Source organism: Aethalodelphis obliquidens, unplaced genomic scaffold, assembly GCF_003676395.1.
Source record: "Aethalodelphis obliquidens isolate GAN/ISIS:26980383/991018 unplaced genomic scaffold, ASM367639v1 scaffold11, whole genome shotgun sequence".
NCBI lineage: Eukaryota > Metazoa > Chordata > Mammalia > Artiodactyla > Delphinidae > Aethalodelphis > Aethalodelphis obliquidens.
The window spans coordinates 1,793,572-1,932,283 of record NW_020837955.1 but is presented as its reverse complement, the minus strand read 5'-3'; the positions used below and the strand labels follow the sequence as shown (position 1 = coordinate 1,932,283).

General features: G+C 38.6%; 3 protein-coding genes and 1 pseudogene across 13 annotated transcripts in view; 3 read left to right on the top strand and 1 right to left on the bottom strand.

The window, feature by feature from the left end:
- Positions 1 to 31,748: 31,748 nt before the first annotated feature.
- On the bottom strand, positions 31,749 to 73,711 carry IPMK (inositol polyphosphate multikinase). 7 transcript variants are annotated; one of them, XM_027111875.1, is made up of 8 exons: positions 73,202 to 73,315; positions 72,563 to 72,756; positions 70,072 to 70,146; positions 63,600 to 63,694; positions 58,173 to 58,269; positions 50,204 to 50,376; positions 38,226 to 38,307; positions 31,749 to 36,987 (listed from the first exon to the last, which is right to left on the bottom strand). In XM_027111875.1, exons 3-8 carry the CDS (start codon positions 70,091 to 70,093, stop codon positions 36,365 to 36,367), a joined length of 1,092 nt encoding a protein of 363 aa, XP_026967676.1. In that variant the 5' UTR covers positions 70,094 to 70,146; positions 72,563 to 72,756; positions 73,202 to 73,315; the 3' UTR covers positions 31,749 to 36,364. The 7 variants fall into 7 exon arrangements, with proteins under 7 accessions (XP_026967676.1, XP_026967677.1, XP_026967678.1 ...); XM_027111876.1 differs by lacking the exon at positions 73,202 to 73,315 and adding an exon at positions 71,589 to 71,648 and having other exon boundaries at positions 72,563 to 73,158; XM_027111877.1 differs by lacking the exon at positions 72,563 to 72,756 and having other exon boundaries at positions 73,202 to 73,295.
- Positions 40,748 to 41,618, top strand: LOC113623134 (40S ribosomal protein S27-like; annotated as a pseudogene).
- Positions 73,712 to 74,892: 1,181 nt separating the features above from the next.
- Positions 74,893 to 93,279, top strand: CISD1 (CDGSH iron sulfur domain 1). 2 transcript variants are annotated; one of them, XM_027111880.1, is made up of 3 exons: positions 74,893 to 75,076; positions 82,799 to 83,004; positions 92,869 to 93,279. In XM_027111880.1, exons 1-3 carry the CDS (start codon positions 75,052 to 75,054, stop codon positions 92,956 to 92,958), a joined length of 321 nt encoding a protein of 106 aa, XP_026967681.1. In that variant the 5' UTR covers positions 74,893 to 75,051; the 3' UTR covers positions 92,959 to 93,279. The 2 variants fall into 2 exon arrangements, with proteins under 2 accessions (XP_026967681.1, XP_026967680.1); XM_027111879.1 differs by lacking the exon at positions 74,893 to 75,076 and adding an exon at positions 81,005 to 81,749.
- A 39,342-nt stretch (positions 93,280 to 132,621) lies between these two features.
- The window catches only part of UBE2D1 (ubiquitin conjugating enzyme E2 D1), a 36,132-nt gene continuing 30,041 nt past the window's right edge, over positions 132,622 to 138,712 (top strand). Inside the window, exon 1 of one of the 4 annotated variants that reach the window (XM_027111867.1) lies at positions 132,622 to 132,894. In XM_027111867.1, the coding sequence (XP_026967668.1) occupies positions 132,871 to 132,894 (24 nt within the window). In that variant the 5' untranslated portion in view covers positions 132,622 to 132,870. The remainder of the gene's footprint in view (positions 132,895 to 138,712) is intronic. The other 3 variants (XM_027111870.1, XM_027111868.1, XM_027111869.1) reach the window with 3 other exon arrangements.

Sequence of the window (138,712 nt, the reverse complement as noted above, 5' to 3'; positions counted from 1 at the left end):
AAAAAAAAAAAAAAAAAAAAAAAGAATCTGCCTGCCAATGCCGGGGACATGGGTTCAATCCCTGGTCCAGAAAGATCCCACATGCCGCAGAGCAAATAAGCTCATGCACCACAACTACTGAAGCCTGCGAGCCACACGTACTGAGCCCACAAACCACAACTACTGAGCCTGCACTCTAGAGCCTGCGTGCCACAACTACTGAAGTCCACACACCTAGAGCCCCTGCTCCGTAAAAGAGAAGCCACCACAATGAGAAACCTGCACACCACAACAAAGAGTAGCCCCCACTTGCTGCAACTAGAGAAAACCTGCGCACAGCTACAAAGACCCAACACAGCTAAAAATAATAATGATACTAAATAAATAATTTAAAATAGCTTTATAAAAAAAACTACGATGAGATATCACCTCACACCAGTCAAAATGGCTATCATCAAAAAATTCACAAACAACAAATGCTGGAGAGGGTGTGAAGAAAAGGGAAGCCTCTTGCACTGTTGGTGGGAATGTAAATTGATACAGTCACTATGGAGAACAGTATGGAGGTTCCTTAAAAAACTAAAAATAGAACTACCATATATGACCCTGCAATCCCACTCCTGGGCACACATCCAGAGAAAAACATGGTCTGAAACGATACATGCACCCTAATGCTCATTGCAGCACTGTTTACAATAGCAAAGATATGGAAGCAACCTAAATGTCCATCAACAGAAGAATGGATAAAGAAGACGTGATACATATATACCATGGAATATTAGCCATAAAAAAGAATGAAATAATGCCATTTGCAACAACATGGATGGACCTAGAGATTGTCATACTGAGTGAAGTAAGTCAGACAAAGAGAAATATCATATGATATCGCTTATATGCAGACTCTAAAAAGAAATGATACAAATGAACATATTTACAAAACAGAAACAGACTCACAGACTTAGAGAATGAACTTATGGCTACGGGGGTGGGGGCGGCGGTGGAGGGTGGAGAGAAGGGATAGTTAGGGACTTTAAGATTGACATGTGCACACTGCTATATTTAAAAAGGATAACCAACAAGGACCTCCTGTATAGCACAGGGAACTCTGCTTAAAGTTATGGGGCTACCTGGATGGGAGGGGAGTCTGGGGGAGAATGTATACGTGGATATGTATGACTGAGTCACTTTGCTGTGAACCTGAAACTATAACAGCATTGTTAATTGGCTATACTCCAATATAAAATAAAAAGTTTAAAAAAATGCTCTGTTCATAAAATCCACTGTGATTAATACCTTCAGGCTTTCCTCTTTGTGCAATGGTAACAATATCTCAAATCAAAATAAAACAACAAAAGAATCCATGTAGTTTGAAAAAAAAGCACAAAATATCAATAGAAAACCCCATTCTTGTTTAAAATAGTGTTCTCAAACCAAAATGACTTAGAGGGTCCAGGTAGAAAATGTTAAGAAAAGAAACAGGGACTTCCCTGGTGGCACACTTCCCGCCTGCCAATGCAGGGGACATGGGTTCGAGCCCTGGTCTGGGAAGATCCCACATGCGGCGGAGCAACTAAGCCCATGCGCCACAACTACTGAGCCTGCACTCTAGAGTCCAAGTGCCACAACCACTGAAGCCTGCACGCCTAGAGCCCATGCTCCACAATAAGAGAAGCCACCGCAATGTGAAGCCTGCACACCGCAACAAAGAATAGCCCCCACTCACCACAACTAGAGAAAGCCCGGGCACAGCAAAGAAGACCCAACACAGTCAATAATAAATAAATAAATAAATGAAACAGAGGCAAGGTTTGTTATGTAATGGTGGTTTAAGTTTACTCTTTTGACAAAGACCCCCTTTGCATATAGACTACTCTCCAGTTACACACATACCCGCACACAATCATTCTTTGATCCTTCTAGGAAAGCCGTGACCTTCTCGGTCTGGATTTTACTTTTCTACTTTTAATGGAAAAATATTCTTAAGACATAATTGCATTTTCCTTTTTATTCTACTATAAGAAAAACAAGATGATAATAAATGGAAACTTTGGGGGGCCACAACATGCAGGCTAAACAGAACACATCTGTAGGATGATTTTGGTATATATAACATCAACTTGCAACTATATGAAATTAATAAAATAATGCAAAACATATGAAACTTTCTGACTCACTTCAAAACTAAGCTCAAATTAATCTCAGGCTTAAATGTGCTTTATGATTTATGGGGTATTTAAGTGAGAGAGATCTTTTCACTATTTATCATAAGCTTTCCAACTTCCCAGGCAAATTACATTAGCAAATTTCTGTTTTGCAAAGCACCTGTTGGTCTGATAGCTACAGTTCACACAATGCTAAAAACTGCAGCAATTACCTGGACAATTCATGATGAACAGGGCATTTGCATAGCATTCAGGATACTCCATTATCATTTTCATTACAATGCAGGCAAATTATTTATTGGAAACCTAGATAAAGTGGTTCACATTTATCAGGCAAAGCCACAGAGGCACCATGCAAATACCTCTACCTTTTCTGTCACTGGCGGTATTTCAGTCAGTTCATCATTGAAAGCACCTTTCATTAAACAAAGGTGTCTGACTGTGAAGGCCTAAAGCCAAGCAAAGCTCTTTTTATCCAATCAATCATGAGAAAATAGATAGTACTCACATTATCTAATTTATTTATAACTGATTAGTCACTGAAAATCAAAAAGGGGAGAGAAATTTGTTTTCTCCATGAATAAAATAAATCACTTTTATGTTATTTTTTTAAGAGGAGGATCCTTCAGGCATCTGGTTCATCTTGTATATGACTATTGACGCCCTGATTTTAAATAGAGTTCAGCCTGGTAGAGTGAGAAGTCAATTTTTCATATCATCCCATTGCACTCCTGTGAGCTCTGTGTACTACTCTTTCCAAAGAGAATGGTGAGCCCTGGACCGTGCTTCCTGTGACTTTGAAGAGGAGAAGCATTTAAGGCATAGTATCAGCAATATTTACAGTTGCCAACAATTCCATCTCGGAGCTAAAGTTATAAATACTTCACTAAATTCCAAAGGAATATTTATGAGATGTTTTTCCCCTGAGAAAGAATTGCAATCTCAAAAAATGTCTGTTGTAAAAAAATATATAACCAGTTTGGGAAATGTATGTTTCTTTCTGGGTGCCCTGGCTGAAGGCCTTTCTGGTAGATCCTGATCCTTTTTACTGTGCTACAACCTGCCCATTAATTAGGAACTGGGACAAGATCACTATAAATATTGGAAGGCTAAGCAAATCAGTTTCCAAAGCACATATTTCTGAGATTGATTAACCACATGGACAGCCAGAGACTATCAAATGTCTCTAGCATACAGTTCATTCTATAACCTGAATTCTACATTTGCTTTCCCTGAGTGTAATAAAGACCAATACAGAGAAAAACTCTAGTGATTATAATAAAAACTAATGTGGTCGATGGCTAATTTAGAATTGATAAGTAGAAACTTTTTCCCCAAGTGGGAAATGTTGCTCTTTCTAGTTATCGTGTGTGTGTGTGTATGTGTCTGTTTTATTTAAGTGAAATTCATATAACTTAAAATTAGCCATTTTAAAGTGAATAATACATGATCATCCTTCTAGGTATTTTAAAGGCTAGACTGACTACCATGCCCTTCCAATGCTAAAAGTGAAAGCTACAATCAATCAAAATTCCTTTGTACTTTAGGTTTATGCTATGTTTATGCCAAATGAAATGTTCAACTGATTTTTTTTCACTGAACTGACTAGTTTTTGACAAAACTGACTCAAATTGACTATTTAAGATGTGCTTATATAACACTATAGTAACAGATCCAGAGGAACAACAATAAACGAGTATGTTCTCATACTTCTGGCTGAAGGACAACAGTCGTACTTTTTAATCTACCGTTGTGGTGTCTTAGAGACATAGATTCAGTAGTAATTCTATTGAACCCTAAGATGTCCACAGAGAGAAGCCCTGTGCTCATGACCACGGAGATCTGACCTCATCTCCATCAGAGCTCAGAGATTAAAACATGCCTTCGACACCACTGGACTTAGCTGCTTCATTCCTGCCCAAGGAAGAATTACACCATACCCTTGACTCCTCTGTACAAAGCAGTGTGCCTGGACAGTGCACTGCAAAAATTGGAAAACATACAAAGTCTGCTTTGGGGAACCTCCAAACCCACTTCTCTGAATCCTTCTCCTGCCTAGCTATGTTCTGGTGACCAGTGAATTTCTGTGCCTCCCCAGAGCTAAGCCTGCCCTTCCCAAGAAGACAGCAAAATCCTAAACCTTTCTCAGTTCTGATCAACTTACTGCTTAATGCCCAGTGCTTTACTGCTTTTGATAATAAAATAAACAACCCAGAACTATAAAGCTAAAGGCTGATGATGAATGACACCCCATATTACTGTTGCACTTCAGCCTAAGAGACACAAAGGAGGAGCCAGTGAGAAGACTCAAACCTCCTATAGGTTAAAGGGGAGAATGGATTTGGGGCCCCCGGGTTTTTCTGTGTTCCTGAAACCACCGTTGTGGTCTGTCACCCTGGTAAGTTGATCCTGAGAATGTGTTTACTTTATGCTTAAGAAATTACAAATGTTGGGACGTTCCTGGTGGTGCAGTGGTTAAGAATCCGCTTGCAGGGGACACAGGTTCGATCCTTGGTCCAGGACGATCCCACATGCCACGGAGCAACTAAGCCCATGCGCCACAACTACTGAGCCTGTGCTCTAGAGCCTGAGAGCCACAATTACTGAGCCCACGTGCCACAACTACTGAAGCCCGTGCGCCTAGAGTCTGTTCTCTGCAACAAGAGAAGCCACCACAAACAGAAGCCCGTGCACCACAAGGAAGAGTAGCCCCTGCTCACCACAACTAGAGAAACCCCGCATGCAGCAATGAAGACCCAACGCAGACAAAAATAAACAAATTAATTAATTTTTTTTAAAAAAGAAATTACAAATGTTACTCCAGGGTGGAGATTTCACTCCAGAATCACCCATGCACCTTCTCAAATGGAAGATGCTCAGGCCTGTATCCCACCTCCAGGGATGCCATCTCTAGCATCCAGGCACCTGTACTTTTTGAAAGTACCCAGGTGAGTTTCAGTCACAGTCAGGGTTGACTCCCTCTCAAAGAGATTCTAGTCATCAGATGATCACTGAGGGCCATCCTGCCTCTGAAGTTCTGTGATATGCAATGAAACTTTTCTTTCTCCACAATCATGAGAGAAAATTACGTCCCACTGTCTGTCCTGTTAGCCTCTTCTAGAGCCCCAAGATTTTTAGTACTAAGCATGACATCCAGGTTTTAAAGCAGATTTCATTTTTCTCCTCCTACTCACCACGGATGAAGGAGAGTTTGAGGTCTGTGTGACTCCATTCCATTACTAAAATGAATCGAAAGGCCTCGAAAAGCATCCCCAGCCAAGCCATCAATAATGTAAAAACATGGTCCCCGTGGATTGCAAAAGAGATGTCTATTTCGATAGGAACATCCTGTGTGGTCTTTGTGTGTGAGGAGGTGACTATTTAATTAAGAGCATCGTCCCTGTCAGGACAAAGTCGCTCTCCAAACGCAATCGTCAAATCTTAACAAGAGCACGTCTGCCACCTAGTGTTCAAAGTCAGCATAACATTCGTCAGTCCTCAGAGAAAAGCAGCTGCTTTATCTCAGGCCTTCTTTAGTTTTGCTTTCTTTAGCTAAGGTCAGTTCTGGAATGCTTGCGGGTAAGAGTGGGAGGTATTATTTCTGGGTAAAACCTATCAAAACACAAAAACTTGCACTCATTACTCACTCACTCACTGAAAACTATGAAAATCAATCAAAACATTAGTGATCCGTCTGCCTGACCCTCATTCTCATTAAATTGGGTCCACAAAACTGGCAGTTGGAACAACACGTTTGCAGAGCAGATTCTGTAGTCTGATAGGTGGTTTCTACATGCACATCTTTAACCTTGAGAAGTTTTGCTCCTCATTGGCTGGAGGTAGTCTGTCCAATTACAGTAATTTAAATTTCAACAAGAGCGTAACAGCGAGTTAACAGTGAGGACTGTAGTATTTTGGTGCTGAAATTTACATTTCACAACATATAATTCATATCAAAATGTTCTGTCCCTAGGAAATGCCTGGGGCCAGACTAAACAGCCCTATCTCCCCAGGTGATGGTGATAAAGATACTAAATAAAATAAACCTGAACTTACAGGGAAGTGTTGAGGAATAGCTATTACATGCAGGGGTAAAAGCTCTTGTTGAAGCAAAGATGCAGCTGTACCTTATGTGGTTTAATGCCCTTTCCCCAGCCAGAGTAAGAGCTGTCCTATGGCTAATGTGAGTAGCGATGGATCACCAGGCGATGGATTCAGAGAGAGGAACCTATGGGGATAACCAGCCCTTTCTTCCTCATGGTTCCACTTCTACAATGCAGTCAATCCTCTTTGCCCTCTTCCAGGTTAAAGATAAAATATATATGACCTCTGGGAACAAATAAAGGACTAACAGTTATCAGGGGAATTTATCCAGGCACCACTGAAATTAACGGGCATCAATCAAGCCCTTATGATGTACCAGGCACTGTGCTTCACCTACATTACCACCCCATTGAGATAGAGTCAACTGTTGATAACCTGTGCCAATAAGACTGGAAGAACTAGGGGTCCTCCCTACATCCAGGGAATCCCTGCATTCCATTTACCCTTGGTATCACAAGCCAGTGGGCTCTAGGAACTAGGGGAAAAAAGTTTTTAAGCATGTCAGTTTTTAAAGAACCCAGGCAATGGGCAACTGGCTCTAGAATCTGGGCTCTTAAATGCTGCACTACACTGTCCGCTGCAGCACAATATTATACATTCTTCCTTGACAGTTTATTCTCAGCCCAATAAAAACAAAAGAGAAATATCTCAATGTGATGCCATTTAAACTTAAATCAGAAACTGAACCACTTCACTTTTCCAAAAAAAAAGAGAGAAAGAGAGAAAGAAGAAAGGAAGGAAGGAAGGAAGGAAAGAAAACCATTATTGAAATGTCTAATTCTTTGCTGTCATGGCTCTAACAATGGTGTACATCATTGCCTCACCACCTCAGTCCTTTTCCTGGTTACACAACATGACCATTGCTTAATAATTGAAGTTCCTTTCTACTAGGTTGGACAATATTGGTAATTATGCATCCACGTTATTTACAAACATTTAAAACATTTGCAAACATGTACAGTTTGCCAGGTAATTTAAAACAAAAATTTTAAAGACAATCTGAATCAGTGAGTATTTTCTATGGTTTTAATTTCTTGTACTGGGTTTTTTACTCATATGTGTTGGAATATTTCCTCCCAGTAGACAAAATGTATTTCTGGCTTGTGAAAAAGCTTTAGGAAAAGAGAGCTCCTAGGGTTTAAGTCAGTAGTTCAAGACCTGACTAATGATCAGAACTTCCTGCTCAGATTTTCAAAAATACAGGCTCCCCGGCTCCATCTTGGAGCATCTGAATCTGATTCTGCTGAGGCCCCCAAATTCATTGTACAACATTTTAAAATTCCCAGTGATTCTGATGGTCAGCTAAGTTTGAGACCCTCTGCTCCAGACAGCAGGAGGAACCCTTCTCTTTATTTCTCTTTGTTCCTACATTGGCTCATTTAATGGGAACTTCCACCATGAATTTTCCCCTAAATGTTAAGGGGAAAGTTTCTGTCAGCACTTGGTTCCTCTTCCCCTCACTTGCTCCCACCTGAGAAGAGGAATGACCTGCCTGGATTGGGGAAGTTGAGGGAAGATCACTGTGCTTGCATAGCCTGTCCTCTAGGCTCTGGTTGTTGCTGTCTTCCAAGCAGGCCAAAGCAGGAGCATCTTCTCCAATCTGCTCCTGATTCGTTACAAATTATCTTCCATCAGACATACAATCAGCGTGCATCGAACTTAACTTTACCAACTTGAAATCGATTATAATTCACACAATGATTGGTTTTTTTAATTTTCTTATCTATGGCAAGAAAGGGTTTATGAAGAAAATCCATGATGTTGATAGTACATATGGGAAAGTGATTCTTAACTTGAAAAATAAAAAGTGTTTAAACCCTTTATAGAATTCTTTTGCAAAAATTAATATTCACTTAAGAAGCAAACACTTTTGCCTCATTACATATATACATCTATATGCTGTTCTTTAGTAGGAGAAGATAAGGAAAGTACTGATATGTCATCCAGAGTTTCTCCCACCATAGTGAATGTGCTGTCATTCATCCTCATTTTCTTCCATGAACCTCCTACTCACCAGCAGGGCTCATCTACAAGGAAACAGAGTAAAATTAAGTGAACAACATGGAGATGGTCCTGTGCCCTTGATTTGGTTGGTTGATATGTAGTCCTAGTCAGAACTGAAACATGGTTCTAACAAACCTCACTGTTTATCACTTTAGCGTGTGTGTGTGTGTGTGTGTGTGTCTTTCTGTGTCTGTGTAATGTAACCATAATATACTTAAGCTGGTGGTTTTGTGAACTTATCTATTCATTAAAGTAAGCCTTCTAGGAGGCTTTGAGTGCCAGCAAGCACTTGGAAAAAGTCAACTGAATTCATTTACAAATTTTTTTCAAATGTATTCAATTTACATAGAATTTCTACCCAGTTCATCCAAATTAGTGACAAAGAGCTGTAGTATTGAGTTCTGAAGAATTCACCTGATGTGTGCTCTATAAAATGCTTTCCAATAATGAGAAAAATTATAACAGGGCTCTTCTGTGCTTTTCTTTAACTAAGAACGATCATATATCGTCCACCTTGCAGCTAGTATTCAGAAATAAGTGACCTCAGTACATTATATGTACACATAGAATATTTACCAAGGGTCACTAGAGATTCGATTGTCATTTTTTAATATGCCTCACATCAAAGGCATTGATAATCTTAAGTTATCCAGCAAGATGACATCCTAAGCAAGATATTATTTAATCAGATATTTGGAAATCATTCAAGTTCACATAAGAGTGAGGGAAAGAAAACACATTAACTGGCAAAGAAAATGTATTTTCATCTATAGGAATATTGATTTTGTCATATGAATGAAAGATCACTGATTTATCTTACCAGCAGAAATATCATTTGGACCCTTTGGGTCTATACTGCACTATAATTTCAAACATTTGAAAGTTAAATCCTTCTAACAAGTTCAAAATTTATTCCTCTTGCAATAAAAATTTATTCCTCTGTGTGATTTTCCCACTTTAGCACAAAAATATATTGCTAGATGCCTTTATAAGATAGCAGGAAAAAAAAAAAGGATAGCAGGAAATTGATTACCTCTTTGATATCTTTTTAATCAAAAAATGGACTGGAAACCATAAGGAACATTTAGTCACATCTAGAGGGAGAGAAATTTAACTAACTTGCTATTTTCTTATGAAAGTGTCAAAAAAGGAATCCTTCTAAATAACTTTTGCTGTTTCTTACATCTTTCTTCCTAGAGAAAAAGCCAATAGTTGAGTGATGGTGACAAGAAAAAATATATTGTATCCTTATGCTTTTTCTGCATGACTCATGTGAAAAAGGATAAAAGGAAAGAATAAAATTCTTATTCCATAAGCACAAGAAATAAGATTACAACTATCCTAGCAGTGTTATATGTGAAAGGAACTCCTTGGAATGTTAAATATTAAAGGTAATACAGTTGGCCCTCCGTGTTTGCAGTTTCCACATCCATGGATTCAACCAACCTGTGGATCAAAACTATCTGGAAAAAAAAAGTTTTTTTGAAAGTTCCAAAAGGTAGAGTTGAATTTGCCACGCACCAGCAACTATTTACATAGCTTTTACATTGTATTTACAACCATTTACAGAGCATTTAGGTTGTATTAGGTATTATAAGTAATCTGGAGATGATTTAAAGTCTAGGGGAGAATATGTGTAGGTTATATGCAAATACTACACCATTTTATATAAGGGACTTAAGCGTCCACAGATTTTTGGTATCCACAGAGGTCATGGAACCAATGCCCCACAGATACTGAAGGACATCTATAAATCAGCATTTGCATCCATTGCAAGATGACATTCGATGAGACAATTGATATACCATCATATCACAGCAACATTAAAAGAACTGTGCTATTTAAATTACATTGTATTTCAGGAGTTCTAGTCAAGATGGTGACACAGGAAGATTCTGAACTCACCTCTTCCCAATAACACTTGTAATTGGGAAACACTGGGAAAAAAACTTTAAAAATAGCTGTCAAACAAGGGGGAAAAAACCACACTGAAGGTGTAGGAGAGGCTGGGACACAATCCCGTTATAAACCACATCCATTGTGAGGTGAACCACAATCAGAAGGGAACTGGAAACCTGGAGCTTCTCCCTGAGGAAGAAAAGGTTCATACCCCACATTTAAGACCTGCACCTGAGAGACAATCGCCCAAAACATCTAGCTTTGAAAACCAATGGGGCTCACATCCACAAGAACCACGGGGCTGTGGAGAACTGAGAAGCAGCTCTTCACGGGCTCCCACACAACTTACTCACCTTAGGGCTCAGCACAGAAGCAGCTCTTTGAAAAGTGCCCAGATTTCCTGTGAAAGAGGCTCATTTGCTATTTTAAAAGCATTGGACTGAGGGGCAGGGGCCTGCTGGGGGACTCAGGGGACCGAGGTTGGTGGATGGCACTTCCCTCCTCTCCCTCTGCTGAGATCCTGAGCACAAGCATCTCCCAGAGAGGAGCTTCTACACATATCTCATGCCCTGGTTTTTGCAGCTGCCACCCAGTCACCCCTTGATTGCCTGGTTCTGGAGGCCGAGGGGCTTGTATTGTATTTTAAAATTTTTATATCTTAAAGGTGGAGATTGGAGGCTTTGCATCTAGTCCACCCCTTTTGTTTTCTAGATGAGGAAGCTAAGGCCTAGGGAGGATAAGTGACTTGTTCAAGGTTACAAAAGTAATGCTACAGGGGGGACTAAAACTCCACGTCTGTCTTCGGGTTTTCAAGCCAGTGCTCTTTCTAAGTCAAATATCTACTAGCTCATCCAGCTGGCTTGGGGCAAAGCATCAAGCCAATATTTATTGAGAACTTACTATGAACTACAAGGAAAACCTGTGTGCCATTTATCAACTTAGTGCCTCTCAGCTGTAAACGCCCCCGAACACATTCTGCGCAACAAGGGGTGGATTTTCTTACTCATTCCTCAACAGTGAGTGCAATTTTAAACGTTTTCAGTAGAGGGCGCTGCAGGAAAATTCCAAAAGGAAGGAGGTCTGTTTCCTGTGACTGCAGCAGGGTCAGTCGTGGTGTTGGTGTGAGAGCAAAAGGTTCCCAGAATGCACAGTCCCTTGACAACCTTGCAGCCCCGGCCTAGCCTAGCAATCACCTTCCCAGAGCCCTCTCAACACCGACGGCAACCTGCACTGGCGCTCGCACTGCTTCTGCACAGCCGCGCGCCAGCCCTGCAGCTCCTCCTGTGCCCCAACGTGTTCCTACAGGGGTGTTTCCTGCTTGCCCAGAATATGCAGACCAGCTCTGGCCCATGCAAACCAGCAAATTTTTTGCCATCCGATGGGCTCTAACTACAACTTCTCCAACAAAATGTGGACCCCCGCCTTAAGGGTGAGACCCTCTTCCAGGTGTGTCTTTCCTGTGTACTCCCCCTCAGTCCTAAGGTACCCTATAAAATCTTCTTTTATCCTACTGTTACTCTTTTCTCCACATTTAATAATTCTTTACATTATACAGCCCTGTTTAAATTATTTTGTGGTTTCTGTCACCTGATTGGATGCAGACTGATATACCCTGCCAGATGCCACCAAAATGCCCATCCTCTCCCATGATGTCCTTAATAATTATAATTATTGTCATCATCATCATAAAGCAAAAATGAACACTTTTATTGCTTACTTTGATACCTGTACACAGCAGACACTCGAGAAATATGTTTCAATCATTTAGTTTCCCCAACAGTTTTATGGGGTAGATGTGCTGGAGGAGGTCACTGAGACGAAGCGGCTGCTGGTGGGTCCTTCAGCTGGACCCCGGCAGTGGTAGGCTCCTCACCCCCTCCCCATCCCTGGAATGTACTTCTGCCTACTATTCCCACACCAGCAGCAGATTCAAGGACACAGCCTTAAGAGACCATCTGGATGGTCTATATCACTGAACTCCTTAAGGCCTCTATAGAAAACTTTTAAGATTCTGTTGGGCAGGTGCAGAGCTCTACTCATCTTGTGGTTGCCCAAGACAAGCCTCATATGTAAGTTCTCTTGCTTATTAAACCTGCCACCTACTAATCTGTAAGGGTCAGCCTCTTTCTTCAGTCTCCCCCTATCCTCCGTGTATGGGGACCAGTTTTAAAGTTCACCCAGGGAACTCCCAAGGTTGCAAACCAACAAGGTATCATTATTATTCCCATTTTCAGATGGATATGAGGCAGAGGGAGGTTCAGTCATTTGTGCAGAATCACACAGTCCAGAAATGATGGAATCAAGAGCAGTTGTGCCTATTAGCAGATCACACTTGACTTCCTTTTATCTCCCAGCTATCTGCTTCTAGAACCCTCCCCTCATTTTGCTCCTGGTATTGTTTTCTGTGGTCCCCATTAAAAGGCAGAAGCAGTTTGGCCCATCCTTTTCTTTTCTTTTTTCTTTTTTTTTTTTTTTTGTCTGTATTAGGTCTTCTTGCTGCACGTGGGCTTTCTCTAGTTGAGGTGAGCGGGGCTGCTCTTCGTTGCAGTGCATGGGCTTCTCACTGTGGTGGCTTCTCTTGTTGCAGAGCATGGGCTCTAGGCGCACGGGCTTCAGTAGTTGCGGCACGTGGGCTCAGTAGTTGCAGCACATGGGCTCAGTAGTTGTGGCACATGGGCTCAGTAGTTACAGCGCATGGGCTCTAGAGCTCAGGCTCAGTAGTTGTGGCACACAGGCTTAGTTGCTCTACGGTATGTGGGATCTTCCCAGACCAGGGATCGAACCCATGTCCCCTGTATTGGCAGGTGGATTCTTAACCACTGCACCACCAGGGAAGTCCCCATCCTTTTCTTTATAAAAGGCGCCACAGCAGAGCTGTCTTTTACATGCTGCAGTCGCAGAAAATTTCCAGCCACTTCTTGAACAGGCAACACACAGAGTTACAGAATGCAACAGTGCTCCACTCCACAGTCACCACTGGAAACTGATGTCGTTGAGTGGTTAGAGAAGAAGCAGGTAAAAGCCTGCTGCACAAAGGCTTAGATGACCTTTTTAAAAATAACAGCAACCTCTATCTTTAGACAAACAACATGTGTGTCCATCGAGACAGCTGACTCATTGCCTCTATTCCAGTCTCTGGGTTAGGTTCAAAAGAGCAGATAGAGAAAATATGATACTATCAGAGAGCCTTGGACCTTTCTGTTACCCTGGGATGTTCTGGCTAGTGATTATCACCATAGATGCTCAAGATAACTGTGAAATACTCGTCTTCTCTGTTGAAGCTCCTGGGAGACTTTCTTTCAAATAGACAGCAAACTGAGAGTCCTGCGTAGTATATGCCCAAGATATACTCTCCAGCAGCTCATTTTCAAAAGAGAATTGCATCCCTTACCATTTGGAGGCACACTCTAGAAATATGCAATAAGCAGTAAAGTAATAAGAGGAGATAAGATGAAAATGAACGAGACCAAAACAAACAAACGAACATATCCATTCAAATAAAATAGTCATGTCAGGAAACTACACACTTGCTGAAAAAAGACAAACCATAAACCTGCTGGATGGCCCTGGTGGCTCCACCTACACCTGGTCCCTTCCTGTCCCCCTTATCACTGCCCGCCCTTTGAGTGGTCTGCCAAAGAGTTCACTCAGCAGGAAGGAGCTGGCTCAGCTGAAGCCCTACAAGGTAAGTAGCTCCTACCGGCACCTGCATGTGAACCCCCTACACTATTGACACCTGGGCTCGAGACACTCCCTTTTTTTCAACAATGCCACTTCTTACCATCAGAAAACTCTCACTGTACGTGATCAGACAAGTGTTTCCTGCTCCCCTCCCTTGTTTTCTTAGTCCTTTCAGGCTTCTATAACAAAATACCACAGCTTGGGTAGCTTTTAAACAACAGAAACATATTTCTCACAGCTCTCAAGGCTGTTTGTCTGAGATCAAGGTGCCAGCACGGTCGGGTTCCGGCGAGGGCCCTCTTCCAGGTTGCAGACTGCTGACTTCTCACTGTGTCTTCACGTGATGAAAGAGACAAGCTAGCCCTCTGGAGCCTCTTTCATAAGGGCTCTAATCCCAGTCACAAGGACTCAACCCTTAGGACCTAACTGCCTCCCAAAAGCCTCACCTCCTTATACCATCACCTTGGACATTAGGTTTTCAACTTGTGAACTTTGGAGGGACACGAACATTGACCACAGCATTCTCCATTTATATCCGAAGAGGTACCATGGCAGGATTATTCTCATGGACCACTTTCGACAGTGCATCCAGGTGGGCCTAAACTAAGCACCCTACACATGATGGGCTGACCTTCTTTAAATCTTCCTCAATAACCCTCACTTTACACTTACCCATTGTGCCACTAGAGGTGTTTATCTCTACCCTATGGCATGACACTTATATGACAAAACTCAAGAGGAAGTAAGTCTCTTTGCTTTATAGGAGTTTTTATTCCAAATAAAGTAAGCCTTGTCTATGGCCATACCACCGTGAACGTGCCCGATCTCACCAAATAAAGTCAGCCTTAAGAAGGCAAACTGGTGGAAAGGAAAAGTCACAGTTTTGGGAGTGAGACAAATCTGGGATTGGGTCCTGGCCCTGGCTACATGGACTGTGAATCCTCAGGCCATTTATACAACTTCTCTTAGGTAAACTGGATTTAATAATGCCTGTTTTATATATTTTAATGAGTTTTAACAAAACTTATTAAAAGTTCATTTGATTTCTAATATACCCTCTGCCACTTCTACCCCTGAGCCTCCTTCTTTCCAGACTTAGCAGACATAAACAAAATTTTTGTTTAAACAAAAATAGAAGTTTATTTCTCTCTCATATTCAAGAAGCCCAATGGTAGTCAGATCAGAACTGTTAAAGCACTCAAAGGTGTAAAAGATCAGGCTCATTATGTTGTTTTTGCTCCCTGCAGGATTTCCATTCTAAAGGTCACCTCATTGTCCAAGATAAACACTGCAGCTCCAGCTATTACATCTTTTTCTGGCCAATAAATATAAAGAAGTATAAAGAAGGCAGATGCACTCTGCCTTTAAACATTACTTCTAGATACATCCCATTGAGTGGAACAGAGTCATTTGGCCACATCTAGCTACAAAGGAGGCTGGGAAATCTGTGAGTAACCATGCACAGAACCAAAAATTGGGGTTTAAAAATTGGGGATGAGAACGATGAATACTGGGGAAAAACTATAAGTTTTTAACACACAGATTTAAATAATTACTTATAGTGCAATACAAGCTAGTAAGTGTTAATAAGACAAAATAAGGGTATGATGTATTTGGCTTTGTATTTCTGGAAAGCTAAGCAGCTATAAATCAAATTGGTTTCCTGATAACACTGCCAAATTGGGAAATCATTGATCCAAAAGAATACTAAATAATAATAAAAGTCAAATTGTGGCAGCCAGAGACTTCAGGCACATCAAATATAGCTTTAGACATTCACTGAAGACATTGTTTTGAGAATAATAATGAGATAATTTTTCAGCCATTGGGAGTTTATCGTTTCAGATCTTCAAATAATGTCACAAGTAGTCACATGACAACGTTGAGAATAATATTAAGTAAATCTTTTCCTTGTTCTACTATTAAGAAATCAGAATCAAAGCCAAGACAACAGAGTACTTAAGAACTGAACAAATTCTGCCGAATAAAGTGAAGAGCCTTGTTTCAAAGATTCTCACTGTCATGGATCCAACATCCATTTCCAGACTCCCCTCCCAGAGGTGCACAACACTGCCAGTGCTAAACATAACTATTCATTCATTCTGCATGGTCCCCACATTTTCAGCTGAATCTTTTCATGATGTTAGGCTCTCTGGGTAAAACTCCCTGAAAACATTCCTTCTTGTTGAAATTCCACCCTTCTTTTTACAGTTGCAAAACCATTAAAGAAGAGTGGATGAGCACAGCAGGAGAGAGAGAAATAATAACTAAAATAAAATTCCCCTCTCAAAATAAGAATACACTCCAAATGCCAAAACAATTGAAAAAATCCAATCAAGCCAAGATATAAATACAATCAACTTCTGTAATTGTTTGACAAAGACCAGAATAAGCATAAGATGCTCATCAAAATAATTGCAAAAAGCATTATTCTAAGAACAACTATTGATATAATTCTAAAATTATGTTATAGATTTATAACACAATCCTCTCAGAAACTGATATAACAAGCAGACAAGAATAAGTGACAGGGCTTCCCTGGTGGCGCAGTGGTTGAGTCCGCCTGCCGATGCAGGGGACACGGGTTCGTGCCCCGGTCTGGGAAGATCCCACGTGCCGTGGAGTGGCTGGGCCCGTGAGCCATGGACGCTGAGCCTGCGCGTCCGGAGCCTGTGCTCCGCGACGGGAGAGGCCACAACAGTGAGAGGCCCGCGTACCGAAAAAAAAAAAAAAAGAATAAGTGACAATATCAAAGATATGAACAATTAATACAGTACTGGATTTATGAAATATATTAAATGTGTAAAATAAATATTGGAATACACACACATGCAAACACACATACATACAGTCAATGAACAATATACACTTTTTCGACACACACACACAACCTTTATAAAAGTAAACCGTTTTAGGCCTTTGAAATAATCTTAATAAATCCCAGATGGTCAATATACAATTCAGACTACTTCAACCATAGTGCAATAAAGTTAGAAATTAATGCCAAAAATATAGCGATTAAGACATTTCAAATGTTTGGGAACTAAATAACATAAAAAGACCAAGCACCGCATGGGGTAAAAAAAAAAAAAAAAAAAACACCCAAAGGAAATGAAGATCTACTTAGAACTGATTATAAACGAAACATCACTCATGTAAAAAATTGTTTGACATAGCTAAGGCAGTACTTAGAAGGAAATTGATTGTTCTATATGCACTCAGAAATTAAGGCTAAAAATAGAAATCTTTATTACTTCTTTTCTTCTTACCTCTATGCATGTGCTTAGTTACCCTTTTCCAATTCATTGAGTTAAATGCTGTGCTTGAATGACTAATAAGTGTATGAAAAAAGACTCTCAGCCTCATTAATATTCAGAGATAAGCAAATGAAAACAATGAGATACAAGGCTGGTTTGTTACACACATCTGCATAGTCCATGGGAAATCCCTTCCCTAAAGATTGTCATACTGAGTGAAGTAAGTCAGACAAAGAAAGAGAAGTATCACATTATATCGCTTATATGTGGAATTAAAAAAAAAAGATACAAATGAACTTATTTACAAAACAGAAAGAGACTCACAGACTTAGAGAACGAATTTATGGTTACCAGGGGGGAAGGGTGGTGGGAGAGGGATAGTTAGGGAGTTTGGGATTGACATGTACACAATGCTATATTTAAAATAAATAACCAACAAGGGGGAAAAAAAGAAAGAAAACATAGTAGCTTACACAATTCAGTTTCATTTTTATGAGAAATAAAAATCAAATAGGACAGCAGATCTTTGTATGCACATAGTAGAGTAAGAAGACCACATTTTTAAACAACATTTTCAAAGTATAAATACAGAAAACACTTGTGAAATTTAATATAATTATGTGATAGTTTCTAGAATTATGCTACTCCTCCAAGTATGGTGATGATGTAGACAGTTGATAACGTCATTAATGATTCCCAAATTATCTTATTTAATTAAACCAGAATAATGCCAAAATTTTAAAAATAAATAAAAGCACATGGCCTGAAAGATGCACACATGACCACAACTCACAACCCACAGACCAGAATTTTGTCACATGACTATACATGACACCTCAGAGCTTTCTGAAGGTCTGGGATACGTATACTTTATTGTAAGACTTCCATGTACCAACATGTTAACTGGGGTTTCTATTACTGTTGAAGAATCAGAGAATGGATACTGAGTAGAGAGCTGGCATGCTCTGTCACAGGTAACACGCTTAAGTGAAATTTTTTTTAACTCTTGGACTTCTATGAGGGATCCAGCTCCCTTGTGATGGTGTCAGATAATTCATTTAGTTGTAAAAAAGTCTTTGCTGCTCAGATTTGGATTTCAAAAACATGCCAAAAGTGGCTTTAGAAAGAAAAAAAAGTATAGAGCTTCCTCTAGGAAACTCTTAACTTTTTTTAGTCCAGTATTTAATTACTTGGAGTTTTTAAGCATGTGCCTTTCATGGAATGTATGAATTAATGCTATCTGTGGTCTTATAAAGTGGAACTGACAGCTAGTTCAAACCCTGGGGATTGATGGCAGTCAACGACATATAGTTAAAATCAGGCTATTTTGCATTTCTGTTTATGATATTCCATAATTCACTAATGTTTTTATCTTTTCAAGTCTTTTCACCCTGAAAAAAAAGTATAAAACTCCTTGCATGCTAATTTTTTTAACATCTTTATTGGAGTATAATTGCTTTACAATGGTGTGTTAGTTTCTGCTGTATAACAAAGTGAATCAGCTATACATATACATATATCCCCATATCTCCTCCCTCCTGCGTCTCCCTCCCACCCTCCCTATCCCACCCCTCTAGGTGGTCACAAAGCACTGAACTGATCCCCCTATGCTATGTGGCTGCTTCCCACTAGCTATCTATTTTACATTTGGTAGTGTATATATGTCCATGCCACTCTCTCACTTCGTCCCAGCTTACCTTTCCCCCTCCCTGTGTCCTCAAGTCCATTCTCTACATCTGTGTCTTTATTCCTGTCCTGCCCCTAGGTTCTTCAGAACCTTTTTTTTTTAGATTCCATATATATGTGTTAGCATACACTATTTGTTTTTCTCTTTCTGACTTACTTCACTGTGTATGACAGACTCTAGGTCCATCCACCTCATTACAAATAACTCAATTTCGTTTCTTTTTATGGCTGAGTAATATTCCATTGTATATATGTGCCACATCTTCTTTATCCATTCATCTGTTGACGGACACTTAGGTTGCTTCCATGTCCTGGCTATTGTAAATAGAGCTGCAATGAACATTGTGGTACATGACTCTTTTTGAATTATGGTTTTCTCAGGGTATATGCCCAGTAGTGGGATTGCTGGGTTGTATAGTAGTTTTAGTTTTAGCTTTTTAAGGAACCTCCATACTGTTCTCCAAAGTGGCTGTATCAATTTACATTCCCACCAACAGTGCAAGAGGGTTCCCTTTTCTCCACACCCTCTCCAGCATTTATTGTTTGTAGATTTTTTGATGATGGCCATTCTTACTGGTGTGAGGTGATACCTCATTGTAGTTTTGATTTCCATTTCTCTAATGATTAGTGATGTTGAGCATCCTTTCATGTATTTGTTGGCAATCTGTGTATCTTCTTTGGAGAAATGTCTATTTAGGTCTTCTGCCCATTTTTGGATTGGGTTGTTTGTTTTTTTGATATTGAGCTGCATGAGCTGCTTATAAATTTTGGAGATTAATCCTTTGTCAGTTGCTTCATTTGCAAATATTTTTTCCCATTCTGAGGGCTGTCTTTTCGTCTTGTTTATGGTTTCCTTTGCTGTGCAAAAGCTCTGAAGTTTCATTAGGTCCCATTTGTTTATTTTTGTTTTTATTTCCATTTCTCTAGGAGGTGGGTCAAAAAGGATCTTGCTGTGATGTATGTCATAGAGTGTTCTGCCTATGTTTTCCTCTAAGAGTTTTATAGTGTCTGGCCTTACACTTAGGTCTTTAATCCATTTTGAGTTTATTTTTTTGTATGGTGTTAGGGAGTGTTCTAATTTCATTCTTTTACATGTAGCTGTCCAGTTTTCCCAGCACCACTTACTGAAGAGGCTGTCTTTTCTCCATTGTATATTCTTGACTCCTTTATCAAAGATAAGGTGACCATATATGCGTGGGTTTATCTCTGGGCTTTCTATCCTGTTCCATTGATCTATATTTCTGTTTTTGTGCCAGTACCATACTGTCTTGATTACTGTAGCTTTGTAGTATAGTCTGAATATGACAAGAACTTTTAATATCTCTTTTGTATCTCTGTTAAATGAATGGGCATTTGACAAATCAGTTAGTTGTTTAATTGAATACAGAGCAGAATATTTTCTTTGGAATAACTGACTCCTCCCAATTAATTTGAAAAGCCATAATTTCTTCTCACCAACCCCTTCCAGTTATTTCCCAAGAAAAAAGATAGCCAAGGCTTATCAATTTATAAAAGCCTAATTTCTTTACATAGAAACATTTTAGGTTCCAAGCTTCAAGGCAAAATCTTAAGATTCTGTCACACACAGAAAGACTCAAGAGACCTATTGGCATCTATGGCTCATGATAGAAGCAAGCAGGAAAATGAGAATGAATGGGGAGAAAAGTAAAAACCAAGAGATGGAGGGTTGTGATACAAAGCAAGGTGCCAGTACTAGAGTTCAAGATCACTGTAATTACATCAAAGTTCAGCAGAACCAAAGATCTCACTCCATTGACTGAACACGGATGAAATACCACTTTTTATTTTATCTCTTCTCTGCTGTCTCCCATATCACTCAAAGAAATGTAGATACACAACTAAAATCCATCTAACATTTACATTTGTTCCAAAAAAGTACATAAAAGGGAGAAGAATGTAGGAAGTGGCACCACTGTCTCTTTACTGGGGGTACCACTAGCTGCCTACCAGTCAGTGCCCAGTACCAGGTAAGGAATTCGTGATACCCTAGGCATGGATCTAATTGTAGCCAGTGGAAATCAGCTTCTTTTACGTGACACATACATTTTCCTGTGTCCTGAGTTCTGAAATGTGTTTGCGCAGAGGCATTTCCCATCACTGGTCCTCACGCCTACTTCAGAAGTCAAGTCTTGGGAGAGGTTTGGCAGGAACGTGCAGGTACAAGATATGCAAAAATGGAAAATGATTAAGAGGAGCTATAAACACCAATGTTGGGCAAATACGGTGTTGTGAGCTGAATTATGTCCCACAAAAAGGAATGCTCATCAGGCCTCACAAAGAGGGCAAGACTTCTGAGGGAGCTGAAACACAAGCAGTGTTCAGGAAATGAAAACTAAAAAAATTTTTAAAGCAGCTTTCTGTGACCCAAGGGTCTTCTGTGAGAAAAAGAAATGGGATGGAGGGTATACAAGGGCTTTTAAAAAAAAGTGAGATTTCCAGAATGATTTAGCACTTTATGTGTGTGAGATTATAGAAAATATATATATATTGGTCTAGCCCCCAGTTCCTGGCACAGAGCTAGTAAAACTCTTTAATTTCCTAAGTGATGAGAACACTAGGAGCATCTCTTGTCCTAAGGATGTGACTCTGGGTGGGGTCCTCAGTGGGGGCTGGTCACCAGAAAGACTAAACCATGATTAGAAGCTTGGGATTTTCGGCCCCGCCCCACAAGCTCCAGAGAGGAGAGCAGCTGGGAGTGGAATTAATAATTGATCATGCCAATGTGAGGAAACTGCCATAACGTCCCAATAGCAGGGGTTCAGGGAACTTCCAGGCTGGGAGCATGTGTAGGTGCTCTGAGAGAGCATGGAAGCTCCATGCCACTTCCCACATACCTTGCCCTATGCATCTCTTCCATCTGGATGTTCATCTATATCCTTTATCATATCACTTCGTAAACTGGTAAATGTATGTAAGCATTTCCCTGAGTTCTGTGAGCTGCTCTAGCAAATTAATTGAACTCAAGGAGGGAGTCATTGGAGCCTCCAGTCTATAGCTGGTTGGTCAGAAGCATCTGAAGGCAGGTGAGGAGGAACATTCATCCTTGTGGGACTGAGCCCTTAACCTATGAAATCTAATACTATCTCTAGGTAGATAGTGTCAGAATTGAGCTGAATTCTTGGACATTCTGTTGGTATCCAATAATTGCTTGTTGGCGTGAGGAAAACACATTTCCCCACACCAACAAGCAATGTGTGTTTCTTCCACACCTTTGGTGACTAGACGTGAAATGCTCTCTGTGAAGGTAAAGCAGACACAGAGGAAAGAAACACAGGAAAAAAGAGAGACACAGTAGGGAAGAACTGAGTTTTTCCCTACACAGGTGGAAAAAAACTGTAGGTTTTTCCATACACTGTTAATGTATAATTTGATTTAAAAGTAAACGTTAAACCATTAAACAGCTGAGAGACCCAGAGAGACAGAGAGAGACAGAGACAGAGTTTCAAGTCCTAACTCCTAGTACCTGTGTATGTGACCTTACTTGGAAATAGGTTCTTTGTAGAAGTAATCAAGTTAAAATGAGGTCATATGGATTATGGTGGGCCCTAAATCCAATGACTCCTGTCCTTATAAGGAGAGGGAAATTTGGAGACACAGAGACACAGACATACATAGGCAGGAAAAGCCATGTGAAGAAAGGGGCAGAGATTGGAGTCACAAAGCTACAAGCCAAAGAATGCCGTGGCCCAGCAACTACCAGAACCTGGAAAAGGGCAAGGAAGGATTCCATGAGCCTTTAGTAGAAGCATGGCCCTGCCAAACACCTTGATTTCAGACTTCTAGCCTCCAGAACTGTGAGAGAGTAAATATCTGTTTTTTTAAGCCACCCAGTTCCTAATTTGTTACAGCAGCCTTAGGAAACTAATCCAGATGGGTTAGTTTCCTAACATATTACATCATCAGGAGCTAGTTGCAGGCAATAGACCCTCAGGGAAATGGGAAAATCTGGCATTAGTTATTTGGCCTGAAGGCAGTGAAAACCATGTTAATGCTTAGAAATGAAACTTTAGCAACTCATAGCATGCTGTGGTGAATCACCTAATTAAACTAATTCTTGGTATCATTTGGAATGAATTGACTTTTGAGGGAGGTTTAGAGGAACTGAACTGAACTGCTCTCTGGCCATAGAATAGTATGAAGACCATGAGGAATCCAAAATTGTGGGGTGGATGCTTCTAACAAAACCAGAAAGTTTAAACAAAGAGAAGTTCAAATCCTTAAATTCTTTGGACCAGGATCAACTAGAGACTGTTATTACTTAGAACCAAGGCTGAGAAGATAGCTGGGAACCAAACTCCTTCAGGTTGCTGAGTTGACAGTTTCATGATTTCTTACGTGGCAGTTACAGCATTGGTCATAAAGGAGTGGGATACCAAGAATCTGACTAAGCATATATGGCAGGTTTTAGAAGATTTGGACTACTCTAAGCCTCCAACATCCCACCCCCAAATGAACCTTCTCAGACAATTGAACCAGCCTCTCTGCCCCTGCCTGATGAGGCTGGCCCCCACCTTCTTAAAGACACTGTAATTCCTTTATATGAGTGAATCCCTTTGCCAAAGGAAGTCACTTCTCAATGCCCATCCCCAGTCTTTCCTTCCACCACTCCTCACAGTCTTTGAATATTAACAGTAAGAAGATGAGTATATGCCGAGGGACTAAACCCAAGAGGAAAAGGTGTAATTTTAGTATGTTGCTCAAATTTCAGGGAAGATACTATATCATGGTGATTATGCGCACTAGTGCTAGACTGCCTGAATTCAAACCTCCCCTGTGGCACTCACTGTGTGACCTTAGTCAAGGTCCTTTACATATTTTTGCCTCAGTTTCCTCATCTGTCAAATTGCAATAATAATACTTTTAATACCTTAGGGTTTTTGTAATAATTAAAATGAGTCAACATATGTAAGTGCTTAGAAGAGCTGGCACATAATAACTGCTATGTAAGTCTTAGCTATGACTGCAGGCTACATTAAACTACCTTTAGAATGCAGTCCATATAGGCTCCAACCAACAATGTTCCGCTGAGTGTAGCTAGGGCCTTTTCCGGCACTAAGGCTCCATCCTGATGTGTTTCACATCTCCAGCACCCCGCCCCCGCCTCTTCCAGCACAGTCAATGTGAACATCTTCTATGCTAAGCAGGTGCATGTGGCTAAGGAAACAAAGACAATGACAAAGTTGTATGTGCCACTACCCAGTTCATCTTATGTGATCTGTAACATGGAAAAGAATTATACAGTGAAACCAAAACACTGAGGCTCAGGTTGCAGCTTCCCTTTTATATATAACTACAGTTTCTTGAGGGCCTTCAGTACGACAGGCGCTGTGTGCTTCCCACTTTCCGGGCTGTTATGGACTGAATGTTTTTGTCCCCAAAATTCATATTTTGAAGCTCTAATCCTCAATATGATGGTGTTTGGAGATGGGGCCTTTGGGAGGTAATTAGGGTTAGATGAGGTCATAAGGGTAGGTGGGATGGGATTTGTGCCATTATAAGAAATCTCTCTCTGTCCCTCTCTCTTTCTTTTTCTACCATATCAGGACACAGCAGGAAGGCCAACCTGCTGACACCATGATCTCACAGTTCTAGCCTCCAGAGCTGTGAGAAATAAATTCTTTTTGTTTAAGCCAGTTGGTTTACCATATTTTGTTAAGGCAGCTCGAGCTGACTAAGAAACAGGCATTATTCTTTGTCCTCACAAGGGTGCACAAGACCCAGTCCCTGCCCTCGGGGAACTTGCAGCTTAGTGATTAGATACTAATCTCAAGGTGATTAGTTACTGTGATAAGGAAATACAGCAATGAGGGAAGAAATATATAAACTTCCCCCAGATACACGCCCAAAGCTCTCTGCCAAAAGCAAGGGATTTGTTTGCTTGTTTCTGTCTTGATGATAGCAAGCAATGTAATTTGAAAACATCAAGCACTTTTGCCCACCAAACATCCTGGTAAATTCTCAGGAGCTATGCTCTGCTCTCCCTCATCCTCTCCCTCTCGCTCTCCATGTGTGTGTATGTGTACATTTCCCTTCACTTAGGAATCACCAGTATCCTAAGGTTTCACAACAATCCTGCCGTGCTGAGTGATGGTGGTTTCAGAACCAAGGACAGCACCTGAATCCTACCTTTCCATACTTTTAGTTTTCTATCTACACCTATGGGACTGCTGTGATCAGATTTCCTCTACAGTCACAGGTTAAGCCAGATCTCTCACACACCACTCTAAGAAAATAATACTAATAGTAAAATAATAGTAACAATATCTAACATTTATTGTGTTCTTAATATATGGTATACATGTATTATTTCACCTAACTAATACCTTAAGAACCCTATAAGGTAGGTTATTATCTCCAGCTTATAGATGAGAAATAAATTCAACAAAAGGAGGTCAAGTGGCTTGCCCAAGGCCACACAGATAGTAAGAATCAGAGTCAGAACTGGAATCTATATTAGGTATTCATTATTATTATTCAATTTGATGTCTCTAATTAGATAATTGAAATTATTGTTTCTCTGAATAATTTTTCTGTACTAAAGCACTGTTTTCTAGGAATGCTATCAGAATCACGTGCATTTCACCATATGAATGTTACACTGTAGAGCAGCATTTAATTAACCTTGGGACATTGAGCACCAATGAAGTCAGGTAACAGGTGGAATTCCCAGCGACAGAGTCAGACTGTGAGGCTGGGGCAGGAGCCCCTTCAGTTAGCCACTGCCTTCAATCTTATGCTATGAGTGATGTACTTACTGCCACCAAGAGGGAAGAATCCAGATGGGGTATAGTCATGGAAAATTACTATCTTTCACGGATTTTGCTGAACATTTTTGCAATATTTTGAAATTCGATGTTCACCTTTAAAAATAAAGTTTTTCAATTATAAATACATATTCAAGAGAAAAATAAAACCAAAAGGAAAAATTCACTCATTTTCCAATACCCAAAGGTAACTATTCTTTCTATTTTTTGTGTATTTCTCCAGTCTTTTCTTTATAAAGTTAATTTCAGCAAGTGGGGGAACAAGTGGCCCCCCATCCCTGCTTCAATCAAATTTGTTAAGCATTTATCAGCTAAACATATTGAGGCTCCAATTAAACTCTCACTTGAAGAAAGAATGTCATTAATTTTTTAAATTAAACTTTAAAAAATTTATCTAGTAAGGGTTTTAGATAATCGTAGAAATTTTTAAGGTGACTTTAAATTATAAACCATAAATATTTTTAGCTGATTTAGTGATCCCATAGAAGAAAACAAGGAAACGTGAATCTGAGGATTTCAAGAACTCGAATAACAACTTGCTATCTACTTACACACCACTAGGTGGTACTTGCTGATTTTTCTTTTCCCTTTAAGATGGGTGTGTGTGTGTGTGTGTGTGTGTGTGTGTGTGTTTCCTGTGTGTGTGTGTGTGTGTGTGTGTGTGTGTGTGTGTGTGTGTGTGTGTGTGTGTGTGTGTGTGTGTGTGTGTGTGTTTCCTCTGTCTCATTAAGAACAGTGAAAAGAGTCCAATGAGCTTGAGGGAAATCTGAGGGGCGATTAAAAAGTTCTAAAACTGGATTGTGGTGATGGCTCAGAAATTTAAATCACAAATTTACTAAAACGGCTTGAATTGTACCTCAATAAAATGGTAAAAAGGGGAAAAAAAGCGAAAATAAACATTTCTATACATGGCATATCTTGAGAGCATTCATATACTTTGTATATTCATAAGAAAGCTCTCTGCTTAGCTACAAGTTAACATTTTTAATTCATTTCTATAATCTGAACCAATGTAATTAAGTATATATTTAAACTCTTTTCCTGTGTTATGTAGTAGTCTCAAATAGAAATGATCCAATATTTAGTTCTGGCTTTCAACATCTTCTTTAACATGCAGAGTATCTGCATGTTGCCCATAATGGACCTTGAAGGCATTATGTTGAGTGAAATAAGTCAGACAGAGAAAACAAATACCACCTGATCTTACTTATATGTGGAATTAAAAAAAAAAAAAAAGACCTCATAGACACAGAGAACAGATTGGTGATTGTCAGAGGTGGTGGGTCAGGGGCGCAAAATGGCTGAAGGGGGTCAAAAAGTACAAACTTCCAGTCATAAAATAAGTCATTCATGGGGATGTAATGTACAGCATGGCAACTATAGTTGATAATACTATATGCATTGGATATTTGAAATAAGTATTGCCTGAGAGTAGATTATAAAAAGTTCTCATCATACACAGAAAATAATTGTGTAATTATGTGTGGTGAGGGATACTAACTAAACTTATTGTGATGATCACTTCAAAATATATGCATATACAAATCATTATGCTATACACCTGAAACTAATATAATGTTGTATGTCAATCATATTTCAATTTAAAAAAAAGAGTAAGAGCCCATAAACCCACATTTTGAATTTGGATGATATTTTCAGCATTTGATTTGATTATAGATATTTTTTCTGTTTTGTTCAAGGAAAGAGGCAGAAATAACAATGATTCTGGAAATGACTACAGAACACGTAGTACCTCCTGGTCTAAGCTTATTTAGATGTGGGGGAACAAAAACAGTTGCCATGTACCATCAATATCTTCTTCTGTAAATGAAAGAAACTTTACAAAGCCTTTTGGAAGAATTACTATAAATAGTTTGAGAACATTGTGATACTTGAAGTTATTTGTAGATTTGTTGTGTGGAAGCTTCTGATATGTTATCTGCTATTTATGGTGTAATACAAAAATCATATTTCAAAGAGTGAGATACTTGAACCCTTTGTAAAAGCAAGGTCTCTACAAAAGCTATAAAAAATAAAAATTAAACAGCCAGGAAAAGCTACATAGCATATATTTGCGTAGTTACTGAGCACAAGTCTGATTAATCATCCCACTTAAGGTTATACAGAATTATCATAGACCTAGAAACTAGAAATTAGGGATAAACCCACTGACTGCTTTAGATATGTTAAGAATGACACTAATGTGTCATTCTTTTAAAAAGGCATTAATTTTATTTTCTCCAAGAAATATATTCAGAACAAATTTAAAGGGTAAGAACCATAATGGTATCTCCTCCAGGGAAAATGAATAGGAAATGCACAGGAAAGGGAAATAAGGAAGTAAACAGACATTCATTCTAAGAATTTTCACCCTTGCTGTTGTATTACATAATAACAGGGAAAAAAAAACAGTAGGGAGAAAATGACAATGAATGAATTGATGTGAAATTCTGACTTAGGGAAACTAAAGTCCAGCTAAACAGACAATAAAACAGCACATTCAAGTTCAAATACTATTTTAGAATTAAACAGCCTCTGTACCTAAAAACTGAACCAAAACTACTAGTTCAATTTTAAAAAATAGTTTTAATATCAACTGGTGAACTGGTGTCTATAATATGTAATAGAAAGTACTTTTTTGCATTATTTTTGCATAGAAACAGAAGAGTTTGCACACAATTGGAAGAAAATCAACTGACATTCAAGCTATTACCAAGGAAATTCATGAATAACACAAGATTGCTGAGGATACCAAACCACTCCCCAAATTATAACAACATAGTAATATAAATTGAGGATGTCATCAGAAAATCTACAAACAACAAATGCTGGAGGGGGTGTGGAGAAAAGGGAACCCTCTTGCATTGTTGGTAGAAATGTAAATTGATACAGCCACTATGGAGAACAGTATGGAGGTTCCTTAAAAAACTAAAAATAGAATTACCCTATGACCCAGCAATCCCACTACTGGGCATATACCCAGAGAAAACCATAATTCAAAAAGACACATGCACCCCACTGTTCATTGCAGCACTGTTTACAATAGGCAGGTCATGGAAGCAACCTAAATGCCCATCGACAGATGAATGGATAAAGAAGATGTGGTACACATATACAATGGAATATTACTCAGCCATAAAAAGGAACGAAATTGGGTCATTTGTAGAGACGTGGATGGACCTAGAGACTGTCATACAGAGTGAAGTCAGAAAGAGAAAAACAAATATCGTATATTAATGCATATATGTGAAATCTAGAAAAATGGTACAGATGAACTAGTTTGCAGGGCAGAAGTGGAGACACAGATGTAGAGAACAAACGTGTGGATACCAAGGGGAGAAAGTGGTGGTGGGGGGTGAATTGGGAGATTGGGATTGACATATATACACTAATATGTATAAAATAGATAACTAATAAGAACCTGATGTATAAAAATAAAATAAAATTCAAATTAAAAAATATATATATATATAAATTGAGGATGGCAACACTGTGAAACTGCCCAGTGGGTTCAACCTAGGGGAGGTCATGGGTGGAAGCTTCAATGAAATAAAAAAAAAAAGGAACAAGAAAAGAGATTTTAAAATTTGCATATGCTCCTTGCCCTTCTGCCCGATTTCATCACCAGAATTAAATATCCATTGTCTAACTTGATTCAATATTGCTTCCTGATGAAACCATGGACCATGATATGTTAAGACTCAGTTTCCTGGTGCCCTGTGTGAGCTGGCCTGAGATTGGAGTATGCTATTGATTGCATTGTGGCCTCCCAGCATCACGTCCTTCTGTAGTATCCTCCCACACTGACTCAGGATTTGGCAATAGTAGCAACCTTGACTCAAACAAGCTTGAAACCTGTTAGCATGTTTCAGCATCTTCTCTTGGACCCCTACTACCATTAAGAGAAAATACCTAAGCTAGCCTGACTAGACTAGCTCACAACCCATCCTCACTAGCCTCCACTCAGGTGACCTGCCAGTTGATTTTATCGATAGAAACCTAAGTCCAGCCAAGATCCCCAGAAAAACTCAACTGACTCGCAAATTCATACAAATAATAAAGAATGGTTGATTGTTTAAGCCACTTACATTTTGAGGTGTTATGCAGAAATAATTGCTGACAGAGTGGTCAGGCTACCATAACTTAGACTGTCCTCTCTGCCTCAAGCATAACCTAGATGGATTAGGGTCAATCATACTAGGGAGTGAAAAATGGAAGTTAAGACTGATGAAAACTAAAAGTTATGATATTATGGTTTCTTTACAAATTTAAAAAAACAAGGATATTTGAATTATAAGCTGTAAGTTAAGCCTATACATTTAACTTAAGTTTATATTCTTCAAAATGTATGTGATACTCTTTATTCTTCCATAGACTAACATGTGTCCACATGGTGCTTCCACATTCATCACCTTTTTTGTGCCCATCCCAAAGTAGTTTGTCAAATTATATTAACTTAATAACAATTTAAACTAACTTCTCTTAGAAACACACAGATCTGACTTTAAAATATTTCAGAGTATCTAAACCAATCGTATCATGTCATTTATGCCTAAAGCATCTCTAGAATGTTGTTAGATGGCAAGTACAACATAATTAACAAGCATATGCAGAAATATTTCTTTCAGTTGGCAAAGTAGTCAACATTCACATACAAGTAATAGAAAATGACAAGTCTATTACTACAGAATTCTTAACACCTGTTACCAAAGGAAGGTTTAATGGTCTGTCTCGCATAGCTAATGAACTTTTCTTCCAATTGAGAATGGCCATATTACCTTGAACCATTGCTGGCTGTATTTTCGCACATTGTAAACCCACTTCTTTCTCAGCACTCTCCTGGCTTTCAAACAGCTCTGTTCCTTGGATCAAAGTAATCCAAGTTCCACTACACACTCCACCCCCCAAAAAATCTTTTAGAAAACACTGCTATTCAAAGTGTGGTCCATGAACCACGAGCATCATAGACCCCTCACAAGCCTGCAGAATCAGAATCTGCATTTTTAACAAGATCCCCAAGTGATTACTTTCACTCTTAATTATACTATTATTTTCACTTATTATTTCATTTCAGGTTTTATTTAGTTCCTATACTTAGCCCTAACTTGGAGACTATGGCAACGGGATTCCCTGTTATTTTCAGCAGTTAGGCAGCCAGTCTTTTTTTTTTTTTTTTTTCCTTCCTTAGGCAGCCTGTCTTAAAAAGGAAGAAACTACAGTTGACCCTTGAACAACAATGGTTTCAACTGGATGAGTCCACTTATATACAGTTTTTAGATAAATATACAGTAGGCCCTCTGTATCTGCAGATTTGAAACCCATGGATATGGACTGCTGACTGTACTAGCTATTTTATATGAGGGACTTGAGCACCCATGGATCTTGGTATAGGTGGGGGCCCCTGGAACTAATCCCCTGTGGATACTGAGGGAGTGTACTTCACACAGAACTGCTCCTCCCCACAGTTCACAGCAGCAGCATAAAAGAGTAACGCCATACCACCTCTGAGAGCTCTGACTCACAACTGCTGTGAGTCTGTGAATTGTTCACCTCCTTACATGCTATTCAAAACTGATTCCCCTCTCCATCCCTGCTGGATATTGGTAAGTATACAACATAGCCCCAATAACATTTTTCCCACATTTACATGGTTTTCTTCTACCAGACAGCACATATCTCGAGGACAAGTACTAGATCCCTTATTCAACTTTTTAAAATCTCCAAAGGCCAAATACACTGCCTGATAAGGCATAGGTAGGTATTGGACTGTGCTCTTTCTTTTTAATTAATGAATGGGAAAAAAAAAAAAACTTGGTCACTAATTAAGTAACTGATTCATGTAAAATACAAACAAAAATATCTTACCTATTCCTGGTGTTTTTAAATTACAGTATATATTTTCACAGCCAAGTCAACTTGTTTCTCCTATAGTCTACTTCTCCTACTAGATTGATTCCAAAGATTTTAGACTATGATAGAAAAAATAAATATTCAAACAAAATAGTTTACATACTTTTTTCATTTCCAATGCATATGCTTCTTTCCATTAACATCCCGTCTTAATCATCTTTGAATCTCTAATGATCCCTATAGTTTTTGGTATATAACATGTACTCAAATATTTGTTGAATGAACAAGTTATTTTCAAACTACTGTGAGTTTGTTAGCATACTACAATTAATGAAAAAAGCTCCAATGCAAAACATTTTAATAGGCTGTCAAATATACAGTAATTAGAATTATCTAAATATCACTTATATAAAAATCAGTATATCACATTAGATGATTCTATAAAATAAAAACACAAATCACACATTGACAACAACCCCTGCAGTCCAAGAACCCCCCCCATCAATAGTACAAATTACAAACACGTTTTTTAAAAAGACATTGTTTAGACATTTAAACCAAAGTAACTTTGACTAAATACATTCATTCATCAAGTACAATAAATTTAGCATAGTCACTAATAACACACAATTTTAGGTGCAATTTCACATGCTTTCATATATCTTCCAGTTCAATTCCCACAGTAAAGTGTCTTTGTGCACACCATATCCATTTATATGCAGGTGCATCATACATCATACTTAAGACTATTTCACTTCATAATTAAACGTGTTAATATATATTGTAAGTGAATACCAGGCCAAAATTTAACCTCAGTGATGACAAATTTAACAATTAAAAATGTTCTTTACAGTATATTCTAATTTGTTTAATCGCATGAGTACTATTTCCTCTTACTAAACACTATCAAAATAAGTAATAAGAATTTAAATATTAACTCCAGAAACATGGAGACTCCAACCTTCTTAAAATATTAACAAGCATTTTAAGTAACAATACAATCATACTGTAAGTCAAAAAAGTAATTTCATATTCATTGCCAAATTTAAAATACAAATGATTTGAAGATTGAGCCCTAAAATATTTGCAGTAAATTGTAAAGTACAATTTTTAAAATGTGCAGTAATTTGCTTGTGAATATGTAATGGAATGTTTTTCACAGTAATGTTATGTTAAAACACTATTCTACATGAACAGTCTAAGTAAACGTACCTTTACCACCAAAAGTGAAAAATTAAGGCCTTCTAATGCTATCTATAATTATTACCTGACTCAAATGTCAAATAGAGGTTACAATGCTGCAAAGTATTATTTTTAACCTCTTTAACATATTGTTAGTTGCTTCACCTCAACTCAATTATTGCCTTATCTTTACACAAAGTTGAATGCTAGTTAACTTTATTATCTTTAAATAAGCATTTCTCCATATCTCTATTTTAATTTAGCCCCCAACCCACCCCCATCTAGAGAGAATGCTGGAAACGGTAAGGGCTTTGCCTGATTGCATCACAACTATATTCAGGGGTTAAAAATGTCACATTTATATTTTTGAATGAACTAAGATGCCTGGCCTCCATACACAACATGACTTGTTTTCCTAAAGCATGAATAGACAATTGCAACCTCTTTACATGACCAAATTGACTTTTTTTAATTGAAGTCTAGGCTATGAAGACATTACAGGATGTAATGGAAGGATAACCAAGGCTACAAATATATCAAATCAAGGTTAAAGGCACTGGATAAGGAAGATTATTACAAAGCATTGTAAACAATTTTTAAAGCAAATCAAGTTTTAAAGTATCAAATGCCAAACTACTAAGAGCAAATAGTACTAAACTGATGACAATGCTTTAAAATAGTGGACAAAATTTCTGTAATTTCACAAATAAGATTCTTTCATTGTTCTACCATTTTCTTTCATCCTACATAATCTTTAATATTCCAAGTCCCAGAAACAAATATGTTTCCAGTTGCATGAAACAAGAAAATGGCAACTGAGATATCTCTGAAAATTAATTCTACCTTCTCAAGTTACATTATTAATTTGATGTGTATACGGTATAGAGATATGAAGAACATCATCTTGGAAATCATAAAATAGTAAATTATACTCAATTAAAATCATAAAAAAAGATCTTATTCAGTTGAACACAATCTAAAGCCCCACAACAGCAAATTGTAGTGTAAAGAGGCATAGTAAGTACAATTTCCAGACACATAAAACAAATAACGAATACTGAGTTGAAAATACCACATGCTCCATGTTACAGTCATTTAATACACACATTTTCACAACTGTTTCTTGAAAAACTATTCAGATAAAATATTTAGCATTTATTATCAATTTTAATTTATTTGAATCTATGTAACTTCATCCATATTAAAATATCAATTAATGTAAATACTTTATTATAAAACTATTGTACAATTTAAATTTTTATTAGAGAAATGTATTATTCACTATCCACAATTTCTTAAAGTCCTTTTCATGAGTGCATTCCATAAGAAATACACTAAAATCATTTATATTTCCTAGGGGGAAAAAACTACGGTAATCCTATTAACCCAAACTATATCCTTATTATTATTTCTTGAACATTTAAATGTTTAAATATGCTTGGTGAATAGTGATCATTCATCCCCACAGTGGTAAATTTTAGCATAATGTTAAATGACTGGACTAGACAGTAAAATAGTCACATGTAGATAACGCAAATAGATGCTTGTTGTTACATGTAAGCTTACTTATAAAGTAACATAAAATGGGCATTGGATAACAGTGAAAAAAATGTAAACAAACAGAATTAAATGTGAATCTCTTCCCTGAAGAACAAAAGATAAAAGTGTTTCTTGTTTTATTAAAACAAAACATTATCTACTGTATCAAAAAGGTAAGACACTGATTATACAAAACTAAATTTCCAAATATGGATAAAGAAAATATGGAACTGATTCACACTTTATTGAGCTAAAATGCACAAAAAATCTGATAATAATTAAATTTATTAAATTCATTGTACATATAGGTTGATACCACCCCATACAAAAAAAAAAAGTCTCTTGTTTTGTTAAGATTCAAAATAGTGTTTAAATTATATGAGCTTAAGATTTATTGAACCACTATCCAAATAACAACAACAACAAAAGTCTACACTGTGGGACAAAAAAAGTAAAACTAAAAAATTTCTGTTAACTATGACTTGAACTTCATCCCCACAAAAAAACCTACGGCAATACCCATTTAGGCAGCAGAGAAAAATACGAAGTCCTTATGGAAAATACCTACACTGACTCTAAATAAAAAATTTTAAATAATCAAATTTTGCTATAACAAATGCATATGAATTTTAAAGGTATTCAGGCCTAATAAATTTACTAAGCACAGAATCCATAGGGCATCTGTTACTTTTTTTTGTGCTCAGATACTTGCAAAAGTACACTCAGAGAGGGTTGGGAAGGTGAGATAAACATAAAATTGTGATGCTTTCCTTCACACTAAAAGAAGGCCCTTGAATTTAAAAGTTTAATTTGCAATTTTGGGGGGAAAACAGTCTAACAGTTCACAAGTCTAAAACAATTTCCAGGAATATGGCAGAACTGTTAACTACTTAGATGTTTTATTAGTGAATCAAAGTGCAAGTAATGAAAACATAAACATTTAACATATTTGCAAATTTAATTTCAAAGTTCTGAATGTTTCCAATAACAAATAACTAGTTATTTTTTAAAAGGGGTGGATGTGAAACAGAGATAATACTTACAAATCTAATTTTTCCAAGAAAAATAGTACTGCCCCCCCTTCCATGAAGTTAAATTATAATTTCTCTCTTGAATATGATATACAACTGTTTTAAGTAAGAATGAAACAGAAGCATGAATTTAGACATGTACTAAACTCTGTATGACGTACTAATATACACACAGTATTTTTGATAACACTCACAATACTGGATGTTGTCCTTCACTGCTTATTAGAATTCTGAGAAACACTTTTTAGCAACATATACTCATACCACTGCTTAACTAAATGGGGACATATAAATACATGAATTGTAAAAGAAAAAAACTCTCAAAAGTTATTTAAAGGAGAAATAAGAAGAAGAGTTTCAATCATCCACCTTTTTGAAGCTGCAGTAAAAGGTATTATATGGTTTATAATACTTGTCACAATGTAGTAAAATTCCAATTTTCCCATAAAGATTTTAAAAGAAAAACATTTTGTTCCTTGCAAATAACTTCTCTCTTCCCTAACCTTGGCAAGACTAATTATTAGTGCCCTTAATGTCAAGACTTTTGTTGTTGTTGTCCATTTCAATGATCTTTTTCAAGAAGTATTTTGAAATATGTATATAAATGGAAATTAAAGTGAAAATCTGCTTTTGGAATACAATGATTCTAAACCATTTTACTTCTAAGAAGAACCTTTTGATATGCTGGTCTGAACTTTTAATATAAAACCGAAACAGTACTTATTTCTGTAGAATTTTCTCCAGTTTTAATAACTTCATACATAGCAATACTAAGGATATCAACCTGTGCTTTCTAGATTTTTGAAAGTGTTCTAATAATGTAATGAGTTTAGATATGGCTCATTGTTAAGGATGGGTGGACAGAGATTTCACAATAAATTGGCTACAGAAAGCTAACTAAACTTGTAATGACTGAATAATGGTTTGCATTTTGCTTAAGCCAAATAGATGTTTAAGTCACGTACCACCACATTCCCTGCTTAACATTCCTAAGTTTCTTTATTCTTTATAGTTTTCTAAAGAACAAATAATTAGTTTTCCTGAGTAAGATTATAAAAAAGTTAACCCTTCTACCAAAAGTATAAAGACAAATAAAATGTAGACTCACAATACAAATTTTTTACACAGCATTACAAGTGCAGAGTTATTAACTGCTGCTCTTCATTATGATTGCCCCACCCCTTTAAAAGATTGCAGCAAAGGATTCAATTGTCTAAAATACTCTGCAGTACAGTAATTAAATGCTTTAGCCCATAAACATATCCCTCATCTACTGTGTTGCTAGGGAACACATGAGCAAAGTCTATCATTCGCACTTCTACTTCCGCAATCTCTTGACAACCAGTGGGAAGATGGTAGAAGACTTTTTCCAGTTGGGAAAGTACGTTTCCGTTTAAATGTTCCTGTGACATGCTTTTCCACCCATTGTCTTGCTCTATATTTTCAACTTTCAACGAAGTCTGACTGTGATGCTTTTTTGAATACATTTTTCTGTGGCGAGCATACATTTTGGACAAGCTTTTGCCCACTGAAGCCTCTATTTTTCCATTCGCTGTGGAACTTAACACATGAAAGTTATTATTGTACTCTAGTACATCTGTGTCTGAGAGCTGTCCTTTGGACAAAAACTTTTCTGCTAAAGTTCTGTCATTCAATTTTGCAGTAGTTGGCTGAGATGAACCTTCATAAACAAACAGTAATGAACTTGCATAAAAGTTAAGCTGCTTCTGGCTTTTAAACCACTGCAGAATATTCTCAATCTTCTGAATACTGGCAGCAATAGCATCTTTTCTTAAGCAGAATCCATTATGAAAAAAACGGGAGACTCCTATAAAAAGGAAAATACTAGCATTATATTGAAATTATGAAATAACTATCACTTGGGAAGTAATCTCATCTTAGATACAATTCTTTAATTTTCTCCCATCAGCCCCTGCAATTAAGTGAACAGATAAGAATTCTAGTCAAACACAAAGTCTTAGAACTCAACTTAATTTCTGGTGAAGATGTTCTTGCTAGAAAACATATAAATGACACATATGTAACATGAAATACCTTATTTAGACAAAAAATTTACTACAGGTAGACTGCTAGTTTAGTGCTCTCTCTATACATTCTCTTAAGGAACAGGATTCCAAGATTTGCTTCATTTGCTATGAGGAATTTTACAGTAAGATTACATATTTGTTAGAATCACATTCAAGAACTAATCTAGAACCTTGAGTCAAATCATAACCATTTTTAATGATGTCAACAGCCCGTTACCAAAATACCAAACCATAACTGTACTTAATTTATGTTCTTGAAAATATTTATTAAATCAGTCTTTTCACAAAAGTTGAGCTCACTTTGGGGACTAGTACTACTCCAAGTTGAGTATGTTATTCAAAATTGAGACGTTTACATGTTTTAACCTATCAGATTAGGCCTCTTATAAAATTATTTATGCATATTTTATCATATTGGGGAATTTATGGATACATGTAATTAAATTTTGCTGTTCCCCTACTTCGGGACAGAAACTGCTAAAAAATAGTCATATTAGCCTGATAAATATTTTAATAAAGAGCCAATCTGGGGATTTCCCTGGCAATCCAGTGGTTAGGGCTCCATGCTTCCACTGCAGGGGACATGGGTTTGATTCCTGGTCAGGGAAATAAGATCCCACAATCTGTACAGCATGGCCAAAAACAACAGCCAATCTGAATATTAGCTTGCTATTGGTTAAGTATACCAAGGCAAATACTAATTGTTAAGGGCACACTATAGATGATTATTTTGTATACATAAAATAAAAATTCTTCAAACTATTTACATCACTCTTAAGTTCTGCCCCATCTTGGATAGAGCTAATAATAAACTTTAAAAGAATATTATTTCTGGAAATCTGTGCTATCACTGCTTTTATAATATCTTGGCCATAAATATTTTAGAAGCATATATGTTAAGACTTTATTGTGAACTGAATCATTATACCAAAGGAGAATTAAAACTGAAATCACTTTAGAATTATTTTGATAACTGTGTAGTAATAAAAGCAGTAAAGTATGGTTTTTCAATCCTTACCATCCTTTAGAGTTTCTTTTGTTAAGCTTCTTCCATAGTGCTGGTTTTGTGTCTCATAGCTATCAGAATGAACATGATAAACCTGTCAGAAAAAAGCACTGAATATTAAACACTAATACTCCTTGACCCAGGGCTGGGAGTGAGGAGCAGTGGACGGAATCCCAGCAATGCAAGGATGGTTAAAGATGGGAAGATCTACCCATATAATTCATTCTAATGGAGTTAAGATGAAAAAAAAAAATCATATTGTCTTATCATGCTGAAAAGGCATTTAGCAAATTTACATCCACTATCAATGAAAACTCTTTAAAAAGACAGATGAGTACTTCCAATATGAAAAGAATTATCCATCTCAATCCACCAAAAGTTAGCCTCAAGTTTAAAGTAGAAATAAGGAAGCATCTGTCCTAAAATACAAGAAACTTCCACAAAAAGTACTTTACCACAATGTGTTTTATCATCATTATTACCTAATATTGTTCTGGAGTTTCTAGCAAATGCAAATAGATAAGAGAAAGAAATAAGAGGCATAATAATTTGAAAAGGCGGCAACAAAAATATTACTCTTTGTAGATAATGGTTGTATATTGGAAAATCAATTTAAAAACTAACAAAAACAATAAAAACTTGAAATGGTGACAGTACAAATTAGTAAACAGAAAATAAGCTTTCATATATACAAACAACTGGCTAGAAAATGTAATGAAAGACCCTACTTACAAATCAAATAAAAAAGAAATAAAACATAGGAATAAACTAAAAAAGCCTAAGATCTATATAAAGACATCTTTAAAACACCCCTAAGATATACACATAAACACATACCCATGTTCTCAGAAAGGAAGATTCAACATCATAAAAGATATAATTAATCTAGAAGTAAAATCAGATTATAATAAAACACCAACAATTATTTTAATCATATAAGCTAATTTTAAAGTTCATATAGAAAATCAAGAATTGCTAAGGAAAATCCAAATAAGATCAGTAAGGAGGGACTAACCTTGCCATCCTACTAGATATTAAAACATATTTTATTTATACTTTTTCCAACTTTATTGAGGAATAAATTACAAGTATAATTGTATATACTTAAAGTATACAATGTGATTATTTGGTATACATATACATTGTGGAATGATTACTAAGATCAAGAAAATAAACACATGCATCATCTCATACAGTTAACTCATTTTTAGTGTACGTATGCAGTGTATATATGCAGTGAGAATGCTTAAAACCTACTCTCAGCCAATTTCAAGTATACAATATCATATTAACTATAGTCACCATGCTATACATTAGTTCCTCAGAACTTATTCATCTTATAACTGAAAGTTTGTACCCTCTGACCTACATCTCCCCATTTCCCCCTTCCCTAAATCCCTGGAAACCCCCATTCTATTCTGTTTCTATGAGATCAGCTTTGTCTTTTGGGTTTCTTTTTTTGACTCCACGTATAAGTGCTACCACACAGTATCTGTCTTTCTTTGGCTGGCTTATTGCATTTAGCACAATGCCCTCTGGTTTCATCCATATTTCCTTCTTTCTCATGGCTGAATGATATTCCATTGTTTAAAGAGGCACATCTTCTTTATCCATTTATCTGTAGACAAACACTTAGGTTGTTTCCATATCTTGGCTATCGTGAATATTGCTGCAATGAACATAGGAGTGCAGATATCTCTTTGGGATAGTAATTCCATTAAAACGTACTTTAAAGTCAAAAACATGAGAAGCTTGTATGTGATAATGGTATTTTAAACCAGTAGAAAAAGATGGATTATTATTAAATGGTGTTAGTATGATTAACTAGTGATCTGGAAAAAATAGGTTTTATTTATAACTTATACCAGGATAAATTCCAAATACATCAAAGATCAAAATGAGCAAAATAAAATGCCTCCCCACCCCAAGATAGAAGAATCCTTGAATAACTAATAACTAGGGAAGGCATTTCCAACTAAAACTCAAAAATTTCTACCACATACAATATGTTTTTTAAAATGTTCATAGTGTTTTTGCCATTCAGAAATTGAAAGACAAACAGAGAAAAGGTATTTGAAATTTATATGATGAACAAAGGGCATGTTTACTCTTATGGGAAAATGAACAACATATCTGAAGAGTTCACTGAAATCAAACAGCTCTTAAACATACCAGGAACACAGCCTACCCCAAAATTGTGGCAACCAAAAATGCCTCCAGACACTGCCAAATGACTCCCTGGGGAATAAAACTGCCCCTGGTTCAAAACCACTGCTCTAGATATCAGGCAGACTGCCAATATCTACCACAATTATAAACGCATACAAGCTCAGCAATTCCCCTCTAGGAGCTTATCCCATAAATACCCTAGCACACTGGTGGAATGAGGTAGATCTCCGGTTAGTCATTTGTAACATTACTTGTAAGAGCAAAAGACTGGAAACAAGTCAAAGGATCCATCAAAGTAAAATGGTTAAACTATAATACTGTGCCACTATGGAAAAATCTTCATGATATGTTAAACAAAAAAAAAAAGGCAAGATACAGAACAGTGTTCAAAGTAGGTAGGTTTTGCAATAAAGGAATACATATATGCAGCATTTACTTGTATATGTTTAAAATACTTCTGGAAGGATACACTGGAGAAAAAAATCACTATAATATAGTATCCTGTGTGCAAAGTGACTTCTCACTGTATATATTTCTATACTTTTTGGAGCTTGAGCCATATAACAATGTAGCTCATCAAATTTTAATTAAATATTTTTAAGAAGCATTAAGAATACATTGCTTTAGGGACTTCCCTGCTGGTCCACGTACTCCCATGCAGGCGACCCGAATTTGATCCCTGGTCAGGGAATTAGATCCCACATGCCACAACTAAAGATCCCATGTGTGCCACAACTCAGACCCGGCAAAGCCAAATAAATAAATAAATATTTAAAAAAAGAAGAAAAAGAATACACTGCTTTAGAAACTGATATTTTATAACTTTCAGTCTGATATGGCTAATTACCATCTATCTCAAATGCTTCACTTTATTCAAAAAGTTAAATTAGCTTTCCGACAGTGACGACCTCCCCACGAGAACATGCCTCTAGCAAAGGATCTCCTTCATCCCTCTCCAGAAGAGGAGAAGAGGAAACACAAGAAGTGCCTGATGCAGAGCCCCAATTCCTATTTCATGGATGTGAAATGCCCAGGATGCTATAAAATCACCACCGTCTTTAGCCATGCACAAACAGTAGTTTTGTGTGTTGGCTGCTCCACTGTCCTCTGCTAGCCCACAGGAGGAAAAGCAAGGCTTACAGAAGGGTGCTCTTTCAGATGGAAGCAGCACTAAAAGCCCCTGGAATCAAGATGAATGGGAAACCATCCCAATAAACACATTTTAGATAAAAAAAAGTTAAATTAGAACCGTGTTCTTACACCCACTTACAGCCTATTAAAGAAAGATAATTTATCTTGAACAAAGTGTTACTATGAATAGAAGAAAGCATTTCATAAATACCAAAATTACATTTGACTACAAGAAAAACTATTTTTATAAGAACAGTTAATCATAACCAAAATGTGTTTAAAAAAATATACTCATGTTCTCTATGCACAGAAATATGTGTAAAAGAGGATTTTCAAAGTGACAGAGGTATTAACTAATGCTATGTGGCAATCATATGGCAATATACAAATGTAACAAATCAATATGTTGTACAACTCAATGTTATATATCATTTATGTTGCAATAAAAAAGGATGAAATTGAGAAATTAATAATCTGAGGAAATATATTAAATAGACACAAAAAACAAGTGAGAAGAATTTTCAAATACCCGGTCATGTAAACTAAAAACTAGGAAATGTACCAAAAAAGAGGATTCTCAAAATTGTCACCATTCTACTATTCAGGGATGTATTTTCTAAGCTAAGTTAGATTTCACATATGAAAAATCTAAATTTCACAAATAGACTAAAGCTAATCAGTTTCAGTGGGACTCCTTTATTGATATTCTCTCTTCCTTTATTTACTTATTTTTATTTATTCATTTATTTTTTTATTGAAGTATAGTTGATTTACAATGCTGTATTAATTTCAGGCATCTCTATTTACTTCTACTTTACTAGTTAAAGCTAGAATATAAAGAGGTCTGAGAATTTCTTCAGTCTCTACCAGTCCAGTCTTGGTCAATCACAAAGATATCTGTAAATCAAAAATTACAGGGCTTCCCTGGTGGCGCAGTGGTTGAGAGTCTGCCTGCGACGCGGGTTCGTGCCCCGGTCTGGGAAGATCCCACCTGCCGCGGAGCGGCTGGGCCCGTGAGCCATGACCACTGGGCCTGCGCGTCCGGGGCCTGTGCTCCACAACGGGAGAGGCCACAGCAGTGAGAGGCCCGCGTACCTCAAAAAAAAAAAAAAAAAGTTACAGTACCACCTTGAAAATATTTTTAACGGAATGGTAAGCTGGAAGACATGAGTAGGACAGAATAACAAGCAAAAAAAGGCTCCAGCACTTCCTGGATCATATGAGTTGCTTATTTTACAGGAACTCATGTCAGGAGCAAACCAATTCAAATATCTTTAGCAAAACACATTTCCTATTAACTCAAATCCTATTAATGGAAAAAAGGAATTTGAAGGGTTACTGTTATCCACTATTATAGAGGAAAAAAAGGTATACAAAAAAAGAGTCCGATTTTTAGACAATGTGATAACTAAAGATAAAAAGAGAAGAATCTTTTCCCCCAGTAATTAGGAATCGGTGATTAAGAAACGTGACTTCTCTCTTAAGTGCAAATATTTCTTTGTCAAAAATTTAAGTTATTGCCAAAAATATACTGGAACATCCAAAATTAAATCATCTAAAATCTTGAATCACAAGTTTTAAAGAACTTTCAGGTAAATTTCTACAAACTGTATTTCAATTACCTGTGGTTAATAAATATAATAAACCCCTACAGTTATATAGCATGTGTTTTCCGAGTCAATACAAAACTGGAAAATTAAACAACCATTCAAATAGTTAACCCAAAAGGATGCTATGTCAAAAAGCCAGGAAGTCCCAAAGCAAGCTGCTGATATATTAACTTCTCTCAGTTTGATACTCTAAGCTAAAATACACCCCACCTTCCTACATATAGTATGCTCTAGTCACCTTACATAAACTCCTATTTCACAATATGCTCTGCTTCTTGGTTTTCTACCTATTATTTTCCCCATTGCCAGTTCAAAATACCACCTTTTCCAAAGGCACTCTATACTCCTCTTTTTGTGACTCCCTTGTTCTTATAGTTCCTATTCAGTTTCTATCTCTTTTCTTACACATATCTTAATAAATCTTGTTATTAAATCAAAGTGAGTCTTATCATCTACACCATCTTGGGATCAAGGAAATAACAGTATAATTGCTGACAGTCATTTAAAAATAAGGAATTCCTAAACTGGCATGTTCTTCTACCCACCAAACCTCTTCCTACTACTGGTTAAACATAACAGAAAAGTATGTTAAAACTGATATATTTGATAAATTTCAGTCTATTCAGTTATATTAAGGGTTGTTTTTTTTTTTTTTTAATTTAAAGGCAGGACTGTCTTGAAGGAGAATTTTTTAAATTTGGAGTCTATCTTTATTATTCAAGTCTATCTTTATTATTAGTCTACAAACCCACTGTGATTAAAAAGTTTAAAGAATTTACCACCTACTAAAGAAATGACTATTTGAAAAAAATCCTAACATAACTACTACTAAATTCAAGGTATGTCTCCCAATTTTAACATTCTAGAACAACATAATTAAATTTATATTCACATTCTCATTTATTATTTCACACTTCAATCATATCCTTTCTCAGATAAGTAAACAATATGTAATTATAAACTGCTAACTACTATATAAAGGAAGCCATGAAAACAAATAGGGGAACCCAAATTGACCTACAGATCCAAAACTATTCCTTACACCAAAATCCCAGCCGACACTTCTTTGCAGAAATGACGAGTTGATTCTAAAATTCGCGTGGAAGTTGAAGGGACCCAGAACAGCCAAAACAATCTTGGAAAAGAAGAACAAAGTTGGAAGTCTAACAATTCCTGGTTTCAAAACTTACTCCAAAGCTACACTAATCAAGACAGTGTAATTCTTGGGAGTTCCTTGGCGGTCCAGTGGTTAGGACTAAGTGCTTTCACTGTCGTGGGCCTGGGTTCAACACCTGGTCAGGGAACTAAGATCCCGCAAGCTGCACGGCACAGCCAATTAAAAAAAAAAAAAACACAGTGTGGTTCTGAGAAAATAACTGCAAATCATATATCTGATAAGGCGTTAATATTCCAAATATATAAAGAAGTCAGACAATTTGATGGGCCAATTTTTTGATTCAAAAATGGACAGAGGAACTGAATAGATATTTTGCCAAAGACAACATTCAAATGGCCAACAGGAACATCAGAAGGTGCTCAACATCACTAATCATCAGGGAAATGCAAATCAAAATCACAAGATACACTTCACACCTGTTAGAATGGTTATCATCAAAAAGACAACAAATAACAAGTGTTGGTGAGAATATAGAGAAAAGGCAACACTTGAGTACTATTGGTAGGAATGTAAACTGGTGCAGCCACTATGGAAAACAGTATGAAAGCTCCTCAAAAACTTAAAAATTATGATTTTTACCATTATGATCCAGCAATTCTACTTCTGGGTATACACCCAAGAAAAAGAAAATAGGATATCATGGTGCTATATGCACTCCCTGTTCATTGCAGCATTATTCACAATAGCCAAGATATGGAAACAACCTAAGTGTACATCAATGAATGAATGGATAAAGACGTGGTGTGTACACACATACCTCGTTTTACTGCACTTCAGATACTGTGTTTTTCACAAATTGAAGGTTTATGGCAAGCCTCCATTGAACAAGTCTATCAGCACCATTTTTCCAACAGCATTTGCTCAGTTCATGTCTCTGTGTCACATCTGGTAATTCTCGCAATATTTCAAACTTTTTCATTATTATTATATTGTTATGTTATGTGATCAGTGAATTTTGATGTTACCATTATAATTGTTTTGGCACTTTTTTAGCAATAAAGTATTTTTAAATTAAGGTATGCCCATTGTTTGTTTAGACATAATGCTATTGCATACTTAACAGATTACAGTATAGTGTAAACATAACTTTTATATGCATTGGGAAACCAAAAAATTCTTGTGACTTGTTTTATTGTGATATCTGCTTCATTGCAGTGGTCTGGAGCTGAACCCACAATACCTCCAAGGTACGCCTGTAAATAAACAATGTAATACTATTCAGTCATGAAAAAGAAGGCAATCTGCCATTTGCAACAACATAGATGGACCTTAAGGGCATTACGCTAAGTGAAATAAGCCAGATAGAGAAAGACAAATACTGCACAGCATCACTTATACATGGAATCCAAAAAAACAAACCAAACTTATAGAAAGAGACAGTAGAAAGTGGTTACTAAGGTCTGGGAGGAGGTGGGGGAAATAGTAAGAGGTTGGTATTCATCACTCAGTTATAAGATGAATAAAGTCTGAGGATCTAATGTAAAACATGGTGACTAAATTGATAACACTGTATTGCATAACTGAAATTTGCTAAGAGGGTAGAACTTAAATGTTCTCACACACACAAATAAAAGATAAATATGTGAGGTGATGGATATGTTAATTAATTAGATGAGTGAATCCTTTCACAATGTGTATGCATATCAAATCACCACAATGTTTACTTTAAATATCTTTATGTCAATTATACCTCAATAAAGCTGGGGAAATAAAGACAGTGTGGTTCTGGCATAAAGATAGACAATATGGATCAACAAAAGAGAACTGAGAGTCCAGAAATAAACTCTTACATTTACGGTCAGTTTATTTTCAACAAGGGTGTCAAAAGCATCCAGTGGGGGAAAGAATGGTCTTTTCAATAAATGGTGCTAGGACAACTGAATATCCATATGCAAAAGAAGAAGTTTGACCCCTTCCTCAAACCACACCCAAAAAACTACCTTAAAATGTACACACATCTCAATGTAAGAGTTAAAACTATAGAAGAAAAATAGGAGTAAATCTTCATGATTTTAGTTTAGGCAATGGTTTCTTAACTATGACACCAAAAGCACAAGTAACAAAAGACAAAAAAAAAAAAAATTAGACTTCAAAATTTAAAACTTTTGTACTCCAAAGCCATTATAAAGAAAGTGGATAAACAATCCACAGAAAAAATCCAAATTAAAAATGGGCAAAGGATTGGAATAGACATTTCTCCAAAGAAGATATACACATGGTCAACAGCACATGAAACGAGGCTCAATACCATGAGCCATTAGGGAAATGCAAATAAAAACCACAATGAGGGCTTCCCTGGTGGCGCAGTGGTTGGGGGTCCGCCTGCCGGTGCGGGGGACGCGGGTTCGTGCCCCGGTCTGGGAGGATCCCACGTGCCGCGGGGCGGCTGGGCCTGTGGGCCATGGCCTCTGGGCCTGCGCGTCCGGAGCCTGTGCTCCACGGCGGGGGAGGCCACAGCGGTGAGAGGCCGCGTACCGCAGGAAAAAAAAAAAAAAAAAAAAACCACAATGAGATACCACTTCACATCCACTAGGATGGCTTATAGTTAAAAAAAGAAAAAGAGAGAGAGAGAGACAATAACAAGGTTTGGGTTTTGGGTGAGGATGTGGAGAAACTGGAACTCCTATATATCACTGGTAGAAATGTAAAATGGTGCAGGAACTTTGGAAAAACACTTTGGCAGTTTCTGAAAAAGTTAAACTTAATCATAGCACCCACCAATTTCAAATTCAGGAACTACCCCCCCAAATAAAAACATAACGACTTGTATATGAATGTTCATGATAGCATTATTAATAATAGCCCCAAAGTGGAAACAACCCAAAGTTGACCAACGAACAAATGGATAAACAAAATGTGGTATATCCATACAACAATAAAAAGGAATAAAATACTGATTTATGCTAACATAGACAAACTCTGAAAACATTATTGAAAGAAGCCAGTCACAAAAGACCACCTATTGTATTACATGATTCCATTTATATGAAACGTCCAGAAGAGGCAAAGCTATAGAGTCAGAAAGTAGATTAGAATTGTCTATGGCTAGGGGGGTTGGAAGTTGGAAGGAAATGAGGTGTGACTGCTAATAGGTACGGAATTTCTTTTGGGGTGATAAAAACGTTCTACAATTGAATATGATGGCTGCCCAACTCTATGAATATACTAAAACCAATCAATTGTATACTTTAAATGAGTGAATTGAATGGTATATAAATTATATCTCAATAAAAATGTTATTAAAAAATATAAACAGAGGAACCTCATTTGTCTGGGGAAATAACACAACACGGGAGAGCAAAATCATATCTTAAAGTCAATGGAAATCCACTGAAGAGTTCTTAAGCTGGAGAATGTCACAATTAGATATACATTTTACAATGTTTGGAGAACAGACTGGAAGAGAGCAAAACTGACATTGAGAGTTCAGTAAAGATACTAGTCTAGAGAGGAATAATTTTGACAATGGGACTCAGGTGCTTGGGAATTAACATCAACAGGATCGATGGATGGCTCTGAGAGGTGATGGTACTGTGAGGTTTCTCACTCGTAAAACTGGACGTATGGTGATGCCATTTACTGAGACAGAGAATAACAGGTTTGCTGCTACTGTTGTGGCTGTTATTTTGCAAGACAGATCTATGTCAGTTTTTTACATATTAGTCCTAGATGTCTTTAAGTTATCCAAGTAAAATGTCTAATAGGCTGTTAGCTATATAGATTAGGAGATCAAAGAAAAACCAGAAGCTGAAAATATATGTTTGGGAGTTATCAGTGTAAGTGAAACTGAACCAATGAGAACAAAGGACGCTACCTAGGAAGAAATAAAAAAGAGAGGGAGGCAGTAAAATGGAACTAAGCGGAATCCCTCAATATTTAAAGAACAAACAGAAAGAAATGAGCTGGCAAAGAAGACTGCAAAGTGGTCTTAGGAAAAAAACAAGAGAGGGTGTAGTGTTATGGACACAAAAAGGAATGTTTCAAGGAGGACCTAGTCAGTGTTGAAGGCTGCTTTTCAAAGTGAAGTAAGGTGAGTAATGAAAAATGCCATTTGGATTTAGTGACATGGAGACGTCATTAGGGAACTTCATGAGACGCCAATCTAGTGGCATGATGAAGCCGAAGCCAGACTGGAATGGATTGAAGAATACTGAGTGGGAAGTAAGGCAAGAGAAACAAATGTAACTAGTTTGGGTGCAAAGGCCAAACAATTTAAATCCATTGCTGGAGAGCAGAAAAGGATAAAAATGGGTTTTGATTTTTTTTTTGAGAGTGATTTGAACATATTTAAAACAAAAGGAAAAAAGAGTAAAGGAAGACAGAAGTTGAAGATATAAAAAGGACAAGAGAGAATCAACAGTATTAGGCTCCTGAAGAGGTGGGAGACAATGAGATCCAGAGGACATAGGGAAGGGCTGTCCTTAGGAAGATGGAAAATTCTTCAACGTAACAGGAAGGAATAAGGAGGAAATGAAAGCACTTGCAGGTTAGGTATGTACATCTGTTAGCAGGAAATTAAAGGAAATCCTGTGTGATGGCTTATTTTTTCTGAAGCAGAAGGCAAAGTTATCTGCTAAAAGAGAAGGAAAGCAGGAGGGTGAGAGATTTGAAAACAGTAAAGGTTTAAATAACTACCCAGTCAGATTCCTTTGAGATGTTTATTCCATGTTTGTTTTACCATTATTCCACTACCCTTTTCCCCTTTACTATATACCCACATTTAGTTAGAGTTTTCTAAAATGAAATAACTGTGTCAATAATTTCTTTGGTTTTATTTACAGACTACCAAATTCAACTGTGCTGTTTTAACTATCACAGTAACAATTCATTTATAATGCTTCCTATTAACTCTCCTGTTTAAAACTCAAAAGGAAGACTGTATATCATCTTACATGATGAATTTCAAAATGACCCATTATGTTTTTATAGAAGCAATAATTTATCATATATACAAATTTTACCGCCAGATATCTAGGCATACCATTTATTTAGAGGATTTTATTCCACATTCTTAACTGTGGCATATTGTTTGTGAAGATGGCCTCAACATCCTTGTGCACACTGCCATTTGTATTTTGACTTCCCTATTCCCACCATCAGAAGTGGGGTCTTCTTCTCCCTATCAATATGGACTGGACCTATGATGTACTTTGACCTATAAAACTCCATAGAAATGACAGAAAGTGACTTCCTAACCTAGATTTTAACAGCTCTTGTAGCTCTCTCTCTTGCCTTCCTGGAATGTAGCACATGAAGAAGCTCCACTTAGCCTTCTGGAAGATGAGGAACCTCATGGGAAAAGGCTCAGCCAACAGTTAGTATCAACTTGTAGACATAAGAGTGAGGTTATTTAGACCACCAAGCCCCAGCTGAGCCATCAGATGAGTGCAGCCACAAGAGGGAACCTGGATGAGATCAGAAGAACTGACCACCTGAGCCCAACTCAAATTGCCAATCCAGAGAAACATGAGCAAAGAAAATAACAGCTTTAAATCACAGTCTGAAACAATAAGCTAATGTTTAATTTCACTTTTCTGTTTTAAATATACAGAAAAATTACTGAATATATAAACTTAGCACTTTTCTCATGGGAAAATCATAAATAATATCACATTCACTTATCGTGTTACTTATTTTGCACCTAAACTTAAGACTTCTTTAATACAAAATTATCAGAGTCAGAGCCTTGAGGTTAAGCTATTCATTTACTTATTAATCATGTTCTGTATATCAGAATAATTCCTGACACTGCCCACATACCAGTGAACAGAAGAGGTAAAAATCTCTGCCCCACACTGGGGAGTTATGGATAACCTAATACCAAAATATATGTGACATCTATAATTTTCAAGGGAAGAACATGTAACAAGAAACGTGTATATTACACTAAAAATCACTCTTACCCTCATGCCAAGCACCAAGAACCCAATCTCTTCCATTAATGGGTACTTGCTGACCTGTTGCTGAATCTTCTCAGATGAAGCAAAAGGATCATAGCTTTTCCGCCCTATCTTTACATCCATTATACAGGGCTTATTAAATTTATGGGTCACATCTTCCAGTTTTAGGTATAAATCTGTTATTAAAGAAAAACTCTAATTAGTAATAGGAAAATATATTACTACTCAAGGAAAAACAAAAATGAGGAAATCTTAAAACTGAGAAAAAAGTTAAAACAAGTCCAGAGTCAACAATTATTATTACTCCACCTGAAAAGAGAGAGAAAAAAAAAAAAAAAGACTGACCAACAAATATATAACAGGTATAAATGTCCCAGAGAAACTCTTGCAGGAGATGGAATAAATAATATTCAACCATAAACAAAAGCTATGAATTAGATATAAGGCTTCCAAGGACATTAAAAAGGCAATGAGATTATTTTAAAGCTGTCCCAGAATACATTCTCCTTTTGAATATTGTTTATATCATATATGCCTCAGCAGATATCAATATTTTAAGTCTTCATTTAAAATTAGTAATAGGAATAAATCCTTTCCACAGAGGATACAACAGGTATAGGTTAAGAAAGGTAAATCAATCCAAATGATGGTCACTGCCAAATATACGTTCTAGTCTTACTAGTCCCAAAGGAAAAACAAATATCCTGCTTTTTAGAACACAAGAAATCCTCAAAAGTTCATTTGTAAATAACTTTGGCATCCTGTATACATCTTCCCTCAGAAAACTATTATAAATGGAGATTCGAGTAAAAAATAAACGTCCCAGTTATCACACACGGTAGCTGACCTTATAGTTTTAGCTTGAATAAGAGTCCAGGTGCACTGAGGGACAGAAGTAAGGAAAGAAATTCTTCCCCCACTTCCTGGGTGAATGAGTCTTCCCAAATAAAGTTCTGAATGAGATCGTAATTTTCAGTTACAAATGTAATACGAAGCACTTCTCGTAAAAACTTTTCCTCAAAGACAGAAGAGATTATATTTTCTTTTTATCAAAGTAACAAGGTTTTACTTCTTTAAAGTAAATAAAATTTAAGTAAATAAATTTATTTTTAAAAATTTTATCTCTTAGTGAAAGGAAAATGGCGAGTGGGAGGATTATAACCTTGTAGAACTAGGTGAAGTCAAGTGACAAAAAAGGAACTGCAGCCTAAGAGACCAGCACTGGCAGAAACAAGAAGAAGCATGTCACATTTTAAGAAAGTTTCTAACAAATGGACATCTTCAACAGGATAAGAGAAAGTAAAAGGTCTGGACACACACATGAACCTGCCGACAGTGAAGGTAATGAGACAAGTAGGAATATGCTGATCAAGAAACTGGAACCCACCCATTTCTGTGCTTTAAAAGATAACCACAGGAGGGGATGAGAAGAAGAGAAAGGAGGTAGCGCAGGACAGGCCCCTTCAGATTCTCTCTTCCCAATTTCAGCTACCTTGAGCAAAACAGAAGGAAACCAATCCATCCTCTCCCTAAAGTTATATAAAAATTTCAGTAACTAGGCTTATATTTCAAGTATCAGAAAAGACTAATTAGATCCTAATATAGTAAATCATTAGCATTCACAAATTTATCATCATTCATTTCCATAACTCAAGAAACCCTAAAAGCCTTACTGAGGTGAGACTATGTATGGGAGTATAAAGACAGTGTGTAAACCTAGCTATCACAGCATCTATAGTTCAGCGTAGGGTTATTATTTTCTACTTGCCAATTTGGTAGTGATTAAAAACAAAAAATAACCTGTTTGTTGTAATAAGATAGAAACGTCAGAAGCTAGAGTAGAGACTTTGCAAACTGCATATAAAATCCCGATTTTTTCCTTCTCTTGCGAAGGAGAAAAATACAAATGCAAACTTTCTTTATAGTGGGAATACAATAAATGTTTGCTGAAAGAATCAATGTTTGCCCTTCTCATTCTTACTGCCCAGGGGAACTTTGGGTTTGGCCTTTCTGATCCTGTAATAAATTGAGCCATTCCTTCAGTAAACAGGCTTAAGTATCATCGATTTTATTTGACATTTATTTTGACTAGGCAAATGTTTGTCACTATCTTACTTTCAGGTTCTTGATATGTTTTATATGATTGGAATTACCAAATAACTGCTAAATTATTGATTATTAGCGTTAAGTTAATAATCATTAAATTAAGGCCTACTGAGAGTTGGTTTAGTGTATTCTTTTAGTTCTCTGGCCTTGATTTTTTTTAAGTGAAAAGATTTTGAGATTTTCGTTTCTCTTTCCTTCTAAGTTATTAAAAAAAAAAATCAAAACTTGCTTTAGAGATGCAGAGTTTTAAAAACAGAATATGATGTTATATATCTAGCAGCTTGCCACAACTGCTTTTGAATAAAATAGGTAAATAGGAAAATGAGGCATGATCTGAGCACTGAGATCTAAGCTGATTTTTTTTTACAGGTTATTATCACCAGAAATTAATCTGAATACTAATTCCCTCTGAAAAAATGCTATTAGCAAATTATTTCAGTAGAAGACAGTTCAACTCAAAGTAGGTCAATCTCAAGACTTAATAGCTTAAATGACCAAAGGCATTTTACAACAGGGGAGGCTCATTTATAAGGCAATGCTACAGACTGGATAACAAAGGACACTTTTTCAGCTAAGCCCTTCTGGGTATAGTGGAACAATATTTTTCAATCTTTAGGTATGCAAAAAATATGTTCTAAAACTCCGTGGCCCAAATCTGATGGACTAAGAATAAGATAATGTTCTATCTGGAATAGTTTAGGTTCATTGTAACCAAGGTCAAAGAAATAAATTAAACTATATTAATATGATGTTTGGAAAATAATTATGACTATTTGATATGATGTAACTTGTAAGTAAAGACAGATTTTTGAATATTAAAACATGAAGAGAGCTGATTTTTTCATATATACACATATATATGCATGTGTGTATAAATCATAAAGATAGCAAAATAACTACATATACTTTTTTAAATTCTTAAAAGCTCTATTTAGGACAACAGATTCTGATGAAGCCAGTCTGTCAGAGGTCTAAGGACTGGCATTTGTGAACCTCGGAGCTAAAAGATATTCTATTAAGCTTAGTCTTGGTATTTGTATAATAAATAATAGGACATCTATTTTTCATAAATACATGGATCTCATTACAAGAGGTCACACTGACTAGAAGTATAGTTTAGTTTAACAGGCTGTGGCCATAAGGGATATATCTGTTATTTACATATTAATTTATGGAAAATATATATAGAATTTCCATAGTTCCTTAATTTTTTGAGGTAAAAATCATGAAGATAACTACCAGGTATTCTAAAATACGCCACTTCATGCTGTTATAAGCAGACTATTAAGTAAGACTTCTCAGTGGCTATACCAATGGCATAGTTAACATGCTCAAAATATTTATATATTTCATGCTGTTGATGATAGTATGTATAAGATTACACAAGGTTACTATGAATGCAAAAGCTTTTCTATTTTAAATATATTTTCGATTAAATATAACTATCTTAAATATTAATATAAATTAAATACTTATGTTGTTTTCTAATACATTAAGCATAAAAAAATTCTACTGATGGAATATAGTCCGACACTCTTAAGAAAAAAAAGGCAGAATATTCCCCAGTATCAAAGGAGAAGAAAATAAAAATATCTGAAATACTGTGGAAAAACTGAAAGACCTACAAAAAACTAAACAGTCAAGATGAGATAACCAGTTCTTTTAAAGGAAAGACAAGGGTGAAGACATTTAGAGAGTTCAAGAAAGACTTATTCAGATCCCCTTAATGAATATTATTGATTGTATAAATCATTAGAATATGGGTTCCAAGTTTCATCACATTCTTCCCCACCATATCTAGGTACTGGCTACCATCTTCATTTCTGAACCCCCCAAAAAGGAAAAAAGGCCTGGTGGTGAATCCCTGCCCATCTATGAAGCCAAATTTCTGTTTTTCACATCAATCTTCAGCTATTTCTAAGAGTAACGGAAGCTGAAAGTAAAAGGAATTATAAATAGAAGAGACCTTGAGCCTCCAAATGTGGGATAAAGGGAACAGCTAATTTCAGTCCATGCTTCCTGAAACTTGACTAGTAGCTAGATCCAGAAACCTACCAATCAATGAGACTGGAGATTACATTTCGGAACTCTCAATTGGCTCAAACCTACTTGAAGATACACTTTTCCATTCCTCCAAATAACTATCAATAAAAGGCTTTTGATAGTACATGTACTAGGCATCTATGTACTTACACACAAGTAAAATGAGATTTAATACGTATAAATAGCTCCAAATCTTCAAATGTAATTACTAACAAATGTTTTACCTTAAAAAACAAAAATAAAACCCACTGGTCATGTTCTAAGGTTTGCTAATGGTGATGACTATATAACTCTATAACAAAAAACTACTGAATTGTATACTTTAAATGGGTGAGTTTTATGGTACATAAATTATATCTCAATAAAACTGCCATAAAAAATTTAAAAGAAAAAAAACCCTATTGGTCAGCACATCCTTATGCTTCTCTTAAGTGACAATAATTTGCTGAGCAAACTGGCAGTACTTTCTACATCTTACAACTTTGGATTATAAGAATTATACAAAGCTGTATAAAACTCTACCCTGAGCACATAAGAAAAGATGCTCAAATAAAAAGAGGAAAAAAAAAGTCAAGAAATAAATTATGTCATTAACTTAATACTATGTAAAGTTCAGTAATACAAACCAGTTTTCTACTAAAATTTAAGAAAATATTTGTTTTCATGATCCCGTGGGCTAAAGATGTCAAAGAGTTTCCTATCTTATATTTATTTCATTTACAATCAAAATGATAAAAACAGAAAGATGAGTCCATGAACTCTCTAGCAAAATCAAAGCTGAACAATCTGTATGGTGCAACAGTTTTATCTAACTCCTTCCATAGCTAAAAAACTGGAAACAGGACTTCCCTGGTGGTGCAGTGGTTAAGAATTCACCTGCCAATGTAGGGAACCCTACATGGGTTCGAGCCCTGAGCTGGGAAGATCCCACAGGCCGCGGAGCAACTAAACCTGTACGCCACAACTACTGAGCCTGCGCTCTAGAGCCCTCAAGCCACAATTACTGAAGCCTGCACACCTAGAGCCCGTGCTCTGCAACAAGAGAAGCCCCCACAATGAGAAGCCCGTGCGCCACAACAAAGAGTAGCCCCCACTCGCTGCAACTAGAGAAAGACTGCTCACAGCAATGAAGACCCAATGCAGCTAAAAGTAACTAAATTTAAAAAAAAAAAAAAAAAATTGGAAAGGAAGGGAGTTCCCTGGTGGTCCAGTGGTTAGAACTCGGCGCTTTCACTGCTATGGCCCAGTTCAATCTCTGGTCGGGGAACTCCCCCAAGCCACGAGGCGCAGCCAAAAAAAATTGTTTGTTTTTATTTTTTAAAATAAATTAAAATGGGCTTCCCTGGTGGCGCAGTGGTTGAGAGTCCGCCTGCCAATGCAGAGGATACGGGTTCGTGCCCCGGTCCGGGAGAATCCCACATGCCGCGCAGTGGCTGGGCCCGTGAGCCATGGCCGCTGAGCCTGAGCGTCTGGAGCCTGTGCTCCACAACGGGAGAGGCCACAGCAGTGAGAGGCCCGCGTACCGCAAAAAATTAATTAATTAATTAATTAAAATATTTTTTTTTAATTGGAAAGGCATAGGAAATTCCCTGAGACAATTGGTGGTATTACAGGACTACTCTAAATATGTATACTTCTATTGACATTTTCTCCTCTCTTTTCTCATTTTCCTCACCTCATCTTTTCATCTCAGTAGCACCAATATCTCCATTTATATTAAAATAAGAGTATTAGAGTTTACAAAGCATTCTCACATAACGTGATCTTCACAACTCTATGTGATATTATTTTCCATTTATAGAAGAAAAGTGGAGCTCAAAAGGTTAATGAGTTAGCAAAGTTCACAAAATTTGGAAATAACCAATGTAGAAGCCAAGTCTTCTGACTTCAAAGTTACTGCTCTACAATACATTAGCAGAGATGTCCCTCAAGATTATTTGGTATTGAAGACCAAAAAGGCTGTTGATTGCTAGTAAGTCTTTGATTTTTAAATCATGTGCCAGTAATCCTAAACTATAAAATGTTACTTTCAATTAAAATATTTCCTCTCTTACCCAGATTCTTTCAGTATACTCTACTTTTCAAAATAATGATGCTGTATGCTCAGTTATTCTACCCCTTATTTTTTATTTTTTTTATTTTTTGGTTTGGCTGCACTGCACAGCATGTCGTATCTTAGCTCCCCAACCAGAGATTGAACCCATGCCTCCTACAGTGGAAGCGGGGAATCCTAACCACTGGACAGCTAGGGAATTCCCTCTACCCCTTCTAAATAATTTTTTAAACTGAGCATTTAACTATCCCGAGGCTAGATTAGATAAGGGAAAGGAAGGGAAGGGGAAAGAAAGAGGCAGGGAGGGAGAAAAGAAAAAAGAAAAGGAAAGGAAAGGGAAAGAAGGGGAGAGGGGCGGGGAGAGGAGGGGAGAGGAGAAGAGGGAAGGAGAGCAAAGCAAAGCTCACCGCCCCCCCATACAACTGAAATACAGAAGAATCCTAAATACCCTGGGGAACCACTGATTTACTATTATCTGAGGATACTCACAGGGAGATACCATGATTCCCTATTAATGAAACTTCGCAAAAGTAGTGAATGAGTAAAAGGGAGACAAAGAACCGAGGAAAAGAACAAGCTGAAACTGTTCAGAGGAGAAAAGGAGCCCCCTTCTCTTCCTGTTCTCAAAATGTGGTTCAAGCACTATCTATATCAAAAAAAACTTGAAGCTTTTATTTAACAAGCATATCACTAAACTCCAACACAGATCTGCATAATCAAAATGTCTGGGAATTGAGCCTATTAATTTGCATTTTAACAAGCCTATGGGTTATTCTTAAACTAAGTCAAGTTTGAAACGCTTCCCTCATTCATGAATCTTCTTCAATCGTTAGCAGTCACGCTACCAGTTTAACTGAATTCTGTCTGCTGTCAAAGGCCTTGATGTGGCAAATACTGCTTCAAGTATTAACTAATATTAAGAAAGAAATGCTATGCCCTTACATAGATCATTTTGTCCTCTAACTATGAAACTTACCAGTATTTTTTAAAAGACTGCTATTTAAAGCATGCAGGTGGGGGATGAAGGAGTGATACAGACGGTAGGGAGGAAGGTACACAAAGAAAATATTTTTCTTGATTTTCTTTTTTCAAAATGGGAAAAGAAATTGCTCAATATGTTCAGAAGGGGCTTCCCTGGTGGCGCAGCCGTTAAGAATCCGCCTGCCAATGCAGGGGACACGGGTTCGAGCCCTGGTACGGGAAGATCCCACATGCCACAGAGCAACTAAGCCCGTGCACCACGACTACTGACCCTGCGCTCTAGAGCCCGCGAGCCACAACTACTGAGCCTGCGTGCCACAACTAGTGAAGCCCGTGCACCTAGAGCCAGTGCTCCGCAACAACAGAAGCCACCGCAATGAGAAACCCGTGCACTGCAACAAAGAGTAGCCCCTGCTCGCCGCAACTAGAGAAAGCCCACGTGCAGCAACAAAGACCCAATGCAGCCAAAAATAAATAAAATAAATAAATAAATAAATTTATTTAAAAAAAGAAAAAGTTCGGAAAAAAGAATATCTGTAAATTAATACAGTATTAAATACTAGTATATATATTTTCATTCAATTATAAGAGATTGGTTATTAATTTGTTTATGCTAAGAAACTGGTTATGAACAGCAAAAATACTAATAAGTTTTCTTTCATGAAGAGAAAAAGTAGTAAGAAAAATGGATATATTGTTTTTATATACTAGGCTTAGTCTTATTTAAGCCTTTTAAAAAGCAACTCTCTTGAATTAAGACTAAAAGATGGATTTTAAAGAAAAGATTACCATTTGGTGCAGTGGGAGGTGACCAGATACCGTAATATTTTGGCAAATATTTTCGTAGCTCTAAAAGAACACCATCAGTACAATCAGCAGCATAAACCTGAAACAAACAGAAATATAATATTTGCATGTTAGTTTCTTATAATGCTTTATTTATAATTGCCCCACACATTTCTCAAATAACACACTACTGTTGAATCATAATTTATCTGGTATGAGTTTTAACTGGAAGTAAATCTGGGAAAAAAAAAAGATTATTATGTGTCTTCAGTGAAAAACCATGTACTGTTTAGAGCACATTCTTCTTGGTTATGTAATTCTAGCCTTTCACTGTCCTTGAACTATTTTACAACAAAGTAAGTTACAGATAATTCTTAGCGAATGCAAAAGAATTCTTGCCCACAGACATGAAAATAAATTCTGGCCTAGAGGAGGGTCAAATGACTTCCCTCCAACCCCGCTGAAAGGGGAGAGTTTACAGTGTTCTTATGTACACTCATTCCACCTTCCCTTTAAGCCATATAAATTTGTGCTTCTTTGACTTCTCTTTTGAACCAGTTTTAAATCTGCCTAGTTCCCTCATTAAATGATGAGTTTAGCAAAATCTTTACCATGTATTTGTTTCATATCTGTAAGCAAATTGTGATTTTACCTCAAAAAAAAATACTGTTTAACTCAATGCAAGTCTAACTATTATTTTGTGTTTTTTTGTGTGTTTTTTTGCAGTACGCGGGCCTCTCACTGTTGTGGCCTCTCCCGCTGCAGAGCAAAGGCTCCGGATGCGTAGGCTCAGCGGCCATGGCTCACGGGCCCAACCACTCCATGGCATGTGGGATCTTCCCAGACCAGGGCACGAACCCGTGTCCCCCTGCATTGGCAGGCGGACTCTCAACCACTGCGCCACCAGGGAAGCCCAAGTCTAACTATTATTGCTCATTTAATTCTTTGATTTATAACCAGTAATAATTCTAGAAAAGACTAGAAATATCCAGATATCCTGGAACTAGATTCTTAACTTTTTTCCTAGAAAAAGAGAGAAAATATTTTTGTTTTAAAAACAACTTGTAAGACATCTTATCCCATTAACTCTTGTCAAATACGGTCTACCTAATTATCCAAAACCACTTAAGTTTACTCATGTAAAATGCTCATGAAATCTCAGTATCAGAATTCTACGTGTCACACCACATTTATGTCAAGTAGTTACATACAACATAATTCTACAGAATAAACTCAAGTATGGCAGAAACTCACCAAATATCCACATGATACATTGTATTTCCCAGGTTCCCCTATTGAAATATGAGCATAAGTGATATTAGTCACTTATGGGCCAAGGTAATTAAGAGCAGGGTGTACCTTATCATCCCTCTGTTCCTGGCACAATGAGAGTGAGGGCACAGAGTGTTCATGATGACCTAACGACAAGATGGAGGAACCAAGTATATCTCTATGTACTTACCTAAAGAAGTCTATGATATATTTATAAGTGAAAAGATAAAAACTGGAAGAGTAGAAAGGTAAACTTTCTCTTCTTACTTTAAATATTTTTTTAAAGTAGTAAGACTGGTATTTACTGCAATATGCCAAGCAAGATAACCTAAAAAGCTTTCTACCTAGAAATGTAGGATAAAATATAACAAATATTTTCTTAAACGCATAACTGAGCTCCCAAGGTTAAAAAGGAAATTCATAGGGATCTAAAATAAAGAGGAAACCCGAAGTGCTAAGCTGAGCAGTGATGTTGGGCTCATAGAGGTCCACTCTGAAGCCTTGAACCAAAGGATATCTGAACTTAAGGACTTGTCATAGATGAGGATAGAGCTACTATACCGAAACAAGGAGAGTAAATAAAGAACGTTTTGGTCAAGCTGATAGAGAAAAAGAGAAAAACAGCAAATAAACAATATCAGGAATTAAAAGGGAGTCATAACTAAACTAGCACAGCATTTTAAAAAATACTATGAAGAACTCTGCCGGGTGGGTAATTATATAAAACAAACTACAATCTGTATTTTACTATCACATTAACAAAGAAAAAATCAAGACATTTAAGAAACTGAATCATTAGTTTAAAAATACATCCCTTGGGGAAGGGTAAGCTGGGACTAAGTGAGAGAGTAGCACTGACATATATGCACTACCAAATGTAAAGTAGATCGAAGCAGCAGCATCGCACAGGGAGATCAGCTCAGTGCTTTGTGACCACCTAGAGCGGTGGGATAGGGAGAGTGGGAGGGAGATGCAAGAGGGAGGGGATATGGGGAAATATGTATACATATAGCTGATTCACTTTGTTATACAGCAGAAACTAACACAATATTGTAAAGCAATTATACTCCAATAAAGATGTTATATATATATATATATATATATACACACACACACACACATACACACACACATCCCTTCCAAGGAAAGAATGAGAGAAAAAAAGATGGATGGAAAGGAGGAAAGGAAGAAAAAGACCACAGGCCACTCATGAATTCATAGGTTAAGTTTTATCAAGCCTTTAAGGAACAAAATCCTTATCTGATACAAATTCTTCCACAAAATAGAGAAAGAAATGCTTCTCAACTCATTTTATGACGCTAAAAGAAACCTGATATCAAAACCAGACAAGGACAATATGTGAAGAAATAATAGTCCAATCTCACTTATGAGTATAGCTGGAAAAAATCTTAAATAAAACATTAGCAAACAAAATCCAGTAATGCATATTATTAAAAAACAAATTTAAAAAGACATGTCCAAGTAGGTTTTATTTCAAAAATGGAAGGTAGTGTAATGTTAGAAATCTATTATGGCATTTACCACGTTAACAGATTAAAAGAGGAAACTCATATGACCTTTTCAACAGATACAGAAAGGCAGCTGAAAAATATTCAATACCCATTCGTATTCTGAATTGTTTCTTGAAATAAAAATAGGAAGGATGTTACGTATCTTCTTCTCCTTCCCCAAGAAGCTCATTTGAATCGACTGCATCAAGGGGGGTTCCTTGCCCTCTTGCCATTGTCTCTTCCTGGTACAAGAGACTGGAGGGTAGGAGAAGACTTGAGGTCAGCTTATTTACTTCTCTAGTTCCCTCCTTATCAGTTCAAGTCTTCTCATAAAGTTACCCTCCCAGAGTTCCAACAACCACTCCCTCTCCTTGCCGATTAGGCCCAGGGATGGTATGGCATTATCTCTTGCAGGTGGCCTTAAACTCTGACTACAGTTCTTTTATTAAACTGACAGAGTGCACCATTTGTTCCTTGACAGAATCTTGACTCACAAAGAAAGCAATTTCCTTAACCTGGGGAGAAGTACCTCTCAAAAACTTAGATTGAAAGTCATACTTTAAAGGGGAAATGTTAGAAGCACTTCTACTAAATGAGAGGAAGATGCCCCCACCATTGCTTCAATTAAGCACTGAACTAAAGTCCCTGACTGCAAGGGATGCATGCGGGTTTGATCCCTGGTCGGGGAACTAAGATCCCACATGCCTCGCGGTGCGGGCAAAAAACAAAAAGATTTCAGCAAGATTACTATATATAAGAACACTATACAAATATCTATTTCATTCTTGTGTATTAGCAATCATTGGAAAACTTAATTCAAAAAAATACTATTTACAATAGAAACAAAAAATAAGGTACCTAGAATAAATCCAACAAATTATGTGCAAGACTTTTGCAGAGTAAATATAAAATACTTTCCTCAAAAAAGAAGCAGTGTTAGCAGTTAAAAGCATATTCTAGAGATAAGACTGCCTATGTTCAAATCCAGGGGCCATCATTAACTGTTTGAATGATCTTGGTCAAATTATTTAAACTAATTTTGCCTTAGTAAAAAATGAGGATAAAAATAGTACCTAACTCACAGGTTGTTGTTAAATGAGCTAATGGTGGTAAAGCATTATAGCAGTACTTGTTTTTTGTTTTGGTTTGCATCGTTTTTTTACTTGCACTAAATTCAAGAGCTATAGTTATAAAATTCTTAGAAGAAAATATAAGCATAAACCTTCATGACCTTAAATATGACACAAAGTCTATGCTTCGAAGGACACTAACGAGAAAGTGAAAAGACAACCCAAAGAACAGGAGAAAATATTTACAAATCACGTATCTGATACAGGATTTGTATCTAAAACATGGAAAAAAGGTAAAGACAACCCAATGAAAAAATGAGCAAAAGATCTAACTAGACATTACTCCAGAGAAGAAACACACATGGCCAATAAGTACATGAAAAGATGTTCAACATCATTAGCCATTAGGGAAATGAAAATCAAAACAAACCACAGTAAGATTAACACTTCACACTCACTTGACTGCCCATTAAAAAAAAAATAATAATAACTAACATGTGTTGGTGAGGATATGGAGTAACTGGAACCCTCATACATTAGTGGTGAAAATGTAAAATAGTGCAGCCACTTTGGGAAACACTTCTGACAGTTCCTCAAGTAGTGAAGTGTAGAATTATTGTATGACCCAGCAATTCCACTCCTGGGTATATATCTAAAATAACTGGAAACAGGTACTCGAACAAATACTTATACATAAATGTTCATAAAAGCACTATCTACAAAAGCCAAAAGATGGAAACAATCCAAATGTTCTTCAATGGGTGAATGGATAAACAAAATGTGGTATCTAAGTATAATGGAGTATTACTCAGCCATAAAAAGGAACAGAGTACTAATGCATACCACAAACCTTAAAAACATGCTCAACAAAAGAGGCTAGACACAAAAAGTCACATATTGTGAAACTCTAATTATACGAAATACCCTGAATAGTTAAGTCCATAGAAAGCAGATTGGTGGTTGGCAGGGATTGGGGGGAGGGAGGAATAGGTCATCATGGCTTAATGGGTACAGGGTTTTCTTTCATGTGATAAAAATGTTCTGTAACTAGACAGAAGTGGCAGTTGCAAAACACTGTGAATGTTCTGAAAAATACTCCTAGCACACCACTGTAAAGCAATTATACTCCAATAAAGATGGTAAATAAATAAATAAGTTTTAAAAAAAGTACTCCTAGTAATATGGTTAATTAGATGTTAAGTGCCCCCCTTCACCCTTACCCTCCTTTGGAGTTGCACAGTACATATTAGCACATTCAAGGCTCTAAGAAATCCTGTAGTAAAAAAACACCTATTTAAACTCAGCACTTCTGAGAAATACAGTCTCTCAGCTAAGCGTTTTTCAAAATGTAGGTCACAACCCATCAATTGAAATCAATTTAGTAGATCAAATCTTTAAAAAATGAAGTAGAATAGAAAATACCAGAATGCATAGGTAAAGATAAGCATTGTATTTCTTGAAGCTTTTGTTTCAGTCACATACACAGTACACTAAGACATGCTGTCAAATGTATTTTTTACTGAGTCATCACCAGAAGGCTATGAAAAACACTTTGAATACAACGAAACAAATCTTACCTCACTTACCATATTATAGAATTCCAGCTCTCTTGGACCCCTTGGAGGTGGCTGCAACTGTTTCAAAACTGTGCCATCTGGATGTTGCAGTATACCTACAGAACAAGTCACATATTTTAAAATGGTTTAAATAATAGCGTATCTTGCATCGTAGATTTGTTCCTAAAGTTACAGATAAACCACTTTGATAAATTTAAGGGATTCCTTACACTTATTTCAGAAATTTTAACATTTCAGTGCTTGTTATATGCAAAGCACCAGAACACAAATTCTAAACAGCTTGGTTTTATTGTCTCCAACCACTGTTTCCCTTGTAGCCCCCTCAGACTTTCTAATAAATAGAACACATGTAAATTTTTACAGAAATTCTTCAGTGATAGACTTTCCAGGAGATGTTAATTTATAGTTAAATAAGAAGCAAGTTAAAAGCAGTAGCATAAATTGATCCCACTTTTATTAAGCAAACAAAAAAATGTTAACAATGGTTCTATATGAATTTCCTACTTTGTAATTTTTTTGCTTCTCTCATCTGTTATAAGAAAGCAACTAAAATTTTTTCCTGATTCAGATGCACTGTGTACAGCTATACAGATAGCATGAGGGCACCTAGGCAATGGGAAAAGTGGGGGCTGAAATCAGGGGCCAAGCCTGGAGCAGGAAGAGGTACCTTTTTATAATATGTCCACTCAAAGGAAAAACTTTTTCTAAAGTCATCACATATATATACTAGCACTGCCCCTGTCACTATGCCATGAAGATTCATTCCCAAGTTTATATGTTAAAATCTTAAATTTTCATATATTGAGATTTCATAAAATCACACTAGTTAGAACACAACATAGCTCAAATAAATCTATTTACAATTTTGGTAAAATACGCCACTTAAGTTTCTATTTCTTTTGGCAATGCCAGGAATTTTTAATCATGACAAAAATGCAGAGTTTAGTCAACAGAAGCAGAAAGTACCAACTTAAGAGAAACAGTAATCAAGTTTATTTGTTTTAAGTCCTAGTTACAGACTAGAAGGAAGGTAAACATTAATTCATATGGATAAGATTGGTTGGTAGAGGTTTTTGGGACTTCAAGGAGCAGTCTAATAGAGCTAAAAGTTACTAAAGAGAAATTCTATTCCCAAAGGCTGGGATGTAGAACAAGAAAGGTCTTCACTCCCATGGAAATAGACATTTTCAATAGGCTAATGAAGAATGGTAGATGTAAAAACTCCTTGATGAACTGAACTGTGGTTGTGCGGGGGCGGAATGGAGCATTCATAAGTGAGAAGAGAACCATGAAGCTTCCCTATCTTGGGGCAGACACCTCATCTAGAGACAGGTAAACCTGCCATTAGACAAATATTTTAGCAGGCAAGCAGAAATCAGCCAGACTGTAGACAACAGTGGGGGGTAGCAGGATGGATTAGAGACAATAGTCCTAACACAAAAATAGATTGCTTGGTCCAGCAATTCTCCCACACTACTCACTCTGCAAAACACCCACTCCAAGTTTTCAGAGAAAGCAGACATGGAGTAGAAGATAGTAATACCAGGCATTCTCCCAGTGAATGAATTCCAGGATCTAAAAGTAAACCAATAGTACCTTATACTGCAGCCAAATACCTCACAGCCAAAAGACAGTCATGATAAGAAAGGAAGCATCTTGGAAGGCTGAACCAATACCAGGTGAACTGAATCTAAGACTGCAGCCCACACCAGCTCAATTAAATTCAAGGGGGAATTTATGATTTATCAGCCCCTCACCCTAAACAGAAGAAAGGGCTTATACTCTATGTGGAGCAAAACAAAACAAAACAAAACAAAAAATAGCACACTTCAGGGGACTTCGGTGGTCCAGTGGTAAAGAATCTGCCTTCCAATGCAGGGGATGCGGGTTCGATCCCTGGTCGGGGAACTAAGATCCCACATGCCGTGTGGCAACTAAGCCCTCGAGCCACAACTACAGAGCCCCCGTGCTCTGGAGCCCGCGTGCCACAACCAGAGAGAGAAAACCCGCACGCCACAACTAGAAAGAAGCCCACCTGCCACAGCCAAAAATAAAGATAAATAATAATAACCTTTAAAAAATAATAATAAATAAATAAATATTCCAAAATGAGTAAATATACTGATGTCTGGGGAGACAGAGTTCTCTGTGAGAAAAAAGGGAGATATGAATACAGAACAGGGGGAGGTAAAGAACACTGTGATATTAAATTTTAATTACAGATATGAATATGAACTCTTTTTTTTTTTTGCAGTACGCGGGCCTCTCACTGTTATGGCCTCTCCCATTGTGGAGCACAGGCTCCGGACGCGCAGGCTCAGCGGCCATGGTTCACAGGCCCAGCCGCTCCGCGGCATGTGGGATCTTCCCGGACCGGGGCACGAACCCGTGTCCCCTGCATCAGCAGGTGGACTCTCAACCACTGTGCCACCAGGGAAGCCCTGAACTCTAATTTTTAAGAATATGAAATTATTTATTTCTTAATCTAGTCTGCTGAAAGGACAAACAGCAACCACACTAAAGGAGCAAAGAATACACCTGTTGCCCAGATCTTGGTTTTTAAATACCATTTACCCCCAAAGGAACTAGGTTCTTGAAGAAAATAGTGGTTCATTCTAGGACTGGGACAGGGCAAGTACAAGATGAACATGGGACATCTTTTTATGCCACAACATGAGAAAATGCTTTAAAAGAAAATATGGAAATGTTAAAAAGGCACAGGAGGGACTTTCCTGGTGATTCAGTCGATAAGACAGCCAAAATAAATAAATATTAAAAAAAAAAAAAAGGCACAGGAGCCAGCTTGAAGAAGCTCCCACTGCCGAAATCTGGGACAACTGAGCATCAAAATAAGTAGCAACAATAATGGATTAAGACCCATTCACTGTTTGAAAAATCCATTACTCCATCCTACTAATTAAAGAAAGAGAGACAGAGGTGGGAAATCTATATTCCTTATAGAAGAATGCCAAAAAAAAAACAAAAAACAAAATAGCGACTTCCCTGGCAGCCCAGTGGTTAAGACTCTGCGCTTCCAATGCAGGGGGTACAGGTTTGATCCCTGTCCTGGAACTAAGATCCTGCCTGCCATGCTGTGCGGCCAAAAAAACAAAAGAAGAAGAATGACAACTAACATGTAGCAGGAATAAGAGAGTTAGAACATTACCATTTTCCAACTAACAGTAATTAGTGAGTTGGTCAAATATCATCAATGGGTGCTTACAACATTTGATGAAAACTTTGACGAGAAATGTGATATTTTTTTTATTTTTATTTTTATTTTTGCGGTACGCGGGCCTCTCACTGTTGTGGCCTCTCCCGTTGCGGAGCACAGGCTCCGGACGCGCAGGCTCAGCGGCCATGGCTCACGGGCCCAGCCGCTCCGCGGCATGTGGGATCTTCCCGGACCGGGGCATGAACCCGTGTCCCCTGCATCGGCAGACGGACTCTCAACCACTGCGCCACCAGGGAAGCCCCGAAACGTGATATTTTAAGTCTAAAAATATTCCTCTCAAATTATTTACTTACAATAGGAAAAATAAAACTTCACGGTGGAAAAATCTGGCAATAACATTTAATCAGGTGATCAGTTATTGGGTTGGCCAAAAGATTCGTTCGGTTTTTTCTGTAAGCTGACTCTAGTAGCGCTTAGTTGTCTTTAACTTCATTCGAAACAATTTTGTTAGATTATATTGTGACAGCTGTCATATCAGCATGGATTAAAAAAAAACTTATCAAAATTGGTGAATTTTTGTGTAGCCATTTTAATATTGAAGATGGAAAAAAAAAGCAACATTTTTGGCATATTATGCTTTACTATTCCAAGAAAGGTAAAAACGCAACTGAAATGCAAAAAAAGATTTGTGCAGTGTATGGAGAAGGTTCTGTCACTGATCAAACGTGCCAAAAGTGGTTTACAAAGTTTCATGATGGCGATTTCTCGCTGGACAATGCTCCACGGTCGGGTAGACCAGTTGAAATTGATGGTGATTAATCAAATCGAGACATTAATTGAGAACAATCGACGTTATACCACGTGGTAGATAGACGACATACTCAAAATATACAAATCAAGGGTTGAAAATCATTTGCGCCAGCTTGGTTATGTTAATCGCTTTGATGTTTGGATTCCACATAAATTAAGCGAAAAAAACCTTCTTTCCACATGTGATTCTCTACTTAAACGTAACGAAAACATTCTGCTTTTAAAACAAATTGTTACGGGTGATGAAACATGGATACTGTACAATAATGTGTAACTAAAGAGACTGTGGGGCAAGCAAAATGAAGCACCACCAACCACACCAAAGGCTGGTCTTCATCCAAAGAAGGTGATGTTGTGTATATGGTGGGATTGGAAGGGAGTCCTCTATTATGAGCTCCTTCCGGAAAACCAAACGATTAATCACAAGAAGTACTGCTCCCAATTAGACCAACTGAAAGCAGCACTCGATGAAAAGCATCTGGAATTAGTCAACAGAAAACACATAATCTTCCATCAGGATAATGCAAAACCGCATGTTTCTTTGATGACCAGGCAAAAACTGTTACAGCTTGGCTGGGAAGTTCTGATTCATCCACCGTATTCACCAGACATTGCATCTTTGGATTTCCATTTATTTCGTTCTTTACAAAATTCTCTTAATAGGAAAAATTTCAATTCCCTGGAAGGCTGTAAAAGGCACCTGGAACAGTTCTTTGCTCAAAAAGATAAAAAGTCTTGGGAAGATGGAATTATGAAGCCTGAAAAATGGAGGAAGGTTATTAGAAGAATATGGTGAATACAATGCTCAATGAAGTTCTTGGTGAAAATGAAAAATGTGTCTTTTATTTTTCCTTAAAAACCAAAGGAACTTTTTGGCCATCCCAATATATCACCAGCAATGCAACTGACATCCTGTGCTTTATGATATGATGCTTCAAGAAAACAACATAATTCATAAGTATTCTTACCAAAAATACATTCATCTGATTCTAAGCGTGAGGAAATAATTAGACAAACTTAAAGAATATTCTAAAAAGCCATATGCCTATACTCTTCAAATATTTCATAGTTATGAAACATAAAGAAAAATTTAAAAACTGCTCCATATGAAAGGCAACTAAAGGCTCATAACAACTAAATGTAATGTACATAGCCTTAGAAGGGGAAAAACTGTTATAAAGAATATCAGGGGGAAATTGCTATAAAGAATACTATAGGAATAATGGCAAAAGCCAAATGGAAATATTCTGGAATTGATAATTTTACCATGGTTAGGTAAGAAAATATTCTTATTTTTAGAAGATACACAATTATTTAGAGGAAAGGGGTCATGATGCCTGCAATTTTTTTAAAATGGTTCTGCAAAATCATTACCATATGCAGAGAGTAATAAAGCAAATGTGGCAAAACATTAATAATAGGTAAATCTAGATGAATGGTAATATATTCATTCATTCATTCAGTTCATTGTACTATACTTGCAACTTTTCTAAGTTTGAAATGTTCCCACACACACAAATTCTTTAAAAAGGAAGGATGATTTACAGTAGCATCAAATACCTAGGGAAAATCTAGTGTAAGACCTTTACACTGAAAACTATGTCTAAGAGAATTAAAGAAGGCCTAAATAAATGGAGAGATAGACCATATTCAAATACTGGAAGACTCAGGATTATAAAGAAATCAAATCTCATCAAAGCAATCTATAGATTCAAAGCAGACACAAAATCTTATCAGGTTTCTTGGGGAAAATGACTAGTTGATTTAAAATCTATACAGAAATGCAAAGGGCCAGAAATAGTCACGATAATCTTGAAAAAGAAAATGGGATGTTTATTCTACCATACATCAAGACTTATTATACAGCAGCTTAAGTTAAGACAATGAAGTATTATTGCTAGGATAAACAAATCAGTGAAACAAAAGTCCAAAAGGAAATTCAAGAAATTGAAATAACTGGGGTATATGCACAATACAGTACAAATGAGCTGTAAAAAAACAATGAGGAAGCACTCTATGAACTGATAATACTGATTTCTAGGAGATATTGTTAAGTTTAAAAAGCAACGTCCAAAACAGTATATACAGCATATCACTTTTTGTGTCAGAAAGAAGGGAAAATGAGAAAACTTACAGAGATCTGCTTATTTCTGCAACAAGAAACTCAGAAAGAATAAATCAGAAAACAATGAAATTGGTTAACTACAAGGGATGCTGAGAAATGGGATGGAGTGATAAGGAATAGAGTGACACTTCTGATATACCTTTTTGTAAAGTTCTGACTTTTGGAAGCATAGTAATTTTACAACCATTCAAAAATATTGATATATCACTGAAGGAAGGGAACTGAATTTAAACAGAAACAAATGAATCCAACTGTATTTCGAATGAATAATATTACCATTGAGAAGATGGGGGGTAAAAATAACCACACACACACAAAAAATTCTAATCCAAATAACTTTTGAAGAGTTTCCAACTACATACCTTCAGTAAAAGGGAATCTCATCTTGCACTCTTTATTCTAGGTTTGTTTTCTAGAGTAGTATGGGTATAGAAATCCTGAAGATTATAGGATTAAGGAAAAAAAATTAATATTGCTGGGAGCCAGGTTCTCACTGAGGCAAACAGGAAACAAATTTAGAATCAGGAAAAGGAAAAAAACTCTGTGGAGTTGGAATGAAACTGGAAGTATCAGTATGTACTTATGATTTCTAAAATATTTATACATACTTTTTAGTTACGTGTATTGAAAAGACCTGGAAGCAATGACACCCTAGTGGCAATGAGCAAACCTGCACCCAGATCTTGGTTTCTAAATACCATTTCCCACTAAAAATGAACGAGCGCTCCTTAGAGAAAATGGCTGGTTCCAGAGCTGGGAAGGGAAGGCACAAGATAAGGCAAAAATAACTTGTGACAGAAAAGAAGGAGGTGCTCCCAATTGGCCAAATCTAGGACAATTTGGACAACAAAATAAACAAGTTCTATAATGGGTTATGACACTTTATAAAATAAGAATCCACGACTCCAAAGCGATCATAAAAAAGAACACATGGGCTTCCCTGGTGGAGCAGTGGTTGAGAGTCCGCCTGCCGATGCAGGGGACACGGTTTCGTGCCCCGGTCCGGGAAGATCCCACATGTCGTGGAGCAGCTGGGCCCGTGAGCCATGGCCGCTGAGCCTGCGCGTCCGGAGCCTGTGCTCCACAACGAGAGAGGCCACAACAGTGAGAGGCCTGCGTACCAAAAAAAAAAAAAAAAAAAAAAAAAGAACACATATGCATAGTAGTAATGGAGGGCTATCTCTTTTTTTTTCCTTTTCTTACAAACTCAACTATACTTCAATAAATAAAATATTGACTATATTCCCTGTGTTGTACATTACATCCTTGTAACTTATTTTATACCTCATAGTTTGTACCTCTTAATCCCCTTCACCTATTTTGCTCCTCCCCTCTAGTAACCATTAGTTTGTTCTCTGTATCTGTGAGTGGAAGGCTTTTTTTTTTTCTTCCTATCTGAGGGCTATTTCTTACAACAGAATGCTGACTGTTAAAATAGAGGGAGTGGTAGAATTGGAAAAATCACAATTTTTCAACTATCAGAGTAAAGGCTGCTTCAGGCAAGAATCATCAATAGATGTCTAATCTAGGGGTAAAATATGAGGACCCCAATATCTGCATGATCTTAAAGCATCTCTCCATAGACAGCTTATTATTGCAAGGTGGAAAATATTAACTATGTACTAGAGAAGCCAGACCACACTTGGACCAGATGATCAAGTTAATATCACTAATAATGGGCAGATAGGCATTGTGGACTTTAGACGTGATACCCTAAGAAGGACAGACTTTTATAATGTTCCAGCCAGAAATGTATCACCTGAATCTAATCATAAGAACCCATCAGAAGTCCAAATTAAACAATATTTTATAAAATAACTAGCCTGTAGTCTTCAAAATTGATAATATCATAAAAAAAAAGAAAGGCTGAGAAACTTACAAATTAAAGAATTCCAAGAGACATGACAACTAAATGCAACAAATGGTCCTGGACTAGTTCCTATGCCAAAAAAAACAAATACGATAAAAGACATTATTGGAAGAGTTGACAAAAGCAGAATATGGACTACAGATTAAAGCATTGTATCATGGTTAAACTTTCCATATTTGATAAATGTGCTGTGGTTACAGAAATACACACTAAAGTACATTCTTAGGAGATACTCACTGAGGTATTACTTGTGTAAAGGGGCATGATATATACAACCTACTCTCAAATAGTTCAGAAAAAGACAAATTATGTATCAATATATAGAGAGGGCTAACTTCAAGGAACAAGTTAACTAACAATTTAATGGGGAAAAAGGCACGCAACTGACACATCATTAACCCCTAATTTTGAAAAAGAGAAAAGGAGTAGGTAAAGATCAAAGTAGTGGGAAATGTTCTTTGGGAAATAATATACATTCAATCTCATCCATTTTCAGAAATCCTTGTTTGAGTGGTTTTCTACAAGCACAATACACGGTGGGAAAAAAAGTGCTCTGAAGCAAGACCCTTGGTTTCCAGATTCTACACACAGTAGCTTTGTGACTTTAGGCTTGTCACTTAACCAGCCTTGGCTTCAGTTACCTCGCCTAAAAATGTCAGTATTATCTTACCAGCCTAAACCGGAATCATCTTACCAGCACAAACCAAATTGTCAGGTCTAAGATCTGCATTACTCACATACGCCTCCATCTGATTCTCCAAGTAATCATGGCCTAGGAACCAGTGTAAGCTAGGTGAATTCCAGTTTCTAAACCGAACTTTTACATCACCAAGAGAATAAAAAGGCCCTGGATTGTGCTTTAAACGCCGTGACTCAAAACATGTACTACACAGGCCATGACACAATCTTATAAAGATGATCAAGAATAACTGATTGTCTTATCTGTGTACCACCCTAATACAATAGTAGGGTGTATTTCCTACCGTGAATCCGAGTTTCAGCATTCCTGAAACCACGCCTCCCGGAGAAATCCAGGAGATATCAGAAAAACCTCTCAAGGGGGCGCGGAGAGAGATCCCGGATAAACCAGGACAAGCTTCCAAAACCAAAACCAAAACCCAAACAAACAAACATTCTAAAACAAAAAACACTTGTTTCGTCCCCTCCAGCTATGCAGCTGCACCCAAAAGAGAAGCACTAGATTAGCATCATATGCATTTCATTCCTTTTCTTTTGCAATACTAGCTGCCCGCCTATAATAAACAGACCTTGTGCTCAGGGGAGAATTTACTTCCCCGTCCAGTAAAAACGAAGTTCCTTATTTTCACTAACAACGAAAGCCGTCTTCAATCAATACCCACCCTCCCTGGGGAGACCAGACACTCCTCTCCCCGCCACCTCCTGCTGCCCGCCTGACGCCCCACACCCCAGAAATCGTCCCACTTTTCGAGCCCCTGCTGCACGGGTCGCGAGGCTCTGGGGGAAAGCGGAAGAGACCGGGGATGCGGCGTACACACCCGGAGGGGCGTCCGGCACGGCCAGCGAGCCCCAGGCTACCTCGGCCGGCCCGGGGCTCGCGAAGGCGGAAGGGGTGCGGTGAGCTCCGCGCCACCCCCACTTACCCACTTTGTCTTTCCCGTACATGTGCCCGGCCACCTGATGCGAGAGGGGCACGCAGCCGTTGAGGAAGCGGAGCCTGCCACCCGCCGGCTTCAGGGTGCCCTCCCGGGAGGTCTCGCCCGCCGGTGGGGTCCGCATTTCTGGGGGGCCGGGCGCCTCAAGCCGGATAGGGGATGGCGGCTCCGTTGCCATAACGGAGAGCTGAAGCGGCAGCAGCAGCGAGAGCAGGGAAGAAAATAAGGCGGAGGGAGGGGACGCCGGAGAACCCGGGGGTCGCTCAGGCTCGGCCGCGAGGAGGCCCGGGGGTTCCTGCGGCTGGTGCCCTCTGTGGCCCAAGGAGGGGGCCCATGACGCCGCGAAGGCGCGGGCTCGCCCTGCCCAACTCTCGGCGGAGCGCGCCTCTCGGCTCCCGTTGCTCAGCCGCCGCAGCCGCCGACCCGGGCGCAGCCCAGGAGACTGACCCCAGCGGATGAGCGGCGTCGGCGGTGGCGCCCCGCGCTCCCTGGGGCCTTGACGGCGACGGCGGCCCCACCTCCCGTGCCCCCGCCCCCTCCCGCCGTCCTCCAGTCCCCTTAGCTGCCGCGCGCGCGTCAGCGCCGCCGGCACCGCCGCCTCAGCCGCGAGCTTCCTACTGCGCGACCCGCGGCCGCCGCCGCTACTGAGCATGCCCAGAGGCCGCCAGACGGGACCCCCGCGGCAGGGCGCGCGCTCGGCGCTGCCGGGGCGAGCGGAAGGCGACCTGGATGAGGCGACCAAGCTCGCGACTCTTCTCATTCCCACCCGGTTGTCCTTACGGTTCTGCCAGGGCTGGTGTGCCTTCATTCATTCAGTGCGCGCTTCAGCGCTTCCCGGAGTTAAGCTCAAAGACATCAGGGGCTCCCAGTTGTGAGGGGCAGTCAGTCACGCGTTAGGAGAGTTGGGAGGCAGTAGCGGTGCCCAGGGAGGCTTGGAAGACCACCCTTTAACTGCAATCACCTCCCTCCTCCAACTCCCACCCTGCACTGATACAACAGGAGTAAAAACAGGAAGCTTCTTAGAAGACGCACCTCCAAAACATCCCTCAAGTAATCCTATCCTCCCTCCCCAAATTGCTGCCCCTAAACAGCTAATTAAAAAATTTGAAACCGACACTGATTTCAGACTGTAGAAGATAGGGAATAATCTTAATTTTTTTTTAAGTGAGCACATTTTTTTTTAAGAAATGAGCCGTTTTTATCTCTCTCCCACTCGACCCTTAGCGCAAGTTCCAAGGGGATCAAGGAGAATTGGGTGGAAGGCAGAGAAAAGGGATGCACGCTGGGAGCGAGGGGGAGATTCTGGGATGGGACACCACAGTTGGTTCCTGTGTCCGGCATTTCAAGTGAAAACTGAACCTGGCCTTGCAGGTACCAGACTAAGCAAGAAAATTTTGGGTAAAACCTTAGATATCTGATTATGGCAAGTGTTATATGAGCACACACCCCCTGCCCCCACAAATCCGCACACCTGGGAGAGACGTAAAACCTGGTCCGGATTCCTATTCCAAAGGCCCGTCCGCTGGGCTCCAGGACCGAGCCCCTCAGGATTGCGCAAACTCAGTTGCTACCTCTCTTGGTCTTTTCCTCCTCCCACCTCTTACGGCTGTCAAAATCCGGACTCAGGACTTCCTAAAGGCCCGGAACGCAGCTTCGCGCATGCTCAGCATCAGCCCGGCTGCTTAATACACACGTGCTTACGGCCTATCGCGGCGCCTGCGCAGTCGCAGCCTGCAGTTCGCCCTTAGGACAGACGTCTGTTTTACCTTGACTCCCGCTGTCCGCTCGAGCCGGTCTGTGCTCAGTGTCTTGTGTACATTCTTGCAAGCGACGGCGCCATGAGTATGACTTCCAGCGTACGAGGTGAAGTGGGGCATGGGAGCGGGTGAGGTTGGCGGCCTGCGCACCGGTTGCAGCTCCCTCGGCACCTCTTCGGGCTATTACGGCTGCCCGGCGTTCCCGCCAGTCTCGTAACCTTGAGATGGAGAAGGGCAAGCGCTCCGCGGACCTGCGGACACCTCGGGCCACACGGGGCAAGGGGGCCAGGTCAGGGTATGATCCCGGGGCAAAAGTGGCGTGGGGGCCATGCAGGCATCTACCCAGGTCTGGGTAGTCCCCTAACTATACCGCTGTGCTGCTAGCTTTTCTTGTTCTTCCCTGAGACTCCTTTCTGTTGTGTCACAGGGCCTGGAAAAAAAAGGAAAGGTGAAAACAAAAACCAAAAACCCTCTTCCCCCTTCTCCACATTTAAATTACCGTGGAGTGAGAACGTAGATTTCCTGCAGCCCTCAAGCGATGCATGACTAATCACAGCTTAGTTTTGCACATTTTTTAAAGGGAAGGCACCCAATCCGAGGTCTTCAGTTTTCCCAGGGTTTTTTGTTGTTGTTGTTTTTTGTTTTTAATGCCTCTGGCATCTGGACCTCGGTGGCAGTAGTCCAGGAGAGAGGATTGAAAACTGAGCTCATTGAGCCTTCACCTTTCTCAGCCTTGCTTCCCTTGTGCTAGTACCTAGCGTTTGGAAATGTTACTTCACAGAAGGTCCGATTAAAATTAAGAGACTTTCTAGAGCTTCACTTTATAACAATTCTTGGTGGTAGTATAATTGTTAATATAATAGTTTGTACCGCTACGGGATACCTGTGATCTTTGCCCAGGTATAAAATACCACCCTCAAGGTTTGGTTACCTGTAACAGTAGTTAGGTAAAGGTAGATTGTCCAGAAATTAATTTAAAATAGTCTACTTGATTCATTTAGTAAATATTGAGCATCTGGAGTACCAGGTTCTGTAAAAGGTGCCTACTAACTTGGCCCTAATTTTGTAATAGATTCTATAAATTGGAGAATTCCACTTGTTGCGAAAAGTTATCTGTCAGAGTGAGGGTGATAACCCATGACATTTTTAAGTTACTAATGCGGTATATAGGAGGTGAATATTTGCAAAACGTATTTCAAAGGATACTCATCTTTAGACTCCTTTAAATAGAGGCACCTTCGTACATTTAAAATAGGGAGTGATTTTTATTGTAAAAAAAAAAATTTTCCGAGGAATAAGACAATTGTGTAAAATAAGATATTCATGTGACTTGAGCCACTGATAATCTTATAGGAAGACAATTTGCACTTGTGTGATATGGGACAAAAGATTCCAAAGTGGTTTTTTTTTAATGTGGAGTCATTTTGTATAATTGGGCACTAAACTCTATTTAGGTAGCATACTATTGAAATGTGATATAGGTGAACCCTAAGACTCTTAAGACTATAAGCTAATCTTTCTTGTAATCAAGACAAGTTTGTTATTTTTTTGACCTAATTATATGGGAATCCAAAGGTGACTTTCCCATTATTTTGCCATTTTCTAAGGGATAGGAAATTGCTTCGTCAATTGGGTTATTAGCTTAAACTTTAGGTACTCAACTTTGTTATGAGAACTACTTTTTTCCGGCTGTGTTGGGTCTTTGTTGCTGCATGCGGGCTTGCTTCTAGTTGCAGCGAGCAGGGGCTATTCTTTCACTGCCGTGCATGGGCTTCTCATTGCAGTGGCTTCTCTTGTTGCAGAGCACGGGCTTTAGGTGCGCGGGCTTCAGTAGTTGTAGCACGCGGGCTCAGTAGTTGTGGCTCACGGGCTCTAGATCGCAGGCTCGGTAGTTGTGGCACATGGTCTTAGTTGCACCACAGCATGTGGGATCTTCCCAGACCAGGGCTCGAACCTGTGTCCCCTGCATTGTCAGGCGGATTCTTAACCACTGCGCCACCAGGGAAGCCAAAGAAGTAACTACTTTTTATTTCATCTAAAAGCATAAGGACTGTTGTGAGGACAATGGGCAGGGACCCCAAAGCCTTTGTAAATCACTTCTACCAGTGCTTTCTTCCTCAGATATAGTGGTGTGGCAAGGTAGGGACGGAATATCTGTTTTGTAATGTTTAGATCTCAAATTGTTCTACTCTCAGTGTTTAAACCAAACCTGTTCATTCCTATAGATTGAAAATCAATTTAGATCTTTTGATTTGGGGGAAGATGACCATGACTTTTCTCAGTTAAGTAAGTGAATTATATATTTTTTTTATAATTTGTGTGTATATTATATAATGGTATTTGGCAATGGTAAGCACTATATAAGTATATGTTAAATAAAAAATGAAAGGGTGTGTATGTGCATGCAGAATTCTTGTTTATGTTCAGGAAAAAAATAATGGGTGGGTTAGAAATAAAATGAATGGAGATCAGGTCAGGACATGAATCTGGGAAAGGCAATGAGGATGAGTGATTGGAATGGTAATCCGAAGATCCCAGTCAGTGAGATGGCTTTTGATGCCCATTTGGTCGATATTACCAAACTTCCTTTTTCCTTATTGAGGTATAATTGACATACTTATACCAAACTTATTTTTTATGTGATACCAAATATTGATTACAGTTTTAGAAACTGTAATAAACATTAAGAAACATTAAGTGCCTTTCACTGCTACAGAGTCCCCGTTCTCTAATGACCCCTCCTCATACCCAATAGATGACCTCTAGGAAGTTTACTAAACTTCTTGCTCCTTAATACCTCCAAGACTCATTGACTCTGCTCTCATCCTTAATCCCTTCCCTTCTATTTGCAAGGAAGAGATTATCTGAGGCTGTTCTCTCTATATCATCCAGATGCCATTTTCTCCTGCTTCCTTAAGCTCTTGCCTCAGTAATGATACCAATTGCTCTTAATTCTTCTGTCCTCTCACAGGGATTTTCTTCTCTTCAGCCCAAAGTCACTCATAATTCACCCTCATTTAAAAAAAAAAGCCAACTAAACCAAATATTTTTAAAGGCCTTCCTTCTTTCTGCTGTCCCCTCAAGTCACTTTTTTCTTCATATTTTGCTTTACCCTCCAGTTACAAAATAGGCATTAGTCTATCTGTCTGTGCTTTATTGTACTTCCCAAACCCTGAGCACTACAATGCTTGTAACCAAAACTAAATTTCATAAGTTCTTATTCTCTGACTGTTATATCGTCCTCTCTTTTGTTGAAACTAACGCATAATTTTCCAATCCATTTAACTTCCATTTACTGTTTGGGTTCAATAAATTTATTGAGTCATTTAAAATAACTATTCAAGGGTTTGTTTTTATCTGAGAAGGAATGTGCAGATCATACTGTGAATAAAGGAGTTAGCTCCTATGGGTTATGAACAAAAAATAATAGGGGCTGTAGATGAAACAAGATTGGCAGTGAGTTGATACTTGTTGGAGCTGGGTGAGGGTAAATGGGAGGTCATTACAGTATTTTCCGTGTATGTCTGAAGGGTTCCATAATGAAGTTTTATTTTTAATCTCAGGAAGTATTGAAATTCCACAGTTTGATACAGTAGGTTAAGATGAGGCCAAAGAGAAGTCATTTGGTGTAAGAGCAATGTGATAGTAGGATGGACAGAGGGAGTTGCAAATTCAGATTAGGAATCTATTATTTCTTTTTACTTAACTAACATTGAACACTGCCTGTGCACCAGGCCTTGAGAGAAAAACGTTACCAGGCACAGCCTACCAATCTGAGGGGGACCTAAGGGAGGCAAAGATTTAAACACAGCTCCCCTCCCCCCCTCCTGAGGTGGAAGGAACATTCTGATTCCATGGCAGTTGACACTGGGTAGGAGAGGACAGTTTGGGGCTACCAAAGGGGCTAAAGGAAAAGAAGCAGGGTGAGATATCTGTCTTAGCTTAAAGCAAAATGATTTCCCACAGTAAAGAAATGAGTTATAAATATGGGTGTGGGATTTGGGAACAAGTTGATGTTTTCTCTATCTCTGAATAATCCTAAGAGAGAAAACCAAAGATTATACAAAGATTGCCAGGGGAAGAGTAAGAAAGGGAGGGATTATTTAGAAATGTATTTTTTGTATTTTCTTTATATTGATGTATTCATGGTATTTGTATAGATAGAGAGCATTGTTAAGCAAGGTAGGGGCTTGATCTAACTATAGGAACACTATACCTTGAGAGAGGTGTACAGAAAAGGGAAGTAAGGATAAAGTAGAAGAGGCAAAAATAAGGCTTAGGATATTTCTGGACACCAGTTTTGAAAGAATGTCTGAAAGGTGCCAACTGAAATATCTTTAGAAATTGGGTCTCGATATAGTCCCTTGTTCAACCTGAGATGGTGTCTGTTCTTAATAGGCATGTACACTATCAAGAACTAAATGTTACTTGGGTTTTATTGTTTGTTTACTGTCTTGGGTTTTCAATTCTTTCTCTATTGTAATTGTTGACTTTTGAATCCATCATCATTCTTGTCTATCTCCATATAGTTTCCTTTTCTTTCTTTTCCCTAGAGTTGCCAGTGGCATCCATAGCTTTTTGCCAGAAAAGACTGATTCAGGCTACAGTAATGAAATGATAAAACAGCAACATTTTTCTTACTCTGGGAACTTTACATTTGTCTCTAATGAGGTTAGAGAATTAGAATTTGGGAATGGGGGAGGGATGGAAATTGTTTTCTTAAGACCTTATCTGGCTCTGTGAGTCTAAAAAACTCATTGGAGCAAACGCAAAGCCATTTCCTAGCACACATATGGTGCTATGACATTTATAAAGGTTCATCAGTGACCCTCCTTAGGGGGTAGGGTCACAGAGTGCATGTTTTGATTCCCCACAGGGCAGCCACTCTTGGATAATATCTAGAGTTAGTTCCCTCTGTGTCAGTTATTCTGTCATTTCTTCCACCATCAAAAAAATCGAAGGGAAGTAAAGGTTTTTAAAAAGTCACCATATGGATTCAGTTGGTAGTAATGAGAAAGGAGAATAGAAGGATGTTTTGATGGCTGAGAAAGATTCTTCTGGCCTATCATAAATTTCAGGTAGAAATTCCTATAGGATTTTTTTTTTATATCATGAGACCAATTAATCCTAACCAATTGTAGTTGTTCTTTGGATCTCAGGCCTTTATGTAATATGTAGGCATCATTAAAACAAATCTGATAGAGATTACTTCAAACTTCACCTCAAAAGTAAGGTGTAGGGCTTCCCTGGTGGTGCAGTGGTTGAGAGTCCGCCTGCCGATGCAGGGGACACGGGTTCGTGCCCCGGTCTGGGAAGATCCCACATGCCACCGAGCGGCTGGGCCCGTGAGCCATGGCCACTGAGCCTGTGTGTCCGGAGCCTGTGCTCCGCAACGGGAGAGGCCACAACAGGGAGAGGCCACAACAGGGAGAGGCCACAACAGGGAGAGGCCCACGTACTGCAAAAAACAACAAAAAAAGTAAGGTGTAACTAAGATCAACAGCATTTAGGGAATTGTATTATTTCAGTCTTTTGGGATATTTCCCTCTTTTAAGTTTATACTAAGGATTTAACATTCAGCAAACATAATTGAATATATATATGCAAAGCAGTATTTTAGCCCATTTTGTGATAGGTACATTAACTATTCAGAGTGGCTTTCCATTAGCTAAGAAGTAGATTGCTCTAACTCCTGACATTTTCTCAAGGAACTTCCATGGTAAAAAATGCATCAGAAAGGAAGATCATGAATCAAGCTAGAAATCAGTAAAGTTTCAGCCCTGCTTGGAGTTGCCACAGAATGATACCATGAAGCAGCACTAAAATTCAAGGCAGGGAATTCTCTGGTGGTCCAGTGGTTAGGACTCCAGCTCCAGGACTGGAGCTTTCACTGCTGTGGGCTCCTGTTCAATCCCTAGTTGGGGGAATAAGATCCTACAAGCTGTGCAGCGCAGCCAAAAAAAAAAAAAAGAAAGAAAGTATCCCTTACCAATGAGAAAAAATGATGACATTCGTAATAAAACAAATTTTAAAAAATAATAAATAAAAATTTAAAAATTCAGGGCAAATCTACACAAGGTGTGTAGTTTAAAGTATATTTCAATGAAGCCAAAGGTTTGAAGCTATCAAATGACTTATTAACTTTTCTCAGTCATACAGTATCTGGGAAGGGCATAAAGTTAATGTTTATTTTATATAGCAGGGAGGAATAGAACTGTTGTGTGGGCAGGAAAACAAACTAAATTTTTTCATAGAGAAAAATAACTGTGGTTGAAAATAGAATCCAAGGAACATGCTAATTAGGAACACTTGATGAAAACTAAATTATTAAATAAGCTAGAAGAGAAGACCGAGATAAAAGGAACTAAGTGTGAGAGTGGTTGTTCCTTTCCATTAGAGTTTTGTAAGAATGAACTCCAATTTTATGTAAGGAACTATTAGGTTCAATGATTAATCACATTAGTACAATAAGAAATTTGACTCAGTAGTGCAAGTAAGCCATACAGTTAATTATTCATTATATGTTTTTATTTGGTCTTGGAATGTGTTTTTTGTACTTGTCTCTCTAGGGCTTTATTTGATAGTCTGGGAACTTATTTCAAACACTGTGAAGATCTGACTTAGGAAATGCTGGGACGCAGTCCAGTGTGTTTATCCTGACCCCTGTTCAACTTCTTCCTGCAGTCCACTCCATGCTGGGAATAGACAACTCTCCTCTGAGACTGAGGCTAACCAGACTATGCAGAACTCTCTCCTCTCCAGAATTCTCTGGAACTGGGGTAGTTGTTAAGTGCTTGGATTTCTAAGGGATCCTTGAAAAGCTACCTGAACAGAATAAATAGATGGCCTATTAGTCAAGCAAATAATTGCACAGAAAAACGTCATTAAATTTAAAATGAAGTTTGTAGGGAATTCAGATCATCCACTGGTGGATAATGGAAATTTAGAATTTATTAAAGGAGAATCTAACTAATTATATTATGTTTTCTATAAAATTAGTACCTTCTGAGTTTTATTTTAATGAGACACTTTGAAATTAAAAAACAAAAACAAAGCTTTTGAATGACTTGAAGCCCAGAATGCTGGTGGATATATTCCTCTGAATGTTTAATATTAAGGGTTGGTTTTGTTTTATTTGTCCTTTCTTTTTCTTTGGATACTAGTTCTGTTTGTGGTTATGCATTTTTAAATGACTAAAGGACCTACTATTTAAATGAACTCTGGGACTTCCCTGGCGGTCCAGTGGTTAAGACCCCACTCTTCCACTGCGGAGGCTACAGGTTCAATCCCTCGTCAGGGAACTAAGATCCTGCATGCTTCAGGTGTGGCCAAAAAGAAAAAGAACTCTGATGAGTCATTTTGTTAACATAATCACCTCCTGATTTTTAGAGGGATGAGGAGGGTCTTGTTTGTAATCTGATTTTTTATGGTCTTATTAGTAATCTGAATTTTTATATGTATCTTTTTTTTTAAAGCAATAGGTATCTGCAGGCTCACAGGTTATTTTAAATCTATTTATGAACACTTTAAAAAGATTACTAAACTTTGTTTCTTCTCCAATTATAAAATAATTTTTAAGTTTCCCTCTTCTATCTTAACTTAGCTAACAATACTGAAAAGAAAATACACAATTGCCTCAGTAAGGGCTGGGGAAGGTTTTAACAAGGGACTACTTCACCAGTGTGTTCTGATCATTTTTTTAATGTTAAACACCTTTGACTGTTGGGATGCTTAGTACTCAAAAACTGGATTTCCTGAACGTTCGTGTTAGATTATTGGTATAGATTTTGGTTTTGATAATCATTCCTGTTTTCCTTCCCTGCTCTAGTTGAATGGATTGCAGCGGTTACCATTGCTGCTGGGACAGCTGCAGTTGGTTATCTAGCTTACAAAAGATTTTATGTCAAAGATCATCGCAACAAATCTATGGTAAACCCTCACATCCAGAAAGACAACCCCAAGGTAGTACATGCTTTTGACATGGAGGATTTGGGAGATAAAGCTGTGTACTGCCGTTGTTGGAGGTCCAAGAAGGTAAGAGAAGCAAGTCCTTTATGCCAGTGCCGTCTTTAATGCAACATTTCGTTTAAACTATCTGCCACACTGGTACCATCAAATATCAAGATATCCCTTCTCCTTTGCTTCCTTTTTTCTATGGATTCTGTTTTTCTCTGTTTTCTGTGTACTCTTCAGGAATATATTTACTAAAATGTGTAACCACCATGCAGTGAAATTGCATCGTACCCTCGTCGAGTTAGGCAAATATAACCACATTCTTGGCCAAAGAAGAGAGAAAAATCCCTTTATTTACGCTTAGAATTTCCTCCCCAAGTGGGTGTTAGCATTCAGTATCCCAGGAAAAGGAGTATGCAGCCTAAAAACAAAGAGAAACAGGAGAGGTCATTTTTTTTCCCCTTGAGATTTCAAGCTCCTAGATTCTAGTACAAGTTTTAGAAATATCAAGAGAAACTTTTGGAAAATTACCCCTGAAAATTTCTTACCTGGTACATATGTATTGACCCTGTATCCTAAGGTTTTTTTAAGCTGCAGCTCCTATATTTAAATATCCAACACAGGATTTTTTTGTATCTTTATTTTCTTTTGTGAGAATTGCATTTTATCAAGTTCCGTCTGGAATTATCTCTGTGATACCTGCAGCTTTTAGATAGCGATGACAGCTGGTGATCTGAAGATGGTAAAATGCTCTCCTAAGGTCATCTTGAAAAGCTTCATACATTGAATAACTTCAGAATTTCTGGTATATTTAGAGAAATATGGTGAAATACTGTGTATACTGCCACTATTAACATTTAAATAAAATGGATTTTACTAAAGATGACACTATAAGGCCTAAGAAAATAGACAATAAAAATGATGTATCTATTTCTGAAAGCATGTTATGTCAGGGACCTCTTCCCACAGTGGAAAGCCATTATCACAAATCACATGTCACAGATAAGGAAGAAGTCACATATCAGGTAACGGAAAGCATATTACTCTAACCCCCTTCTCCGGATGCAATTGATACTGTATAATCCAGTGGTGATAGAGCGCTTAGATTATGTCATTGTGTCTGAAAACTGCTTGATGAACATATGGAATATGAACCAAAAATTAATAGTCCCATTACAGAAATTGTTCCTTAAGAAGAGCACTGTTCATTTGAAGTGTGGGATTGTTTATAAGTACTAGTGGAGTTGCTAGAAAATAATCCTCAATAATATTCTGTAGACTAGATCTGGTTTGATTTTTAAAAATTAACACCTATAGTAGGTTTCATTCTCTTGTTGCTCACCAAAATATAAAAAGTAATACCTTTAGGGGTTTCCCTGGTGGCGCAGTGGTTGAGAGTCCGCCTGCCGATGCAGGGGACACGGGTTCGTGCCCCGGTCCGGGAAGATCCCACATGCCGCAGAGCGACTCGGCCCGTGAGCCATGGCCGCTGCTGAGCCTGCACGTCCGGAGCCTGTGCTCCGCAACGGGAAAGGCCACAACCTCTCCCGCGTACCGCAAAAAAAAAAAAAAGTAATACCTTTAGAAATTAAGGCATTTCTAAGTCCGGAGTTGTAATAGTTCTTTAGTCAGTGATCTTAAGTAGTTCATTTAGTTTCTATTACTTATATACATGCTTGAGAACAGTTAAATAGTAAAACAGCAGGTATCATAGATGTGTGTAGTAGATGCAGTACGAATGCTTTAAATAAAAGGAAGAGCTTGTTGCACTGTGGGCTAGAATTTTCTGGGAAGGCATAGTGATATATACGTGGGAGTTAAACTGCCCCTGGAAAGATTGGTGGCATTGGAATACACTAGCAAGTATTGGAGACTCTTTCTCAGAATCTGTGGGAAAGGACTCATGAGTGAAAGTGGGATCGATGAGGAATCTAGTCTGGTCCTTGCACCTCCCTCCCCGCAGGAATAAGTCCAAATTGAGGAGAGTCTTGAGTACCAGCGTGAGGAATTTGTGCCTCCCAACATGGAGGAGCTTCTTGTCAGGGATTTCAGACATAAAGTTATACTTACACCAGAGTGCTGGCCGTGGGAATGGCGAAGCATGAACAGATACATGAACCATTTTGAGGCAAGGATCAGCCAAACGCAATGACTGATTTGTGCGAAAGATTGTGGGAGGAAGACTAAAGCTCGTGGAAGTATCCTTAAGATAGGATCGTAGGGTTAGAAGAGGTGGTGCCGTCAACGGAAATAAGGAATTCGGGGTGAATGGCTCATTTTCCAGGACACCAATGAGGAGTTCAATTTCAAAGAGTGACACTGAGGTGACATTTGAATGGAAATGTACAGCAGACAGCCTGAAATGTGGGACTAAAGCTGAGACATCAGGGTTGGAGATAGCGATCAGCAAAGCTGATGAGTCAAGGGTAGGAATGCAGCAGATCCTTGGTACAGATAAAAATCGAGGGCTAAGTATGAAATCTTGGAGAATTTTCTGCATTTTGTAAAGAGAAGAGCCAAAAAAGGAGATGAAATGGGTCCCAGAGTTAGAAGAAAACTAAGAATATCGTGGCTTCACGGTGGAAAAGGGAAAAGTTTCAAAGAAGGTTTGATTGTGAACATCGGCTTGTGCAAAAGACCAGGAGGTGAATAGACTATTATACTAAGACTGTGGGGTTAAACAATTAGGCAACTGACCTTTTGGTGTCATTTTCACAGAATAATTAGAATAGAAGCTGTGTCCAAATGGATTACAGTATGAATTACTACTAAAGAAATACCTAAATATATGGTATTTCTAAATATATGGCAAAATTTTGGTAAATATGACAGTGAATGGAAAGAAAAAAATATGATGACTGCTTGAGTGAACGCTGAAGCTTACCTTTGAAGCCAAGTAAAGGGCGTTTGCTTTGGTTGGGTGTTTCCAGAGGGTAAAGGGTCAATAAAGCGAATGTGGACTTTTATGGACTAAGATCTCAAGTATTTCAGGAAGAATCACAAATGGACACAGGCCAAGCTAGTGGTTTAAAAGTTTATTAGACTTTATAAGTCAACAGAACGTTCCAGGATTATTCTTTCATCATACTATTTAGAGTTTCCCTTAGGTAGACTTTAAGGAAAGGAATGCGAGACCAGTCATTTTATTTTCAATTTTCTCAATGTCTTCTTTCTTTTTAAGCTTATCTTTCATACCATTATTAATCCTCTTTGCATCTTTGATTTGTCAGTTCTGAATTTTCCCTGAATCTTGGGCACTTTTTATTACCACATGAGGCGATTCAAAGTTCACTTTGAATATCATTCAAATTATTCTCCAGGCATCTTTGGAATCTCCGCACATTCCTGAGGTTCCTAAGGTTGTCACACAGGTGCCAAGTCACACACTTACATGCCTGTCCACAGAAGGCTTGATACCTTTGATTAGATGGCTATATGGAGTTTATGTTCAGTAATTTTTTCCTCATACACCAGTTGTGTTTCTAATACAACAAAATTTAAACTCCTATCTAAAAAAAAAAATTTATGTATTATATAAACTAATTCAGTTTTAATTCATTATTTTTTTTAATTGAAGTATTGTTGATTTACAGTACTGTGTAAGTTTCAGGTGTACAGCATAGTGATTCAGTTTTGGAGGGGTTTTTTTGCTGATTATATTCCAATATAGGTTATTAAGAGCTATTGGATATAATACTCTGTGCTATACAGTAAATCCTGTTGTTTATCTATTTTATGTGTAGTCGTTTGTATCTGATGATCCCATACTCTTCATTTTGTCCCTCCCCCCTCTAATTCATTCTTAAGGTACAGTCACGAGTAACCTGTTGTGGGTTTCTAACATTTTGAGCAGTTTTCTCAGACCTAATGAATCAGATCTCTTAGTCAAGTGCAGAAATTACATGTTTTTAACACACTTCGTTCCTCCTCTCTTCCCCCCGATTGGTGTGCCCTCTGCTGTTTCAGAAACTGGACTGTTTCATAGTATTTCATAAAAGGGTTGTCCCTAAGTGAAGTGAGAAGGAAAGGAACCAATACAAAGGAAATGATTAAAGCAACTACAGGGAAAGATACTATTTGAGACAGTGGTATGTTGAGAGGGGTGGAAGGAAAGGAGAGTACGAGCATAGATTTCGGACTCAGCCTTAGAAAGAAAGAGATAGTCTTACTTTCGAAACAAGGTGAGGGAACATTGATGTCAGAGGGAAGAGTGTGCAACATGGTCTTACTAGATTCCCAGCCCCCACTCATCTTGGGTAGATTATGGCGTTTGCTGAGTTGTATGGTGGCCATTGGGGAGGCAGGAGAGATTTGAACAAGGACAGCAGGAGAAGGCAGACTAAGAGATAATCAAGAAAGAGAGGAAAGGTGAGCCAGTTCATGCCAGGAGCTCAACTGAAATTGCAATGAAATGTAACTGTGTAGAATAATTTTCTTTCCTTAACAACTTCCGGATTTGAGTTGGGTTTTTTTATTAGTGATGGGTTTGTTTTTGGTGGGTGTGTGTGGGAGTGTGGGTGTGTGTGTATGAGTTATGGAAAGTCTCCACCCTATTAATGGTTAGAAATGGGACTTCCCTGGCTGTCCAGTGGTTAAGACTTCACGCTTCCAATGCAGGGGGCGTGGGTTCGATCCCTGGTTGGGGAACTAAGATCCCATAAGCGGCGCAGCGGGGCCAAAAAAAAAAGAGTGGCACTGACTCCATTTCTTCATAGAAACAATATTCTGATCGTTGGTTACATTGCTTGCCCAATTCACACAAAGACAGTCTTGTAGGGCTTCCTTGGTGGTACAGTGGTTAAGAATCCGCCTGCCAATGCAGGGGACACGGGTTCGAGCCCTGGGCCGGGAAGATCCCACATGCAGCGGAGCCACTGAGCCCGTGCACCACAACTACTGAGTCTGCGCTCCAGAGCCCGCGAGCCACAACTACTGAGCCCATGTGCCACAACTACTGAAGCCCGTGTGCCTAGAGCCCGTGCTCCACAACAAGAGAAGCCACTGCAATGAGAAGCCCGCGCACCACAATGAAGAGCAGCACGGGCTCGCTGTGACTAGAGAAAGCCCACGCGCAACAGCGAAGACCCAACGCAGCCAAAAAAATAAAATTTAAATAAAAAAAAAAAAGACAGTCTTGTAAAATCTTAATTTTTCTTACATATTTTCCTACTATATCTACTATCATAGGTCTTACTAAAGTAAGCATATAAGGATGGTATAAAATGTCATATTCTCTTGTTTAGTCTCAAAGATCTCATTGCTTTTATTTTCTTTCTCAACCAAAGCAAGCTTGTTTCTCAGAGCAGTTTATAGTAATGAGCCAAATGGCCCCAGGCAACTTCCTTGGAAAATATAATCCAAACTCTAATTAAAAATACAAAGTTTGGCAAAGGAAGCTTCAAAAAAATTTTTTTTAATTTTTGCAAGTAGAAGAGGTAAGTCAAGGATGAACAGTTATTTATTTCCATCTTGAATCACCCTAAAAACAGAAACATTATAACTTGAGATGTGGGACCATTAAAAAGAAACAAGTTTTGTGCTTTTTATGAAGACCCTGACAAGGTTGCTAGCTTTCCAAGTAGAGAGCAAGGATCTCTAGTGTTTTTTACCCCTAAACATTTATTTCCACCTCTTCTCCATACTCTCTCTTCTCTAGTTTTAAAGGTATTTGGGATTCATAGTTTTCTAATTGGATTAACAAATATGATAGTATATTTTCTGGACATACAGGAAATTCAACCAATTTAATTCACAAACTTTTCTCCAGGATTTGTTAATAGACAAAGGTTAACATCTTAGAACAAATGTTAGAATCATCTGTGAGCTAAACTTTTTTCTCATCAATTTTCTGATTCTTTTATTTTTAAGTATTGATACATGAGCTGAATTAAATATACCCTTTGTGTTTTTTGTAATTTCAGCTCTTGACATTTTTAACACATTTAAAACTTTTAGTGAGTTAATAAAATTCACATTTTCATTATATTGTTATTTAATACAAAAACTGCTATACTTCCTAGATTACGTTTGAAAGTATATATCCACCACATGTTTTTTTTCTCCTGTATAGAAAGGTCAAAAATGAAACAAGGCACTTTCTGGAAAAACACAAATATTGTTATGTAATTTACCATTTGAATTTTAATGCCCAGTAATTACCATTCATTCATTTATACTGTATATCAGAATCATGAATTAATTTTAATAAATACATTCTACTAACACATACAATGTATTAAGAAATTGCTAATCCTATCTTGAAATAACTCATTTTGGCTCTTGGTTGAAAAAAATGTTTAGTCTTTTCATTAACTTAAAATGAGACATATCTAATGGATAAATATGAGAATGCCTAATCTTCACATGAAGTTTGGGAGATTATTCTGACTAGTGTTAAGTGATATAGGAAGTACTATTAAAAGATATCTGTGCCTCTGAGCAGAATGATTTTGAATACGGAGTTTACATTTTAAAGGCATACAAAGCTTTATGTACTTTAAAGAAGCATGAAAGTTTATTAACAAATAGCCAGGATCTCCTTATTTACTACTTTTTTTTTTAACTTTTATTGGAGTATAGTTGATTTACAATGTTGTGTTAGTTTCAGGTGTATAGCAAGTGAATCAGTTATACATATACCCACTCTTTTTTAGAGTCTTTTCCCATATAGGTCATTACAGAGTACTGAGTAGAGTTCCCTGTGCTATTCTAGTAGGTCCTTACTAGTTATCTATTTTATATACAGTAGTGTGTATATGTCAATCCCAATATCCCAATGTATCCCTCCCCCCACTCACTACTTTTTAAAGAAATATTTTTAGATTGTTTTTTTCTTTTAATCCTTTTTTAAAATTTATTTATTTTATTTATTTGTTTTTGGCTGCATTGGGTCTTAGTTGCTGCGCGTGGGCTCTCTCTAGTTGCGGCAAGCGGGAGCCACTCTTCATTGTGGTGCACTGGCTTCTCTTTGTGGTGGCTTCTCTAGTTGCGGAGCACGGGTTCTAGGCGCACAGGCTTCAGTAGTTGTGGCACGTGGGCTCAGTAGCTGTGGCTCGCGGGCTCTAGAGCACAGGCTCAGTAGTTGTGGTGCACAGGCTTAGTTGCACTGCGGCATGTGGGATCTTCCCAGACCAGGGCTCAAACCCGTGTCCCCTGTAATGGCAGGCGGATTCTTAACCACTGCGCCCCCAGGGAAGCCCTAAAGAAGTATTTATTTTTTACTTGTTTACTTTTAAGACCATGATGAAACATGTGAATTTCCATTTTTAGGCAGAACCAGATTATTACAAAATTATATCCTCATTTTAGATGTATGGCTTTCTTATCTTTTGTATATTTCTCTATAGATTTCTCTCCTGTTCTTTATATATGGAGAAAAATAATTTGAGAAAATATATTAGTTTTCTAGTATTTTCAATGTGAGACTAAAATAAAAATAAAAGGGACTTCCCTGGTGGTCCAGTGGTTAAGCCTTCCAATGCAGGGGGTGCGGGTTCGATCCCTGGCCAGCAAGCTAAGATCCCACGTGCCTTGCGGCCAAAAAACCAAAAAAAAACCCCAAAACAGAAGCAATATGGTAAAAAATTCAATGAAGACTTTAAAAATGGTGCATATGAAAAAAAATCTTGAAAAAAAATAAAAGTTAAATATGCTATTTTAGTAAATTATTTGAGACTTTTAACTTTATGAATATTTCATTTTTCAGAAATGTATTTTATAACCTGTGGGCATAAAACCATACAGTGACGTGTTTTGTGTGTGCTATTTATAAAAATGGAGTTTTTTTACAATGTAAACTTTTATTCTCACTGTAAAATCATCTGTGTTTGTTTATTAAACATACGTCACTTTGAAATGCTGTTCTTTGCTGTGGGATACATTTCAGTTTGATATTTTATGGGCTGTTTCCTCATCCATGCCAAGAAAACACTGAAAGCTTGGGGTCATGTTTTTGTTGCACAGACTTGTTTTTAATATGAATATACTGTACCATATTTTATTGACAGAAATAATGTAACTTTTATATACATTGAATTTATATTGGCACCCCAAGATAGAATTTATACTTGGAAATATAAGATGTGACGATACCTTGAGTTTTTCTGTAGTTTTTAACTAATTTACCACCTCCCAGAATTATATGCAGATCGTAAAATTAAAATTGAATTTCTTTAACATCAACCCAATATTATTTTAATCTTAGAATAGACAAGTCTCATCAAAGTTTAATATTATGTACCATCATTGTCTAGTTTCAGGTATTGAAAATTATACTTCCTTAATGGAGTAATGGGTGATTTTGCTCTTCAGGCCAGGACTCCTGTTACTTTACTCTTCTAAATAGGCTCAGTTCGTGCCACAGTGTACCTTATACTAAACAGTGAAGCTAGATTCTAAAGTGCAGGTACATTCCAGATATCAAGAATAAAACAAAGATGCTCGCTATCATCATTTGACATGAAATAAAAAATGAAAGGTATAATATAGAAGGAAAAAACAAAATAATATACTGATAATTGTAAAATCCTGAGGAGACACCTAAAACATTGTTGCATTCTTATTTTTTATCATTTAACAGTAGGAAGGACATACTTGCAAAAAACAGTGGTATATACACACACACAGACACACACATATATTTATATATATAATATATATCAAGAGTAGTCAGGTATGAAAACATATACCTAATTATAATAACCATAAAACATATAAGGCAGAAATGATCTTATTAGAAAATGCATGAGACCTGAGGATGAAAAACACAAGAGGAATAAAATAGGACGTGGCCAAAAAATTCTCAAGTTTATCTGGAGGAATAAATAGGTAATAAATAAAGTTAGGTAAAGAATAAATAGGAAAGTTTTAACAAAGAAGAGTAATGTGAAGGAAAACCAGCCCTACCAAATATTGAAGCCAATTTTAAACACAGTGATTATCCCATTATGAATATGATAATATGAATGATGAATATGATAATGGAGAACCTGTAAATAAGCATTTTTATATGTAGAATTCATTTTGATAAATTTATGAATAAAGGTATAACAATTTGGGAAGCAATCACCTCTAATAATATTGAAGCAACAGGATCTTAGAACAGAATTTTGCAAATTGCGCTCTGTAGAACACCGTGATAATGGGTATCAAAGTGAAAGTGTCCATAGTCCGATCAGCTTGGGAAATTTGGGGTTAAAATAGTGTTTTTTATAGCAGAACCTCTTTAAAATAATAATATATGTTGTGACTTAACTGTATATGTTTTTTAAACACAGAATGAAGTTAAATCAGAATATTTTGCAGGACTTGTTAATTTGCAGAGCTCACTCTGGGAAACACTGTGTTAAATATTTAGTTTTTGTCCCTTTTCCTTCAACTGGACACCAAAATATCTGTGTTTTCTAAAATGTGAAATCTTGGAAAGGAATGGAAATTTATCGCATCTCCAGGAGAAAGAAGTCTCCATGAAGGATGATAAAAAGGGAAATACTTATTTGTATGAAAGAAGAGAAATTAAGGATATGAACAAATAAGCAAAATAAAAAGGGTTGGGTAAAAAATTGCTGCAAAGATGATCAGCAAAAGGATAATGAACAGATTGATTTTAAGCAAATGAACTTAGGCTCTTACCAATAGATAGGCCATGGATGTAGTTCACTAGAAAGGAAATATAACTAGTACATAAACATGGAAAAGGTTTTCCACATCCACAATCAAACGTCACAAATGGAAATTCAATTAATGATCTGTGTATTATCCACAAGTCAATTTCTTCCTCCTCCTTAGTGTGTACACTTTACATATGCTCATTAAGAAAACCTGTAAAAGGTAGCCAAGAAAAATCTATTGAGTTATCATGTCATATGTGAATTAAGCATCACCCCCACTCTGCCAAACGTAATACTGATTTTGCAATTAGACATTTCACATTCTTTCTCTTCCTAGTTCCCACTCTGTGATGGCTCTCACACAAAACACAATGAAGAAACTGGAGACAACGTGGGACCTCTGATCATTAAGAAAAAAGACACTTAAATGGACACTTCTGATGCTGCAGACCAACTTGTCATGATGTTTCCTGATCATTTAATTAGAATGAGTACCACTTGTGTCTAATTCACCTCCCCTGGGTTCTAGATGTGGTATATTGCAAACTACAGCTTTCATATTCACGGCATTTGCCTTACTTGTTGAACCATCGTGGTGCACATTTGTTGAAACAAAAAAAAAGGAAAATCCAGTCTCATGGACTGTGGGTTACTTTGGTCTTGTAAGGATCCGTTTCTTTACATTTAAATATGACATTACAATATAGTTGTATGGCGAAGTTAACGTATTAAATTATTCTCAAAATCATGTCTGTGCAGATTGTACTTGTAAATTTCAAAGAAAAATTATCACCATTTAATATTACTTAGTTAACCTAGAAAGTAAATTGGGTGTGATTAAACTACGTTAATCTCTTAATAACAATCTAGGAAAAATCTTTTATGACCTTGGTTTTCTTCTTGAACGTGGTAATGACACTGAGAAAATACAGCTTCTGTGTTTTCAATCAAAATGAACTTTGAATGTTAATTCTGCTTAATTATAAGTGGGCCAGGTCAATAATAAAGGGACAGTAACTTCTTTGTATTCATCTTCATGGATATTTAATTGATCCATTAAAAAAACCAGTAGTGGAAATTTAGATCAAAATGATATGAGATTTAAAGTTGTCATGAAGGATGTCTTAAAATGTAATAATGTTCCAGAATTCTAGCCAAGGAGTGGCAAACACTTGAATTGGGGACACAGAAGGAATTGGAACACATAATATCAAGTCTCCTGTATGCAGAGCCACACATCCTTGACACAAATAGTAGTCATGAGGGTAGATCAGAGGCATGGGAAGATTTTTATTTCCTCATTCTTGATAATCAGGCACATCATTAATTCTAGTAAAGAAACTGTTTGGGGGAGAAAAGTAAGAATTACATCCTCTTTTAAACTGTATAATCTTAAAAGCAAAAATTTGAAGACAAGTTTTTATGTCATATTCTTCAAAGAAACTTTCTTCAGACCAGAAACATTGCATTTCATTGCTGATTCAGAAAAAAATATGAAAACTGAAAATAATTAGGAGCAATAAAAGAGTTAAGACAGGAGTAGTTTATATATATATATATATATTTTTTTTTTTTTTTTTTTTTGCGGTACGCGGGCCCCTCACCGCTGTGGCCTCTCCTGCCGCAGAGCACAGGCTCTGGACGCGCAGGCCCAGTGGCCATGGCCCACGGGCCCAGCCGCTCCGCAGCATGGGGGATCCCCCCGGACCGGGGCATGAACCCGTGTCCCCCGCATCGGCAGGCGGACCCTCAACCACTGCGCCACCAGGGAAGCCCAGGAGTAGTTAATATATTTTTTAAGAGAAATTCGGTTTTTGGATTTCATGGGTTAGAAGGAAAAATATATACGTAATGTAGCAGACGTAATTTGAAATTGACAAAGGTAACAGGTAAACATTCTCATCATTTCTTTGCAGGCACTTGAATTCTCAGTAGTAGTGCATCATGTTTCTACTTGGTAGGATCCAGAATTACTTTGGAAGTAACAGGAATCAGTGCAACTAAAACATCAGTGTTCCTATATTAAGTATGATCATTGATATTTTTTTAATGTATGGTTTTGTGTATTATAGTCGATAAAGTTGATCCCAAAATTGTGTGTACCAGTTTTTAAGTAGTCCACATGACTTAGTTGAACTTGTCTTTAAGGCACATCCTAAGCACAAAATCTCAAGTACTACAAACCCTGATTCTACCTATAAGATTCTCAGGATGAATTTTTTCATGCCTCTTCCTCCTTTTTCAAATAAGTATGATTGGGTCAGCAATAGAGAGCATCATGCTTTTAAAGGTTAATTGTTTTAAAGAAAAATACATCTATGAACTCCCAAAGTTACAGATAAAAGGACATCCTTTGAGGGAATTGCCCAGTTATCCAGTGGTTGGGACTCCACACTCAATGCCAGGGTCCCAGGTTCGCTCCCTGGTGGGGGAACTAGGATCCCATGAGCCACGTGGTGCAGCCAAAAAAAAAAAAAGGGAGGGGGGACATCCTTTGAACACACTAAGCTGTATTCTTAATTTTGAATTTGAAATTATTATGAGTCATGCATTTTTATAGCTAGTGGGAGAAGAAAACAAACTAGTGACAATTCTCAAAAGTACTTTCAATGGTGTAAGTGGGTGACTATGATTATGGTAAAATTGGAAATGGTCACCTTATTGTGAAATGCAGATCTAGTGTAGCATTTTGATAGTCCAGAATAATTAGATAAATGTAGTCCCATGGTCATGTTAAATTTCTATTACATGCTTTTGAACTAGAATTCCTTTAGGATATGAAAACCTTTTCATGTTATTAGTTAACCTAAAAAGTAAAGTAGGTGTGGTTAAGTTAATGTGAGCTGTTTTTACACAAAAATCATTGTGTACAATTACTGTTCTCCCTTAAATACCCTAAATCTTCTAATTGCTTTTTCATTTGATAGAGAGATCAGGCAAGTGGGGCTCCCCAACACCATCACCATCTTTTTTTTCTCTGTATCATTTATGTTTCAGTGATTTCTTCAGTAAGATTTTGTGCCAGGTTGAGAAGTTTCTAATGTCATGAAGAATGTTTTGCAGTGACAAGTTTAGAGTGACATACTCCTGTTCATGCAGACATTTATTAAGCATTTATTATAGACGATGTAATTGAGAACACAACATTTTGGAGAATTCAAAGCTCACAGTTTGGATTATATCATTTATGAAATGGGTTATATTATAGTTTATGACTTGGGGTTGTTTTCCTTGACAAATTGTAACAGGTGCAATCATGTATACCAAGTCTTTCTACAGAGTAGGTGGGTTTATTTGATTTTGTATTAGTTATGAATGATTTTGTTTTAAGATAAACATTGGTTAAGATTCCTAATTAGCCACATGTTCAATACTTGGGTATCTGTGACAGTGTTTTATTCTACTAGTTGTCAGAAGCTCTGCTTTTCCTCCCTGATTTTAACACTAACTGATGTCAGGCAAACACACTCACCTCTTAGCCTTTTAATTGAAATGGTTGGACAAAATGGCATTTTAGGCATTGTTCCCCAATTCTAAGCCAAGACTAAAATTTCAGCATCCCTAAAGGGAAAAAAAAAAAAAAAAGGTTGACAGAAGGTCATCAACTTGAATTTAATTTTTATTACATGATTATACCAACTTTTGTGGTATTGAGGTATCCTTTTATGAAATGGCGTTGATAGTAGTATTAGTTACTTTCAATATTCTTGGCAAAATAAAAAGTTGGCAGCCCTATATTGGCCCCCACTTTTTTTTTTTTAACTGCTCCATGAAATCTAAAAATCTGGAACCACGTTTTTATCTAAAGCCAAGATTTTAATCTAAAGTTCTGGGACTTAGTAATTATTTTATAAAGGTGTTAAAACAGTACAGTTTTATTGATTTTGATATTTAGTTTGTATATTTGAAATTTTTCATATATGACTGTTAACACAATGCATTGAGGCTTCATGCAAAGTTATTAATGTAAAAGCGTGGTTTTACTTTCATTCAATTTACCGTCATGATCCAAACTAAGAATAATGCCAATCCATCCCAATCCCTTCATAACTCATGATTTTAAAGGATTAAATAAAATACACAACACTGAGATTTGCACAAGATGATTGTTAACTGCACATCTGCGTTTTCTGAGAAAAGTATTTTTTATGGACCTAAGAAGTATTTCATAAACAAAAAAATTGCATATATGAGCTGAAGTTACCAGGAATCATGCCCAAGGGGAAAGACTAGAAATAAAATTTTAATCAGTAAATGGGTGAATATCATTCGGATTATAAATTAAGGGTATTGATATGGTGTTACCCCAAGGTCTCTGAACAACAAAAAAGGCAGTGCGGGGCTTCCCTGGTGGCGCAGTGGTTGAGAGTCCGCCTGCCGATGCAGGGGACAAGGGTTCGTGCCCGGTCCGGGAAGATCCCACATGCCGCGGAGCGGCTGGTCCCGTGAGTCACGGCCGCTGAGCCTGCGCGTCCGGAGCCTGCGCGTCCGGAGCCTGTGCTCCGCAACGGGAGAGGCCACAACAGTGAGAGGCCCCCATACCGCAAGAAAAAAAAAAAAAAAAAAAAAGTGCGACCTCAAGCATGGCACTGAAGAGTGCCAAGCTGAGAATGTTGTCAGCTAGGCATTGTGTAAACTGGATGTTCTTCACTTGCAGTAGTACCTGTGTCTCTGAGGATAGTCTATTTCTTTCTAGTTCTTCCAACCTGTCACTTACAGATGAGCAGAAGTCAATTTATGTCAAGACCTGCTTCAAGTGCTATTTCAAAAGTTGTTTTCATTTGTAAGTATCAGAGTTTTATAGATTTCCAGCTTTATTTTACATTTAAAATAATTTTGAACATTGCCCACATGCTCTTTACTATAGGATAAATTGTTTTTCTGCTGGTAATACTGCCTATCAATATTTTCATTATTGGGTTAGGCAGTGGCTCATCTCACACCATATACAAGATAGACATGAGAGATGATGTTTCTTATGGCTGTATCAACAATTAAACTTAGTTAAATCTGTTAAATTTATTTCAAAATCTCCCAACTATGAAAGGTAGGGTTCCATTTATGTACTCTATCACTGCACAGCAATCCTTTATCCTAAACTTTCTTGGTATGGACTACCACTCCTTGATCTAGACAGTAAGGCTGTGTTCCCCTTAATATCACGATTTTACACTTTTAGAATTGGTCAGCCTTTATCTTTCCAACTTGCAGTCTGCTCTGTAGCCATCACATGAACCTTTTCTTTATCTCTTCACCTCTGCGGCCCTTCCAGGGAAGAGCATTGTAATCATCACTTAAAGCAACCTCACCCCTTTCTCATTTAATACTGTTTCTCAGGACCCACCAGGAAGCTGCTTCTAGCACAGACACTGAAACAATATTGACTTTCCATTGCTGGTTACTGCTTCTATCCTGACCCTGAACGCCACCTAGCGTAGACTCTCTGGTAATGAGAATATTAAATCATAAATTACATTTCTTAATTTAACAGTGCCATCCAGTGTATGCACTAAAGTCCCTGACCCTAAGGAACCTTTATTTATACCCCAGAAGTTTGGTCACTGGCAAGTTTCGTTTTTAGTTCTGTGACTCTCTTGTGTTTTGGGCATCTGATTTGCCAAGACATTGGTAATGCTACATGACTTGCTTTTTTTTTTTTTTTTTTTGACTTGCTTTTTTTTAGCTCTGAGAAAGAAAGTGTTTCAAATTTTGATCATTACAATATGTCCAGTACCCCAAACAGTTACAAGTACATAGCAGGTGCTCAATAAATACTTGTTTTAATTAATAAGTTTTTTATGTAATTTTAAAAGGATACAAAAGTAATTGTCAAAAAGTCAATATTTCTGTCTTGTTCTGCTTCCAAATCCTGATTATCTTTTTTTAAATTTGCTCCTCTATATCCAGTATTACAGACTTTTGATCATGCCTATTAGGAAAATTTACTGAATTACTTATCCTGACCAGATTGGCTATTATTTAATCAACTTCTGTGCCTAAACTTCTAGTATAAAAACCAACGAGCAAATACTGCTATCCAGATCAGTTTGTTTGAAGCCGGTATGCACGTGATGTTTCATAACTGGGGGGAAATGTGGCATTTGGGATATTTAAAATCTGTGGACATTGCTTTGGGAAAAGAGAAAGCTGTTATGAAAAAGACCAAAGGTTTATCAACTTGGAAGTGCTTCTAACTGCATTTATTACCTCTCTGGTGGCAATGTGTGGACTGGGGCAACAATCAGGGGCTTGTAAATCAGACTTAGGTTTAAATCCCTGCTTTGCCACTTGAAGAAGTAATTTTCTGTGGATATCTGTGGTGGTTAATTTTATGAGTCAACTTGACTGGTCCACAGAGTGCCCAGATTTTGGTCAAACATGATTCTGGGTGTTTTGGGATGAGAGTAACATTTATATTGATAAACTAAGTAAAACAGATTGTTTTTCCTAATGTGGGTTGGCCTCATCCAATCAGGTGAAGGCCTGAATAGAATAAAAAGGCTGACCCTTTCAAGAGGAAGAGAGAATTCTCTCTGCCTAACTGCCTTTAAAGTGAAGCATCTGCTTTGCCTGGGTCTCAAGCCTGCCAGCCTTTGGACTGGAACTATACCATTGGATCTCCTAGATCATCTCCAACTTGCTGACTCACCCTGTACATCTATATACATATATAGATATAGATCTATCACTCTGGAAATCCCTGACTAATACAGCCCCTTTTATTATTTTTTTTAAACATGTAAAAGGGGGTTATACCTACCTGAGAGGGTTAGAGATAATGGATTTAAGCATCTATTGTGGGACTTCCCTGGTGGCGCAGTGGTTAAGAATCCGCCTGCCAATGCAGGGGACATGGGTTCGAGCCCTGGTCGGGGAAGATCCCACATGCCATGGAGCAACTAAGTCCGTGCGCCACAGCTACTGAGCCTGCACTCTAGAGCCTGCAAACCACAACTACTGAGCCCACGTGCTGCAACTACTGAAGCCTGCGCACCTAGAGCCCGTGCTCCACAAGAGAAACCACCGCAGTGAGAACGAAGCCCGCGCACTGCAATGAAGAATAGCCCCCCACTCACCTCAACTAGAGAAAGCCTGCGCAAACAGCAACGAAGACCCAACGCAGCCAAAAATATCTATTGCAGTATCATCTCACACATGACTTCCTTACCCTAAAATTATGTCCGCTGCTGAAAGTAGTATAGGAAGGTATTCAGAATTATCTTCTACATAAATAACACAGAGAAATGTCTCAACATTGGCAAACTTACTTTGTTAACATCCCCAAGACAATTTTCTAAAAAGCTCTCCTATTTTTCTGCATGAGGGGAAAAAAAAGCAGTTTTAAAATTGCAACATCTTTCTACAGCGATTTCTACAAATAATTATTAAGCACCTACGGTTTGCCAGGCTGTTAGTAAGAAACTGAAACAATTCCTGCCCTTATGGAGTTTATCGACCCCCCAACTCTTAGTATGGGGGAAGGTTGGTGTTACAGACAAGTAATCAGGCCATTATTAACATGACTAGAGATATGAGGGAGATAAGTGTAAGAGCACAAGTGGCAAAAATCCAGAACCAGAGGTCGGGACAAGAGCTAAAGGATGAGTAAATGTTTGAAGGGGAAGAAGGGCCAGCAAGGTTCAAGGCTGGGAGTGATCCACCTTGTGATCTTCTCTGAGATGGCCCTGACTGGTTCTACTGCTTGTTATATCTGCAGTGTACCTTCCTGTGGCACGATCTCATTAATAGTATTTTTTTTTCTGACTTTTAATGTGCAATATGAAATCCAGTTGTCATCCCTGACTCATCAGGTGAAAGGACAAAGTCAGGATTAAACCCTAGTAAAAGAGGCCGGCCCTATTGCTTGAGCCAAAATTTAAAAGATCTTGTATTCAACCTTAATCACTTCACCAGCAGAGCCAAGAAGTCAAATCAATGGTGTTATGTATTGTCACTGCCTAATGAAGAAACACCTGATCTGTACAGAAATGTTTCATGATCTCAGTAGAAATAGTGATGTATTAAATTAAGCTACACTACAAAGTAATTTTGAAGAGGAAGGTTAAGTGGGCATTTATGCCAAAATCATTCTCAGTATTCACTGCCCATCAATGAGCATGCTGGAAAGTCCCTAACAAAGCAAAGAGCTAAGTGTTACCGAAAGCTCAGCTTCTCTGTACTCCTGTGCTGAAAACCCCAGAGGGTTTGATGTGGGTTTTTAACAGTCATTCAAGGGTGGGGTCTCTGACAAGATTAGGGTGTGAGCAGGGCCTTCACTCCTTAAATCTCTTCTCGGGTGATCATTCTCCTAATCCTGATGAGTTTCTCTGGTCCCTTTAATCTTGCCTTATTCGATCTCTTGTCTGCTCCTCCCTTGATTAGCAACTCTTGAATCCACCCTTTGGAACTCAGGGAAAGTCATGGAGGCTGGAGTCTTGCCCCACAGGGCCTCGCTCCTTTCATAAGCCCTCTGCCTTTTCTACTGTGTGAACTTGATCAGACCACTTAACCTAGTTGAGCCTCTATGAAACAGGGATGATAGGACTGACTATCTCACAGGGCCTTTGTGAAGATGAAATGCATGTGAAGCACTTTACACCATGCCCAACAGCTGGTAGGTATACTCAATTACTCATTATTATCCATTATTGTCCAGCTGTTTAACAGTGTGTCAGAATGCTGTAGGAATCATTACTATTGCATCTACCATGACCATTTAAATTCAAAGAAACCTTTTCTTGATCAAAAACTATTGTTTGGTCAGAACTATAGTCAACCAACCATAGTTCGTTTTTTTGTTTTGTCTTGTTTTTTATTTTTATGTTATTTATTTTGGCTGTGTTGGGTCTTCATTACTGCACACGGGCTTTCTCTAGTTGAGGCTACTAGCCTCAAAGCGGGGGCTAGTCTTCGTTGCAGTGCACAGACTTCTCATTGCGGCGGCTTCTCTTGTTGCGGAGCACAGGCCCTAGAGCACGCAGGCTTCAGTAGTTGCGGTGCACAGCCTCTAGGGCACTCGGGCTTCAGTAGTTGTGGAGCACGGGCTTCAGTAGTTGTGGCTTGCGGGCTGTAGAGCACAGGCTCAGTAGTTGTGGCAGATTCTTAACCACTGTGCCACCAGGGAAGTTGCATAGTTAGTTTTGAGTGTAAGGCTGCTTGGATTGTTACACACTTTGATCAACATCCAGAACAAGAAACTAGAAAAAAAAACAGAAGCAATAAACACACCACACAAAGATAATGAGATTGGAAATTTAAGCTGAGAGAAGTAACCCAAACATTCCTACATTTTTCTCCTTCCCCTTTTGTCCTTTAGCCTCTTCTATTAATATCCGCTCCAAAGGATGAAAAAGCCTAGGGAGAAATGCAAAGTTCTGAAGGTTCCCATGTACTTGTTACTATGACCACCTGGGGGCGTCCTGGCCACACATTTCTATGGCAAGGTACTAGGTATAGTGGAGCAAAGTCTCTTTTGCAAAAGTTTCTCATTAACATTTAATCAAGATTAGAAAAACTGCAGTACGATTGACTAATGGGAGTGTACCACTGGATATCAAAGAAGCCGTTTCATCCAGCTAAGTTCTTATTAGTGTCCTAAGAAAAAAAGAGGAGAATGTAAACCCTAAGGGCAGAATCAAACTCCAAATAATAAGCAGATCAAAGCAAGTGGATCTGAGACTGTTCTTTATCAGTAGGCACAGAAAAATGCACACTTGCAGAGGAAGGGCTTCATGAAAGTCCATGTGTAATATCAAAAAAATTTTCTAATCTCCTATTGCCTTCAAACACATCTCAAATGATAGGAAACATTTAAAATAATACAATTCTCAAGTGAAGCACATTTCTCTAGCCTTAATCTTCTAATGTTCCAAAGAGTAATGAGATTTTTTTTTCCTTCTTGGTAAGAAGGATGCAATATACTCATCATTCTCTGGGAGGGTAAAATGAAGAGTCAGTTCTCTCTGTCTGTATTTATATATGTGGTAAATATTTTATGTTTTATATGTATCAGCTGCAAGTCAAAAAGTCACTTTACAGATAAAAATCAAAATATAAGGTGTGCAATTGCAAAAGAAATAATCATGCCTTTGTGGAAGATGTACCAGCAAAAAGTCCAGAGGAATTCAGAAAGGATGAAGGAACCCTTTGGGTTTCAGTAGTTGGAAAAGACTGTGTGAGAAAGCCAAACATGAACTGAGTCTTAAAATACACACACCAAGGGCTTCCCTGGTGGCGCAGTGGTTGAGCGTCCGCCTGCCGATGCAGGGGACACGGGTTCGTGCCCCGGTCCGGGAAAATCCCACATGCAGCAGAGCGGCTGGGCCCGTGAGCCATGGCTGCTGAGCCTGCGTGTCCAGAGCCTGTGCCCCGCAATGGGAGAGGCCACAGCAGTGAGAGGCCCGCGTACCGAAAAAAAAAAAAAAATACATACACTAAGGGATAAAAGACCTGTCATAGTCATCTGTTCAACAGCACTAGCACAAATAAACAAATAGCCTCGCCACCTCAAAAATGTCTGGACACAGGTAAAGCAACAGAAGAAAAGTTCAGTGTGAAATGGAATTTTATTACAACCTTCCTCCTATGCAAATGCCATCAAACTTTCTTTATCCCCACTAATCACTTGGGCAATCATTTTAACCCAAATGATTTAATAAGAAATCACATCTTCGCTACTGCTATTCCACTTGCATGATATGCCCTCCCTCACTCTTTTTTGTGTATAACATTACTTATACTCAACGTCCAACAAATACTATTTCCTCTGAGAAGTCAAGGACAATCTCCTTTTCCTTTTGCACTCCCAAAACACTAATATGCAGATATTTAGTCATTCAAGGAACAAATATGAAATATCTTAACAGATGCTTTGAATACAAACATGTACTTTAAAATGGCCCTTGACTTTAAAACGATTCCAGCCTAGTTGGAAAACTAATAACAATACCTATAAAACAAAATAATTACAACTAAAATAAAGGTATATGCAGAGTACAGTAGTTCAGTCAATTCAAATTCCATTCTTAAGGGTTACAGAGAGGTTGAGATCATCTTTCCGGAAAAACTGGCATTTGAACTGGTACATGAAGGATAAATGAGATGTTGCCAGTCAGGAAATAAGAAGTAAGAAATTAAACACAACATTGTAAATCAACTATACTTCAATAAAACTTTTTTTAAAAAAAGATAAACTGAGTCATACTAAAATGCTTAAGAGTTTGTTTTTAAAAAGAAAAGGGAAGAAGAAGAAGTAAGAAATTATAGACTGCCGTTGGGGGAAACCCACTGAAAAAAAAGTGAAGAGGTGTTAGGGTGTGTAGTGTGCCAGTGTAGGAAGTTAAGGATTCAATGTAGTTCTTCGTGACCAAGCCTCCGGCACCATCATTCAACATTCCCAACTCATGCTCTAGAAATCAGCTATTCCAATCTAATTTAGATCCCATCCCAAGCTGGTTTCTCTTCTTGGAATGCCTCCCCACACTTTTTTTTTTTTTTTTTATAAATACAACTTCTCCAAGAATCAAAGAATCAATTCAGACAGATATTGCATCCCTACTCCCTCAGTTAGGATTAGTTGCCCCTTCTTTGCAGCCCACAGAACTCTGCATATTTTCTGTCTGAGTCCTTACTACACTTATTATAAGCCTTTTCACTTATGCTATGAAGTCTTTTCTGTTTCCCTGCTACCTAACATTTGTTGAATGAGTGAACAAACAAATAAATGCATGGACCCCTGGTAAGTACCAGAAACTCTGGTAGGTGAGGGGAAGGAGAGAGGGATGCTAGGACATAATCTTTGCTCTTAAGGAGTTTATAGTCCAGATAAGTCATAAGTGGTGTTATCAGTGGCTGAGGATAAAGGGAGAAGAGGGAGAGGGCACTGAGTTGTAGGAGCCATTGGCTGATATTGGAGGGAGGAGTCCGGGAGGAGGATTCCTTTTGTGTGTCCCCAGCACCTATTAACACAAAGAACTGGTAGACACACAGCCAAAAGAGTCACAGGCATGTTTCGTTTGTCCCTTTAAGCTAACATTGAAAAATCAGATTTTATATAATAAGGTAGATTTTTTGGCTTCATTTAAATAATTTGGTAAAATAGAAATACATTCTCAGAGCTGAGGAATAGCTTCCTGTTTTATAAGACATTCACATTTACCATTTTTTATATTGTAAAAATGTTTTTAAAATATAAAAAAAGTTTACCATTATAAACTTATTTCAGTTAAGGAATGTGTCACTTTAAAGAAAAACATAAGGTAAATAACTACAGGCAGTATTTGGATATGTCCTAAAAAGTGAAGGTGGTACTTAAACGATGATTCAAGGCCATAGAGAGCAATACAGGGGCCTCTGGATTCTCTGCCACTGGTACCACCCCCCACCCTCACCTGCAATTTCCAACAATTTTGGTCAAATTTTACATATAAGTTGGGCATAACTATCTGTAAGAACGTAATTGTATATTGCACACCCTATAAAGTGTCATCTTTGTAATTGTTTTCCAGAATTTAATCTCATTTGATATTAATATCAGAACCCCTACTTTATTTTATTTGTATTTTCCTAGAATATCTCTGTTCATTTTCTTTACAAAGTTTCTGAGTAATTTTAATTTAGTACTTTCTCTATGGGCAGAATATACACAGAGAAGTACAGAATGTTCTTTCTTTTATAATTCAACTGGAATCTTTTTTTTTTCTGTATTTTATTTTTACAAGAGATAAATAAACTGACACCAAACATTGTAAATGGATGACCACAACAAAAGCAACATTGACTGCAATTACCAAACATGAAACACCCTCACACTATGTCATAATATTGACATTCAGTCCAGTAAGCCTCTACTGTAACACCTCCTTTACTTTGCAGTGAATATTGGTTTGTATATTTTTTGCCTCCGAGTCCTTGTGTGATTTTTTCTTTTATTCAAACAGAAAGTCACAAAAATTATAATCATCCTCATCAGTTCACTCAGTCCCATGTAATTAATTCTTTTTTTCATCTTGATCTTTTGTTAACACTTTTATGAATTCATCAGTTTTCCATTAGAGTCCTGAAAATGCTTACTCATTCAGTTCAGCAGTATAGTCAGTTACCAGAAACCTGTACTTGTCAGAGTCTTTTCCATGAATTCCTTGAAGATGAAACCCTTTTATAGGAACATTTTTGCAAAAGCATCAGAGTACACCCAGAACTGTCTGTAAATGACAAAAGACTTAAAAATGACCATGGTTAAAGATTTGATGAAAGTTCATAATAATGCAATTGACAAGGAAATTTAGTTATTTCTGAGATATACATTTTAAAGTAATAACTAGAATTATGACTTATAACATTATACCAGAACATATAAGATTTTTAGAAATTTCATGTAATGTCTGACACATTTATATTAACATATTTCCATACAAATAACCCAAAGAAGTTTTAGTATTAGTTGGGGTTTTTTTGTTTGTTTGTTTGTTTGTTTTTATACTGCAGGTTCTTATTAGTCATCAGTTTTATACACATCAGTGTATACATGTCAATAATAGATAATCGATAGGTCTTAACATATTTCCATCTATGGATACAATAGTTAGATGAGTCTTAGTTCTATCATTTTTAAATGATTTCTTTCTTATTTTTAGTTTTTTTAAAAAAATAGATTGTCACTACATGCTCTACGCTTGTTTTGTGTTGGTATGTGTTTTTCATCTGACAATTTTGGGAAGTTCATATTTTTATTTTAGTTGTTACATTTATTATGAAATAGACTTTCTCCTCTATTTCTTTAGATAGTGTCTAACTACTACCTATTCAAGAATTATGACACGAGCATATTTGCACTTCTTTCTCCCTTTCTTCCCTCTCTGCCGCCAACATAAACGGACATCTGAGGGAAGTAAGTTATGGGTGGTGGAACAGCAATTGTAAAGACCTGGAGTAAATTATGCTAAGTGTTTTTTGTTTATGTGTTTGGAGAATAGCAAGGAGGCCCCTGGGGCTGGAGCTGAGAGGGAGTGGGAGGTGATGAGGTCAGAGCTTTGTGAGTATTTGTCTTTACTCTGAGTAAGATCAGATGGTACTGCAGGTTTTTGAGCAGGAGGCTGACATCTGATTTACATATAACACAGGCTTCTGTATGGAGACTAACTGCAGGGACACCAAGCACAGAAACATGGAAACCGTTTGGGAGGCTACTGCAAGAACCCAGATGAGAGAAATGATGGCGGCTTCATGTAGGACAGAATGGTAGTGAATTGGTCAGATTCAGGATATATTTTGAAGATAGAATACATCAGATTTGCTGATGGACTGAATATAGCATGGAAGAAAAAGAGAAAGGATTACTGCAGGGCTTTTGACCTGAGCATTTACTGAGACATTCTCAAGATTGCTGTAGGAGGATTGCAAAACCTATTATTAAACCCCAAATTAGCAACCTCAGATAGTTAAACCTATTATTAAACTACAGTAATAACTGAAATGGTGTGATAATGGAGCATGCATTTACACACACACACACAAAATCTATGAAAAGAATAGAAGCTTAGAAATGACATTAAGTCAAATAAGAATTTAAAGTAAAAGTTCTATTTCTAATCGTCATCAAAAGGATAAGTAATTCAAAGGATTACGCTGAAACAACTAAATAGCCAGCTGGGAAGAAAGAATCATTTTGGATACTTGCCACTATCTGAAATCTTACATTAATTGCTAATCCTCCTCCAAAATGTAAAGATGGTGAGAGACTACAAAGTTCTGGAATAAAAGACAGGACGATATTTTTTTCATTCATGAAGTGGGAAAGACTTTTGTAACACAAAACACAGAGCCATCATTTTTTTTTTTTTTTTTTTTGCGGTACGTGGGCCTCTCACTGCTGTGGCCTCTCCCGTTGCGGAGCACAAGGCTCCGGACGCACAGGCTCAGCGGCCATGGCTCACGGGCCCAGCCGCTCTGCGGCATGTGGGATCTTCCCAGACCGGGGCACGAACCTGCATCGGCAGGCGGACTCTCAACCACTGCGCCACCAGGGAAGCCCCAAGCCATCATTTTTTACTTCATTTTAAAAAACAAAAAAACTTTGCATGACAAACACCCAATAAATAAGATCAAAAGACAAACAAGAAACTGGGAGTAGAGGTAATGTTTGAACAGATGTATATGATGTTACTTGTCAACTTTTTGTATTAACAAAAAAAAATGCTTTTTAATCTCACAGTAAAAATATTGAGAAGAAAATAGAATTCTACAGAGATTCAGGAATTGGGGTGACTGTGAACAGGTGGGAAGGGGTATGGCACTAAAAACAAGAGGCCATATTAAACATCTGACTAGGAAGCTATAGACACCCCTCACCAAATTCCCTGCAAGGCTCTTATGGGCAGGTGACTGTTCCTCTTCCCCTCCCCCAACTCTCTGAAAGATGACTTGAGATTTACTCTGAGAGGTTGTCATGAGTGGCACTGGACTCCAGGATCCTAGACTTGTCAAGGGGCTGGGTTAAAAACAGAAGAGTTAAGTTGAAATCTGTATATTAATGGGGAGACCTGCAACCCCTTTTCCTGATGGGTTGCTTATAACTCCTTTACATATCCCCTCCCCACCTTATTCAGCTTGGGGTGCTATAACAAGAATAACCATAGACTGGGTGGCTTAAATAGCAATCATTTATTTTCCACAGTACTGGAGGCTAAGATCAAGGTGCTCGGCAGATCTGGTGAGAACCCATTTCCTGGTTTGCAGATAAACATCTCCTTGTTGTATCTACATATGGTAGAGAGCCAAAAGACAGGACTCTCTTCCTCTTCTTATAAGGACACTCATCCCATTGTGTCTCCATCCTCATGAATAAATTACCTCCCAAAGGCCCCATCTCCAAATGCCATCACGTTAGGGCTCCAGCATATGAATTGGGGGGTAGGGGTGGACACAAACATCTGTTTCATAGCACCACCCCAGCTCAGTAGAATAATTGAGAGAAAATACTGACAATTGTAACTAAATAAATAATCTTAAAGTAATACCCATGGGTCAACAAACCCTGCTTATACACTCAGAGGCTGAAGCCAGCCTTTCAGTACCTCCTCTTAAATATGAACCGATAGCCAATGATCACCAGGCCAAACCAACAACACAGAAATCATTCGGGAGTTAACAGATGCATTATAAACTCTGAGACAAGTACGTGCGATACAAGAAGAGAAAAAGTTATGTGTGGCTCTGCTGTGAATAATATTTATCTGGTTATAATGATTAAACCATTAATTTTGATTTTACCAAAACTAGTGGGAAAGGACAACCGTTTTCTCTTCTGAACCTTGTTTAAGTCTAGTTCAGACTCAGTCAAGTCGTACAACCTTGTTGTACGACTTGACTGAGTCTGAACTAGACTTAAAACTACGTTCAGACAAGTCACTGGAAGTCCAAGTCAGTGTGAGAGGAGAGGGGGAAGAGACTAAGATACTTAAAAAAGAGACAAAAGGACTGCAAAGGACAAACACAATTCTAGATGTCACTTTGTAACTTTCGGTCTCAACTGTGACTCTATAATTAGTCTTGACTTTGGAGTACTCGTGGTGCCATAAAGATTGTGGACATGAAAATCTTGTTACAGTTAGCACATTTAAGATCATGTAATGTTGCTGAATACAAGATCTGGATACCAAAATCGATTATAGTCTTATAAACTAGCAACAAATAATTACAAAAATGCCAAGAAATAAATTTCACGAAAGATGCAAAGATCTTTATGGGAAAAAAGTAAACCAATTTCAGTGAAGAACACAAGACCTAAGTAAACTGGGACTACAGCATGATCAAGAATGGTAAGAATTGCCATCTCAACAATATCAATTTCTCCCTCAAACTAATCTTTACATTTAATGCAATTACAGTTGAAATCCCTACGGGGTTTTTCATGGACTTTGATAGGCTGATCCAAAAATTCATATGAAAAAGTAAAGAAGAGGCAACATAGTTTTCAAGGCAAATAAGAAAGGGGCAGGAAAGCAAAATTCATGAAGCTAGAGTAATCAAAACAGCATGGTTGGGCTTCCCTGGTGGCGCAGTGGTTGAGAGTCCGCCTGCCGATGCAGGGGACATGGGTTCGTGCCCCGGTCTGGGAAGACCCCACGTGCCGCGGAGCGGCTGGGCCCGTGAGCCATGGCCGCTGAGCCTGCGCGTCTGGAGCCTGTGCTCCACAACGGGAGAGGCCACAGCAGTGAGAGGCCCGCGTACCGCAAAAAAAAAAAAACAAACAGCATGGTTTAGTGTGAGACAAGAATACCAGAAAAAGAATAGATAACCCACACCAGAGCCACATATAGATGGACAGGTGACAGAAATTGCCTAACCACATGGAGAAAGATAAGACTGGATTTCAGTATCATTCTGTACAAAAAGTCCAGGTAAATTAAAAACTAAATATAAAACGCAAACTTATTAAAATGTTTAGAAAAAAATACAGCAGCCTATTTGAGTGATGTTGAGATAGAGATTTCTGAAACAAGACCCCAAGAGCACAAACTCTGAAGGGGAAGATCTGATTACATACACCACACAGATATTTGATTACACAGATATTTTAAAATTTCTGTTTCACAAAAGACAACCCACGTAGTATCCAGAATATATAAAGAATTTCTACAAATTCATAAAGAAAGAAAAGATTGAAAAATTGGCAAAAGATGTGAAAAGTCAATTCACAGACAAGGACACCCATATGATCGATAATTAGGTAAAAGATGTTCAATCTCTTGAGTAATTAGGGTAGTGCAGAGTTTAAAATAAGTTGACATTTATCAGATTATCAGAAAAGACTGATAATACTAAATGTTGGGAGAGAATGAGGGAGTGTATGTTGGCACCACCAGCTTGGAGATCAGTCAATTTGGGAATATTGAGTCAAGATGAAGATGCATATACCATTATCCAGCAATTTCACTTTTGGAATTTAACCCAGAAAAACTTTTACTCAATTGTAAGATCCATAGAGCAAAAACTCTCAGTGACACATGATTAGTAATAGTAAAACATTGAAACAATCTAAATGTCCACTGACATGAACTAATGGATAAATTGTGATATATTTATTTCTAAAATACAGCAATTAAAATTACTTAAGCTCTATATGTAAGAAAATGAATAAAACTTAAAAATATTTTTGTTGAGCAAAGAAAAGAAGTGACATAGTGTGATACCATTAATGTACAACTTGAAGACCCAAACCAATATAGCTAATATTTTAATATCTATAGACACATGAATTGTATACCTAATATTATATAACCAATATTATACATAGCTATGTGTTCATAAATGTCTAATACAGTTATAAAAGCATGCACTGGGGTCACACAAAACTTCAGCAGAGGAGCTACCTCTTCAGAAAGAAGTAGGGGAATGAAATGTCTTTAACTTTACCTGTAATTTAAACACCACAAAATATAAATATTCAGTATATTTCGGTGGTGGGAATAGGACTGTGGTTCTTTTATATAATTTTGGTATTTTCTGTATGCTTAAAATATGTCATAATTTGGGACTTCCCTGGTGGTCCAGTGGTTAAGAATTTGCATTTCCAATGCAGGGGGAGTGGGTTCGATCCCTAGTCGGGGAACTAAGATCCCACAAGCCATGTGGTGCAGTATTTTCTGTATGCTTAAAATATGTCAAAATTTGGGACTTCCCTGGTGGTCCAGTGGTTAAGAATTCACATTTCCAATGCAGGGAGAGTGGGTTCGATCCCTAGTCGGGGAACTAAGATCCCACATGCCATGTGGTGCAGCCAAAAAGAAAAAAAAAAGTCATAATTTAAAGAGAGAAGCAGACAAGCTTAACTAAAGCCTTAGTCATCACTAGGAAGGAAAGATTTTAAGTAACACATGATGCTTCTACTCACATTCTTCATTGAGCCAAGTCTCCACTCTCCGCATGGGCTCATGACCAAGGGTTGCTGGGGAAAACTGGTGGTGAAGAGAGGGAAAGAGAGAGGGAGTGAAATTCTGTAAATATAAACAGAAAGTACAGTTTCTTTAAAATTCTAGGAGACATCGTGGTGCAGGGCATGGGTGGGCTAATTTTTTTTTTTAATATACTCTTTCTTTTAACTATTTTATTTTTCATTTTTTAATTTCCATTTTTATTTTTATTTTGGCTGCACTGGGTCTTCGTTGCTGCACGTGGGCTTTCTCTAACTGCGGTGAGCGAGAACTACTCTTCATGGCGGTGCATGGGCTTCTCATTGTGGTGGCTTCTTTTTGTCGTGGAGCACGGGCTCTAGGCATGCGGGCTTCAGTAGTTGCAGTGCACGGGCTTCAGTAGTTGTGGCATGGGGGGCTCAGTAGTTGTGGCACACGGGCTTTGTTGCTCCGAGGCATGTGGGATCTTCCCAGACCAGGGATCAAACTGTGTCCCCTGCATTGGCAGGCAGATTCTTAACCACTGTGCCACCAGGGAATTCCCATGGATGGGCAAATTTTTTTCTCATATTTCTTTTATGATTCCTGGTATGTACTAAGGTTGTGAAAACAGACAGGAGCCTTGGTAATGCAACTCAAGGCCAAGAAAGAGACAGACATCCTTTCAGCACATTGGAGCTACATTGGCAGGAGGCTAGTTTTAACCACGCAAAAGGCTAGCTTTTTTTTAATTTGGCTTGCAGGATCTTGGTTCCCCACCAGGGATTGAACCCTGGGCCCTGGCAGTGAGTCCTAACCACTGGACAGCCAGGGACTTCCCAAGGCTAGCCTTCTTTTAGATACTCCATCCGTCTTCCAGAGCCCAGAGTCAGCCAAGGGAGAGAGGTTTTTGGACAATATGGAGAGATTGGTCATGCAGAATGTTCCTAGAGCTGGGAACTGAGACCATGTCTGATCACTTTGGACAAGACAGATAGGGATATTTCATACTCTCTTGCACAACACACAGTGCAGCATTAGGCCACTGAGGGCTGCAGAGAACACAGTGCCACTTAAGTGCTGTAGGGATCCAAGATATCGGTGGTTCCTATCGGTGGGAGGTCTAGTGAAAGCAGAAGTAGCAGGGCTCACTGCATATGACAAGTACCCAGTGGAAGCAACTCTCCTGCGGGCACTGAAGGTAACAGCAGGATGGCACCAAGCCCAGTGACAATACTGGAGTCAGGGATACACAAATTATACATAGTGATAGAGGGTTTCAAATGGAGGACTGTGGAGGATACTTTGGGAGGTGGTGGAGGGATTCTATTCCATGGAGTTGGGTGACGTCCATGCTCTTGTCTATGTTGAGTCTGTGCTCCTAAAGGAGCACTAGTTGTTTTCCTTTCTTATGCATGGTATGTCTTTGCTTCTGGAGTTTCTAACTTTGGGATGGTCCTTGTGAAATTTTTTTTTTTTATCACTTTATGTTTTATTTTTTCCTTGTGAAACTTTTTTATGGGATGAGCAAACTGTCAAACTGTGGATCAAGATTTATCATACAGTGGATTTCCTTTAAAACCTGTGTGTGGTGTTGTTGTTGTTCTTTGGAAGGAAAAGTAATATAGCGTTTCAGTACTTCTTTTCAGGCAGCTCAAAACAAGAGAAGAAAACTGAAGAGGGGCATTTGGCCCAATGGCTGAGCTACTGGCCCCACTGATCCCAGGAAACTATAGTAAGAACCTGAGGGGGCTCCTGGGCGGGGACACTGGCAGGGCTGATGTTCAGGCCAGGAAGCACCAGGATGGGCATTCCAGATGTTAAAATATTGAAATTCCTCTGAATCAGTTGGCAAATGGCCAGTGCCCAGAGGAGACCCCCAAGTGCTGCCCCAGCTTTCCTATATGTTCTCCCAAACTCCTCTTCCACCCAGTTCCCTATGACCCAGCAATGAAATGTCCTCCACAATCCTGTTCCAACATTACAGTCCAAAGGAATTAATGACCAGAAAAAAGTCTCTACTATTTCTACTTTCGCATTTGCATCCTTTCCTAAACTTTGTTACACCCTCTCCTATTGGATAAACTTCTTTTTTCCCCTCCCTTTTGTACTTACTATGTAGAAGTAGCTATTACTTACTTTTTCCCTACACTTACCTCCACCGAGCCTGTCTTCTCAAGATAAACTTCATTAGACTAACAAACACCCTAGGAACTGCAGACACCAGCCCTGGGATCTTTTTTTTTTTTTTTTTATAAGTAGAAGAATCCTTTCAAAATCTGTTTTAAAGGGCAGTTATTTCCTTCTGCCTCATTTATTTATTTTTAATTTTTGCTGTGTTGGGTCTTTGTTTCTGTGCGAGGGCTTTCTCTAGTTGCGGCGAGCGAGGGCCACTCTTCATCACGGTGCATGGGCCTCTCACTATTGCGGCCTCTCTTGTTGCGGAGCACAGGCTCCAGACGCGCAGGCTCAGTAATTGTGGCTTACGGGCCTAGTTGCTCCGCGGCGTGTGGGATCCTCCCAGACCAGGGCTCGAACCCATGTCCCCTGCATTAGCAGGCAGATTCTCAACCACTGTGCCACCAGGGAAGCCCCCACCCTGGGATCTTTTATTTGAGAAATGCTCAGCATGTAGGCTTCATCCTGTTTCTTAGAGGCCTTGGATCAGCTTGTGCAGCTCTTGAGAAGAGTTGAATAAAAAAAGGAGGGTGAAGTTTCTCGAAAAAAGTGTTCCTCCCAGTCCCTTTCCTTCCTGTCCTCTCATTTCTGCCTTATTCTCTTCGCGAGGCCTTTTATTCTTCAGTTTCTCTCCACTAGGCAGAAGTTGTAAATACAAGGACTGCCAAGCCCTGGGGTGCAGACTTGAACATGTTGGACACCTGACCTTTAAAGTGTCCTTTCTAATGACCCAATTTCATTCCTTTTTATGGCTGAGTAATATTCCATTAGATCTAGAGACTGTCATACAGAGTGAATGAAGTAAGTCAGAAAGAGAAAAACAAATATCGTATATTAACGCATATATGTGGAACCTAGAAAAATGGTACAGATGAACTGGTTTGCAGGGCAGAAATAGAGACACAGATGTAGAGAGAAAATGTATGGACACCAAGGGGGGAAAGTGGTGGTGGGGGGTGGTATGATGAATTGGGAGATTGAGATTGACATATATACACTAATATGTATAAAATGGATAACTAATAAGAGCCAGCTGTATAAAAAATAAAATAAAATTCAAAAATTCAAAAAAATAAAAATAAAGTGTCCTTACATCTCCTGTATCTGTTGGGAGTAGCCTACTTCTGTTTTCTCTTCTCTTTTTAAATAATATAAGGAATGGTTTCTTTTTCCCTAATTTATTTAGCTACTTTCCTCTATAAAATATTTTCTATTTCTAGGACAGGTGAATTTTATAAAATGCATTTTGCCCAAAATAGACACTAGGAATACTCTTTAAATGAATGGTGTGTGTTCTATCAGAGCCTGCTAAAATGGGGTCAAGTCTCTATTTAAAGAATTATAAAAGTGAAATAAAAGCAAAATTGAAATCTCTCTTTATTTTAATAGATTAAATGAAATATGTAAAGTCTTCCCCATCCCCAAATAAATAAGTAGATTTTCTTATAAGACCTAACCAGGACTTTAAATTTAATATCTAATGGTATTTTTCCCAGATGATATGAGAGTGAAGGACTCCCTTACAATCAGGACTCCTTTCATATTTGACGCTAGTTAACGCTAGCTGGCATTGCTAGAGAGAACCATTAGCTACTGATGCTGCCACTGCTCAGCTGAGTACACAGTATTTAGAGGTGCCCTTAGAAGAAGCAGCTTGGCTACAAGGAAATTCCTAAAATTAAAATCTTCCACCCTGGTTCATTATTTTTATACCCATTTTACTGTAAGTGAAGCTCAGAGAGGTTAAATAATATGCCTCAATTCACGTAGCTGTTAAGTAGAGAGGTCAGGATTCAAACCCAAGTCTCTCTGACTCCACAAATCCAAGTGTTCCCACACAATTCCATTTTTCACTCAATCCTAGACAAAGATGCATGCTAAAGTTATTACTCGCTGTATTTAAAGAAGAGAGAGAGCATTCTGGACTAAGACTGGCAGAAAAGTCAGCTTAGTTCTCTAAAACAGAGAGAAGAAAGTGAAGAAAGGAGGTACTTTATTTTTGTTTGTTTTTTTTGCGGTACATGGGCCTCTCACGGTTGTGGCCTCTTCCGTTGCGGAGCACAGACTCCAGACGGGCAGGCCAGTGGCCATGGCTCACGGGCCCAACCGCCCCACGGCATGTGGGATCTTCGTGGAACGGGGCACGAACCCGCGTCCCCTGCATCGGCAGGCGGACTCCCAACCACTGCGCCACCAGGGGAGCCCAAAAAGAGCTATTTTAAAACAAAGAAGATAATGAAGAGGAAAAAAAGGAACAGCAAGAGAAAATGCATAAGGTTATCTCTTATCTATTGCTGCATAACAGTATTATCAGAAATTTAGCAGCTTAAAACAACACACATTTATTATCTCACAGCTTCTGTGGGTCAGGACTCTTTATTTCAGGGTCCCATGAGGCCGAAATCAAGGTATTGGCCTGGCTTTGGTCTCATCTCAGGGTTTGACTGGGCAAGGATCTGCTTCAAACGCAGATGGTCGTTAGCAGAAATCAGTTCCTTGTGGCCTGTTGGACTGAAATCTTCAGTTTTTTGCTGTCGCAGTTGCTGTCTTCAGTCCCTGGCTGATTGCTGGCCAAAGGTCACTCTCAGTTCCTTGCTACGTAGGCCTCCCCAACACGGCCTTTGCTTCATCATGCTATCGAGATGGGCGTTATACCTCATATAACTGCAGAAGTGACATGCTGTCACCTTTGCAGTATTCTATTGGTTAGAAGCAAGTCACAGGCCCCACCCGCAATAAAGGGGAAGGGATTACACAAATGCATCAATACCAGGAGTTAGGGATCATTGCAGACCATCTTAAGGTCTGTGCACCGCAGGGAGAAAGGAATTTTCAGTCTCTAGACTCTAATTTGCTCTCTATAAGCCCAAAAGAGGGAATTCCCTGGCGGTCCAGTGGTTAGGACTTTGCGCTTTCACTTCCGAGGGCATGCAATTCCTGGTCGGGGAACTAAGATCTTGCAAGCCAGGCGGTGCAGCCAAAAAAAAAAAAAAAGCCCAAAAGAAATCCCTGAAACCAACACCTCCTAAAATTATTTCCCCATTTCTTCACCTGCCAAATGCATAATCATCCTTCAAAACCTAGATCAAACATTTATTTAATGATGAACTTGGTTGTTTTTTCATGGTACCCCATCCATATGTTCTATTATTCCCTCCTTTGTGGTTCCATAGTGTTTTGTTCAAACCTTTAATAGAGATAGCACTTAACAATTATTTATTATTATCTGTTTATGTGTCTCTTCCAGATTCGTCCTATTCATTGAAATAATACCAGAATGTAGGCAAGTGCCTGTCATATTGTAGAGCAGCAGTTGGTGTTCACTGATTAATTACTATATTAAATGTCTTAAATTATAATAAGTCCTAGAGAAACAACATAGACAATAAATACCATAAACATTCAGAGGAGTGAGAAGTTAAATTTATTTCGTATAACTATGGATATTACAGTTGGATCAGTGGGTGAATAGTACAAGGAAAACAAGTTTAAGCTCACTATAAAGAGAAGTGCTGGACTTCCCTGGTGGTGCAGTGGTTAAGAATTCACCTGCCAATGCAGGAGACACGGGTTCAACCCCTGCTCCGGGAAGATCCCATATGCCTCAGAGCAGCTAAGCCCATGCGCCACAACTACTGAGCCTGCGCTCTGTAGCCCACGAGGCACAACTCCTGAAGCCCGCGCCCCTAGAACCTGTGCTCCGCAACAAGAGAAGCCACCGCAATGAGAAGCCCGCACACCACAACGAAGAGTGGCCCCCGCTCACGGCAACTAGAGGAAGCTGACGTGCAGGAACAAAGACCCAACACAGCCAAAAATAAATAAATAAATTTCTAATAAAAAAAAAAAGACATCACATAGTTTAAAAAAAAAAAGGGAGAAGTGTTACTGATAAAACGACCCCAGGAGCTGATCTTTTTCCAAACTTACTAGTTTCTTGTCATTACAGATCATTGGTCTGGGAATTCCTGTAGTTGTTGAAGTATGGGACCAAGTGACCCTTTAACATCTTTTCCAAACTTCTAGTCCATAACTTTATAAAGTTACTGGGTTTTTGCTTCCAACTAGCATGTCATCTGTATTTTCTTCTTGGGTTTGATATATAAAGCAATCTTTTCTTGGAGGACATGATGAAGGAGCTGGAAGTAGAAAGATCTCAGAGTTTTTTCAGCAAAGCAAACTCTAGCCTGCATTCAGATGATAGATTCATAAATCAACTATACTCCAACAAAATTTTTTTTAAAAAATGATCGATTCCCACTACATTATGTATCCTGTCTGTTGGGGAGGGTCATGGGTTCAGGAATAAGAATTCCCATTTACAAATGAGGTAACTATCTGGCTAGGTTTGCACTAACCATTTGGTGCAGAGAGGGAAAGAGGCAAGAAGAGGAAGACAAGACACCAGATGCTTTGACCTGTGTCTCAATGGAAGGAAAACAGGTCTTGAGTCTAGGTTGGTAGGGACCCACTGAAGTGGTTTTCAACAGACAAAACTTGAGAGATAATGACAGGAAAGAGATTATAATGAACCTTTTTCAACAAACCCTGTCCCCCTACGTTTTCCTGTATAACCTGCTTCCCCTTTCCTGGCCCCTAAACTGCACTTCTCCCCACGAGCTTTCCTCTCTGCCCCCCAAGAAGCCCTTCTTCCTCACTGGTTCTCCTCCAAAATCCTCTCTCTCCTCTCCGTTGCCAGCCACCAAACTTTTTCTTAGCTGATCACCTTGATTGTGTTCATTTTCTCAGTGTACTTACCCAAGCTTGACCTCTGTTGCTGGAGTCACCTGCCTGTCTGAAGACTGGGACAGCCAAGACCGCAACATTGCCTGTCCCAGATTTCTCACGGCTTTGAGAGGGGCCTTGGAAAAAACACAAAAGGCCTCTTCTTTCAAGATTTCTCTGTACTTTCCACCTGTGTGAAAGTGGGTGTTTTGGTGCAGGAGCATTGTTTTTCTTCTCTAGTATTTGCAATATGTCCCCATTTCTCCCCCTCAGTCCTTTCTCTTGCTCATTGTTTTAAGTTATGCATTGCACACAGCACAGGCTCCAGCGATATGGGCTGAAATGAACTGAATGCACTTTCATGGTAGGCTGCTTTGGTGGACCCAGCAGACAGCACAAAGCATTAATGGATCAATCTTTTGTTTCTACAAGAAAATAATTTGGTTGCAGATAAGTTAAAAAATGCCAACCTCTATGAAGGAGACTTTGTCGCTATTTTTAAAAATTAAAAATTCATATACAATTTGATCCAGAAACTCTACTTCTAGGAATTTATCCTAGATTTACTTACACATAAGCAAAGGATATAGTTTTAAAGTTGTTATATGATGCACTGTTTGTAATGGCAAACCAAAAGAAACAACCTAAGGGTTAAAGACGATAGGATTCAGACAATGAAAGAAAGTGCTGCCATTAAAAGAAATAAGGCAGGGCTTCCCTGGTGGCGCAGTGGTTGAGAGTCCGCCTGCCGATGCAGGGCACACGGGTTCGTGCCCCGGTCCGGGAAGATCCCACATGCCGCGGAGCGGCTAGGCCTGTGAGCCATGGCCGCTGAGCCTGCGCGTCCGGAGCCTGCTGCTCCGCAACGGGAGAGGCCACAAGAGTGAGAGGCCCGCGTACCGCAAAAAAAAAAAAAACAAAGAAATAAGGCAGATCTTTATGTACTGATATGAAACTCTACAATATATGATAAGTTAAAAAAAAAAAGGGTGCAGAAGAGTATGTATATGCTTTATCCATAACTATCTTTTGTGTGAAAATGAATATTTGTGTGAGTGTATATCTGTGTGGATATGCATATACATATAACTAAAAATCATAAAGTTACAAGAAAAATCAGTGCAAAGCTTTATCCATGGCTACTATGCTTGAAATATTTGTTACATTGAATATAGTGGCATGAGCTTCTGAAATCCAAGCCCAAACCTGAAGATGACTGGAAATGGTTGGTAGGATTTTGCCTCAGTTATACAGGTAAACTAAAAGGATGTGAACTTTCTTTCTTCTGTAAGCAGGTCCCTCTAAATCAATTAAAGTCGTCGCTTAGAATCCTGACAGGCAAGGAACAGACCCAGCTTTTCAGCTTTTCACATTTCCTCATGCAGATTCCTCTTTCTTTTATAGTTCTGTATATAAATACTCCCTTCCAGGCCCTGCTCAATCTTTTCCCCATAAAGCCTTCTCAACTGCGAGACCCCCTAATGACGGCTCCATGTTTTGACCCAATAAAGGTCTTGGTCAGGTCTTTATGGGCACTTGGCATAGATTATTTATATTATTTTATCTTTTTATCTTCATTTATGGGTTGTGAATTCCCAGTTAGGCTGTAAACGTCTGCAGCACAATGCCTCTCATTTGAGGTAGACCTGGATTCAAATCCACTAGTTAGAAACCACATGTTACTATGTAACTTTGTTTACCTTGCTAAACCTCTCTAAACCTCACCTGTAAAATGAAAATAATAAAACCTACCACAGGGAGTTGGGCTGATTGATTCAAGCAACACATGCGAAACCGGCTGTCCTAGCATCTGACACATCTGAGGACCAGATGTGAGTCATGCCCTGCCAGGTTCTAACCGAGTAGTTTCCAGGAAGTCATTAGTATATCTTTATTTATGATAGCATAGGTTTAAAAAAAAAAAGAAACCAGGGCCTTCCCTGGTGGCGCAGTGATTGAGAGTCCGCCTGCCGATGCAGGGGACACGGATTCGTGCCCCGGTCCGGGAAGATCCCACATGCCGCAGAGCGGCTGGGCCCGTGAGCCATGGCCGGTGAGCCTGTGCGTCCGGAGCCTGTGCTCCGCAACAGGAGAGGCCACAACAGTGAGAGGCCCGCGTACCGCAAAAAAAAAAAAAAAAAAAAAAAAGAATCCGCCTGCCAATGCAGGGGACACAGGTTCGAGCCCTGGTCCGGGAAGATCCCACATGCGGTGGAGCAACTAAACCTGTGTTCCACAACTACTGAGCCTGTGCTCTAGAGCCCGGAAGCCACAACTACTGAGCCTGCATGCTGCAACTACTGAAGCCCATGCACCTAGAGCCCGTGCTCCTCAACAAGAGAAGCCACTGCAATAAGAAGCCTGCGCACCGCAACAAAGAGTAGCCCCCGCTCACCGCAACTAGAGAAAGCCTGCGCGCAGCAACGAAGACCCAACGCACCCAAAAATAAATAAATAAAATAAATAAATTTTTTTAACAAAAGTAGTTTTCAAAGATGATCAATGTAGTGATCAAATATGTTGCTTATCTGACATCCAGAGCAAATCATTTTATTATTGTTGCTTTTAAACACCTTCTATGTTACACGACAAAATTAGCTTCAGTAGTATTGTAAAAGGGAATAAATAATAATAATGGGCAGAAAAGAATGCAGAGGGGAGAAAATTTTCCTTTATTTAACTTCATATGTATAAGCATGCTGGTAAAAATTAAAATTTAAATATTTCAATAAAATAAAGAAAAAAAGCATCTAGCTTTTCAATTACTTTAATGTATTTCTTGAAAGAAAGGAAACATACCTACATATTTGTCTGTGACAGAAATGAATAACATTACATCTTCTGTTTTGGGGCGCTGGCTTAGAAAAATTTGTCAATGACTTCATCAAATTGGACCTCCTTCGTATCTTCACATTCAATAGATTTGTGGATCTATCTTCAGAGCAAACAACATGTTTTAATAATTTTAACTTGGAAAAGTTTCTTTCACACAAAGAAACAGACACACAAAGAGTTAGGGAAAGTCTTAAACATGAGGATAAATTTGGAAGCGTCATAAAAATCAGATTTAACAAGAAATTCCAGAAATTGCAATATGCTTCAAGTCTTTGTCTTCAGGAATGATTCTAGAGGCTTTCAAATGTCTCCACAATCAAAAATTTTCTATTAAAATGTAATCTTTACCAGAGATTACGTTTTCTGTATTTTAGTAAAAACTTCCAAAGTTTTGCATCTTATAAAAAAAAAAAAACTGAGGAAATGACAGAATAATAGTAAATATTGGCATTTTTTGGATCCATTACTTTAAAATGGGTGTCCAGTGCTTGACGTTGAAACATTGACTTCTGATTTTTTTCTAGCAATGTAAGAACAGAATCTTTCATTGTTTCTCTTGGCATTCTTTGAACTTTTATTCTTTTTTTAATGTAAATGTCCCATTTCTTTACATTTTGTTGTTGTATAGCCTTCTCAATTTCTACGCACAGATCTTCAGGGAGCAATTTCAAAGCTTAGTGTTTTTTCATCAGATATTCAAGTCTGATTCTTGCTGTTTACAAATATTTTCACATCTGATTAACTTCATCTAAGAATTTCATACCAGAAAAAAGATAACAAGAAACATACTTACATCCACCATTGTTCATTTTGAACCTACAGTTTAAATGTAAGAATATGTAAATTACAAGCGTTGGAGGCAAAAACTGCCCAATGACCTAAAACAATTCTTGATCATTATGAACTTATTTTCAAAATGAATCCATGTAGCTAAATTCCACTGGGTCAGAAGCCAACAGTATAATTGGAAATTCTCCAAATTAACTTCCATGTAGTATGCAAAGCTATTAAAGAATTAGTAATAAAAATGTGCTAATCAGAATCTTACATACGCATTACTAAAACCCAACAAGTGATGAAAATGTTCTAAACTCAGATTGTGGTGATGGCTGCACAATTCTGTGAATATACTAAAAATTACTGAATTATATAAATAGGTGAATTTTATGGTAGGTGGATTATATCACCATAAAGATGTTTTTAAAAACTCAAGAGGAACTGCAGCGATAGTTTAGAACTTACATCAATGAATGATTTTTGAGGGTAGGAGAATTTTATCAATGACATTGTTTAGAATTGCTGGCAGTTTTGTATTATTCTTAAATTCTCTACAATGAGCCCCATATAGTCTGTGCCCAGGGTGAACAGCTCCCTTGGCATGCCACTGGATCAATTAATTCATGTGTTTATAATTCTATGTAATGTAATTGTCATTAAATTTTACTCCTTTAGGCTCTAAACTCGGGGCAGCTGTACTATGGCTGCCCAAATGCTAAACCACACAGTAATCCAGGGGATTGTGGAATCTAGCATGAAATGACATTCAGGGATGACTTTGCAGTTTCTCTGCCTCTGATAATGAATTTTCTGTCATGTAGTTCCTCTGTCTCTCTCTCCCACACACTCTCTCTCCCTCCTTTTCCCCCTCCCCAGCATTCCGTGTTAAGAAATATCTGAAAATTATTCCAAGAGGCTTAATGTTCTTAAACCTGTCAGTTTTCTGAGACTTTTTAACACCAGCAGAATAAGGTGATTTTCTTTTTTAAGGTATGAAGGCTGCAGCATCTGTGTAGCTACAACACCTACATTCACACTAATTCCACCTCCTTTTCTTGCAAAGGCAAAAGAAACTTCAAGCCAGACACCAAACGTTTGTTTTGTTTTGAGGTGGGTGGGATGTTAACGTTAAGATGTGACTCAGTTTTTCCCTATCCCCCACTAGAGTGGTGGGCTGGGGAGACTTAAGAAATTAACCAAATAGCAGACACTTAAGTAAGTGCACCTTTATGGGATGTTTTTGTCAAAACCCAGACACTGTGGCTCTCTTTCCCATTTCTACACAATAGCCCTCTCCCATTTCCCAACAGGCAAGCATCAAAACAGCACAGTTATCTCCTAGCAAACAAAGGGCCTCTGCCCAAAGTCTCACACTTTTTCTCCTGGTCAAATGTGTTTTGTCTTCACTATTTCCCAGGCAGCTGAACTCCTTTTACTTTTAAGTCTTACAAGGTGGATTGCTCCCTCATTTTCAATCTCTCCTCATTTCTTGCATTTCCTGATCATCTAATGATAGAGTGTGTCCCTTTTCTTCAGGACAACAGTGGATGGAGTTCTCTCACAAATAAAAGCCAGAGAGACAAGTGTGCAAAAGGGACTGGCTCCCAGAGGTGAGTCACCCACCTGCTCTGTCTGTAACAGAAGGGTTGGCAGAGTGAATGCCAAATCCCATCCTCTGAGAGATCAACTGTTCTCAAGACAGGGTGGTTATTTGTTGGAGGAACATATACATTTAGAAAAAGCATATTATAGTGCAGTGGAAGGCAGTGAAGGGCCACGGCTAACAGCATGGCTATTTGCTCTATTACTTACAGGTTATGCGACCTCATGAAATAATTTTTTCTCTTTAAATCTCAGTTTCTATATATGTAAAATGGGGCTAATAAGTATTTCCTTAACTGAGAGGCAGACTTTTTTGTATTTTAATGTTTATGATTGGGATATCTGACAATCTGTGCTGTTTTATATTCTGTGTATACTAGTCTCTCTCCTAGGGTTGTTAGGAGGCTGAAAGGTGATTGTGTGTAAAGTGCAGTTCACTGGTGGGAATTCTTCCATGACAGACTTTTTATTTTTATTTTTTAATATTTATTTATTTGCCTGTGCCGGGTCTTAGTTGTGGCACGTGGGATCCATTTCCCTGACCAGGGATCGAACCCAGATCCCCTGCATTGGGAGCACAGAGTCTTAGCCACTGGACCACCAGGGAAGTCCCCATGATAGACTTCTTTCCTTCAAGAAAGTAGGCAGGTTAGAATCTGTGGGAAGATGAAATATTATTTTTATTGTTGTGACATGGGTTTGTGTATGTGTAGGGCTTTATCTTGCTCACAGACCTTCATGTTGGGCAGAGCTCACTGAGACAGGTCATCTCTGCTCCAGGAAACACTTGCCCTGCAGCTTGAATGGGGCTGCAGGATCTACATCCAACATGGCTCCCCAGATGCAGGGCATGCTGTTGTTTATAATTTTTATCTTTAATATTTATCTTATTGAGGTATACTTTATATACTGTATAATTCACCAATTTAAAATGTACATTTCAGGGACTTCCCTGGTGGTGCAGTGGATAAGACTCCTTGCTCCCAATGCAAGGGGGCCTGGTTCAATCCCTGGTCAGGGAACTAGTTCCCACATGCATGCCGCAACTAAGAGTTCACATGCCACAACCAAGGAGCTCTCGAGCTGCAACTAAGGAGCCTGCCTGCCACAACTAAGACCCGGTGCAGCCAAATAAATAAATAAATACTTTTAAAAATTAAAAAATAAAATAAAATAAAATGTACATCTCAGTGATTTTTAGTGAATTTACTGAGTACAACCATCACCACCACCCAGTTTTAGAACATTACTTTCACCCCCAAAAGTTCCTTTGTGCTTATTGACAGTTCATCTCCACTTGCACTCCACAGCCTAGGCAACCACTTATCTGCTTTATTTGGTCTTTATAAATTTACCTTCGTTGGAAATTTCATATGAATGGAATCATGCAATATGTAGATCTTTTGCATATGGCTTTCTTCACTTCACATAATGTTTCTGACGTTTAGCCATTTTGTAGCATGTGTCAGTAGTTTGTTCCTTTCTATTGCCTAATAATATTCCATTGTATGAATCTACCGCACTTAGTTTATCTATTCACTAGTTGATAGACATTTGAACTGTGTCCATTTTTTTGGCCATTATGAATAATGCTTTTATGTACACGTCTTTTTGGACATATGTTTTATTTCTCCTGGGTAGATTCCTAAGTATGAAATTGCTGGGTCATATGGTAAAGTTTATGCCTTTGTTAAGAAACTGCCAATATATTTTTCCAAAGTGGCTGTACCATTTTACGTTCCCACCAGCACTGTATAAGAGTTCCAGTTTGTCCCCACCATCTCCAACACCTGTCTTTTTAATAAGACTTTTTAAAAAATTGTGGTTAAAAAAAACACATAAAACTTATCATCTTAACTATTTCTAAGAGTACAGTTCAGTAGTGTTAAGTATATTCACATCATTGTGCTCTATACTCATTAAACCAGGTGTCTGGTCCGCGGCCTGTTAGGAACTGGGCGAACAGCAGGAGGTGAGCGGTGGGCAAGGGAGCGAAGCTTCATCTGTCACTCCCCATCGCTCCCCATCGCTCGCATTACAGCCTGAACCATCCCCCGTCCCCTGCCACCGTCTGTGGAAAACTTGTCTTCCACAAAACCAGTCCCTGGTGCCAAAAAGGTTGGGAACTGCTGCGTTAAACAACAACTCCCCATTCCCCCCGCCTCTTAGGCTCCCTATCCCCTGGAAACCACTATTCTACTTTCTGTTTCTATGAAATTGATACCTCATATAAGTGGAATCACGTAGTATTTCTCTTTTTGTGACTGGCTTATTTCACTTAGCATAATGTCCTCAAGATTCTTCCATGTGTCAGGATTTCCTTCTTTTTTAAGGTTGAAGGCATGGATTTTTTTTTTAACACCTTTATTGGAGTATAATTGCTTTACAATGGTGTGTTAGTTTCTGCTGTATAACAAAGTGAATCAGCTATACATATACATATATCCCCATATCTCCTCCCTCTTGTGTCTCCCTCCCACCTTCCCTATCCCACCCCTCTAGGTGGTCACAAAGCACTGAGCTGATCTCCCTGTGCTATGCGGCTGCTTCCCACTAGCTATCTATTTTACATTTGGCAGTCTGTATATGTCCAGAAGGCATGGATTTTTAAAGGCTAAGGAGTGCTACATTTATCAACCTTAGGGTTAAGCAAAGTCTCTCTTGCAGTCCTAGGTGCAGGGGAGGGAAGGAAAAAGAGAAGGAAAGAGGAAGGAAGATAGGAGAAGTATATTGTGGAGGAAAGTTTCTGAAAAGGAGAAAGTACAGAAAGGAATTAGGAACACATACTTTATCCCTTTTTGCCCAGGGTGAGCCCAACCACCAAACTCCCCTTGGCAGTCAGAAGTAATCTCCTTCCTGCCTTTCACAGGGCAGAAGTATATATATATATATATATATATATATACACACATATATACATATATATATACATACACATATATATATGGTCTTCTTGGACAGATTGATTTTTGGAGTCCTTGCAGCTTTAAATTGATTATGCAGTTGGCTCTGCATTTACTGCCCATAATTAGATCCTGCTAGGCTTTGCAGAAAAGCACATCTAGCCATGATTCATGGCACTTGGGAATGAGTTTGTTTGCTGAAAGGCTGTATCATGTAGACTTGTTCAACAACTTTTAAAGCATTAACATGCTTAATATTGTTTAAACTGGGGAGCAAAATTACTAACATCCCTCTTTCTCAGTAAATTGTCATATACTGTCCTGGATTACTTAGAGAATTTACAGAGCGGGGTAGTCATTTATTGCCTCTAAAGAATAGTCTTTACTATTATATGGTAATATCAAATGGAAAATGTGCAACTGTTGTAAAATAGAGCAAAAATTCTCAGAGCAATGAAGCATGGGGGTGGAGTTGAAAGGCTCCATCCAGAATATTTATATCATAGCCTAATATGACAAGTCATATCAAAGAATGAAGGAACTAAGTTTCTGAACATACTTGTGGAGAAGCAAGAGATTTCCTGGCATAGGAGAAAACTGTTAAATGGAATTGAGAAGAAAAAAAATAAAAGAGAGATCTGAGAAGGAAGAACTCTGCAAAAGAATAGAACACATCTAATCAGGGAGTAAAATTCTCTCTACATATAGCTTTCTGCTCTAGGACTATCACTGCCTTAATCTTTTTTTTTTTTAATATTTATTTATTTACTTACTTACTTGGCTGCACCAGCTCTTAGTTGCGGCACCCGGGATCTTTTTAGTTGCAGCATGTGGGATCTAGTTCCCTGACCAGGGATCGAACCGGGGCCCCCTGCATTGGGAGTTAGCCGCTGGACCACCAGGGAAGTCCCTGATGTAATCTTTTTTACATTAAAAGTTTGAACCGAGTTGATTAGTGACATTTTCTTACAGAATTTTTTTTTTTTCATTTTAGAGAAGAAAACATGAGGGGAGACTGCTGTATTGTCATTGTTACTTCTTTAAAAAAAATTTATACAAACGAATTCATGTATATTTATATAACTTATCAAAACATTTTCTAAATGAGGGCCAAGTGAGTGATTTTCAAGTACTAGAAACCATTCTTCTATCAAACTCTAAAGTAGAATCCAAACAATAGCAGATAACATTTTTCTGAAAAGCGCCATGATCCCCTCACTGTGCTAAGCGCATCAGTGCATTACCTCATTTCATTATATGAGGTAGGTGTTATTAAACCAACTTTTATATGAGGAAACTTACCCAAGTCCACTCAAGACAGTTTAGAAAAACAGATACATACTGAACTGCTCCAATTACTTTTGGGGGTGAGAGGCGCCAGGCCTAGAGCCTCAACCACTCATCTGCCCTCACCCCCTTCTTGTCCTACCTTCCACAATCCCAGTCCAAACTTCTGGGACTTCAGTGAAACACCACTCTGCCTCAGACTGGACGTCTGCTGGGCACTGTGCTAAAGAATGAGATGACTCAGTTGCTCTGTTTAAGAAGAGTTCTAGCTACCCAGATGTGGTTAATTTTAGGTGTCCACTTGACTGGGCTAATGGAGGCCCAGATAGCTGGGTGTGTGTGTGGCAGTGACCACTAGACTGAGTAAAGAAGATCCACCCTCCCCAATGTGGGCGGGTGTCATCCAATCCGTTGAGGGCCCAAATAGAACGAAAAGGCTGGGGAAGGGCAAATTCTCTCCCTCTCTTCTCGAGCTTGGATATCCATTTTCTCCTGCCCTTGCACATAGGAGGACACAGGAGCCCCGGGTTTGGGGGCCTTGAGACTCCAGGACTTACACCAGCATCCCCCTCTTTCCCTCCTCTTTCTCAGGCCTTTGGCCTCAGACTGGAAGTTACATCATAGGCTTCCCTAGTTTTCAGACCTTCGGACTTGGACTGAATGTCACCACGGGCTTTCCTGGTTCTCCAGCTTGCAGGCGCCATATCATGGCATATTTCAGCCTCCGTAACCATGTAAGCCAATCCTCATAATAATCTCCTCCTACATATCTATGTACTGTATACCCTATTGGTTCTGTTTCTCTGGAGAGTCCTACCTAATACACCAGGGCTGCTCAAAACTTTATTAAAATAGATTATGACTGGAACCACAGAAGGCGTTTCCTTCTCATACCTCATCAAACAAACAGAAACCAAAAAATGTTCAAACATTCTGCTTGCTGTTCAGTGCTCGAAATTGGTTTTAATTAACCGTTTAAAAAATAGGCTACAAAATAGACAGAAACACTTTTGAAGGAAATGTAGGCCCTAGAAGGATACACATAACAGAAAACGCCCTTAAGGGAAGTACCTCCTGAAAAGTTTATGGTTGGTTGCACAACCTTTGAGGCTGTCTGCTCTGTGCCCTTCTTAAACCATGGTTCTGGCCTAGTTTCAAGCAGAAGCTACCTCAACACTGGGTTCTAACCCTATGGAGATTTCCTTGGGGACAAGGAAATTCATGCTTCACACACAGGCCCCAGCCTGGGAATGGTCCCCTTGAATCTTCCGGCGGGTAGCTGGACAGAGTTAGTGGGGGAGGGGGTAAGGTTAGAATCTGTGAGCCAACAAGCCAGACAGCTATTCTGGAAATACTTTAAAAGGAAGAATGCTTGAACTACATGTGTGCCAAACACGTGTTCTGAGCCGTCCCAACTCTCCTGACTGGGTTTTGACCCCTGGTGATTCTGGTTTTACAGTTATGGGACAGTAGAATCAAAGGGGAAAAGGCCCTCCTGTATCTGAAGACCATGGTGGCCTATATGCTCAGAACTGTCCCAGGACAAATGAGAGCTCTCATCAGCCCCAAAAAGCACCCACAGCTCAAAAGAACTGGGAGCATTTGAGTGGGGAGGCCCTCTACGAAGGCTTTTGACAGCACAGCCACAAAGAGGCACAGAGAGAAAACCAAAAGGAGCTCTTATAGTTGCAAAGACAAACATGTTTATATAGAGAACAGGTGGAAGAGAAGCAAAACTGGCTATCAGTGACTGTTCCCAGCAGTACCTGAGAAACAGGTAACTTCTGTTCCAGAGAGAGCAGAGCTGGTGACGGTATTCCTAGCAGGGTGGCCTCTCTGCTCACCTCACTCAGCCAGGGCCAAGTTCAGCGACTACAGACTCCAGAGTCCTGACACATGCCCTGCTCCATCATGCCACACTCACCAGGAATGCCTGAATCTTTTCATCGAACCCTTCCTTTTCACTCTACTCTGAAAATTTCTGGCCAGATCAGTGTGTCAGTTTCTCCAGGGTCTTCATAAACTGCCCAGATGGTTGCTTTGAGTCTGTCAAAGACTCAGCACACTCCACCTAGTCCCAAGAAGCTCTTCAGTCACCTCTTTTACTTGGTCAGCGAACCTCTCCAGACTTCTCCAAATGTCTTAATTACTTAATTGAACTTCTTCCCCGGACCATTCTTTTTCCTGATTAACATCATCCAGCGACCATTCTGTATTCCAAGTGCTGAGAATGGCTGCTCCATATCCTCAAATATGAGTTTCTGAAAGAAGCGCAATCCCTCCCACAAAGTCTGTATCATTTGAGTTGGGTTTGTCAGGTGCAGGGTGGGAGGTCGTTCTATGCAGAGAGAATGCATTGTGCAAAGACACGTGACATTAATTAACTATAATGTGTGAGCTAAAGTCGGAAAGGAGGCATTTAGGGACAAATTGGGATGGGTATTTTGCAGTAAGCTGAGGCATTGGACTTCCATGATACAAACCAATAGAGGTTTTTAAGCAATGGAGTGATTTGACTACTGCGTCTTCTAGGAGTATGTAGGATAACCTGGAAGAGGGAGAAATTAATGCCAGTGTCCGGGCCTTTTGAATGAAATTGCCCTGATTGTAGCCTCTGCGTTAAGTGTGTGTTTTTGTTATCTACGGAGTGATGATGGACTGTCCTATCAGGACTGTCCACTTAATGACCCTGGAGGTTTTTTTCTGGGCTTCCTGGTAATGAGCTACCTGCAACTAGTGCTTCCCTGTAGTGGGAGCAGCTAAGCATGGCCTCACTTCCTACATGATACTATCCAAATGCTATCAGCTTGGGAATGCAACTCCCCAAAGCAGCTGATGCCCAAGCTCAGACTATTTCTCCCCTATTTACAAGGACACTCTCATGCTTGCCCTATAAAAAGGAAGAGCAATGTTTGGGGTAGGGCCCCACTTTCTGGAGCACAAAGATGGTGCATCAAGCTGGCCCCAATACACCTCTCTACAGGATGATATGACTTTGCTGGTGTGTTTCAGAAACCTCTTTGCCCCACAGTACTTCAAACTTCCCACAGCTGATTTGACCATGGGTGGCCAACTAACCCAAGTCAATCTACATATACTTTGCTCACTAGCTGAAAATGTATAGCCTGGAGTAAAAAGATGAGTTGTGTCAATGGAATTCTTCCTTTTAGGGAGGTAAATAGGGAGTACCAAAAGGCCTGGCCATTTAGCAGCAGGAGCAGTTGCCTGAAGAGTGTCAAAAAGTGGGCTAAGGGTGGTGGGAGCTCATGCCTTGTACAAGAGAAGTTAAGGCGGGAGCTGGAAAAAGGAGGGCAGGCCAGCGTGCAGAGAGAAGCGAGACCTCAGGGAAAGGAAAGTAAGAGAGTAGCCAGGCTCCAGACCAGTTTTAGTTTTTGTTTATTTTGGGTGGGAGGGCAGGGAGGGGGAATGACAGGCTTCTAAATTAAGTTTCAGATTCCATTAATTATTTCTACCATTCTTTCACGATCCTATTTCCCTAGACATTTTCTTTTAAGTTACATGAATGGATTTTTGCTCCTTGCTCTTTGTAAGCCTTTAGAATGCTATGGTAGCTATTGTTCTGGACTTCCTGAAAAGCTTTCCCTTCAGCCCTCACCTGGTAACACATTCTGATTCCTGGCCACAGGGGAGGAAGTTGCACATGTCCAGTAGACTTTTGGACATAAAAGGCTGAAACTGGGGTGACAGTTTGGTTGGAAAGACAGATTTTAAAGGCATCATCATATAGATAAAAACAAATAAGGAAATAATTGTAATACAGCACTTTCAGCATATTAGGTACTGTGTTTGGCACATTACATTAATATCAGTGAATTCTTACAATAACATATCTAGAGATTATTATCGCTTTGGACATGAGGAAACTGAGGCTTAGAGAGTTTATGTAGCTACACGGTCACACAGTGGTAGAGGTCAGAGTTGGGATTCCACTCCAGGATAGGGGGTCAATCTACGAAGCCCAAGCTCCTCCAGCCATGCTGGGTGGCCTCCCAGGACATGGGAGGACACGAAGTCTACTTTCTAGGAAGATAGTGATGGTGAGAGATCAGGGATTGGAACTCCAGGGCACTCTAACTCTTGAGAAGAGGAGCTGGTAACAGAAAAGAGTAAGTCAGAGAAGTAGAAGAGCCAACCACCCTGGTGCTCCGGAAGCGGGAGGCGGTGAGCGTTTTGAAAAGCGAAAGGGTAGCCAGCAATCAAATGGGTCAAAAACATCACAGAGGAAAAGGAGTGAATTGGATTCGGGAATTAGAAGCTCAGGCTCAACTTTGGTGAAAACCGAATTCTGCTGCTGAAAGCAGAAGGCAAGTTTTAATGAGCACACAAGTTCATAAAAATTGGGGGAGTGAGGAGTGCGAGCAGACTATGTGGATTGAGCAGGCATTGTACTGCCAACGGAAAAGGAGACAAGAGTGAGGACGAAGCTCAGAATTCACAGTTCCAAGGAGGAGCAGGCATGCGAGATTAGCGTCGGACAGAAGAGGCGCCTTTTGAAACAGAAACTAAGGAGGTAAGTAAGGCGTCATAACTGGAATGAGTCTGTGCATGTGTGAGAAATTTAGGCAATTCATATATTTGAGAACAGTGAAATCTGTAAAGGTAAAAATAACAAGACGAGCTGTAGCACATATTCGAATCCGGTACATGTTTTTCGAGCTAATTTGTTATCCTCATTTTACAGATTGGGAACTCCAGGTTCAGTACCTTGATCAAAATCCAATTGCAGGGACCAACTCCAGAGCCGGCAGCTCTGAGCCCACGCTGTGGGTCGAGGTCAGCGGTGAGTAACCAGCCCGGCCCGGGGCGGCGGCCGAGCAGGGCGCAGAAACTACACTTCCCAGTGTGCCTGGCGGGGCGGGGCGGGCGCAGGCTCCTTCCCAGAAGCAAAAGCGGAAACAAAAGAGTCTCGCCGGCGTCCCCGCCCGCATACTCGCGCACACTCGCGCTCGGGCGCACTAGGAACAGGCATCGGCACCCAGAGCGAGCCAGAGAGCGGCGAGCTGGGGATTCACCCGGCTGAGCCAGCCGAGGAGCCGGCGAGCCGGGCCCGCGACGACCCCACGCCCCCGAGCCCCGCAGCCGACCCCAGCCGGCCGGTATCCCAGCCGCCCTCCCTGACCCATGGCGCTGAAGCGGATTCAGAAAGTGAGTGCCGGGGCCAGGCCTGGGGCGGCGGGGCGGGCTTCGGCCCCCTGCCCACGCTGACCCCGGCGGTGGCCCCTAGAGACGCGCCGCGAGGGAACGTCAAGGGAGGATGGGCCGGGGCGGGGACCGGGGGCCAGAGACGCCGGCGGGGCCAGCGGGCACCCGACAGGTGAGGTGGGAGCAGCGGTAGGTCCCGTGTGCTGGAGGTTTGTTGGAGGCAGGGGGCCCGCTGTGCGCTCGCGCCGGAGCTGAGCCCCGAGCCCGGGCTGGAGAGCCTCCTTGGTCTCCAGACCTTCCCGCAGTCTGTGCTGCTCGGTCACTGCTGGATTTTGCCCTACACCGGCTAGTTTTGGCCCTTGTCATGCTGCTTTCTCCACGCTGTTTCTTAAGCCCGTCCTCTTTATGTGCTTGCCTCCCCGGGCTCCCGGGAGGGCCTGGGCCTGCAGCCTTCCTCCGCGGAGCTGTTGGGTTTGTTCTTTCTCTCCTCTGCGGTTGGCTGTTGCTCAGATGCCCGAATGGGGTGGAAAAGCTCTTTTGGGGCCGAGAAACCAGGAGAAACCTCCTGCCTCTTCTATTTTGGTGCCTCTCCTGCTGCCACTTTAGGTCACATAGCTGTAGTGAAAACATAGTTGCTGATACACAACAAGATGACCTCTTGGCTGTGATTCATCGTGAGTCAAGCCAAGCAGGTTTTTTTCCCCCTTGTGATAAACTTATATGTAAAGTTTGTGACACAACAGAAACTGCCACAAATTAAATTGTTTGATGCTTTGACACATGGCTATAGAATGAGGAAGAAATGTGTATGTTCATTAAACAAATATTTATCCATCCCAACTCAGTGTTAGGAATTATCTTCTCTTGCATAATGTTTATTGCTACAGTCTCTAATGTGAACATCTTACAAAACTGAGGTTGGGGCATTTTCTTTCTCTTCACTTTTATTTCTTTTTGGGTTATCACGTCTGTTCACTGACACAAGTTTTAGGTTTTTACTGTTATGGTTCATGTGGAGAACACTGAGAATTTGTTTTTTTTAATGGGTAGTGCGTTCAGCAAGTTAAGCCAACAGTGGACAGCATGTTTTGCAAAGAATTTCAAAAGAAATCCTACCAAAAATTTGTGTCAACTTTTTCAGGCATGAATTCACAGAGCAGTGATAGAGATGTATACATTGTATTCTCAGTTACCCTTGGTGTCATCTTCTGGTACAGAGGACAGCAACTTTCAGACCCAGCCGGTTTGCCGGGGGTGGGGGAGAGGTCAAATACTAAATCTGTGAAATACTGTTATTTTTTTGTGCCTTTTAAGGTTCCTCTCACTACAATACACATAGCTAATCATCAGCATTTATTGATTAATGTGTTTTCTGATTTGAAGATAATGCAATTACACATTTTTTTCATGTAGAAAATACTAATTTTGAAGCCACACTCAGCATCTTTGCCATGTCTTGTGTACTTATTAATGATGATGTAATGTTGGCTCACATTTGAGGTAAACACATTTTTGCAAGGAAGTCTTAAGATTCCATTTCCTTCTTCCCTAGTTGTGAGAATTTTTCACAAGACTTCGCACATCCAGTAGCTTTTAAATACCGTAGAATTTGTCCACAGTAAGTAAGCATTCAAAGAAAATCGACACTATTTGTAGATATACTGGGCAATTATCAATCACCATGCTAAGCCAATATATTTGGCTTATATTTATAATATGGCATATATGAAAATCATATTTTTAGTAGCTATTGGTTATTATTAGTTTATAACAGAGTTGTCTGTGAAAAAAAAAGAAAAATTTGGGATCACATAATATCTCTTCTCTGCATATCAGTCTTTGGCTTTTCTTCTCTGTTATCAGAAAAGTTAACTTGTACAAATCTCTTTTCCAGCCATTCTTTCAACTTCAGGAGGCATTTTATTTGATTCCCCACTTTTCCTTTTTCTTTACCTACCTCCTTGACTAGAAGCAAATTCCAGGGGAGCTGTGCTGTTTGCCATATGAACAGTTAAGTTAAAAGCTGTCTTTGATATCATCAGTTTACAGATTCTTTTTGAATCTTGCGTGCTTCAACAAAAGAATACGCATAATTAACTTTCGGCCTTTCTTTTAAAATGTAATAAAGTAACACTGTCAGGTACCTTCCAGGTCATTGGGTTGTGATTTTCGTGTACCTACAGTGGCAAGCTTTAGAACTGTGCAGAACCTTAAAGAACTCTGCAGGAGTGGAGTGGGGTGGAGGGCAGGGGAATAGCTTACAGACAGTGGTCCCCAACCTTTTTGGCACCAGGGACCGGTTTTGTGGAAGACAGTTTTTCTATGGGGGGTGGTAATGCGAGCGATGGGGGGGATGGTTCAGGCTGTAATGCGAGCGATGGGGAGCCGCAGATGAAGCTTCGCTCGCTGGCCCACTGCTCACCTCCTGCTGTGCAGCCCGGTTCCTAACAGGCCATGGACCAGTATCCAGTCCGCCCCTGGGGGCTGGGGACTCCTGTTATAAGGTAGTGTATCAGAATCACCTGTGGGACACTTTCAGACTGTCCCCACTGCTGTAAATGGAGAGATGTTGAATCCCACAGATGCTCTGGGGTGGAAAGAAGGTTGTAAACCACTGACTGACATTCTAGTCTACTCTCCTTATTAGAGAAGGAGCTTGAGGTTTGGAGTGGAGTGCTTTGTCCAGGTTAATATCTTAAGTGATTTGGCATGTTTTTAAAAGTTCATAACTTCACTTCGTCTGAAAAGATTAAAGATAGTTGAATTAAAATTGTATGAATATACAAAGCATGTGGATATGAGTGCTCAGAATATATTTTTATGCTAGAGTATGCTAAATGATTTAATACTCTGATTTAGACATCCAATGCCAGTTTTGCATTTCGGCTCATAAATTTACACACCCATGCCCTATTTTTAGACACAATGGAAGATGTTGTCACAGTCACCTGAATCACTAAAGGGAAAAAATTTGAACAAAGTCTGAGGAAAGATCCCTTAAAACATGTCTGAAAAAAGAGGGCAGTTTTTCAGCTGGACATTTATTATTTTCTAGAATTAATTTTGAAGTGTTTATTCTATGAATACTATTTTCATACCTTGGTAAACTTTTTTTGGAAATCATTTTTCAAATTAATTAATTAATTTTTGGCTGCATTGGGTCTTCATTGCTGCGCGTGGGCTTTCTCTAGTTGCGGCGAGCGGGGGCTACTCTTTGTTGGGCACGTGGCCTTCTCATTGTGGTGGCTTCTCTTGTTGTGGAGCATGGGCTCTAGGCGCATGGGCTTAAGTAGTCGTGACTCGCAGGCTCTAGAGTGCAGGCTCAATAGTTGTGGTGCACGGTCTTAGTTGCTACGTGGCATGTGGGATCTTCCCGGACCAGGGCTCGAACCCGTGTCCCCTGTGTTGGCAGACAGATTCTTAACCACTGCGCCATCAGGGAAGTCCCTGGAAATAATTTTTTTTAATTATGAATGTTATATCACAATACTGAATGTCTTGAAAACCAGAAAGGGAAAAAAAAAGAAAGGAAATTCTAACACAGTTATCATCTTAGTATATTTCCATCTAGATTTGAGTTTTATTTTGCAAATATAGCAACACAGATGACTATTCCTCAGTATATAGTTCTGCTGCCAAAATGGAATATTTGTATTTTTAATAATCAATTTAACTTAAAATGTATATATAAATTAAAATACTTTATAAGTATTCTGAACTGTTGAATTTTTTGATTTGTACACTTCCGCATTAAACTATTTTATGTCAGTCTAGAAAACCTTAGGATACTTCAAAAAAACAAACAGAAAAAGAACCCCAGCCCTTTGTGGATGGAGCATCAGATGGGAGAAGAAGCTCTGGTTTCTGTTCCTGGCTCTGTGACTTACCAGCTTGTTTCCCTATCCATACAGCTGCTGATAAGTACAACCAGCATGTATAATATATAATGGTTCCTCTGTGCTAGATACTGTATTAAGTGCTTGACATATATTAATTGATTTAATCATTAGTGGGCCCAAGAGGTAGAAACGATTATTATCCCCATTTTACAGATGATAAAACTAAGGCATAAAGATGTTGAGTAATGTACTCAGAATCACATTTTGTAATTGTAAGTGGCAGCACTAAGAGCCCAAACCAGACAGTTGGCTCCAGAGTCCCTGCTTTTAACTATTTCAGTATATCCAGGTAGACTCACATCTTCTATCTATTGTACTTAAACTGAAGGACATAGAGTCAAATGAGTTTATGGATGTAAGTGTTTTGCAAACTGGAATATTCTGTACAAATGTAATGTATTATAATTAAGACCTTGGCATATTTAATCATTTTCACTGATGCATCACTCAGCTTGTTGATTATGCATTGTAAGTTTTTGCTCTGAGGTAATGTGCACTAGACCGGTTAACATGGTAAAAGAATAATGTAACTTTGTTCATCTTTATTCCATCACTTAAAATGTTTCTCCTCCAAAAGGATTTAGAAAAATTGGTGTAATTCATAAATGTTCTGTCAAAAGTATCATTTCATTGTGAGGTTTTCATTTGAGAAAATGGTTTACGAATTGATCTAGCTATTTAGTTCCTATAATGGCTTTGAATAGTAGTCAACAGTTCAGATTACACAGATATATTAGAAAGACTTTCAGATTACAAGATTAAGTCCAAGACTCCAGGTTCCTTCAGTAAAAAAGGATATGACTTCTAAAAACATTTTAGAAAGAACACACTATTCATGCTTCTTGGTAGATAAATGGTTTGCCTCGAGATGAAAGGAAGAAAGTGTTCTTTTTCTAAAAAGCCACTGTATGCATTTTTCTGCATTTAAATCTTTGTAATTAAATTCAGTCTTCCTTTTGCCGCCAAGATCATATATTTTTCTTCCTTTATCACAACCAAGGTGTAAAAAGATTAGATAACCTATCCTAGTTTAAAAGTTCGGAGGTTTCTTCTCTGTGGAAATACATAGCATAGATCTAATAAGGCTGTTTATGCCTGCTTTAGGAAGCCAGGCACATGTTATAAAAACCAAACCTAGCAGGATGTGGGATCGCTTCCAGCAAAGCAGAATAGCATCCTTATTCATTTTAGTTCCCTGAAATACATGTAGGAAATGTATTTAATGAGCACCGCTAATCAAAATGATCAGCCTAATACTTTGCATCAAACTGAGTTAATGGTTGTCTGTAATGTATTAGCTCCCCCCACCCCTTTTTTAAAAAGTGGGTAAACTGATGCTATGTGTAATTAAAAAATTAAGTATTGAGATACTTGTCCTCTCTCCTCTTAACCCTGTATGCTGGATTAAAAAATACTGGAATATATAATATAACCCAGATTTGCAGGGTTTCAGGATTGGAGGGGTCCGCAGACCACCTCAGAACAAATGAAGGCCAAACAGGTTCTGATTCTGGCCTGCTTTGATCTAGATGGCCTCTGAGAAGCTGAGGGTTTTTTTCTGCATTTAATTTGGTCTTGGGATGAATCTGTGAAGGTTCAGTTACATACATTAGACAGTAGTACGAGGCTCCTATGTTCCAGGAGTTGTCCGTAGTATGGGGAAGAAACCATCCTGAAAAACTCCATCTAGCACTGCCCGTTGGATCACACTATGCTCTGCAGCTTCCTGTCTTTCCTCTTTCTGGATGTTTCCCCCACTGTTCTGTATTCATATTATCCCTGTTTGCGTGGCTCTTCTCCTTCACTGACGGCAGATTGTTATTAGATTCCTAGTCTTTCAGATTTAGGAAAGCCTTTCTAACTGGGGTGAGGTGGGGGGTTTGTTCACCTTAAACTTTATTCGCAGTAAAATTAACCTGATG

What these genes read in the sequence shown, in the direction of transcription:
- IPMK (XM_027111871.1), bottom strand. Translation starts at nt 73,391, where the DNA reads ATGGCAACGGAGCCGCCATCCCCTATCCGGCTTGAGGCGCCCGGCCCC. An exon ending in GTACGGGAAAGACAAAGTGG is followed by an intron (nt 63,695 to 73,201) that starts GTAAGTGGGGGT and finishes CTTGTTCTGTAG; the next exon opens with GTATACTGCAACATCCAGAT. An exon ending in TCTTGGTGCTTGGCATGAGG is followed by an intron (nt 38,308 to 50,203) that starts GTAAGAGTGATT and finishes TTTTTCTGACAG; the next exon opens with GTTTATCATGTTCATTCTGA.
- CISD1 (XM_027111879.1), top strand. Translation starts at nt 81,710, where the DNA reads ATGCAGAACTCTCTCCTCTCCAGAATTCTCTGGAACTGGG. An exon ending in CAGAATTCTCTGGAACTGGG is followed by an intron (nt 81,750 to 82,798) that starts GTAGTTGTTAAG and finishes TCCCTGCTCTAG; the next exon opens with TTGAATGGATTGCAGCGGTT. An exon ending in GTTGTTGGAGGTCCAAGAAG is followed by an intron (nt 83,005 to 92,868) that starts GTAAGAGAAGCA and finishes TTCTCTTCCTAG; the next exon opens with TTCCCACTCTGTGATGGCTC.